Raw genomic sequence first — 119317 nt, forward strand, 5'->3', positions numbered from 1 at the left:
CGCTTGACCCCTCTGTTCCTTATTAAAACTTCACAACAAACAAAGAAACACCGGCTGTGTTTGTGTTGCTACAGCCGGCCGACATACACCGCTTTCCACCTGCATCTTTCTTCTTTGACGTCTCCATTATTAATTGAACAAATTGCAAAATATTCAGCAACACAGAAGTCCACAATACTGTGTAATTATGGGATAAAAACAGACTATTTTTAGCCGCGATCGGTGCTGGGAGAACATGTCTGCTACCACCGGTGCCGAAAAGCGCACGCGTCATCATACACGTATTCATTCCGCGACGTTTTCATCAGGATACCTCGCGGGAAATTTAAAATTGTAATTTAGTAAACTAAAAAGGCCGTATTGGCATGTGTTGCAATGTTAATATTTCATCATTGATGTATAAACTTCAATGATGGCTTCACGGTGGAAGAGGGGTTAGTGCGTCTGCCTCACAATAAGAAGTTCCTGCAGTCCTGGGTTCAAATCCAGGCTCGGGATCTTTCTGTGTGGAGTTTGCATGTTCTCCCCGTGACTGCGTGGGTTCCCTCCGGGTACTCCGGCTTCCTCCCACCTCCAAAGACATGCACCTGGGGATAGGTTGATTGACAACACTAAATTGGCCCTAGTGTGTGAATGTGAGTGTGAATATTGTCTGTCTATCTCTGTTGGCCCTGCGATGAGGTGGCGACTTGTCCAGGGTGTACCCCGCCTTCCGCCCGATTGTAGCTGAGATAGGCGCCAGCAACCCCCGTGACCCCGAAAGGGAATAAGCGGTAGAAAATGGATGTATAAACTATCAGACTGCGTGGTCGGCAGTAGTGGCTTTAAAGATCTGGGGCGGTATAGCTCGGTTGGTAGAGCGGCCGTGCCATCAACTTGGGGGTTGCAGGTTCGATTCCCACTTCCGCCATCCTAGTCACTGCCGTTGTGTCTTTGGGCGAGACACTTTACCCACCTGCTCCTAGTGCCACCCACACTGGTTTAAATGTAACTTAGATATTGGGTTTCACTACGTAAAGCGCTTTGAGTCACTAGAGAAAAGCGCTATATAAATATAATTCACTTCATTTGAAAAAATTATTCGGGAATGTCCGGCGGGCCAGATTGAAAAGCTCCTCGGGCCGCATGTGGCCCCCGGGCCTTACTTTGTCCAGGTCTGGCATAGATTATAGTAGAAGAATATACAATTCAAGAAAAAGAAACTCCAAAGTACCTCATAAAACATGGACTGCACTGGGAATAACTGGTTTTACTGTCAGCTTCATTCCTAGATTAAAATGTTTCCTCCTGGTGGTTGCTAAGCAACATCCCCTTTAGGACAGATGTGACTGCACCAATAACTCCCCGATGACAACAACCACTACCATTAAAAATGCTGATCATCACCCCCAGTTCATCATAGAAAATATGTTTTAATAGTTTTAAGATATTATAATATAACATAATATGTTGGTTCTACTTATGTGTCTCATTAATTGTTAACCTTTTCTTTTGCATTCCCATTTTGTCGTGCAACTGTCAAATTGCCCATCGACTATAAGTTTACATCAAACTTTGCTGTTTTCCAAAGACCTCTTCCCAGTTATGAGACCAGCTTGAGTAACATGTATCTCAGAAGTTTGCCTTTTGGTGGTTTAAATGTCATGACAAATCTTCCAGGCCACAAAGAAAGCTATATTTATTTTCCCGAGAAACACATTTTATTTCTTCAAATACTTACCGTTCTTTTCTGGTCGACTTTGGCATCCTTAAAAGTGATTCCTCCAGCTTGTGTTTGATGGTTTGTGTTTGTTATGTTCATGAGAAATATGTTTTTAAGTGCCAAGTCTACAGGGGCTGCATCCAAAGGCCTGAAAAAACCACAAGTCTCCAAAACTGGCAGTTGATGGCAAATTCTCCAGTTGCCCTTTGGCACCACCCTCAGGTTAAATGTGTTATCACACTCTCATCACTTCTGAATTCACCCAAATGACAGCCCGATTGTAGCTGAGATAGGCGCCAGCGCCCCCCGCGACCCCAAAAGGGAATAAGCGGTAGAAAATGGATGGATGGATGGACAGACAAGAAAGCAAATATAGACTTAGACTTAGACAAACTTTATTGATCCACAAGGGAAACTGTTCCACCCAGTAGCTCAGTTACAAAGGATGGAAAGGGTAAGGATGGAAAGGAAAATGCACACGTGGACCCCGACTTAAACAAGCTGAAAAACTTATTGGAGTGTTACCATTTAGTGGTCAATTGTACGGAATATGTACTGTACTGTGCAATCTACTAATAAAAGTATTAATCAATCAATCAATCAGGGCAAAAAAAGAGAGCAAAAACAAAAGTTATAAAGTCGACTAAAAATGTCCCATAGTAGCAATCTAAAATCTAACATATATGTAATATTTAACCCTTGTGTGGTGTTCGGGTCTGTGGGACCCGTTTTCGATTTTTATTCAACGAAAAATTATACAATTTATTACTTTTTTCAAACTGAGACTCACTGGCTTTGGCTCATTTTCTGTGAGGAACATATATCAGAATACATATTTAATGGAAACACGCCATACACACCCCTACACATTTCTATTACAGACAAAAAGTCCGGGTCCAATGGACCCAGGGCTAATAGAAGTGTGGAAATTGATGTTCTGTGTACCACACACACACACACACACACACACACACACCAGGCCTAGACAGGAGGAGGACAGAGTGCAGGTACACAGAACATCAGAGGGTCAAATGTGCGAGAAAATGAGAGCAGACAGTGTGGACAAACAATGTTGCAACCTTGTGTCGGAACCGCAGGTGCAGAACCACAAAAGAAGAATCCCAGTGGGATGCGAAACTGGCAGAGAAATTTCCATGTAACGTTCATATTGTTGTTACTCAGCCAGTATTTGTGGGGCTTAGACTTAGACTTACTTTTTAATGTCATTCAAATTTGAACTTTACAGTAAAGTTAATGACAACATTTTGTTGCATTAGCTCATGGTAGTGCAGGATAAAAAAGCAATAAGGTGCAGATATAAATAAATAGATGACTGTACAGATAAACATATAACACTTTTGCATATGCATCCAGGTTCATGGATGTATGTTATATTGTCTTTTTTATTCCAGCGAGTAAATCAATTTTGGTGGGGAATTGAGGGGATTATTATGATGCTTTCAAAAGTCCTGGAGGTTCTGCTGCGGAGGCAGCGGAACCTCTTTCTAGAGTCCAACAGAACTGGTCCACCTCCAGTCCTTGGTGGGGGTGGGAGGAGTCTTTGCAGATTTTCTGAGCCCTGGTCAGGCAGTGGCTTTTCGGTATCTCCTGGATAGGAGGAAGAGGAGTCCTGATGATCTTTTCCGCCATCCTCACCACTCTCTGCAGAGACTTTCAGTCTGAGGCACTGCAGGCTCCAGTCCAGAGTCAGACAAAGATGCAATTGGTCAGCAGGCTCTCTATAGTGCCTTTGTAGAATGTGGTGAGAATGGGGGTAGGAAGCTGTGCTCTTTTCATCCGACGCAAAAAGTGCATGCGCTGCTGAGCTCTTTTTACAAGAGCTCCGGTGTGTAGGGACCAGGTTATATTGTCAGTTATCTGCACCCCCAGGAACTGAGCATTCATCCTTCCACACCATATTTTTAGTATGTTGAAACTTAGTTTTATTTGTTTACATTTTGTCATTAAGAAGCTAGTTCACATAGCGTCACCATACAGTTGTTCCCATAAGTTTACATATCCAAAAAGTTCAATTTTGGTCTCATCACTCCAAATTACTTTGTTCCAGAGGTTTTGATGCTTGTCTCTGTGCTGTCTGGCGTAATGTAAGCGGGATACTTTGTGACATTCGCGTAGAAATGGCTTTCTTCTGGCGACTCGACCATGCAGCCCATTTTTCTTCAAGTACCTCCTTATTGTGCATCTTGAAACAGCCGCACCACAATTTTTCAGCTGATGTTATTTGTAGATTTTTTTTTTGCATCTCGAACAATTTTCTTGGCTGTTGCGGCTGAAATCTTTGCTGGTCTACCTAAATCCCTCATTTTGCACTTCTTAATCAGGGTTTGAACACTGCTGATTGGTGATCTCGATTCCTTGGATATCTTTTTATACCCCATTCCTGTTTTATGCAGTTTAATTAATTTTTCTCGCAGATCCTTTGACAATTCTTTTGCCTTCCCCATGACTCAGAATCCAGAAACATCTCTGCAGCACTGGATGAAAGATGCAATATTCTGTCAGAAGCCCAGAAACTCACTAACCTTATATACACACACATTAATTACAAACAAACAGGTCACAGATGAGGATCGGAACCTCGATTAGCCATTCAAACCTGTTTGTGTCAACTTTTGTGCATGTTATCAGATCAAAGTCACTGGGCTATGTAAACTTTTGATCAGGGTCATTTGGGTACTTTTTTTTTTCTCTCTCTCACTTTCTTTTGTCATTTTGATTTAAAAAGAGTAAACACAGTTTTTTGCAAATAAATAGCTTCACACAACCGGCTTCCTCCCACTTCCAAAGACATGCACCTGGGGAGAGGTTGATTGGCAACACTAAATTGGCCCTAGTGTGTGAATGTTGTCTGTCTATCTGTGTTGGCCCTGCGATGAGGTGGCGACTTGTCCAGGGTGTACCCCGCCTTCCGCCCGATTGTAGCTGAGATAGGCGCCAGTGCCCCCGCGACCCCAAAAGGGAATAAGTGGTCGAAAATGGATGGATGGATATATATATATATATATATATATATATATATATATATATATATATATATATATATATATATATATATATATATATATATATATATATATATAAAAGTCTGCGGGCTATAGAGCGTTTTCCGTTCGGGCTCCAGTACTCTGGAATGCCCTCCCGGTAACAGTTTGAGATGCTACCTCAGTAGAAGCATTTAAGTCTCACCTAAAACTCATCTGTATACTCTAGCCTTTAAATAGACCTCCTTTTTAGACCAGTTGATCTGCCGCTTCTTTTATTTCTCCTATGTCCCCCCCTCCCTTGTGGAGGGGGTCCGGTCCGATGACCATGGATGAAGTACTGGCTGTCCAGAGTCGAGACCCAGGATGGACCGCTTGCCTGTATCGGTTGGGGACATCTCTACGCTGCTGATCCGCCTCCGCTTGAGATGGTCTCCTGTGGACGGGACTCTCGCTGCTGTCTTGGATCCGCTTGAACTGAACTCTCGCGGCTGTGTTGGAGCCACTATGGATTGAACTTTCACAGTATCATGTTAGACCCGCTCGACATCCATTGCTTTAGGTCCCCTAAAGGGGGGAGGTTGCCCACATCTGAGGTCCTCTCCAAGGTTTCTCATAGTCAGCATTGTCACTGGCGTCCCACTGGATGTGAATTCTCCCTGCCCACTGGGTGTGAGTTTTCCTTGCCCTTTTGTGGGTTCTTCCGAGGATGTTGTAGTCGTAATGATTTGTGCAGTCCTTTGAGACATTTGTGATTTGGGGCTATATAAATAAACATTGATTGATTGATTGATGACCGAAAGGGTAAGATCACGGGTACATATACATATATATATATATATATATATATATATATTTTTTTTTTTTAATTAGTATTATTTTAATTTTTTACAAGGTTCACTACCTGCTTGCAACCGATAGAGGGCGCCCCTGTGTCGCACAATAGGCAAAGCCTTTAAGGGGATTGTTTACTAAATTTAGGTGACCGTGTGCCTGACAACTTGTTGTGCTTTGGGGATTATCCTTCATCAGCGTTGTTGTTGTTGTCGTAAAAAAAATCCCAAATTGTAACAGCAATACACTTTGATTAGAAGTAAGACATTGCCAATTACTGAAAAAAGTAATAACTTCTTAAACAAACCGACACATCGTCACTTAAATCGTTATTCATCGTTTCACAATTCAAAACATTCCCTTTAAACGGAGACGGTACTATTCAAGGAAACGGGTAATCGGTTTTGTATAGTCTCCCAGCAATTGGAAATACTTGCATTAAATCACCAAAACTGAATGAAACTTGAAGTAAAATCGGTATTTGCTGGCATATTTGAAAAATCAAGCAACAAATATGCTTATTTGTAGTCGAACCGAAAGCGCCAACGACGTGCCACCCCCTCTCTATGACGAACAATGGTACGGTCCGTCCGTCTGTTCAAGTCTGCTGGGAGCAAATCAAACAGATTGACTGGCAATGGCAGCGACAGGACGTGGACGACACCAGCGACTCCTGTCGGATTTCTAACAAGTGTTTTATTCCACTTTTTTTTTCACCGCCACGCCGCCTTTTTCTTCACTTTCTAATGTGAGCAACGAAACAGTCGGAAAATGTCCCAAGGATGTAGAGTTTCTGTGGAAGAAGTGCAGTGTTGGTGGGAAGTCCCCGCCATAGCTCACTTCTGTTCGCTGTTCAGGGCAGCCTTCAACCTCCCCGACTTCGAAATAGAGGTACATGCAATATATATCTTCGATGTATTCACACAAGCGGTCTTTATTGTGGAAATGAAGTGTTGTTTGTGTCAACTTTTGTCTGTTTATTTGCTCCGCCGCGCACCTTTACAACATTGACGGACTCTGTTCTTTGATCTCACCGCGGGGCGACAAGCTAACTAACCGATTAGCGGGGCTCAAACTTCATTAAAGCCGGCAATGAATCGTCTTCACGCTGCGCACAAGTCGCCAGCGAGGTCAAGATAAGATCGCGCAAGTTATATAGTTGTGTTCGATAGTGAGTTGTAAAGTTGAAAAACCACTCGGTCACTTATCAGGCGCTGCGGATCCACAGTTCAACTTAGCGGAGGTTACAGAGCGGAGTCCCGTTTGAAGTGTGATTTGCATGCCTTTGTGTCAACGTTTGTTGTTTTGTTGCTGTTTTGCTTTATTGTGTCTTGCCGTGTCACATTGAAGTTAAGTTCATGGCGTGGGGTTGCAGTTTATTGTCTTGCAGGAGTGAGCCATCTGGCTTCGGGGAGCTACAGACGCAGATGCTTCTCAGGCATTGTTTGCTTCCCCCTCCCTCCTCCCTGTTTGTCCCGTTTGGTAGCAACAGTCCATGCTCAAAAGTCGCCATTCTGACGCTGCTTAGTAGGGCTGCGAATCTTTGGGTGTCCCACGATTCGATTCAATATCGATTCTTGGGGTTACGATTCCATTATATATTAGGGCTGGGCGATATTGCCTTTTTAAAGGCCTACTGAAATGAGATTGTCTTATTTAAACGGGGATAGCAGGTCCATTCTATGTGTCATACTTAATCATTTCGCGATATTGCCATTTTTTTGCTGAAAGGATTTAGTAGAGAACATCCACGATAAAGTTCGCAACTTTTGGTTGCTAACAGAAAAGCCCTGCCTTTACCAGAAGTCGCAGACAATGACGTCACCCGTTGATAGCTCCTCACATCCTCACATTGTTTTTAATGGGAGCCTCCAACAAAAGAGCTATTCGGACCGAGAAAATGACAATTTCCCCATTAATTTGAGCGAGGATCAATCAATCAATCAATCAATCAATGTTTACTTATATAGCCCTAAATCACTAGTGTCTCAAAGGGCTGCACAAACCACCACGACATCCTCGGTAGGCCCACATAAGGGCAAGGAAAACTCACACCCAGTGGGACATCGGTGACAATAATGATCCAGTGGGACGTCTGTGACAATAATGACTATGAGAACCTTAGAGAGGAGGAAAGCAATGGATGTCGAGCGGGTCTAACATGATACTGTGAAAGTTCAATCCACAATGGATCCAACACAGCAGCGAGAGTCCCGTTCACAGCGGAGCCAGCAGGAAACCATCCCAAGCGGAGGCGGATCAGCAGCGCAGAGATGTCGAGGCGGATCAGCAGCGCAGAGATGTCCCCAGCCGATACACAGGCAAGCAGTACATGGCCACCGGATCGGACCGGACCCCCTCCACAGGGGAGAGTGGGACATAGAAGAAAAAGAAAAGAAACAGCAGATCAACTGGTCTAAAAAGGGAGTGAAAGATTCATTTTTGAGGTTATTGATAACGACGTACTAGAAAAAATAAATAAATAAATCAAGTTAAAAAAAACAAAACGCGATTGCATTGGGACGGATTCAGATGGTTTTAGACACATTTACTAGGATAATTCTTGGAAATCCCTTTATATTTCTATTGGGTTGCTAGTGTTTTAGTGAGTTTAATAGTACCTGATAGTCGGAAGGGTGTGTTGACGCCAGTGTCTGATGGTAGTCGACGGCAGCTGTACGGACGGCACAAGCTCAGCTGATCTCCGGTAAGTGGCGACTTTTTACGACAATTTTCTCACCGAAAACTGCTGGTTGACATTTGGTCGGGATCCATGTTCGCTTGACCGCTCTGATCCATAGTAAAGTTTCACCTCCGGGAATTTTAAACAAGGAATCACCGTGTGTTTGTGTGGCTAAAGGCTAAAGCTTCCCAACTCCATCTTTCTACTTTGACTTCTCCATTATTAATTGAACAAATTGCAAAAGATTCATCAACACAGATGTCCAAAATACTGTGTAATTTTGAGGTTAAAGCAGACGAGTTTTAGCTATCTGTGTGGGCAGTGCTAGTATTTCCTAACAGTACGTGACGCCACGTGTACTTGTCATCATTCCGCAGCGTTTTCAACAGGACACTTTGCGGGAAATTTAAAATTGCAATTTAGTAAACTAAGAAGGCCGTATTGGCATGTGTTGCAATGTTAATATTTCATCATTGATATATAAACTATCAGACTGCGTGGTTGGTAGTAGTGGCTTTCAGTAGGCCTTTAATATCGCAATATTTTTAGGCCATATCGCGTTATATGATGTACATTACAATATTTTGCCTTAGCCTTGAATGAACACTTGATGCATATAATCACAACAGTATGATGATTCTATGTGTCTACATTAAAACATTCTTCTTCATACTGCATTCATATATGCTACTTTTAAACTTTCATGCAGAGAGGGAAATCACAACTAAGTCAATTGACCAAAAGTGTATTTATTAAAGTTATTAAGCAATGGTACAAACTATTTTTTTTTTTTTCCTTTTATTTTAATCTTCTATTTTTTTTTTGTACCATCCCCCCTTGTTTACCTGTATGTCATCTTTTTTGTAAGGGGCGCTGGAAGCCGGCAGACCCGTCAGCGATCCTGTTCTGTCTCCCTGCAATGTTTGTTTGATCTTAAATGGGATTGTGCTGAAAATTGTAATTTTCCTGAAGGAACTCTCCTGACGGAATAAGTAAATTACTATCTAATCTAATCTAATCTAAACATTCAAGTCATTTCCAAAACATAAAGTGCAAGATTGTCAGAGACATTTTAAGTGTCAAATAAAAATGAGCTGCATAATAGGAAATCAAATAGTATTCGTCCTTGACTATGTGGTATGTTACTAAGGTTCTGAAATTCTCTTCATTCTCTAGTGAGTGACTTTTCAAATGATGCTACATATTTGCAGTAATGCTACTTTTTATAGCTTCCCCCCCCACACTTGACAAATTATGGTTGTGTACGCCCGCAGCTAAAAGTCCTGTGTGAGAATGTATACTCAAATATTACGGTATAGTCATTTTCTATATCACACGGAGACAAACCAGCGATATATCGTATATATTGATATATCGCCCAGCCCTATTATATATCGATTTTTTTTTCCGATTCAACGCGATTCTCGATTCAAAAACTATATTTTTCCGATTCAAAACAATTCTGTATTCATTAGGGGTGTAACGGTACACCCCTAATGAATGAACCGTTTCGGTACGGGCGTTTCGGTTCGGAGGTGTACCGCACCGCACGTTGTGTAAACCAGTGGTTCTCAACCTTTTTTCAGTGATGTACCCCCTGTGAACTTTTTTTTTAATTCAAGTACCCCCTAATCAGAGCAAAACATTTTTGGTTGAACAAAAAGAGATAAAGAAGTAAAATACAGCACTATGTCATCAGTTTCTGATTAATTTAATTGTATAACAGTGCAAAATATTGCTCATTTGTAGTGGTCTTTCTTGAACTATTTGGAAAAAATAACTTAAAAACTTGTTGAAAAATAAACAAGCGATTTAATTATAAATAAAGATTTCTACACATAGAAGTAATCATCAACTTAGGATAGGATAGGTCTTTATTGTCATTGCACAAGTACAACGAAAAGTGCCCTCTTTGGGGATTGTAATAGAGATCCATCTGGATTCATGAACTTAATTCTAAACATTTCTTCACAAAAAAAGAAATCTTTGACATAAATATTTATGGAACATGTCCACAAAAAAATCTAGCTGTCCACACTGAATATTGCATTGTTGCATTTATTTTCACAGTTTATGAACTTACAATCATATTTTGTTGAAGTATTATTCAATAAATATATTTATAAAGGATTTTTGAATTGTTGCTATTTTTAGAATATTTTTTTAAAATCTCACGTACCTCTTGGCATACCTTCAAGCACCCCCAGGGGTACGCGTACCCCCATTTGAGAACCACTGGTGTAAACAATGCACACGAGGCACCATGAATTGATTTACGTGGACCCCGACTTGAACAAGTTGAAAAACTTATTCGGGTGTTACCAATTAGTGGTCAATTGTACAAAATATGTACTGTACTGTGCAATCTACTAATAAAAGTCTGACCACACCTCCTCTTTTCACGGGATATGTCCTCTTTGCGGGGCTGTCCAGGTGGAGTTTCTTAAATGCCTCGAATGTCCGGCATTTTAAGTTAGAGTTGCGTGTATTTCCAATGTACGTTCAGGGTTAAGAAGGGGTAAAAAAAAAAAAAAAAAAAGTGCCCGCAGCAACATTCGTGAGTGAGGGGCAGAGACAGAGAGAGCGAGAGAGTTATGATAAACGCGCATGTGTCGCCAGGCTCTGCTTTTTACCCATAGATTTATCAGATGTTAGTTTTTATTATCTATAGCAGGGGTGTCAAAAGTGTGCCCCGGATGCCATTTGCGGCCCACAGCTAATGTTTTAAAGGCCCACGGCACATTCTAAAAATACTATTGAAATAAACAAAAACATAATCAAAAGTGAAATAAAAAAGCTTAAAGGCTAAATGTAATTTAGAAAAAGTTGCAACATTGACTAATAAAGCTGTTTTTTTTTTCTTTCAAACTGTCATTGCTCAAAACATAATATTGAATCAAAATGTTACTATGAATTATTGACCTATACAAGTTTACGATTACTTCACATCAAATATTCCATTAAGAAAAATATTTTTGGTGGAAGATTTAGGAAATTTGTTAAATAAATAATCGAAAAATTTACATTTTGTTGTTGTATTACTTTACCGAAAATGAACCGAACCGTGACATCTGAACCGAGGTACGTACCGAACCGAAATTTTTGTGTACGGTTACACCCCTAGTATTCATTCAACGCATAGGATTTCAGCAGGATCTACCCCAGTCTGCCGACATGCTAGCAGAGTAGTAGATTATTTTAAAAAAGCTTCTATAATTTTAAAAGGCAATGTTTTATCAACTGATTGCAATAATGTAAATTTGTTTTAACTATTAAACGAACCAAAAATATGACTTATTTTATCTTTGTGAAAACATTGGACACAGTGTGTTGTCAAGCTTATGAGATGCCATGCAAGTGTAAGCCACTGTGACACTATTGTTCTTTTTTTTAAATTTTCATACATGTCTAATGATAATGTCAATGAGGGATTTTTAATCACTGCTAAGATGAAATCATAACTAATATTGATACTGTTTCTGATAATAATCCTTTTTTTTGTCCACTACTTTTGGTTTGTTCTGTGTCGTGTTTGTGTCTCCTCTCAATTGCTCTGTTTATTGCAGTTCTGAGTGTTGCTGGGTCAGGTTTGGTTTTGGAATAGGATTGCATTGTTATGGTATTGGTTTGTTGGACAACATTCACACTCATGTTGGCCCTGCGATGTGGTGGGGACTTGTCCAGGGTGTACTTCGCCTTCTGCCCGATTGTAGCCGAGATAGGCACCAGCGCCCTCCGCGACCCCAAAGGGAATCAGCGGTAGGAAATGGAGGATTATTTGTTGGCTTGATAAAAAAAAAAGTACTTTTTTTTTTTTTTGGAATCGATTTATAAAAAAAAAAAAAAGAGAATCGATTCTGAATCGCACAACGTGAGAATCGTGATTCGAATCGATTTTTCCCCACACCCCTACTGCTTAGTACAGTGTTTTTCAACCTTTTTGAGCAAAGGCAATATTTTTTTTATTTGAAAAAATCCGGATGCACACCACCAGCAGAAAACGTAAAAAAATGAAACTCAGCAGTCGATTGACAGTAAAAAGTCATTCTCGCAGTTGTTTGATATTAATACAAACCATAACCAACCATGCAATGGTTGGTTATGGTTGTGGTTATGGACACAATGTGGCCATCATGTCCTCATGTGTCATGTCTTTTTATTTTTAAATTTATTACTCAGTGGCCAAGTGATTAGAGTGTCCGCCCAGAGATCGGTAGGTTGTGAGTTCAAACCCCGGCCGAGTCATACCAAAGACTATAGAAATGGGACCTATTACCTCCCTGCTTGGCACTCAGCATCAAGGGCTGGAATTGGGGGCAAATCACCATAAAATGATTCCCGGGCGCGGCAACGCTGCTGCCCACTGCTCCCCTCACTTCCCAGGGGGTGATCAAGGGGATGGGTCAAAGGCAGAGGACAAATTTCACCACACCTAGTGTGTGTGTGAAAATCATTGTTACTTTAACTTTTAATGTGCACTAGTGTTATGTGTATATGTATATATATGCATGTGTGTGGATATATATACATATACATAGATACATATCTTCTTTTCTGTCTTTTTTTTTACTATTTATATTACCAAATTGTGTATGCACCTTAGGGGATCTGCTCAAATGTTGTTGTCTTTGAACCTGTTCCATGCAATAATGACAATAAAACTCTATTCTATTCTTTTCATCACAATAGCTCTTGTCTCAACATTACGCCATGACTTATTTTGAGTTTTTAGCTGTTTGCCTCTGTGTATTGTTTTAGTTCTTGTCTTGCGCTCCTATTTTGGTGGCTTTTTTCTGTTTTGTTGGTGTTTTCCTGTAGCAGTTTCATGTCTTCCTTTGAACGCTATTTCCCGCACCTGCTTTGTTTAAGCAATCAAGAATATGCAAGTTGTGCTGACGCTATCTTTCTTTGTGGGGACATTGTTGATTGTCATGTCGGGACCCAGGATGGACCGCTCGCCTGTATCGGTTGGGGACGTCTCTACGCTGCTGATCCGCTTGAGATGGTTTCCTGTGGACGGGACTCTCGCTGCTGTCTTGGATCCGCTTGAACTGAACTTTCGCGGCTGTGTTGGAGCCACTATGGATTGAACTTTCACAGTATCATGTTAGACCCGCTCGACATCCATTGCTTTCGGTCCCCTAGAGAGGGGGGTTTGCCCACATCTGAGGTCCTCTCCAAGGTTTCTCATAGTCAGCATTGTCACTGGCGTCCCACTGGATGTGAATTCTCTCTGCCCACTGGGTGTGGGTTTTCCTTGCCCTTTTGTGGGTTCTTCCGAGGATGTTGTAGTCGTAATGATTTGTGCAGTCCTTTGAGACATTTGTGATTTGGGGCTATATAAATAAACATTGATTGATTGATTGATTGATGTCATGTTCGGATGTACTTTGTGGACGCCGTCTCTGCTCCACACGCTGTAAGTTTTTGCCGTCGTCCAGCATTGTTTTTTTTTACTTTGCAGACAGTTCAGGTTTTAGTTTTTTTGCATAGCGTTCCCTCAGCGTCAAGGCTTTTTCTTAGCGGCACTCGACTTTTGTTTATTTTTGCTTTACCTGTACGCTGCCTCCTGCTGTCGTCTACATATCGGGGTCACAACAAACTAGGGCTGGGCGATATGGGCTTTTTTTAATATCTCGATATTTTTACGCCATATCGCGATACACGATATATCTCTCGATATTTTGCCTTAGCCTTGAATGAACACTTGATACATATAATCACAGCAGTATAATGATTCTATGCGTCTACATTAAAACATTCTTCTTCATACTGCATTAATACATACTCATTTTAAACTTTCATGCAGAGAAGGAAATCACAACTAAGTCAATTGACCAAAACTGTATTTATTAAACAGTTATTAGCAGGTGACTTTTCAAATGATGCTACATATTAGCAGTAATGCTACTTTTGGTTTTTCTTGGGAATATTTCTTCCTTCATTTGTTACCAGATTCGCACCTTCTTTTTCTCGTATTACCACTCACATGGCTCCGCTAGCATCACAGCTAACGTTACCCAAGCTACTACCTCTCTCTTCCTCGAGGGCATATACGTATGTGACGTATGTAAGAAAGTGCGCTTGTTTTATGTCTCCGTGAGAATGAGAGACAAGAAAGAGTAAATAAGAGCCTGTAGTGTAATGCCGGCAGCTAAAAGCAGCTGCGTGACAACGTATACTCGAATATCACGATATAGTCATTTTCTATTGCACAGAGACAAACCCGCGATATATCGCGTATATCGATATATAGCCCAGCCCTAGTTTCATGTCTTCCTTTGAGCGCTATTTCCCACACCTGCTTTGTTTTAGCAATCAAGAATATCGATATATAGCCCAGCCCTAGTTTCATGTCTTCCTTTGAGTGCTATTTCCCACACCTGCTTTGTTTTAGCAATCAAGAATATCGATATATAGCCCAGCCCTAGTTTCATGTCTTCCTTTGAGCGCTATTTCCCACACCTGCTTTGTTTTAACAATCAAGAATATGTAGGTTGTGTGGACGCTATCTTTCTTTGTGTTGACAATGCTGATTGTCATGTCATGTTCGGATGTACTTTGTGGACGACTTACCTGCTCCGCACGCTGCAAGTTTTTGCTGTCGTCCAGCATTCTTTTTTCTGACTCTGATTCAGTTTTTATTTTTTTTGCTTAGCCTTCCCTAAGCGTCAATGCTTTTTCTTAACGGCACTCGCCTTTTGTTTATTTTTACTTTACCTTCACACTGCTTCCTGCTGTCGTCTGCATATTGGGGTCACAACAAACCATCATTGTCGTTCCTGACGTTTACAAAGCAATTAGATACCTGCTGCCACCTACTGATATGGAAGAGTATTACACGGTTACTCTGCCGAGCTCTAGACACCACAGACACTCAACAACGGCACATTGTTTGCGGTTTATAGCTACTGGTTTGCAAAAAATGCTTTTAACCCAGCCAGGTGAAATGACATAATCTCCCACGGCACACCAGACTGTTATTTCACGGCACACCGGTGTGCCGTCCGCCGCACAGTGGTTGAAAAACACTGGCTTAGTATGTCATCATCATTTCTTTTTATTCCTTTCAAAAAAGTGCATATGTACAAGCCATGTACAGTTCACACTTTCATTGTTTTGTTTCTTATACATTTCCATGATCAGAAAGGAGAAAATGGAAGAATAATATTCTTATATTTATCTGCCCCCTTTTTAGCACAAATTATTTTTAGATTACTTTATCACTGTTCCCCCCACCAACACTCTAACTCCAACATACTTTTAAAATTTTCGTTTAAGCCTTTTCACAATGACACGTCCAATCAAAAATAAAAATTAGTTTGATAGAATGCCAGTTGTCTCTTTTTGTAACCGTTTGAATGCAAAAATATTCTTGCAACTTTTTAAGTCTTTCTTTAGAGAATTCCATGCTTTCACACTCTTGGATGTTTGAAGTTATATGGCCTTCTGTGATTTTCATCATCAGACGTGAACACAAATAACTTTTGTTAGTCCTTCGGCAGAACTTTTATTTCTAGCTTTGAACATCACTAATAGATTATGCAATTCTACAATTCCTTTTGGTTTTAATAATGCTGACCTAATGAGGAGTGGATTTGTGTGGTCTCTATATCCTACTTGAAAAATAATACAAATTGCTTTTTTCTGTAAAATAAATAAAGGCATTATGTTGCTGTGATATGTATTTGTATGTATTTAGTATGTCGAAATGCTACACATTCAATTCAGGAACTGGGAACAATTATCACTTGATTTGACACCCTTGTCCCGTTTAAGGCAACATGCATCTGTTCCTGTGCGCATGGCCTAAGAGACATTGTTTTGATGGTCAACATAAACCAGGCTTGTTTGTGTTTTTTGTAAGGGCCCGCTTGCTGCACATTGTAGGAATGAGAGAAAACAGCAACTAACTAAAAATATTGTCTTTATAGAATACGTAAAACAATTTACATAATAATTTCCATTATACAAAAGTTTCAAAGTGGCCCATTGCATCCTTTCATTTTTTCAGTAAATGGTTAAAAAAAAGTTAAGAGCTGTCTTTATTGCCCGGTCATTCCACCCCCTGCAGAGAAGAAACAAACTCAGGCATTGCTTTATTACACCAGGCAGACAGAGGAGCCCCAATGTTGTGTCATTTAAGCTAAAGTTGGGACTCATGTCCTGTGAAATTGATTAAATTGTGTGTCATTCCTTTAACATTTTCGGGAACAGGTAAAGCTTTCCACCCAAGAGAACTCTTGAAGTTGACTATTTGTTTATCACGCCCAGTGATTCTACTGCGTCACTGAGCGTATGATAGCTTTCCCCCCTCGTGAAACTAGTTTAAATGCAGGACTGAAACCCTTTGACGTCTGTAATTGTTAGGAGACAATTGACATATGAAAAGAGACGTTAATACAATTCATTGAACTACAATAGTTCGGCAAGAAACGACTAGTTTGATAGTCGATTAGTCATTGACTATCTTAACGATTTGTCGACTTATCTGATTATGGCGCACACACAAAAAGCAAGGACAGGTAAAGTGCTAATAAAAACTAATCGATTATGGCGCATACACAAATAGCAATGACAGGTAAAGGGCTAATAAAAACTAATCGATTATGGCGCATACACAAATAGCAAGGACAGGTAAAGTGCTAATAAAAACTAATCGATTATGGCGCATACACAAATAGCAAGGACAGGCAAAGTGCCAATAAAAACGAAGTATAAATTTGTATGTAAATAAAAATAGTCAGATCAGCAGCAATAAAACAAAACAAAAACAACATATAGTAAAATGTAGTATTGCATGCAAATTATAATGTGCAAACTTAAAACTTCTGCCCTGAAAAAAAATAATTCCGTAAATAAATATGTAGTAATGTACATTGTATGCAAATAAATAATCAAGTAAAGCATTGAGAAGACTATAGTACTTTCAGTAAGTGGATACACGCTTCTCTCTCATACTTACCTGATGTAAATGATTTCACCACATGAAGCTGCTTTTTAACAGGAGTTTGTTTGTTGTTGTGGTCTTGTTCGCCTCATAAAGCGTTGAATTTTACACACTCGGTTGGAGGCTTCAGTTTCAGACGCTGAAATAGATTTGTTTTGCTTCTACCTGTTTTTTTTAAAATAAACTTTGCAGTGTGTAGTCATTTTTTCCACAACTGTTGCTGAAAAACAGACTTGTGACAAAACTTTTCTTTTCTTTGGAACAAACCTCTTGCTTTCCTTTGTGTTGGCATTAGTTATGTTTTGCTAGTTGTGTGAATCTCTGCGGAGGAAATAAGGAGGACACGACGGAAGCTCCTGGAGGCAAAAAGTACGCTGGAGCAAAAAGAGAAAAAATATATAATTTTACATTTTTTAAAATCATCTGCATAAAAAAAAAAAATGTAATTAATCGATGGAACCTATCTGTCGCCCAGGCCTACTAGAAGCTAACTATCATACTGAAGAGACTAACACATCCTCCACATGTCTGACAAGCCTCCGCTTCAAATGCTCCTGCGTCAAAGACGTACTACAATAAAAAGTGAGGCCTACTTTGACATGTTTCGGGTGAAATGTATGCTATGTTTTTAACCCCAGTGTTTTTGCCAATGTGTTTCCGCCAGAAAATCAGTCGCACAGACTGGTTTGTTTTCGTTTTGAAAAATATCAACGACGATATCACCGACTATTATTAACAAAGGAATTTGTTGGCAAAAATGTTATTGTCAATGAATTGTTACACTTCTACGATGCAATTGGAGTTGTGGTTAATTGCAGGTCTATAGCAGGCTGCCAGTAACCTGACTCACCAGATCCTTGTCGTTCGCTGAGCTCCACACATTGATCTGGGAGTTCTCAAAATAGGAGATATATTTCAGAAGGCGGGGCCTTGTAAAAAAAAAAAAAAAAAAATCTTTGTATCTAATTGGATAAACCGCTTGTCCGTTATCTTGATTGACGTGCTACTTCAACCACTCACATCGAAATCAACCCGTGACGCTGATGAGAGCGGTGCTGGGAAATCCAAACCCGGTCAGAAGAAGAGTCAAAACTTCCTTGCCACCAATAAATGCCTTCAAAACCGTTCTTTGTTCATCTTTTAAATAATTAATATTCGATCGATGTCGCAAAACTATTGCAATAGCAGAATCAATGTCAGCACGTGACTCCTCGCTCCGTGACGCCAATGTTGTTTGAAACAGTCTCTTCGGCGCTGCGTCACACTCATGAAATCCTGCCCAGCGATCCTAATTGGTTCATTATTTTTTGCTCTCTGGAAGGAGTTTTTCAATGCCTTTGAGCACAGATCCTTGTGTTGAGGTCCGCGAACTACAAGGATCTGGCGAGAGTCAGGTTAGGCTGCCGGAGCAGTTTGTTATTGTATATCTTTGCTGTCTGTGGTGTCTTTGAATACTTTAGAAATGGCATGAACTAGGCATTTTCAAAGTATGGCACACTGTATTACTGTTTTGACCTCCCCAACTCACAGAATGAATAATTTTCTTGAATTTTCTGGTCAGCACGTACTCTTGCCTCCATAGGGAGTAAAAATCATTCTGGTCAACGCTATCTCAGTAAGAGTTTTTTTCTTTTTGTTTTCCTGGCTACTGTGGTAAGCCTGCTGCACACTTTGAAAACCATGGGCTGTAACGAATACAGTTATACAAATGTAATTGGTTAAGCTCATACCTTGAAAAACTCATATTGCAAAGTCTACCATTAAAATTAAATTGGTGCTTAGGCCCCCACAACACCATTTTGTACATATAACATGCCGTTTAAGAAAAAAAACAAACCATCAGATGAGAAATATTTTTTATGAAAAACAATACAGTAGAATATACTACAAAACTACTTTTTATGGACAAATGTCCGCCATTTAGATATAATTCCAATGTGCATGGCTAGGATTACAGACACATTATGTTTTGGTATGGTGCAGACTAAGTTATTATCCTCTCAAACTGCTTCACCAAATCTGTTACACACTGTGACTACCATCCACTACATCTTCTCAGCACTGTCCTTCACACTAAACATGGTTGGAAAAATAAAGTTTTGTACATCTCTAGCATTTAAACCTCTAAAGGCCTTGGTGGCCACATGTGTGGACAACACCTTTTAGCTGTTATTTCCAAAATCGTGTACACTACTAAATTGGGGTCTTATGGCCGCTTATATGGACACTTATACTGCCATCTGGTGTTGTCAGAAGAGTATAACACACAATGGAATTTGGAAAAAAAAGTGTAAAAATAAGAATTAGCATGTCACAAAACATGAAGTACATGTTTGTTACTTATAAACTATAAGTACAGCATATAAAAAGATGATTCTTATTTGTTATTCTAATTAGGGTCCAATAAGCCCAAATGGCAAAGAGAAATAAAAAAGCATGTAAACAAACAGCTTGGGCCTTAAGATGTTAAGCTACTGCCAGCAAGTAAGACATGTTGTCTTGCTTGCATCTAAACAGGGTCCACTGTGGCATTTCCCCAAGTGTGTGTGTGTGGGGGGGGTTTCTCATAGTCATCATTGTCACCGACGTCCCACTGGGTGTGAGTTTCCTTGCCCTTATGTGGGTTCTTCCGAGGATGTCGTAGTGGTTTGTGCAGCCCTTTGAGACACTTGTGGTTTAGGGCTATATAATTAAACGATTGATTGATTGATTTGGTATGCCAACTGTTGGTGAGGAGACTCGTAAACCGGATCTTTGTTCGTAACTGAAAGCATAACAGTTAGCCAAGAGAAAGCTCATATGCCAAAAAGCTCGGGCACTTGTGTCCTAAAGTACCTGCTAAATTCTATCAAAAAATAAAAATCAATAACAAATGTACTTTAAAGTGTAATGACCGCACTGCTGTCCAGGAAAATGTTTGTATTCCCCATTTCTTTACAATGCACCTTATTTTATAGCTATCTGTCTATTTGCACATGCTTGTTCAGTGTTGTCAGTTTTATGTGAAGGGGCTTATAGAAGGGTCATCCAGAAAAATCAGGTTCATCTCGCATGCAAGGACAGTGACTATGATTATAAAAAAATCTACAATATCAAAGAGTGTGACGTAGACACAGTACAGCCTCACAGGCAACATGGATGGACAGACTAATATTTATCCCACAATGGGGAAATTAGGTGGTTGCAGTGTAGATAGAAAAAGTCTGCAAAAATAAGATAAAACACATGAAAACAAAAGGGAATTATCAAATAAAATAGAGAACATAAGACACAATAAAAGACAAAGAGCTGATGCAACCAGATGCCACTTTAGCAGAGCCAATTCCACACACAGCTATAAAAGTTGAACAAAACAAAAAACCTAAAAATTTGCAACAAATAATTTTGCGCACATAGAATTGCACCAGGCATGGACAAACAACAAAACAAAAACACAATTTCAACACCCACATACATCTGCGGAGCTGGCACTGAGCGCCGGGACAGACAAGCTTCACAGTGTCTTGGCTAAATAAGCAGGTATTGGACACCTCAGTCTTCTTGGACATATCCTCGCTCATCCATGCGGACTGGACACTGGCCGAGAGTTGGGTGTCGGCCGAAAGTGGAGTCGGCTCTCTTGGTTGCTTTGTTGGGACTGCTCTTGTCTCTGGCCATACTCTCTCCACCCCAGCAGACGATGGGTTGGAACACCGCAGAGGCCACCACAGTGTATATGTTTCTTTTACTTTGTATTCATAGCTGTATGTAGAAGTGGCTGGTTGTATCAGCTCTGCTGCTTTAATGTCTTTCAGGTCCTTTGTATTCTTTAATGTTCTTTAATGATTTTTCCCTCTTACACACATGTAAGAGGGATGTGTACTATTGCTATGAGTTTTTTTTTTCCCCCTTGGACTCAGTCTGGACCCTCTCTCCAGAGGCCCAGGCTTAGACCGATTTTTTTTAAATTTTATTTTATTTTATTTTTTCTCCTATTTACCCCCCACCCCCTGTTTACCTGTATCTCACCTTTTTTGTAAGGGAAGTCGGAAGTCGGCAGACCCGTCAGCGATCCTGTTCTGTCTCCCTGTAATGTTTGTCTGATCTTGAATGGGATAGTGCTGAAAATGTTAATTTTCCTGAAGGAACTCTCCTGAAGGAATAAATATTCCAAGAGATCCAGTTGTGTTAGTCCGACTTTTCAAAAACCGAACACGATCTGATTAGAGGACAGATTTCACCACACTTAGTGTGTGTGTGTGAGTGTGTGACAATCATTGGTACTTTAACTTTAAGGATGTTTCCATGGGTTGTAGGATGCTAATTTAGAGCCGAACTATTTGAGAAATTGGACTCATTTAGCGGATGGACACAAGCTGAGAGACACCAAAACCCTAAACTCGGAAAAGAAAACTGCCCAGTGAGAGCTATTGTTTTATTTATATTTCGGTTTCTAATTATTTGAATGATCTAAAGTACTTGAGACATGAGATGTTGTGTTTTTTACTTTTAAATAGCACTTGGACTAAAACTAATTTACTCTGGTAAATTATGCTGCAAAATATGGTGACTGACTTTATATATTTCACCCAATCATAGCATTGCCATATTTAGAGGTTATCGTTATTTTTAGCCATGAATGGTGTATCTTATTGGGATGTGCCTTGCGATTCCCAGCATGATGAGCCAACATCTGATTTGCTTATTTTAAAAGTATGCAGATAGAACTCATCTGTCCCCAAACGGATGCCTTCATAAAGTCTTTATGAACTGTACTAGTGATGAATGAGCAACATTTTAACATTCATAACACTCAATAAAAAAAAACAAGTTAACATGCTTACTAAAAAATGTGTGAATGCCTCATAGCATTCACACAAAATTACTTGCTTTTGCCTGATTTTAACAATGTAGTCTATTATGTAGGGAGAAAGAGGCTAGTTAAAAGTAGTAAGCATCATATACCCCACCTCCCAGTGTAATAGGTTGACCGTTTTGTAGTTCTATGGTTATCAACACACATTTTTTCTTTGCTGTAACTGGTACTCTTCTCTGGTTGGTCCGAATGATACAGAAGGGTTTTCCACACATTCATTTATTGGTTGCGGCCCGCCAAGAAAAAATTACGGCCGCAACAAAATAAAACAACAAAAAAACAAAAACAAACAAAAAAAAAAATATATATATATTTATATATCTTGATTTGATAAACCAGAGAATATTGCTCGATACCGTGGTAGAGTGCAATATGTAGGTGTGGGAAAAATCACAAGACTACTTCGTCTCTACAGAACTGTTTCATGAGGGGTTCCCTCAATCATCAGGAGATTTTAATGGAAGCATTCACATACAATGGTTTATATAGGGCACAGAGTGGGTGGGTACAAGCAGGCGTAGGGGCATGATGATTGGCTCATGTGTTACCTAGGAGGTTTTTCCGTCTGTGGCGGCATGTTGAAATGATTTCACTGCGTTTGTTAAGGGATGATAGATCTGGATGATATATAATAAACAGCTTCTCTTTTAAGCATAGGTTGCATCTTTTATTACCACTGTTGTAAGGTGTGCTGGATGCAAGAATTTGCCATGTTATTGAATATTCAACATTATTGTCTTTGAGGTTCCAAATGTGTTTGCTGAGTTCTGTAGAATTCCGCAAAGTCTGGTTTCTAAAGGAGGCGTTGTGATTATTCCATCTTGTTTTGAACGCTCCTTCGGTTAATCCTACGTACGTGTCGGATGTGTTAATGTCCTTGCGTGTCACCTTTGCTTGGTAAACGACTGATGTCTGTAAGCACCCTCCGTTGAGAGGGCAATCAGGTTTCTTGCGACAGTTACATTCCTCATTGGTTTCAGAGTCGTTTAGTCTGGGGGTAGGCAGTCCTTTTGCAATTGCTTTGTTGTATGTTATTCATACAGCTGTAGCTCAATTTAAATTGAGCTACAGCTGTATGAATAACATACAACAAATCATTTCAAACCACAACAAAGCAATTGCATCTTGCATCCAGCACACCTTACAACAGTGGTAATAAAAGATGCAACCTATGCTTAAAAGAGAAACTGTTTATTATATATCATCCAGATCTATCATCCCTCAACAAGCGCAGTGAAATCATTTCAACATGCCGCCACAGACGGAAACACCTCCTAGGTAACACATGAGCCAATCATCATGCCCCTACGCCTGCCTGTACCCACCCACTCTGTGCCCTATATAAACCATTGTATGTGAATGCTTCCATTAAAAATCTCCTGATGATTGAGGGAACCCCTCATGAAACAGTTCTGTAGAGACGAAGTAGTCTTGTGATTTTTCCCACACCTATATATATTTATATATATATATTTTTTGGGCTTTTGACTCGCTCGGCCGCTCATAAAAGCAATGGGACTGTCTGTGAATGGAGCTTGTAGTTACATATTATATAAATATGTAAATATTATATAAATATGTATATAATTATGTACATAAAGTGTTTGCCGCTGCCACCACAAATAGATGCCTGACCTGTGGGAAACAAGAGGCCTTGTTCACACTGCTGGTCATTTCCGATTTTTATTTTTGCACGTATTTGTCCTGTATTGTTTTTTTTCCGTTTCAGTGTGAACAGTGCTGTTATGAATTTTTCAAATCTGACCTAGGCCTCTTTTGTATGTTGGTATAGATCAGATATGTATGGAATTCAGCTGCAATGCGAACGCTCCAGTCACATTCATCCGACCAGAAAGGCGCCTTAATTCTTTGCTAAAATAGACGTCTGCAAATAAATTGTTGAAAAATGAGCAGAAAACAGGCAAAAGTAATGTTTTTGAAACTTGCGTCAATCATGTTCCACCACTCCTGCCTGTGTTTTAGACAGCAGGCTTCCCGACACCTGCGACGAGGTGGCGATTTGTCCAGGGTGTACCCCGCCTTCCGCCCGATTGTAGCAGAGATAGGCACCAGCGACCCCAAAGGGAATAAGCGGTAGAAACGGATGGATGGGCTTCCCAACACGCTTTTGTGAGCAGATGTCGTTGTAAATGTCCCACAAACTGCAAAATGCCAAAATGCATGCTCTCTTCCTTCTTAATTAGTCTGCGTGCATTATTCGGTTGAAACAAAGTTGACTTTGATTGCACAAATTGAAATTGCCAAAAATGTGCTAGTACTGGAGACCTGACTACAATTTGAACCATGGTTCACTTTGCACACACTGCAGCAGGTATGACGCCAAGTCTGCAAGTGGGTTAGTTAGACATCGGATGTTTCTTGTAACGTGAACGACTACATAAAAATATCGTATTTGACTGAAAAAAGCCTAAGTCAAAGAACACTTTTTCACAGTTCATTCATATCAGGTCTCACTCAACTAAAGTTTAATGCTATATGCTGTTTCTGTGACTTTAGAGTTTTACTGTGTTTATTAGATGTATGTATTTGTGGGCACAGCCATGAATAAAGAGAGTATGGCCAATCATTTAGGAGATCATCTGGCCATACTAGAGATGCGCGGTTTGCGGTCTCATCCGCGGAGTCGGCAGGTAAACCGCGGGTCGGGCGGTTGACATGACGAAAAAATAGATTTTAATTAGATTCGGGCGGGTGGCGGTTGAACCATCCGGAGACATTTGATATAAATGGTTCTGGGATCGGTATCCTTTGCCATTCAAAGAGCTATTTAAGACCCGTGTCATAAAGCGAAGAAGACAATAGGAGACGCTTTTATTCTCATGAATGACTGGCGGCAGTCACCCAGATATTAAATATTAGTGCGTGCTATGAAGCCATTGGCTTTGTCGCCTTCTACATCACACACAATCTGCTTGTCAGCCCAGCATCATGTTGTGTGTGGCTTCCGCGGCAACACGCACACGACTGCAAGGCATACTGGGTGACACAGAGTACACTAACGGTTGTGATATAAACAATTTTAACACTCTTAGTAATATGCGCCACGCTTTGAAGCCACACCAATTAAGAACGACAAACACATTTCGGGAGAACATCCTCACAGTAACACAACATAAACGCAACACAACAAATACCCATAATCCTTTGTATTCATGATACATCCTGACTATTTTTTACACCCATGTTCGATACCATCTTTGAAACCGAGTTGACCATACTGTCTCTATACACGGCTGTTTTTGGTAGCCCGCCACCGACTGGTTTGGACCGCCATTAGGGGTCTGATGATACACGATTGGTTTCACAAAAACAAGACAAGATTTTAACATCCATTTTGAGCATGGGTATTGTGTAGATTTAGGACTGTTTCAAGAGCCCCTGACTGTCTCGTGTTGACTGGGGGAGGGTCTAATGGGGACCAGAGTTTTGGACAGCACCCCTACTTTTGAAGGGGAACTGCACTTTTTTTGGAATTTTGCATGTTATTCACAATCATTAGGAGAGACGGACATTTATTTATTTTACGGTAAAATAACTCATGGAAGATGCAGCTAATTGGAGTCCCTTATGTTGTCTTAAAATCCCTCTAAAACAACTTCAAATCCTTCATTTAAAACCTTTGAACGTTTTGTATACATGCTGTAAGTTTCCATCCGTTTCTACCGCTTCATCATGATACATGCAGCACATCGTGATTGGTCAGGGTATCCTCGGAGTTTTAAAAAATGTCTAAAATTATTCCAAAGTCTCAGAAAAGGTCTTAAATACCATTTTGAAATGTCTTTAAAATCTATTAATGTTACTTTTATTTTCAACATCTATCAACTTCAGTCTTGTTTTTAAATGTTTATATTTTTGAGGACGCTATAACGGACATTTTTTTTTTACCTAAAGTATGCTACCTGTGATGCCCGGTTAGAATTTAGCTTATTTGCTGTACACGCACAGCAGTGCGTTGTTAAAGCTGAGCATCGAGACAAGTTAACGAAAGCTCACAGCAAAGCCAAATTACTTTCATAGAGTGGATAAGTGCAAGTTCAACGATTTGTGGATCCAGAACATTCAATTGAATACGTGGTTGAAGCCGGTGGATGGAAACGTATAAAGTGTTTAGAACCCGGATGTGGAGACATCGAGGAGGGAAGCGCTTGTAATCATGTCGGTGAAAGTGTTCGGGAGGATAATGTGAAAATAAAAACATGATATGTCCGTGTCAAAAGATGCTGAAACGCAACAAACTCTACGGCAACTATACAAGGATCATTTAGCATGTCATCCGTGTTAGTACAACCACAATGCCTACTCTGTCTGGCTAGCTGTGTAATAACAAAACATGAAATGTGGGCTAATACTTTACAGCTACTGTAATATAATCATGTTTTTTAGACAGTGCAAATTGGGGGTTTAGCGCCTTGCATTACAAACTCAAACGCGTTTTGTGTTGTCGTTGAAGCTAGCTTATCTCTTGCCGTAGTTGGCTTTTACGGCTAATATCATAGCACGCCGATGTGTTGGTACGCTAGAAAAAGAGTTCCTCAGTGTTCACTCTTCCAATAACATTGTTGCTACAGTTTGGTAATTACACAGGTTACGGAACGTAATGAAGTATTGGTGACGGTTTTTGAACGCATTTTTAACGTGATTTCGAGGTAGAATTGATTGCTCCCATTAGCTGCAATGCTAGCTAACTGAACGATCCAATTTGTAACTTTTTCCCTGCGGTCTCATAATGATTGTGAACGAACGTGCAGTTCCCCTTTTAAGATGAGTCTGGCGTCTTATGGAGAGAAGGCTTCCAGTAGCACGAAGCAAGTGTGATGTCAGGCTCTCTGCAGCTAGGTTTTTGTCGAGGGCATGGAGCGACAGAAGTAAACAGTCTCTAAATACAAGTACAGTCTGCAATATCACCAGAAATGGATACTAGATTTGTTTTTAATTTAGCAGAAATCTCTTGAAAAATAATTCTCAACAAACTACATTGTACAATAAGCAGCAACAATTGAAAAATAAAGCAGAACGATATGTCATAAAAAAATATTAATACCAAATTTAATAATAGATTTTTTTTAAATTTATAAATTTTTTGCCCTATTTTAAAAGAAAATACAAGCATCATAGAAAATAATGTGATGTCATATTGACCACGCCCCTAAAAACTCCCCTCTGCCACAGGTAACTTGGCAATACAGGGACCTGGTTATTTATTATACAGGTTATGGAACATAAAGTATTGGTGGCGATTTTTGGATGCATTTTCAGAATGATTTAGAGGTCGAATTAATTGCTCCCATTAGCACCATTGCTACCCACCTAAAATGAGTCGATTTGTTACAAATTAGAATACAAAAAACCCCAACCCAAAACATGTTTTCTTGTCACTCATGAGGATAGTGAAGGATAAACAAAATTTCCTCAAAAAAGTGAAGTTTCCCTTTAAGAAATCTACTATAACAAGAAAACATTATTAAGACATCTGTTGTATTCATTGATGTCAATTGTTAGTTGATATTCATTGACGTAAATTGTGTTACAAAATCAGGACAGTAAGTGAATATGTGCTACTAAATTGCTATGAATTGGAAAAGGTGTAGGATTAAATAAGCTTGGCTTCTTCCTACTCTTTTTCGAACATGTAAAGAGAAATGTAAATGTGTAAAACTGTGATATATTACTTGTAATTGCATACAAGTTTGAAACGAATTTAAACTAACCAACCAACGTTTGTAATTTGGATGCACAATGCATGTGCACTTGTAAGTCTCTGCGTGCCTGACCAGCACATTCATTTTTAGCTGTAGAAGTTGTTTCTGCATGTAAAAAATAAAATCAAAACTTATTGAAAAACTAAATGTAAATATAGTTGCCTTATTGTGGAGTTTTGCAGGGTTTTCTGTATCTCTGATCTTTGATTTTGTAGCTGTTTGGTTGTATTTTATCTTCAGGCTGCTGCAGTGGTTGGCGTTTTGCCATAGCAATCCAGTGTGTCCGGACTGATTTTCTGTCGGAACTTGACTTCCATGCCCATCTGAGCGGGCGAGTCGAGCCTCTGGCGTGGTAAACGTTGAGGCTTGCTCTCGGTTCGATGTGTGCGCAAAACACTTCCAATCACTCGTACACAGCCAGATGGATAGGCTTCTGACTATTAAACTAAAGTTTTTCTCTGAACGAGAAAGTCAGGTTTTGGTTGTTGCGATCGCCGCCTGCTATTTGGTGCAGAAGTCATTGCCAATTTTATTGTCCTAACTTAAAAATATATATTTTAAGCATTAATGGCTTTTTCTAAATGTGTATGATGTTTCATTGTTGTCCTAATACTTATATTGTTGGAATGCTGGCTGTGTTTATTTATTAAGTAGCGCATGACTGCTAAAGCAATTTGCTATTATGGCAAAAATTAGAGTGTCGATTGAGACCTCAAGTTTAATAGCACATACCTGCAACAAGTGAAGCCGCTTTAGCCACTGTCGCAAACTTCCGGTACGCACTCTTATTCTCCTCTACCTGGACCTGCATGTGCGTGTAAGGTTAATAACAATAATTAGTCACACGGTGTTAAGTGTAGTGTGTAACTCACACTTTTTAATTAAGTTTTTAGGCATTTTATTATATTCTTCTTTTTCTATTGGTCATTTAGTCAGTTGTAATTTCAGATACTATCAGTTAGGGGTGTAACTGTACACAAAAATTTTGGTTCGGTACGTACCTCGGTTTAGAGGTCACGGTTCGGTTCATTTTCGGTACAGTAAGAAAACAACAAAACATAAATGTTTTGGTTATTTATTTACCAAATTTGTAAACAATGGCTTTATCCTTTTAACATTGGGAACACTATAATAATTCTGCCAACGTTAATCCACATTAAACTGCCTCAAGTTGTTGCTTTGATTAAATAAAATGCTTTGATTAAATAAAATGACGAAACCTAAAAAGTGCAACATTAAACAGTTTCAAGTCCACTCATCATGCTTAATTTATTACAGCATTGGGGAAGCCTGTAGTTGACTTTTATTATACACGCACGCACACACACACAGCAAAATGAGCTAACGTAACGCTAAAAGCTAATTAACGTTCACCTCAAGCCAGAACTATGAGAGAGCTGAGCTTCAGTTTAAGTTACTAGAAGGTCAACGGGCTCATAGTGATGCTTGTAATAGTTGTGACTGGGAAGTGTTTTTTATAATTTGGGGAGTGTACGATGTCCGCTGCTCACCTGCTAAACACATCTGCTCATCTCGACGCCGGAGTACTGACAACATGCGTTCTGAATACGCACTGCTGATTGGCTGTTACATTGCTCTGAATACACACTGCTGATTGGCTTTGTACGTAACCAATCAGATGGTTGTGTGGGCGGGACAATGCTGGGTGCTCACTGCTCAGACAAAGGCAGAAAGCAGAGCAGCTTGTTAAGACTTTAGGTTACAAACTCGTTCGATACACCCTCGTACCGAACCGAAACCCCCGTACCGAAACGGTTCAATACAAATACACGTACCTTTACACCCCTACTATCAGTGGATGTTAAGCTCCAGCTGACCAAAAATCGGAGGGGAAAATGTTCAGGCCTGGTGGAAAGAAATGTTTGTTGGTTGGGACAAATTAGGAAGTGTTTAGTGATTTCATTCAGGTCCTGCCGCAAAGAATCAACATTGTCATTTTGGGTTTAGAGTGCTCTAGGACTAATAAAAGTCAGTTGTTCGGGCTCCTTTTCTGTTTTGTCAGCATGTATTGTCTCTGGCAGATACAGAGGGCAAACGTCTACACCAGGGCTTCTCCTTTATTTTCAGTATTTGTTTTTTAAATCAAATGACCAAGTCTGGATAAATGGCCACACTGAGTATTTTTTGTAGTGGACATTTATTCTCCGTGGTCACCTGCTACCCCACCACAATTGTGTCGCCCCACAATTTCAGAAGTACTGGTCTACACTGTGACATAGAGAGCCTTGCAAAAATGCGCTTGACAGCTTCTAAGAGTGAGGTTTGGCAATGTGTACCTTTTCAGTTTTGTCCCAAAGCCTTACTGTTTGTGGTCTCATTCGAACACTGCTCACTAACCAAATGTTGAGCTTGATGTTTTCTGCTAAATTGATTGTCAGACAGACTTGTGGAAAAATAGGGGCCTGATCTTTTTGTTCAGTATTTATGTTTACTATATATGTATGTGAATGTGTGTGGGGTTATTGTACATACAGTGCATCCAGAAAGTATTAACAGCGCTTCACTTTTTCCACATTTTAATTTAGTCTTATTCCAAAATTTTATAAAATAATTTCCCTCCTCAAAATTCTACACACAATACCACATAATTACAATTGGAAAGGTTTTCTTTTTCGAATTGAAAACAAATGTTTAAAATAAAAGTTAACTTTTAGAAATAAAAGTTAGAAATCACATATACATTTACAGCCTTTGCCATTAAGCTCAAAAGTGAGCTCAGGGGCATGCTGTTTCAACTGATCATTCTAGATGTTTCTACAGTTTAATTGGAATCCACCTGTGTAAATGTAGTTGTTTGGACATGATTTGAAAAGGCTGTCTAAATATAAGGTTCCACACTTGGCAGTGCATGGCAGAGCACAAGCCAACAATTGTCTGTAGACCTCCCAGACAGGATTGTCTCCAGACAAAAATCTGGGGAAGGGTACAGTAAAAAAAATTGCTGCCTTAAAGGTCCCAATGAGCACAGTGGTCTCTCTAATCGTAAATGGAAGTCGTTTGTAACCAAGACTCTTCCCAGAGCTGACCGGCCGTCTCACCTGAGCGATCGGGGAGAATGACCCTAGTCAGTGAGGTGACCAAAAACCCGATGGTCACTCTGTCAGAGCTACAGCATTCCTCTGAGGATAGAGAACAACCCTCCAGAAGGATAACCATCCCTTCAACAATCCACCAATCAAGCCTGTAAGATATAGTGGCCAATTGTAGGCCATTCCTTTTTAAAAGTTTGGCAAAATATACCTGAAAGACTCTCAGGCCATGGGAAACAAAATTCTCTGCTCTGATGAGACAGATTGAACTCTTGGGCATGAATGGCAGGCGTCATGTTTGGAGGAAACCAGGCTATCCACCAATCAGGCCGGTATGGTCTAGTGGCCAGACATTGGCTATTCTTTAGTAGAAAACACAAGACAGCTTGCATGGAATTTGCCAAAATGCACCTGAATGACATTCAGACCACGAGAAACAAAATTCTCTAGTCTGATAAGACAAAGATTGAACTCTTTGGCGTAAATCAGGGGTGCCCGTTACGTCGATCGCGAGCTACCGGTCGATCGCGGAGGATGTGGTAGTCGATCGCCAGCCAGGCATTTAAAAAAAATAGACCTAAAAATTAGCGATCATCAATCTTCAGCAAGACGTGACTTTGGTCACTTGATTGACATTCACGACACCTGAGGGTCTTGTGAGATGACACTGGCTGCAGCGGGCTCATTATTAAGAAAAAGTGATAGACAGGAAGGCGAGGAACACTTTTTATTTCAACACATTCACGCCGTACCTGCTGTCAAAACTCTAAAGACCAACTGCACAGTTCCTGTTTTCACAATAAAAGCGCTGCTTCCTCTTGCCTGCGCTAATAAAAGAGTCTCAGAAAGCTGGCGTGCACAAGCTAGCAAGCTACGGAGCTAATGGATTTCTTGTAAAGTGTATGAAAAGGAGTATGGAAGCTGGACAAATAAGATGCCAAAAACCAACCACTTTCATGTGGTATTGGACAGAAAGGAGGACTTTTGTTCTCCTCCATTTGAAAATGCGACGTTATCTGCACTTCTGTCGGATTCCAATCAATGCAAGTCATCCAAATCAGGTAATACTCCAACTTGTATTCTTGTCTTCATGAAAGAAAGGACTCTTTATGTTTTAAACATTATTGCATTATCATCAGAAACCTTTAATATGTTAACAAAAACGTATGTTTCATAAATAAAAACATATAAATTATATATATGAATGAGGTAGATCCCCTCGACTTGGTCAATTGAAAAGTAGCTCGCCTGCAGAAGAAGTGTGGGCACCTCTGGCGTAAATGCTTGTTATCATCTTTGAAGGTAAACAGGCACTGCCGATCACCAGGACTATCCCATGGTGGTGGCAGCATCATGCTGTGGGGATGTTTTTCAGCGGCATGAATTAGGAGACTTCGTAGTCAGGTTAGAAGGAAAAAGATGAATGCAGCAACGCACAGTGACTTCCTGGAGAAAAAAACGTTTCGGAGTGCTGTTGAACTCTGACTGGGACGGCACTTGATCTTTCAGTAGGATAACAATCCTGGTTTCACTTACAGTTTGTGTGATGTCATTCGAGTTAATTTCCTGTTGAGCAATACAGCATTTATCTTCAATCTGAATATAAATGTCTAAGAATCTCATGTGTACACATACACAGGCATACATTTCCCACTGAGAGCCTCCCTTCCTCGTTTACATTGACTAAAAACAGTTGAAAACTGTGTTTACTATTATATACAAAAAACACTTTTTGTGCGCTACACATACACGGATAATTGTTACAATTTATGGAGCTGAGATAACTATTTTTGATTATCATACAGAGGGAAAATCAAACTGTAGTCCAACTTGTATTATAGCTACTGAGCCACCAACCTGACACTTTTCTTTCTAGATCAGGGGTCGGGAACCTTTTTGGCTGAGAGAGCCATACAAGGCAAATATTTTTAAAAGTATTTCCGTGAGAGCCATATATATATATTTTTTTTTAACAGTGAATACAACAATATGTGTGCATTTTTAAGAAAGACCAACATTTTTAGAGTATAATAAGTCTCTTATTCTTTTTTGTAACATTGTTATTCATATGTTAACCAAAAATAAATAAGATACTTCTTACCATTAATCCGACTTCCTGAACAGGTGCGGTAGAAACCGGATGGATGGATGAAAATGCATGAGAATGTTTTGTATTTTGAACGTTATTTTTGACATTGTGATTACCATTGGAATTATTCATTACTTATCGTGTTAAGCAATGTCTGCTAAGATTTATCTGAGAGCCAGATGCAGTCATCAAAAGAGCCACATCTGGCTCTAGAGCCATAGGTTCCCTACCCCTGTTCTAAATCATGGTACACCCAAAGCTTATAAGAAAAACATTTCACATACTGTGAGTTAAGGCTGGGCGATATATCGATATATCGCGGGTTTGTCTCTGTGCGTTATAGAAAATGACTATATCATAATATTCAAGTATACGTTCTCACGCAGTTGCTTTTAGCTGCGGGCATTCAGGCTCTTCTCACTCTTTCCTGTCTCTCCTCTCAGACAAGCAGGTGCACCTTCTAACCTACGTCACATGCTGTCAAGTCATACGTCACATACGTGTCCGCCCTCGCAGAGCAGAGAGGTAGCAGACTGGGCTACGTTAGCTGCTAACGTAGCCGTACGAGAGAAAGAAGATGCGGATCTGGTAACAAATGAAGGAAGACTTCATTCCCAATAAAAACAGCAGGGGTTCGGCTTCAAGTGGGAATATGTCGAACAGACAACCGTGATTTGTCAAGTGTGGTCCAAAAGCGTTGCTATGAAAAGTAGCATCACTGCTAATATGTAGCATCATTTGAAAAGTCACCTGCTAGAAAATGAAGAGAATTTCATAATCTTAGTAACATACCACATAGTGAAGGACGAATACTATTTGATTTCCTATTATGCAGCTCATTTTTATTTGACATTTAAAATGTCTCTGACAATCTTGCACTTTGTTTTGGAAATGACTTGAATGTTTGTGCCACTGCTTAATAACTTTAATAAATACACTTTTGGTCAATTGACTTAGTTGTGATTTCCTTCTCTGCATGAAAGTTTAAAAGTAGCATATATGAATGCAGTATGAAGAAGAATGTTTTAATGTAGACACATAGAATCATCATACTGCTGTGATTATATGCATCAAGTGTTCATTCAAGGCCAAGGCAATATATCGTAAAATATATCGTATATCGCGATATGGCCTAAAAATATTGCAAATATTAAAAAAAGGCAATTTCACCCAACCCTACTGTGAGTACACCTCAAAGATCAAGAACCTTTTTACATGTATTTTTAATACCCTCCAGTATGCAAGGTGGGCTTCACGGTGGAGGAGGGGTTAGTGCGTCTGCCTCACAATACGAAGGTACTGCAGTCTTGGGTTCAAATCCAGGCTCGGGATCTTTCTGTGTGGAGTTTGCATGTTCTCCCCGTGAATGCGTGGGTTCCCTCTGGGTACTCTGGCTTCCTCCCACTTCCAAATACAAGCACCTGGGGATAGGTTGATTGGCAACACTAAATTGGCCCTAGTGTGTGAATGTGAGTGTGAATGTTGTCTGTCTATCTGTGTTGGCCCTGCGATGAGGTGGCGACTTGTCCAGAGTGTACCCCGCCTTCCGCCCAATTGTAGCTGAGATAGGCGCCAGTGCCCCCCGCGACCCCGAAAGGGAATAAGCGGTAGAAATGGATGGATGTATAGTATGCAAGGAAGTATGAAGGCTGTAGCCCCTCCCCCAGTTGGGACTGCCAAGTGAGGGCAGAAGTACATGTATCAGATGGTTTCACGTGGGGAGTGTGTGCACAGAGGGGGTGATAGAGGGTCTCGTACACTAGGGTTTGTCTCAGCCAGCCCCATTGTTGCAGCTCCACATGGTTCCTTCTTTCTGTCTCCAGACTCAGGGCGACGTCCTTTCAACGTTGCAATCAATCCTTTTATTTGGGGCCTGTTTAAAGCAGAGATAATAGGGACGTGATGTCAATGTAACTAAACCAGGAGTTATTTACAAAATGTAGGAAAAACAAATTAAATTATATAAATATATTATCGATCTGCAAACTAAATTGGTTCTCGAACGTGGTTCGCCAACCTTAACATTTGTCAAGTGAAACATATTTCTTCATAAGAAACAAAGTACACATGAATAATTAGGTCTAGCCTCGACAAAAGTCCCTATTTTGTATTCGCAAATGGAAACGTTGAAGACACTATATTGTGTATATATTCTGTATATAGGGCTGGGTGAGATGGCCTTTTTTTAATATTTCGATAATTTTAGACCATATCGCGATACACAATATATATCTCGATATTTTTTCCTTGGACTTGAATGAACACTTGATACATATAATCACAGCAGTAGGACGATTCTATGTGTCTACATTAAAACATTCTTGTTCATACTGCATGAATATATGCTCATTTTAAACTTTCATGCAGAGAAGGAAATCACAATTAAGTCAATTGACCAAAACGGTATTTATTAAAGTTATTAAGCAATGGCACAAACGTTCATGTCATTTCCAAAATATGAAGTGCAAGATTGTCCGAGACATTTTAAGTGTCAAATAAAAAAGAGCTGCATAATCCATCCATCCATCCATTTCTACCGCTTATTCCCTTTCGGGGTCGCGGGGGGCGCTGGCGCCTATCTCAGCTACAATCGGGCGGAAGGCAGGGTACACCCTGGACAAGTCGCCACCTCATCGCAGGGCCAACACAGATAGACAGACAACATTCACACACTAAGGCCAATTTTAGTGTTGCCAATCAACCTATCCCCAGGTGCATGTCTTTGGAAGTGGGAGGAAGCCGGAGTACCCGGAGGGAACCCACGCATTCACATAATAAGAAATCAAATAGTGTTCGTCCTTTGCTATATGGTACGTAACTACGGATGTTATTAAATTCTGTTGTTGACTATTTTTTTCACGCGTTGATCTGGAAATGGTTGCCTTGGCATTTTGATGGTGTAGGCGTGTGGCACCGAACAAAGATGTTGAAATGCGGAGTAAGTGACTTTTCAAATGATGCTACATATTAGCAGTGATGATACTTTACTTATTAATAGGGCTGCGAATCTTTGGGTGTCCCACGATTCGATTCAATATTGATTCTTGGGGTCGCGATTGGATAACATATCGATTTTTTTTTATTTATTTTTTTTTCCCGATTAAACGCGATTCTCGATTCAAAAAAGATATTTTTCCGATTCAAAAGGATTCTGTATTCATTCAATACATAGGATTTCAACAGGATCTACCCCAGTCTGCCGACATGCTAGCAGAGTAGTAGATTTAAAAAAAAAAAAGCTTTTGTAATTGTAAAGGACAATGTTTTATCAACAGATTGCAATAATGTAAATTTGTTTTAACTATTAAACGAACCAAAAATATGACTTATTTCATCTTTGTGAAAACATTGGACACAGTGTGTTGTCCAGCTTATGAGATGCCATGCAAGTGTAAGCCACTGTGACACTATTGTTCTTTTTTATTATTTTTATAAATGTCTAATGATAATGTCAATGAGGGATTTTTAATCACTGCTATGCTGAAATTATAACTAATATTGATACTGTTGTTGATAATCATTTTTGTTTCACTACTTTTGGTTTGTTCTGTGTGGTGTTTGTGTCTCCTCTCAATTGCTCTGTTTATTGCAGTTCTGAGTGTTGCTGGCTCAGGTTTGCTTTTGGAATTGGATTGCATTGTTATGGTATTGCTGTGTATTGTTTTGTTGGATTGATTAAAAAAAAATTGATTTAAAAAAAAAAAAAAAAAAGAGAATCGATTCTGAATCACACAACGTGAGAATCGCGATCCGTATTCGAATCGATTTTTTTCCCACTCCCCTACTTATTACGGTTGTCTGTTTGACATATTCCCATTTGAAGCCAAATCACTGCCAGACGATGGACCACCTGCTGTTTTTCTTGGAAATTACTTCTTCCTCCATTCGCACCTTCTTTTTCTCGTATTACCACTCGCACGGCTCTGCTAGCATCACAGCTAACGTTACCCATGATGCTACCTCTCTGCGCCGCGAGGGCGTATACGTATGTGACGTATGACATGACAGTATGTGACGTGTGTAAGAAGGTGCGCTTACTGTCTGTGAGAAGGAGAGACAAGAAAGAACGAGAAGAGCTTATAATGTAATGCCCGCAGCTAAAAGCAACTGGGTGAGAACGTATACTCGAATATCACAATTGTCATTTTCTATATCGCACAGAGACAAACCCGCGATATATCGCGGGTTTGCTCAGCCTTATCTACATATGTATCAAAATAACATACACACGTGAGTAATGGCTCAACGATCTCTTTTTTTCATTCAAACATCACAACAGCCAGCTTAAAGGCCTACTAAAAGCCACTACTACCCACCTGATAGTTTATATATCAATGATGAAATATTAACATTGCAACACATGCCAATACGGCCTTTTTAGTTTACTAAATTGCAATTTTAAATTTCCCGGGAGTTTTTTCCTTGAAAACGTCGCGTAATGATGACGTGTACGCTTGACGTCATGGGCTGTTTCGAAATATGAGCGCTGCGCACACACACAGCTAAATGTCGTCTACTATAACGGCATAATTACACAGTATTTTGGAGATCTGTGTTGCTGAATCCTTTGCAATTTGTTCAATTAATATTGGAGAAGTCAAAGTAGAAAGATGGAGTTGGGAAGCTTTAGCCTTTAGCCACACAAACACATGGTGATTCCTTGTTTAAAATTCCCGGAGGTGAAAATTTACTATGGATCAGAGCGTGGTCAAGCGTACATGAATCAAGACGGAATGTCAACCAGCAGGTTTCGGTGAGAAAATTGTGGTTAAAAAGTCAGTTCTTACCGGAGAAAAGCTGAGCTTGTGCCGTCGACTCCCCTGAGACACTGCGCGTCACGACACCCGTGGAAACACCCTTCCGACTATCAGGTACTATTTAACTCACTAAAACACTAGCAACACAATGGAAGGATAAGGGATTTCCCAGAATTAACCTAGTAAATGTGTCTAAAAACATCGGAATCCGTCCCAATGCAATCGCGTTTTTTTTTTTTTTTTTTTTTTCTAGTGCATCGCTATCAATATCCTCAAACAGGAATCTTTCATCCTCGCTCAAATTAATGGGGAAATTGTCGTTTTCTCTGTCCGAATAGCACTTTTTGTTGGAGGCTCCCATTAAAAACAATGTGAATATGTGAGGAGCCATCACACGGGTGACGTCATCGTCTGCGACTTCCGGTACAGGCAGGGCATTTCTCTTAACACCGAAAGTTGCAAACTTTATCGTGGATGTTCTCTACTAAATCCTTTCAGCAAAAATATGGCAATATCGCGAAATGATCAAGTATGACACATAGAATGGACCTGCTATCCCCGTTTAAATAAGAAAGTCTCATTTCAGTAGGCCTTTAACTGTCAATGTGTATACACACACACACACACACACACACACTCACACACACGCACTTGTCCCTTTGGTGCACTTCAGCTGTAATCTGTGATAGTTCAACCTGAATATATGCTTCTGATATTATGTACATTACATGTTGTTCAAGTTAATGGTCTTCATATTGCTGCGTGACAATATATTAACCTTCTCTATTAATAACATTTAATATTGAGCCTCCTAATCATTCTGTAATCGAGGACTTGACCTGTGTGTGTACTTATACATGGATTTGTATATATACATGTGTATACATATGTGTGTGTATATATGTGTTGGTAACTATATTACACAGAAGTCTTAGTGGTAGAGGTGAGCTGCAAGTATAGACAAAAGTAAAAGTAGAGATATGAGTAAGGTGAGTTTGAGTATCCTGTTGAGTTGAAAATAAGTTCTTATGTTGCTGAAACCTGAAACAAGCAACAAATATAACATTCTGCACCCGTATGTGGAAGTGAATACTTCACTGGAAATGAATACGTCACATTTAGAGACCACTTGTATTTGATCACTTTGAATGCATATGTCTACTCGCAAAATATAACATTAAAGTCACAAAATTGGCACCACACCTCTGCTGCGTCTTCACCACCAAAGCAGGTGCGTACAAAGGTGTGTTGTGAAGAAAATCCATCCGTTATACTTGTATTATGATTTGTTTACAAGCAAAGGCAAACCCCGGCAGAGTGAAATTCACATTTGTGAGTTCGTGTGTTCACAAGTAAATGAAACATTTTTTAACTATGAAACTAGGTTACTGAGAAGGTGAGATAACTCCTGAAAATTACTGGCTTTTAATGGCCAAAGCTATAGATATGTGTGTCCAAGTTAAAGGAAACAGGCTGTCTTCTTTTCAGAGATTTATTACAGTCTTTGGCAAGCTAGGTAATATTTGCTGTGGTTTGGAACAACATGGTAATGTTTGCTGTGGTCTGGAACAACATGGCAAACAAACATCTGAAATGCAACCGATATTACATACAGACAATGTGTCATGAGACATGCAAATATAAATTATATACAAAGAGGATAAACGTAAAGGAAATTAAATGGGCTCAAATATACATACAAATGAGGCATACTGATGCAATATGTGCATACAACTAGCCTAAATAACCATCAATCAATCAATCAATCAATGTTTATTTATATAGCCCCAAATCACAAATGTCTCAAAGGACTGCACAAATCATTACGACTACAACATCCTCGGAAGAACCCACAAAAGGGCAAGGAAAACTCACACCCAGTGGGCAGGGAGAATTCACATCCAGTGGGACGCCAGTGACAATGCTGACTATGAGAAACCTTGGAGAGGAACTCAGATGTGGGCAACCCCCCCCCTCTAGGGGACCGAAAGCAATGGATGTCGAGCGGGTCTAACATGATACTGTGAAAGTTCAATCCATAGTGGCTCCAAGACAGCAGCGAGAGTCCCGTCCACAGGAAACCATCTCAAGCGGATCAGCAGCATGTTAGAATTGATTAGCTTACAGTAATGCTCTGACCAAAAACATCTAGAAATCTCACCTTTGTGCATTCACGCACAGTATAAAATGTTTGCCGGAAAAAAATGAGACAGAGGTTTTGAAAAATTTTACTTGTGAACAAACTGTTGTGTTTGTTTGTATTTTCCCCCATCTTTTGCCATTTTCAATCCTTTTTTAAAAAATGCCACTAGGGCGGCATTTTTCATGATGATGACAGTCACTAATTCGACCCTTTCTTATGCGACAAGCCACACTTGACATTTCTGCCGCTAATGTATCCAATTTACAACACTTGCTGCAATTCAATGAACTCTGGTCAAAATAACCAATCCCAGACCAAGCCATCAATCCACTGTGCCTACATCCAACCACTACGCAATTTAAACCAATCAGAAACAACGTAAGGCGGGTCTTAGCGTCTCTTTCACACACACCAGCTGTACGTTGTTTTTGATTGGTTTAAATTGTGTGGTGTCTTCCATTTTTGGTTAAAAGTAGGCGCGCCTCAGATACTCACACGTAGATTGTATTAGATGCACACACTTCTGAATGCGCACGCACACGTATTACAGTGTAGCTCAGGAATCTGGATGCACTCGCTCGAATCATACATGACAGAAGTGATGAGGATTCATGCTTCTCGCAGATCAAAGTTGCTCACGCGCAGATTGTATTACATGCATGCACTTCTGAATGAGTGCACGCACTTTCTATTACACTCTCACAAATCTGGATGGGCTCGTTTATATCGTACACGGCAGAAGTGTTGCAAAAGTCACGTAAGTTTGTATGGTAAACCGTTATTAGTATAGTACCGCGGTACTAATGAATCATTTTTGGCACTGTACCGCCACTGAAAAGTACCGGTCCCTGTATACGAGGACTTTGAATATGACCAATTTATGGTCCTGTATTTACTTGGTATCGAATTGATTCTTGGTATCATCCAAAACTAATGTAAAGTATCGAACATCAGAAGAATAAGTGGTTATTACATTTTAACAGAAGTTTAGATAGAACGTTTTAAGAAAGAAAGAAAGTAAGCAGATATTAACAGTAAATAGACGATTAGATTAATAATTCATTTTCTACCACTTGTCTTTAATAATTTTGACAAAATAATACAATGGAGAATGACACAATATGTTACTGCATATGTCAGCAGCTAAATTAGGAGTCTTTGTTTGCTTACTTACTACTAAAAGACAAGTTGTCTTGTATGTTCACCAAAAATAATTGTTGACCCTCGCGTTTGTTCGGGTCTCGCTTCAAACAGGGCGAAAGATGTCTCACTGTGCATCACTCGCAGCACCTGAGCTTGTTTATTTATAACAGTTGTATTAACTGAACACGGGGAGCCCTCTTTTCAGTCATTTACAATCTTTGTCTTGGTGGGAGGACATTGAGGCTAGGGATGTCCCGATACAACTTTTTCACTTCCGATACGATACCGATATTGTAGCCTTGAGTATTTGTCGATACCGATATCAATACGATACGATATAGGCACGAATCATACATATATTTATTCCTTATTTTGTTTTGTAGAATGTTAGAAAAGGCTTGATAAAGTGATGTTACTGTTACTGATGTTGTAGTGTTAAAACAGAAAACAATAGTCAGCAAGAGTAGGTATAGGAAAAACTGACCCATTTATTTTTAACCAATTGGTTACATAAATTTTAACCTTCAACGTAAGAGTATTACCTCAACAAATCCAATAAAAACAAAATGTTATATTTAAAGTGCAAAATAACCACTAATACCAACATAATTATACAATTGAAAAGAATAAATTAAAAATAAATTAGAAGACCCTGAAAAATAACCTAAATAAATCCAATAAAAAAAACAAAAAACGTTTTAAAGTGCAAACAATTCAAGTTCACTTCAGTTATTTTTTTACTGTCAGCATATGTTGGAAACAACTGTGGGCAGGGACAAAAACAACACAATATTGTCCACTGTCCAACTGCTCTAAATTAAGAGTTCACAGCTCCAGTTCCACTGACTGACTATGCCCAAAACAATGTAGTAATTACTCTTAGTCTTCACTGAAGAATAGTGTAAAGACAATAAACATATCACTCTAATAACAAGAGCATAAAACAAATAATAATCAGTCAGTGCTGACTACCCTTACTACTCCTCCTCCTCCTTCTCCACTTTCTGCAGTCCGAGCATAATGTGGAGATTTTTTTTTAAGAAGATAAGCATTTCGGCATGCTGTGAGTTAAAATACTTCCACACAGCCGACATCACTACACTTTGCTGAGCACACGCGTTGTCGTTGTTGTGATCACGTGGGCTGTGCATGCTGGATCAGAGACGCTCTTCTTCCGCGGCCGCCACCAACGTTAATTAAGGGGCATTGCCGCCACCTACTGTGTTGGAGTGTGATCAAACCAGTCACCTATTATAGAAGTGCTGCAGCGACAAATGGACAGCTTATATCGGAGCGCTTACATCGGAGTTTTTAGATTCAGTCCGATAAAATCCGATATTCACTTTTTTGGCTAATATCGGACCGATTTCCGATACCAATATCGGATCGGGACATCCCTAATTGAGGGGCCAGCTTTATACACACACATAGTAAACGTGTACAGGCAGATACTCTATTCACGACTCGCCGTAAAGTAACAATAATTAGGAGAAAAAAAATATGATTACCAAGCCAAATGTCCCGTTGTGGGGAATATTTCAGCTTCAAATCGGATGTGCATTATTGGCCCATCAACACGGAAGAACGAGTGAGAATACCGTGATTACATTATGGCAATACACAAAAAGACAATGTCCGACCTTGTTTTTTAAAACTGGGAAAAAAATGTTTCAACATTTATTTAAGTTACATTTTTGCTTACAAAAATTAGTAAATTTTTTTGTTTTTTATTTAGACTAAAAAATGTGATTACCTTCAAAGTACAATACAATGGTAAACAATTCGACAGTAGTTAGAAATAAAAGTTGATATCATTTTAAATGGTTGCCGTATTATTCGGAGTATAAGTCGCTCCGAAGTATAAGTCGCATTTTCCCGAAAATGCATAATAAAGAAGGAAAAAAAAACATATATAAGTCGCACTGGAGTGAAAAGTCGCATTTTTTGGGGAAATTTATTTGATAAAACCTAACACCAAGAATAGACATTTGAAAGGCAATTTTAAATAAATAAAGAATAGTGAACAACAGGCTGAATAAGTGTACGTTATATGAGGCATAAATAAGCAACTGCTATGTTAACCTAACATATTATGGTAAGAGTCATTCAAATAACTATAACATATAGATCATGCTATACCTTTACCAAACAATCTGTCACTCTTAATCACTAAATCCCATGAAATCTTATACGTCTAGTCTCTTACGTGAATGAGCTAAATAATAATATTTGATATTTTACGGTAATGTGTTAATAATTTCACACATAAGTCGCTCCCGTGTATACGTCGCACCCCTGGCCAAACTATGAAAAAAAATGCGACTTAGTCCGAAAAATACGGTACTTGCATTTTTCTTTGTCATGATTAGATTACATTATAATCACTCTATAGTTTTTATCGTTTTTTTCTTCAGTTTATGAGCATGATGTACACACATGTTCCTTATCTGTTTTCATAAACCCAAAACCATCCATCCATTTTTACCGCTTATTTCCTTTGGTGTCACGGGGGGATCCATCCATCCATCCATCCATCATCTTCCGCTTATCCGAGGTCGGGTCGCGGGGGCAACAGCCTAAGCAGGGAAACCCAGACTTCCCTCTCCCCAGCCACTTCGTCGCGGGGGGATACTTTTTTAAATAAATAATTGCATATTTCTTCCTTCACTTGCTTTTTTTTGCAGTTTCATGTATTTTTATGTATAAAATAGGAAAGTTGCAAATCCAATTGCATTTCCAATTTGGGAGGGAAAAATCCCAGTTAGGCTTTTCCTCAATCAGGCAGCGGAAAAAAAGCAGTGCAATCATACAGGATAAAAGCTGTACATATAAGAACATGCATGATTGTTTGGTTGTTTACTCTAATGAGTCACGATTGGTTAGGGCCAGGCCAATCAGAGGAAAGATAGGGCGGGAAGAGAAATCACAAAGTGCCTGCAAAAAAAATTTTTTTATCTGAATTTGATACACTTTGTATCATTTGCACAGTTATGTTATTTATTTCACATAAATACGATATTTTTCCATTTTATTTATGTTATTTAATTCAGTACTACTTCAATAGTTTCTATTCTGTGCTGTTAATACCCATCTTGACTAACTAGGTTAATAAAAGTGCCACTGACTGTTTACAGAACAGTTGTCATTCAATTCCTCTCTTACGTTCCTGGCTTAATGCTAACATACATTGAACGACGTCATTGAAGAGCTGATGAAAATTAGCATCTTGATTGTTGTACTCGTAAAGACTTTGAACAAATGAGATTTTAACAAACAACATTTGACATTAAAGAGCACATTTCTACCAATAGACGTATAGTCACCAAACTGTAGAAACGAATATTAACCACTAAGTTTGTACACAGAGGCCAATCTATGCGTGTGTGTGAGCATGTGTGGACTAGCTGGTGCTCAAGTCTAGATAAAATGTCAATGTTTTGTGGAACATGATTGGCAGGAGATGGCAGCACATACATAGTGTCAAATACTTCCAGTCTTCAAACACCTGGCAGGTTAAGTTTGATCTTCCTGTTAAAGGCCTACTGAAAGCCACTACTAGCGACCACACAGACTAATAGTTTATATATCAATGATGAAATGTTAAAATTGCAACACATGCCAATACGGCCTTTTTAGTTTACTAAATTGCAATTTCGTGAGAAGTATCCTGTTGAAAACGTCGGTATGACGCGTGCGCGTGACGTCTCGGATTGTAGCGGACATTTTTTTCCAGCCCGATCCAAGCAATAAGTAGTCTGCTTTAATCGCATAATTACACAGTATTCTGGACATCTGTGTTGCTGAATCTTTTGCAATTTGTTCAATTAATAATTGAGAAGTCAAAGAAGAAAGATGTAGGTGGGAAGCGGTGTATTGCAGCTGCCTTTAGCAACACAAACACAGGCGATGTTTCCTTGTTTACATTCCCAAAAGTGAAGCTGTACTATGGAACAGAGCGGTCAAGCGAACATGGTTCCCGACCACATGTCAACCGGCAGGTTTCGGTGAGAAAATTTTGGTAATAAGTCAGCTCCTACCATAGACATGAGCGGAGCTTGCATCCTCCTGCAGCTGCGGACTCTCTTACCTCCTCCCACTGGAGACACTGTCGGTCACCACACTCGTGGCCACACCCCTCCGACTTTCTGGTCCCATATAATTTCACTAAAACACTAGTAACACAATAAGCAGATAAGGGATTTTCCAGAATTATCCTAGTAAATGTGTCTAATAACATCTGAATCGCTCCCACTGCCCTCGCCTTTTTTTTTTCTTCTAGTTTTTCACTCTCACTATCCTCATCCATGAATCTTTCATCCTCGCTCAAATTAATGGGGAAATCGTCGCTTTCTCGGTCCGGATCGCCCTAGCTGCTGGTGGCTATGATTGTAAACAATGTTCAGACGTGAGGAGCTCCACAACCCGTGACGTCACGCGCACATCGTCTGCTACTTCCGGTACCGGCAAGGCTTTTTTATTAGCGACCAAAAGTTGCGAACTTTATCGTCGATGTTCTCTACTAAATCCTTTCAGCAAAAATATGGCAATATGGCGAAATGATCAAGTATGACACATAGAGTGGACCTGCTATCCCCGTTTAAATAAGAAAATCTCATTTCAGTAGGCCTTTAATGTCCAATGATGAGTGAGAACATGTGATTTGATCGTGCAGAAGGACTTGCAGCGATATCTTTGATGCTGTGTGGCCCACCAACAAAGCCAGTAATATCAGCAGGTCGACCTCTGGTTACCCTCACGGCAGACAGTTTCCATGTCACCGCTGTTAACGGCTCCACTGAGGTTCATATCACTAATAGTTGGAATAGCATGATGGGATAACAGGAGGGGGGGGAGGGAAGCTTAATGTGTAAAGAATCCTTTTACCGTGCTTTGGTTTCTTCCACCCCCAAACACATCCAATTCTGTTCACACATGGTTCCTACAGGAACAATCATGTGACAACACCTTCCACCCCCCATGAAAGGGCTCGTACCACATGAATGCATGGTGCCATAAAACCATAGGAAAATGTGTCTCACATTCTCAGGATGTACCAATACTTGACCAGAACAAAGCATCCCTAGTAGTTGCTGAGAGACAATATTGATCTGGACCTACACAGCTTCAAGCTTGACACATTAAATGTATTGGACCTGGCACCCTTTTATCCATGAAAAAACGTGAGCATCTGCATTACCATGAATTGATTAACGTGGACAAGTTGAAAAACTAATTTAGGTGTTTCCATTTAGTGGTCATTTGTACGGAATATGTACTGTTCTGTGCAATCTATTAATAAAAGTTTCAATCAAACAATCAAAGCATAAGGAATGACTGAAGTTTTTTTGATGATTTGCTTTTCCTTGGACAAAAATAACAGACAGTATATTTACATTCACTAAATTTGTCTGAATTGTCACTTAAATATTGTTTTTTCATATAATGCAACTAACATCTCTTCAGGTTGAATTAAAGTTAACACACACACACACACACACACACACACTAGGTGTGGCGAAATTATTCTCTGCATTTGACCCATCACCCTTGATCACCACCTGGGAGGTGAGGGGAGCAGTGAGCAGCAGCGGGGGCTGCGACCGGGAATCATTTTTTCTTATTTAACCCCCAATTCCAACCCTTGATGCTGAGTGGTAAGCAAGGAGGTAATGGTTCCCATTTGTATAGTCTTTGGTATGACTTGCCCGGGGTTTGAACTCACAACCTACTGATCTCAGGACGGGGACACTCTTACCACTAGGCCAAGAGTAGGTTTATCAGAAAAATTAAGCTCAATCAATTATTTTTAGGTTAGTTTGGGCAGTGATTTGGCTTTCTACAAATAGTTTTGTTCTTGGTGGCTAGCAATGCAGCTAATGGGAGCAATCAATTCCACCTCTAAATCTCTTTAAAATACATTCAAAAACTGTCAACAATACTTGATTTACGTTCCGTTCATTTACGACCTGTATAATAACAAAGCTGTAGCAACATTAATATTGTAAGAGCGAACACCGACAAACTCTTTTTCTAGCGTACTAACTAGAGATGTTCGATAATATCAGACTGCTGATATTATCGGCCGATAAATGTTTTAAAATGTAATATCGGAAATTATCCTTATCGGTTTCAAAAAGTAAAATTTATGGCTTTCTAAAGCGCCACTGTACGGCCGATAAATACTTTAAAATGTAATATCTGAAATTATCGGTATCGGTTTCAAAAAGTAAAATTTATGACATTCTAAAACGCCGCTGTACGGAGTGGTACACGGACGTAGGGAGAAGTACAGAGCAGTTGTGTCTCCCAGTCATACTTGCCAACCATCCCGATATACCCAGGAGATTCCCAAAATTCAGTGCTCCTCCCGAAAATCTCCCGGGGAAACCATTCTCCCGAATTTCTCCCAGACAAACATTATTGGAAGAGTGCCTTTGTGTGCCGGCCCAATAACAATATCCACGGCTGTTCACACACACAGGTGAATGCAACGCATACTTGCTCAACATCCATACAGGTCACACTGAGGGTGGCCGTACAAACAACTTTAAGATTGTTACAAATATGCGCCACACTGTTAACCCAAACCAAACAAGAATGACGAACACATTTCTGGAGAACATCCGCACAATAACACAACATAAACACAACAGAACAGAAAACCAGAACCCTTGCAGCACTAACTCTTCCGGGACGCTACAATATACACCCCCCGGTACCCCCTAACCCCTCGCCACCCCCAACCCCGTGCAGTGCCATATTGGCATTTTTTTCCATAACTTGAGTTGATTAATATTGGAAAATCTTGTTACATTGTTAATGCATCCAGCGGAGCATCACAACTAAATTAGGCATAATAATGTGTTAATTCCACAACTGTATATATCGGTATCGGTTGATATCGGAATCGGTCATTAAGAGTTGGACATTATCGGAATATCAGATATCAGCAAAAAAGACATTATCGGACATCTCTAGTACAAACCCTGTTTCCGTATGAGTTGGGAAATTGTGTTAGATGTAAATATAAACGGAATACAATGATTTGCAAATCCTTTTCAATCCATATTCAATTGAATTCACTACAAAGACAACATATTTGATGTTTAAACTCGTGTTTGGAGGAAGAAGAATACTGAGTAGCATCCCAAGAACACCACACCTACTGTGAAGCATGGGGGTGGAAACATCATGCTTTGGGGCTGTTTTTCTGCTAAGGGGACAGGACGATTGATCCGTGTTAAGGAAAGAATGAATGGGGCCATGTATCCTGAGATTTTGAGCCAAAACAGTGAGAGCTTTGAATGGTTGACCAAATACTTATTTTTGACCATAATTTACAAATAAATTCTTTAAAATTCCTACAATGTGAATTCCTGGATTTTTTTTCAGATTCTGTCTTTCACAGTTGAAGTGTACCTATGATGAAAATTACAGACCTCTGTCATCATTTGAAGTGGGAGAACTTGCACAACTTGTTGTGTAATGATGACGTGTATGCGTGACGTCACGGGGCACCCCGGGCACATCCACCTGGAACTGCTACCCTCAGGCAGACGCTACAGGGTGCTAAAAGCCAGCACCAATAGACTAAAAAATAGCTTTTACCCAAGAGCCATAGTAGCACTAAACAGGCACTGAGTGAGCACAATATGTCCATCATGTCCTCATGTGTAATGTTTAATGTTTTTCTATTTTTTCGGACTACAATGTGCAATAATGTTTTATGTATGTATACATAGATACATCTGTCATCTCTATCTTTTTTTTTTAATTTATTTTTTTATTTTTTTTATTTTTTTAATTATACTACCATATTGTATATGCACCTTAGGAGGAGCTGCTCCAATTTCGTTGTTCTTTGAACCTGTTCATTGCAATAAGGACAATAAAACTCTATTCTATTCTATTCTATTCTATTCAAAAGTGCAGCAAATAAAGTCCATTCCATTCTATTCTATTGTAAGTTAAAGTCCTACTGAAAGCCACTACTAGCGACCACACAGTCTGATAGTTTATATATCAATGATGAAATATTAACATTGCAACACGTGCCAATACGGCCGCTTTAGTTTACTAAATTGCAATTTTTAATTTCCCGGGAGTTTCGTCTTGAAAACGTTGTGTAATGATGACGTGTATGCGTGACGTCACGGGGCATAGGAAGTGTGAGCGCTACGCACACACACAGGTAAAAGTCATCTGCTTTAACGGCATAATTATACAGTATTTTGGACATCTGTGTTGCTGAATCTTTTGCAATTTGTTCAATTAATATTGGAGAAAGTACAGTAGAAAGATGGAGTTGGGAAGCTTTAGCCTTTAGCCACACAAACACACAGTGATTCCTTGTTTAAAATTCCCGGAAGTGAAATTTTACTATGGATCAGAGCGCGGTCAAGCGAGCATGAATCAAGACCAAATGTCAACCAGCAGGTTTCGGTGAGAAAATTGTGGTTAAAAAGTCAGTTCTTTTGAGCTTGTGCCGTCCATAGCTGCCGTCGACTCCCCTAAGACACTGCGCGTCGACACCCGGCCGTGGACACACCCCTCCGACAATCAGGTAATATTAAACTCACTAAAACACCAGCAACACAATAGAAAGATAAGGGATTTCCCAGAATTATCCTAGTAAATGTGTCTAAAAACATCGGAATACGTCCCAATGCTATCGCGTTTTTTTTTTTTTTAAATCGATTTTTTTTTTTTTTCTAGTCCGTCGCTATCAATATCCTCAAACACGAATCTTTCATCCTCGCTCAAATTAATGGGGAAATTGTCGTTTTCTCGGTCCGAATAACTGTTTTTGTTGGAGACTCCCATTAAAATCAATGTGAATATATGAGGAGCCATCAACATGTGACATCATTGTCTGCGACTTCCGGTACAGGCAAGGCTTTTCTAATAGCAACCAAAAGTGGCAAACTTTATCGTCGATTTTTTCTACTAAATCCTTTCAGCAAAAATATGGCAATATCGCGAAATGATCAAGTATGACATAGAATGGACCTGCTATTACCGTTTAAATAAGAACATCTCATTTCAGTAGGTCTTTAAGCACTTCTGTGTGCTCATTGAGAATCAAACCTGATCAGAAGTCCCAACAGAGGCTGGGCAGCTGAACCAGTGGTGAACAAATTAAGTGTAAGTGAGGAATAAGTGGTTGAACTCAATGGAGGCTGGGAGGACTCACTAGGGGAATTTGTTAAGAGGAGCGGCAAATACCTTAAGGGTGACTTTCTCAGTGAACACCAAGCTCACAAAAGAGCCGTACTGGTGACACACCTTTCGGTGTTGAATCCTTGTCACAACTTCTTATGTTTGTCATACTGTGTGTTACAATGTGGTGTAGTAATGTATATATCAGCTCACAGCATATATACGTACACAGATTGCATCTCTTCTAAATCCTGTTGATCATTAATTTGAAGTTGTGTGTTTTGCAAAGTTTACTTTTTTGTCTTGCTTCAGCTTGCAGTGTATTTGTCTACACAAGTGGTGAGAGACTCTCTACAGGATGAAAGTCATCTGCAGTCACTCAGCAAGAGACTTGCTTCCTGCCTGGTTATCTTGAAGAAATTATCATGATTATTTTTTGTCTGCCTTTGAAGATACTGAGTGTATCAAAGGTAGTTAGGGGTTGTCTCTGAAGATTTAGGCCTAAATGTAAATGCTGCGTCATTGTTTACTCTTTCTGTGGTCTGTCCCATCTCTGACCAAGTGTCAATTCTTGCTGATGGATGGGATTCCTCTGGCTCAAGAGGCTGGTTCTTAGAACCAGGAAGTACAAGGGTGCATGAGACAGGATATCTCAGGGCCATGTGCAAATGTGCTTGTATGCAAGTAGACACACCCGCACACACCCTTCTAATCTCTTCAACTGGAAGAACATAATGTGCACTCTTGAGCAATTGTGATATGCAGCTTAATCATTATGACCAAGTGTAATATACAGTCTGAGGATCAACAATCTTTTATGCAACACTACTGAAATATTAATTCTTATTCTTTATATTTTTTGGAAGCTTCTATTTTTGTTAATCAGTTTTTTTGTTTTTTTTTAACAGATTGTTTTGCTTCTGGTGTCCATGACCATGCGCGTTCAAATTTACCATGAAGACCTCTGACGGCTTCAATGAGCAAAGCAAAGATGTGTGAACAAATACACATTGATGTTGTAGAACAGGGTTGTCAAACTCATTTTAGATGGGGGGCCACATGGAGAAAAATCTACTCCCAAGTGGGCCGGACTGGTAAAGTTACGGCACGATAACTTAAATAATAAAGACAACTTCAGATTGTTTTCTTTGTTTAAAAACAGAAAAATCACAGTCTGGAAATGCACAAATCATAATGTTGTTGGGTTTGTTTTACACTTACATGTTGAGGTTAATAGTATTCTATCTTTATTTGTCGTTGTTTATACTTTCTGAATAAATTATGTGATAATGTTCATCAGTCAACTCATTGGTGTTAATTTTCAATCTGTCGCAATACAAAAATAATATCAAAATCATATTACGGGTTGTTTTTTATGTGGTTTGTTCATTTTAAAATGGTTTATTTTTTTTGCATATGTAGCATAATCTACTAAGATACAACAAATTGCTCCTGCGGCATATAGTGGACACATTTAGAGCAGCAGTTTCTTTCATTCAAAAATTTTGGCTCATTTTTTATACTTAGCAAAGTCATCCCACGGGCCGGGTAAAACCTGTTAACGGGTAAATAAAGTGCCACTTTAAAACTTGACAAAAAATGTTTTTTCTTCTGGTATCCATGACCATGAGTGTTCATGTTTACCATGAAGACCTAAGACAGCTTCAAGGAGTGATGCAAACATATGTGAACAAATACACATTGATGTTGTGGACCTTCCTGTGTAAATATAGTGCCACTTTAAAAGTAGACAAATAAAGGACCAAAAACTTATCTTGTCTATTTGCCTGTGATGATGCATTTATTTTATCTAATCCTTTCATTTTCTAAAAAATCGATATAACCCACCTAATGTACGAAATGATTCCGGTTGTGCTTACCAACCTCAAAGCAATTTTATTTGGTGTAATGATAAGTGTGACCTGTAAATTGCAGTTACACATAAGAGATATCCGTAGACTGCGATATGATGCTAGTAAACAACACCAAAACTTTAAATGTTCCATTGAAAATAATGTTCATTACGCCACTCAAAAATTTGTCAAAATGTTTTAGTGTGACTTTGAAGCAGCACTGCGCCCATTACGGCCAGTCAGAGATACAAGTATTTATATGGTGTGTGTATAAATATGGCACCCATTAGTAGACCCATTATCTGACGTTTTGGTTCACAATATTATGCAAAACCAACTTCACTTACCTCCTGGTACCTGCTAATATGTATTTGAGATCTGCATAAGTCCTGAAAATTTGCGCTTTGCGCATGTCTGCCAGTCGATAAGCTTCTTCTTTTTCACTATTTTCTTGTTATGGAGCATTCACCCTCTGCTGTTGCCATTTATGATATAAAGTAAATAAAATAAATAAATGGGTTGTACTTGTATAGCGCTTTTCTACCTTCAAGGTACTCAAAGCGCTTTGACACTACTTCCACATTTACCCATTCACACACTGATGGAGGGAGCTGCCATGCAAGGCGCCAACCAGCACCCATCAGGAGCAAGGGTGAAGTGTCTTGCTCAGGACACAACGGACGTGACGAGGTTGGTTCTAGGTGGGATTTGAACCAGTGACCCTCGGGTTGCGCACGGCCACTCTCCCACTGCGCCACGCCGTCCCGTAGTGTAAAGTTCTAACTTATATTTTGCTATAGAGGCGCTAATAACTACCAGTACAGTGAGTTTACATAATTCACCCACAGAACTTTAGTTATTAGAGTTCCGGTCGGACATTTTTTCACTGGACACATATCCGCCGTTCTTGCATTTGTGAACCACTAAAGAGAAGATGCTGCTCCGTTGTTGATTTAAGTAAAGTCTGAATGTCATTAAAACAGTTAGCTTCATCTTTTGACACTTCTTCCACTCCTGTCTTTGCACGCTACACCGCTACAACAAAGATAACGGAGAGAAGACGCTGTCGAAGGTAAGCCACGTAAATACGACCGCCCTCAAAACGGCGCATCCTGAAGCGACTGTCAGAAAGCGACTTGAAAATGGTCTGTAAAACATAATCTATGCAACATTTTTGACCAAGGAACCACAATTACATGTTATATAGACCAGGAGGAAATGTTTTAAATTTAGAGAAAATATGTATAATATGACCCCTTTTGATTCGTCTTTTGTGAATAAAAAGGACCTGAATAGACCCGCTCATCGGCAGTGTGCCTTATATTCTGGTCCAGACAATCCGATACTTTATTATATGCTTTTTTTAAGAGTCTTTCAGATAGACAACATTCAGGTATAGTATAGACCAGGGGCGCTCACTCTTTTTCTGCAGGCGAGCTACTTTTCAATTGACCAAGTCGAGGAGATCTACCTCATTCCCATTTATAATTTATATTTATTTATTTATGAAAGAGACATTTTTGTTAACAAGTTAATGGTGTTTAATGATAATACAAGCATGTTTAACACACATAGATTCCTTTCTTTCATGAAGACAAGAATATAAGTTGGTGTATTACCTGATTCTGATGACTTGCATTGATTGGAATTAGACAGTGGTGATGATAACGTCCGCATTTTCAAATGGAGGAGAAAAAAAAGTCCTCCTTTCTGTCCAATACCACATGAAAGTGGTTGGATTTGGCATCTCATTTGTCCAACTTGCATACTCCTTTTTAAACACTTTGTTATGAGAGTAGCATATGTGTGTGGCCCTTTAATGTCTGGCAGCAGGTGAGTGTGCGGGTGGGCAAGCAAGTGAGAAAGCGGTCGCTGAGGGCGGGGGAGAAATACATTGGCATCAAACTCCGTAGCTTGCTAGCTTTCTGAGACTCTTATTTTGTTAGCACAGGCAGGATGAAACAGGTCTTTTATGGCGAAGACAGGAACTGTGCAGTCGCTCTTTATAGTTTTGACAGTAGGTACGGAGTCTCTAGAAATAAAATGTGTTTCTCTGCGTCCGCCCTGTTAGTGATTTTTTTCTTAAATATGAGCTCGCAGCAGCCAGCGTCATCTCACAAGATCCTCGGGTGCCGAGAATGTCAAACAACTGACGAAAGTGAAGTCTTGGTATGATTGATGATTGCTCATTTTTATGTACATTTTTTAATGCCTGGCTTGAGATCGACTGACACACCCTCCGAGATCGACCAGTCGATCGCGATCGACGTAATGCCCACCCCTGGTATAGACAATATTTTACCTGGACATTTTTATCTGTCTTCTACAGTTTTCTTTAGAAAGTATTTCAGGCTACTTCAAATTAGGGAGGAATCATCAGTGTCAAGACTACAGCTTCATGATTCTGGGTAGAATCATCATTTTCTTGCAATACTTTTTTGGCTGACCAACAATCCCTGAGTTTTAAAGGACTAGGAATCATGTGGTAAGATTCTGCATGGGTTGTTCTTTTAGAAGGTCGGGCATGGCGTGTTACTGCTTGGGCCACCTGCTGCTTGCCATCTCACTGGTGCTTTTTTTAATGTTTCACTCCCTGCGTTTTGACACATACATTTTTGACAGTGACTCAGATAATGGCTGTCAGGAAAAGGTTACAATCACTCACAAAGAAGACATATTCAGTCCAGGGTTTTGCGATGTTTAGATTGCGCCAGTTCAATCAATCACCGCGAATAATGCACAATCTTGCAACTTTTTCCAATATCCATGAATTCCCCCGCATGTTTTGGCCAATCGTTGTTTAATACTCATGCATTATGAACTTGTACACTTGTTTTTGTTTCACTAAACTGTTAAGAGGTTATTGTTTTTCAGTTATGCATTACTTTGAAAAGTCCTCATATTTTTTGTGCCATTGAGGTCATTCAACCTTTTATATGTCATCCTTTACCTAACATTGAGTCTTCAGGAATACACTGTGCCTGTCTTTGTTATATTTGTAGCCTTTCTTGGGGGGAGATTAACATATTTCTGAAAGTTTACAATTGATTGCTGATTATGGGTCTTTCTTGTGTTTTAGGAATTGGAGAAAGCTCTTTCAGAGCAGGACTTTAACTTCCTTGGGGACCTTATTGCTTGTCTTTTGCAGGGATGCTACCAGCGCACCGACATAACGTAAGTTAAGAGTAATAAAAGTGTTATTTATTGATTTATTGTGATCTTCAAAATGAACTGACACAGAGAAAATATCGCTTTCAAAAGTATTGCATTTGTACATTATGTAATGACTTTTTTGAGGTTTCAAGTTTTGGTTAAGGGAAACACAGCAATGCAATTTATGCATACACAAGTTTAGAGATGTACAAGTCAACTTAACATTTTAAACCAAACACAAAAAAACTTTGAACATTTTTTGGCTGTTTCCTGTTGTACTTTTTCATGCTATTTTAGCATGGACCACACACACTCTAACCAATGTGATCGTGTGCACGCAGAACGTGTTCCAGCAAGGAAATTGCGATCAAGACAAGCAGACGGAGGTTTTGAAAGCGTTAATCAGACATAATACCACAGAGTATTACTAACATCTGATTGCATTAAGCCTTACAAGTTAAATAAATATTTAGAAATGACAACATGTACACGCACACATGTGTTAAAGGGGTCATATTATGATTTATTTTCTATATTTAAAACACTTCCTTGTGGTCTACATAACATGTAATGGTGGTTCTTTGGTCAAAAATATTCATTGATTGTTTTCAGTTGTTTTGACACATACATTTTTGACAGTGACTCAGATAATGGCTGTCAGGAAAAGGGTACAAGGTAGGAGGCCACGGGGAAGACCCAGGACACGTTGGGAAGACTATGTCTCCCGGCTGGCCTGGGAACGCCTCGGGATCCCCCGGGAAGAGCTAGACGAAGTGGCTGGGGAGAGGGAAGTCTGGGTTTCCCTGCTTAGGCTGTTGCCCCCGCGACCCGACCTCGGATAAGCGGAAGATGATGGATGGATGGATGTTTTCAGTTGTCAAGGTGCTTTTTGACAGTCTCTTCGGGAAGTGCTGTTTTTGTGCACGGTCTTATTATTGTGCCTCCACTTTGACAGCGTCTTGTCCCCATCATCCATCCATGTTGTAGTTTTTAGCGTTTCTATATCGAGTCTACTGACATAAATTAGAATTATTTGTATTACAAATGGCAACACCAAACGATGCATGTGCATGTATGAGCCAGTCTGCCTACAACAAGAGGATAGCGGAAAAAAAGAAGATTATTGATACTGACTAAAGCGCAGACTTGGGCCAAGCACTTTGGGGAAATTCATACCACTTATTGATAATCTGCTGTCGTTACCGGCGTGAAAAACGTGTATAAATATCTCCGTAATGTCTTCACGAATTGAGTTCAAATTTTAGGAACTTATGCAGATCCCAAATAAACAAAAGCATGTACCAATAGGGGGAAGCACGGTGGCATAGGAGTTAGTGCGTCTGCCTCACAATACTAAGGTCCTGAGTAGTTCTGGGTTCAATCCCAGGCTCAGGATCTTTCTGTGTAGAGTTTGCATGTCCTCCCCGTGACTGCGTGGGTTCCCTCCGGGTACTCCGGCTTCCTCCCACTTCCAAAGACATGCACCTGGGGATAGGTTGATTGGCAACACTAAATTGGCCCTAGTGTGTGAATGTTGTCTGTCTATCTGTGTTGGCTCTGCGACGAGGTGGCGACTTGTCCAGGGTGTACGCCGCCTTCCGCCTGGTTGTAGCTGAGATAGGCACCAGCGCCCCCCGTGACCCCAAAGGGAATAAGCGGTAGAAAATTAATGGATGGATGGATGTATGAATAGGTAAAAGAAGGTGTTTTTGCGTTTTAGGGCCCCTTTAATTTGTTCAAAAATAAACTTCTTAGCTGTTGTGCGCAGCAGAGCAAATTTAACAACTTAGCTGTATTGCCGTCCAATGATTCATTTGCATTTTACCTGTTTCAGTTTGGATTTGAGTTGGTAAAACCTGGATAATACTCTGTATAATAATACTGTGTAACATATTACTTTAGCATTGAGATGTCAGCGTATGTTGTAGAGACACGCTGTGCACGTCACGTTAGGGCCAGGCGATTACATGATCGGAATTGTTGATTTGCAATTAGAGTTCAAGCACAGTGATCCGCTCCTGGCATATTTCCTCGATCAAACATGGAAATGTCTGTTAAAAGTTACTGCAGCAGTAAACCGTAGGGAATAGTGTTGTCCCAATAGCAATATTTTGGTACCAGTACCAAAATGTATTTGGATACTTTTCGGGTTTTTGTGATACTTTTCTAAATAAAGGGGACCACAAAAAATTGCATTATTGACTTTATTTTAACAAAAAATCTTACGGTACATTAAACATATGTTTCTAATTGAAAGTGCGTCCTTAAATAAAATAGTGAACATACGAGACAACTTGTCTATTAGTAGTAAGTAAACAAACAAAGGCTCCTAATTTAGCTGCGGATATATGCAGTAACATTTTGTGTCATTTTCTACTCTATTATATTGTCATAATTATTAGGGACAAGTGGTAGAAAATGAATTATTAATCTACTTGTTCATTTACTGTTATATCTGCTTACTTTGATGTTTTGTCTACACCTCTGTTAAAATGTAATAATCACATATTCTTCTGTTGTCTGGATACTTTGCATTATACAGAGTCTCGGAAAACTGGCGTGCACAAGCGATCCCTCAGATGTGCACGCCAGCTTTCCGAGACTCTTATTTTGTTAGCGCAGGCAGCATGAAGCAGGGCTTTTATTGTGAAGATAGGAAATGTGCAGTCGGCCTTTAGAGTTTTGACGGAAGGGACGGCACGAAAGTCTGTTGAAATAAAAAGTGTTTCTCGCTTTCCTCTCTGTCATTTTTTCATAATAATGAACTGGCAGCAGCCAGCGTCATCTCACAAGACCCTCGGGTGCCGTGAATGTCAATCAAGCAAGCTACGGAATTTGCCGCCAATGTTTTTCTTGTAAAGTGTATGGAAGCTGGATGAATTAGATGCCAAAAACCAACCACTTTCATGTGGTATTGTACAGAAAGGACAACTTTTTTTCTCCTCCATTTGAAAATGTGGGCGTTATCATCATTACTGTCTGATTCCAATCAATGCAAGTCATCAGAATCAGGTAATACACCAACTTATATTCTTGTCTTCGTGAAAGAAAGACATCTATATGTGTTACACATGCTTGTATTATCATTAAACACATTTAACTTGTTTACAAAAATGTCTCTTTCATAAATAAATAAATATAAATGATATATATAAATGAGGTAGATTCCCTCGAGTTGGTCAATTGAAAAGTAGCTCGCCTGCAGAAAAAGTGTGGGCACCCCTGATTTAAAGAGTACAAATATTAATTTAACCATTTGAAAGTGTTGTTTAGTAAATGTTAACTTGAAAATAAAAATCATATAGTTTTCACTTCACCACTGATACTTTGTTTACTGCAGAATGTTTGTGATGACAAGCAAAAAAACTAAATACCTTTGAGAGGAAAATAAATTGTTCCCTTTACTCCCAAAAAATGTACTGAAAGAAAAGCAAAACAGTGGCCCCTAAAACCAAGTGCGGACCATAGCTTGGGTTACCTGTACTGTTCCACCTGTTGTAAGCACAATTGTGTGTGTGTTAATAAAATGACAGTCTTCAGCTGTTAGCATACCTCAATCAAACATGGAGGAAACGTCTGTTAAAAGATACTGCAGTAGTAATCCTGCACGGGACAATCCGATTTTAATAAAACATCCATCCATCCATCCATCCATCCATTTTCTACAGCTTATTCCCTTCACTGGGCGCGCTGGAGCCAATCTCAGCTACAATCGGGTGGACGGCGGGTTACACCCTGGACAAGTCGCCACCTCATCGCAGCTTAATAAAATAAAACATTTTAAAAAGTATTAATCGAGAACAAATTATATGAAAAAAATTAATCTTGATAATTTGTTTTGCCATATCGCCCAGCCGTACGTGACGTACACCTCCAAATTAATCCTCCAGTGGCCGATGACACGGATTGTTCAGGCTCAATGTTGTAATGCGTGGATTTATTTTATCTACCATAATTTTGCTTCTCAAATTATAATTATTCGCTCGCGATGGGACGCTTACAAAACTTTGTGGTTCATGCCTGAATGGGGTTTGCCCTTTCTGATACAGTTTACTCAACTTGGGCAAGAAGCATAATGGTACCAGTGAGCTGATATTCAGAGAGGCAGGAGTGATCCAGTTTTTCCACCCAGGCAACCAGTAACAGTAGGACAACCTGCTTTATTGGACTGGACAGGCGCCTGCAACCTGGGGGTGGCTGCTCACCACTGGCCTTTCACAGAGCTGCCCTTTTCATCCGCACGCGTTAAACGCTCTGGCGGAGCGGGGGAAGGTGGGCGGGAGGGTTTTGAAGAGGAAAAGGGGATAGAAAGGAAGAGAGAGATGGGGTTAGTGAGGAGGGGTGCCTACAGCTGTGTGAAAAGTGCACACTGCTCTTTCAAGATAAGCCATTTTTTTGCTGGCCCTCTTTCTCTATGTGGCATAGATGCTCAGCCCCGCCCCAAGGTCTTGTTCTTTTCTTCTGACTCGGAACTAAAAGGTACAGATTAATCGGCTTGGCCCAAACCGTAACCAACATTTATTTGCCAGTCCAGTTTCGTGAAAGGCTCACAGCGAACATGGCTTTCAATCCCACATCCACCAACTATTTACGAAAGCGCTCCAAATCTTCCGCAAGTTATGCGCAGTAGTGGTGATACTTTCAGTTCATATTAGAGTCTGATTTTGTGTATTTAAAAAGAGCACATTCATTCGAACCATCATTCTAATGACAAACTGAATAGTAATTCCATTGTCAGTTATTTTTGTATGCACAACAACCAATGAGTCTGCCCCATGAAGGGATTCAAAACACGCATTCAGGATTGATGTATATCCATACTTGCCAACCTTGAGACCTCCGAATTCGGGGGATTTGGGGGGGTAGCGGGTTGTCTATATATTTTCAATTATTTATTTTATATATATAATATACATATATATATCTGTTTATAAATGAGTATATCCATTCGGCCCCCGTGTACAATAGAAAAGTCTGATCTACAAAATTTGCAGGCAGCATACACCTTCCCCTTCCAGCTGTCCTGGACGAACTGAAATTATTTTTTCCAATCATTTTGGAATTTTCAAGCGTACTTCTTCTTACTCCCCGTCGCCATGTCTCATGTTCGTTCTTCTGCTTCGTCCCTGTTATGTTTTTGGACATTACTACTTGCCGTAGTTTTGAAGCAATGCATGATGGGAATCTGGATGTTGTGTGTCAGTGCGCCTGGAATAAACACACGCTGAGAAATAGTTCCGTGCCTGCCTACTTTATAGGTTATAGATAAACCTATGGATAACAGAGACGTATATAATAGTCTCCTTTTAAGGTGAGAGAGGACGATAAAGGCAGTGCCTTTAAGACACGCCCCCAATATTGTTGTCGGGATTGAAATCGGGAAAATTTAGGGAGAATGGATGCTCCTGGAGATTTTCAGGAAGGGCGCTGAAATTCATGAGTCTCACGGGAAAATCGAGAGGGTTGGCAACTATGTGTATATCCCCTTTCGAAAAAACAGTCCCATTACTTTTTTTATCTTTGTAAACTTACAATATCAGTATCAGGATCATTACTTCCCTCCACTGTATATAATAGTTAGGTCTAAGTCAAAAACATACTGTTGTTGTGTCTTCAAAAACACAGTCCTCAGTGCTTTAGCCGCTACCTGGATGACATCATCAGCTACAGATGGGAGCTGGAAGAAGGAAAGCCCAACCCACTTCGAGATCAACCTTTTGAAAATCTGCCTCCTCGCACACAAGTGGAATTGCTGCACAGACTCTGCGACTACCGTCTGGATGCTGCTGATGTGTTTGACTTGCTAAAGGTACATGACTGATCCTGGTTTACCTTTTGGAAGTGTAAAAATTCAGAATTTGGAATGTCATTTCATGTCAGGGATTGAAATATGAATTGAATTGGTGCCATGTCACATGATTAGAATTACATGGAATTAAATGCTTTCCAATTCAGATCAGTTATTTATAGTCAAGTATATATTTTTTTCCACATTTAACATTTTGGTTTAAACACAAAAATGCTTTCGAAGCACTAAAATTAAACACACATTCCCCTTATTTTGACTACTTGGATAAGGTGAGACATTCTGGAAAATGTTTTTTTTATTTTTATTTTCCACAATTAGAACATTACATGGCTCAGGTGGTAGTGTGACCATGTTGAAGAATCCTTGAGCAAAATACTACTCTTGATGCTGCGTCATCAGTAGGTAAAAGTGGTATTGGTGTCAAAGCGCTATTTAGTACCTTTTAAGGTAAACAAGTAAAATGCATTTACCATTCAGAGAACATCACATTTAAACGTATGTTTTATTGAAGATGATTTCATTGTGAATTGTCAATGAAAATCACTTTGTAAATAAAATATAATTTGTATAAAGTTTATAGTATTTCTACTATATAAAGCATAGTTCTGGAATACACTAACATAAACATTCAATTTTACTTCCTTCAAATTTGACTCCTCTTTCCTCTGTAATTCCAATTCAAAATCAATTTAAAATCATTGAATAGGGGGACAATCTCAATTCAATTTGTAATTTTGCACCAGTGATGTAAATACAGTACAGATAAAACGTTTGGACACACTTTCTCATTCACAACACAACTGATGGTCCCAACCATATTGAGAAAGAAAGAAATTCCACTAATCAACCCTGATAAGACACATCTGTGAAGTGAAAACCATTTCAGGTGACTACCTCTCGAAGCTCATAAATGCCAAGTGTGTGCAAAGCAGTAATCATAGCAAAGGGTGGCTATTTTGAAGAAACTATGATATAAAACTTGTTTTTAGTTATTTCACCGTTTTTTTGTCAAGTACATAACTCCACGTGTGTTCATTCATAGTTTTGACACCTTCAGTGACAATCTACTTTGTAAATAATCATGAAAATAAAGAAAATGCATTGAATGAGAACGTGTGTCCAAACTTTGGGCCTGTACTGTATATCCTTTAATATTTCAAAATAGAATTCCTTTGCCTTGAAAACCTAAGAATATGGATAGTCAGATAGATGGCGTAGGCCATAGAAAGTTTTTTAATGTGGGATAGGTAAGATTCAAATTTGGCACAGAGTTGCAAATGGTCCTATCTAGAAACGTCAGCCTTCCAGAAGTTGCAATAATATACAAATCTTATTTAAACATTAATAGTGTATGTGTAAATAATGACGTATGCAAGATTGATAGGGTCAGAGTCAAATCAGTAATTTCACTCTCACTTTTACTCCTCTCACCCACCAGGGACTGGATGCAGACAGTCTGAGGGTGGAACCGCTAGGGCAAGATGGGAATGGAGCCCTCTACTGGTATTTTTACGGCACTCGGATGTACAAAGAAGAACCACTCAAAAGAAAAGCAGACAAAATCAGGTGCAAAAAAAATCTTCACTAACCTCAGTCCTTCACCATTGAAATGGCAATGTAATTAAAGTAAATGAGAGTTGTTGCTCATTTTTCTTACTAAGTTCGACATTTTTTCCTGCTGTCTTCTTTGTAGTGAAACCCCTGAGTTAACTTTACCAGAGAAAAAGAAAAGGGGAAGACCACCAAAGAAGAGAAGACTAGAAGATACTGATCTAAGGTGAACAATGTTATTCTTGTCAGTTCAAACATGTTAACGTCTACAAAACCTTTGCATCTGGTTGCTTGGAGGCCTTAGTTATAGCTAAAAAGGAAACATGTGGTTCATTCTTGTTTCACATTCCATGACTGTCAGCTGTTGCATAAATTATTTGTCAAGAGTTTGCACAGTCATGATGAGGTAAATAATGAGTTTCTTGTAGGGGAAAAAAATAGTTGAAAATTAATTTAGCATGGTTACATAAACCAACTATAGCAAGGTCATATTTTGTAAAAATATTTTGAGTAATGTGAATTGTGAATTATATTTATATAACGCTTTTCTCTAGTGACTCAAAGCGCTTTACATAGTGAAACCCAATATCTAAGTTACATTTAAACCAGTGTGGGTGGCACTGGGAGCAGGTGGGTAAAGTGTCTTGCCCAAGGACACAACGGCAGTGACTAGGATGGCACAAGCGGGAATCGAACCTGCAACCCACTCTACCAACCGAGCTATGCCGCCCCATAATACGGACATAAAGTTACTGTTGCTGTACGCTTAGCTTTTTCACTTGTAGCACCAGTGCTAATAAAGCTAATTTTATGTAGCAATATCCATCCATCCATACATTTTCTACCGCTTATTTCCTTCGGGATCGCGGGGGGCGCTGGAGCCTATCTCAGCTACATATTAACTGTCTTAAATATCACTATTATATTAACACTGCACGTACACATGCACGCTCGTCCATATAAACACAACACCATCATAAGTTCTGTTGTAATGCACCATTCAACACAGGACATCCCCATGAATAGATTAACGTTGAAAAACTTATTCAGGTGTTACTATTTAGTGGTCAATTGTACGGAATATGTACTGAACTGTGCAATATACCAATAAAAGTTTCAATCAATCAATCAAACTGTTGCTAACACGAGTGTAGGGCTGGGTGATACAGACCTAAACTCAAATTCTGAATAGTTTGGCCCATAAACTAACCTCAATAGCTATTGACATGACTAAATATCTCCACAATGCCTTGATTTGAAATTTTCGAGACTGATGAAATTGATAAGCGGCAGAAAATGGATGGATGGATGGATGAATGGAGGAGGTCCCAAATACACACAAACAGGTACCAACAAATAAAAGTATGTTTTGTATATTAGGATTGTAACTTAAGAGGTGTTTTGAGATAATAAAAAAAGAAAAAGCCTTAACAAAAATTTAAGAAAAGTATACAATATCCAATCTACTTAAAAAAACATTTAGTTATGCTCAATTGAACCTAAAGGAACAAAATACAAGATAAAGTGCCCTGGTTGAAGAGGGCATGTTTAAACGTCAGCAGCAACATGAAAATTATTTTACCTTTAACGTTGCTGTTTTTATAGTTAAACATTATTATTGGACATACACACAAAGATGTTAGCCATGAACACCAACCTGCCAACTGCTTCATGATGCTGTGTGACAGGCTGTGTTCTGAAAATTACTCTTAGACTTAGACTTCCTTTTTATTGTCATTCAAATTTGAACTTTACAGCACAGATAAGAACGAAATGTTGTTACATAAGCTCATGGTAGTGCAGGATAAAAAAGCAATTAGGTGCATATATAATTAATAAATGTATATAAATAATATATGAATATATATATCTGCGATGAGGTGGCGACTTGTCCAGGGTGTACCCGGCCTTCCGTCCTATTGTAGCTGAGATAGGCACCAGCGCCTCCGGCGACCCCAAAGGTCGCGCACAGTGATCAATACTCACGCGTCAATCACTTGTCCATTTGGTTATGGTTTTTGAGTTTATTTCAAAACATGCTATACAGGTGGGCAAATATTTTACTCGAGTTTGATCAAATTTGGATGGATTTCTTTTAGGAGCAAAATGCGATGAAAGGGTTGAAATCCCCTTTCACACATGTGCGACAGCTTGTTTTTTTTCCTTCGGTCGCCTGGTCCATTTGTAGTCGCATTTGCTAGTAAATTTATCACTGTACAGCCCTGCCTGTACGACACATTTTTCTGGGGTGTTACTAAGTCATTTTATTTCTCTAAATTGATACAAAAAAAATAAGCATAGAATAACTGTGGAATGTGTATACATGAGAAAATAAACAATTGCAGTGTACAGTACAGTAGTGCTAATAACTATATTGCCTCACTTAAGAGGTCTTCTCATTTTGGGGCGCACCCCTTAGGGGGCTTGCAGACTATTGCAGGAGTGGGCTCCGCAACCCAAATCCATCGATGGACTTTTTGAATTTGTGTAACCTGCTACCACAAATGTGGGGCTGCATATGTAATCAACTTATTAACAACAACTTACATAAATGTCTAAAATACATGTTTTCCAGCACCGTCAAACAATTAAATCACGTATTGTAATCAGACAAATCAAAGGGTGGCTGTGGAATAATTTTGATTACCCACAATCATATAGCCTACTTTTTTTCATTAATTTGTATCAAAAGGGTTTTCATTGTGTACATTTTTATGTGGGACACTTTGCACATTAATGTACAATTGTTTGGTACAGACTCAAAATTACCTATATTATAGCATAGTTGCTTATTTTCATCTGTAGTCCCGAGGCAGGAAAACAAATACAGAGTGATTATATGACAGTTTACAATATCATACAAAAAACACTGACGCGTAATCAAATAAATTACATTACAACAATTAAGTCAAACTGACGGCATGACTGGGGACTGATTTTCTTCAGTTTGCATTAGTAAAGAAAAAATAAGGTAATATATAATGATTTGCAAATCCTTTTTAACCCATATTCAATTGAATGCACTACAAAGACAACATATTTGATGTTCAAACTCATAAACTTTATATATTTTTTTGCAAATAATAATTAACTTAAAATTTCATGGCTGCAACACGTGCCAAAGTAGTTAAAAAAGGACATGTTCACCACTGTTATATTACCTTATCTTTTAACAACACTCAATAAACGTTTGGGAACTGAGGAAACTAATTGTTAGAGCATTGAAAGTGGAATTCTTTCCCATTCTTGTTTTATGTAGAGCTTCAGTCGTTCAACAGTCCGGGGTCTCCGCTGTCGGATTTTACGCCTCATAATGCGCCACACATTTTCCATGGGAGACAGGTCTGGACTGCAGGCGGGCCAGGAAAGTACCCGCGTTCTTTAACTACGAAATCACGCTGTTGTAACATGTAGCTTGGCATTGTGTTGCTGAAATAAGCAGGGGCGTCCATGATAACGTTGCTTGGATGACAACATATGTTGCTCCAAAACCTGTATGGACCTTTCAGCATTAATGGTGCCTTCACAGATGTGTAAGTTACCCATGTCTTGGGCACTAATACACCCCCATACCATCACAGATGCTGGCTTTTGAACTTTGCGCCTAAAACAATCCGAATGGTTATTTTCCTCTTTGTTCTGGAGGACACCACGTCCTCTGTTTCAAATATAATTTGAAATGTGGACTCGTCAGACCACAGAACACCTTTCCACTTTGCATCAGTCCATCTTCGGCGAGCTCGGGCCCAGCCAAGCCGGCGGCGTTTCAGGATATTGTTGATAATGGGTTTGGCTTTGCATAGTAGAGTTTTAACTTGCACTTACAGATGTAGCGACCAACTGTAGTTACTGACAGTGGTTTTATGAAGTGTTCCTGAGCCAATGTGGTGATATCCTTTACACACTGATGTCGGTTTTTGATGCAGTACTGCCTGAGGGATCAAAAGTCTGTAATATTATCGCTTACGTGCAGTGATTTCTCCAGATTCTCTGAATTTTATGATGATTTCACGGACCATTGATGGTAAAATCCCTAAATTCCTCGCAATAGCTCGTTGAGAAATGTTTTTCTAAAACTTTTCGACAATTTGCTTACAAAGTGGTGACCCTCACCCCATCGTTTGTGAATTACTTAGCATTTCATGGAAGCTGCTTTTATACCCAATCATGTCACCCACCTGCCCTACGATGAAGGGGCGACTTGTCCAGGGTGTACCCCACCTTCCGCCCAATTGTAGCTGAGATAGGCACCAGCGCCCCCCGACAGCCCAAAGGGAATAAGTGGTAGAAAATGGATGGATGTCACCCACCTGTTCTCAATTAGCCTGCACACCTGTGGGATGTTCCATATAAGTGTTTGATGAGCATTCCTCAACTTTATCAGTATTTATTCCCACCTTTCCCAACCTCTTTTGTCACGTGTTGCTGGCATCAAATTCTAAAGTTATGATTATTTGCAAAAGAAAAAAAAAATGTTTATCAGTTTGAACATCAAATAGTTTGTCTTTGTAGCATATTCAACTGAATATGGGTTGAAAATGATTTGCAAATCATTGTATTCCGTTTATATTTACATCTAACACAATTTCCCAACTCATATGGAAACGGGGTTTGTACATAAGGTCAGTGCACTGCAGCAGCCACACTAAGCGATGTGCCTATGTAGCGGCCATCTTAGGAGGGGCCACTTGCCCATCTAAGGCAGTGCAATACAATGCGTTTTTATGCATATCGGAAATGTATCATAACTTATTTATCAATTGAGATGTTTGTTGTTTCGTTGCCAACAGAATTTTTTTTTGCTAATAATACACATTTTACACTTCCCTATGAAAGGTTATTCCCAGTGTTGTTGTTTTAACATGACTGCTTATGCATTTTTGTTGTCTTCCTTTCTGTGCCATCTACAACAATTCAATGCCATAGCACTTGGCCCCTACTAACTTAGGCTTGTTGTATGCACGCAGCTTAAAGGGACGTGACGTGACATGTAATCTACTTTATAGTTATTTTTTTTTCATTATATTTAGCTTTAATAAGCAATGTCTTAAACTGCCCCATTTTTTTTTGTGTGTAGTCCTTTTATTACGTGTTTAATAAGTTGATTTTTTTTTTTCATATGTCCGTCTTTTAGTGAGTCAGAAAGCGAAGATGATTCCGAAAATGGACTGGAAGATCTACCTCCTACTAAAGGTGAGATACATACTGTAGCAAATGTACAATATTGACAGCAACATGTCAGGGCTTTACAAATAATGCATGTGAACCATCTGCCTCTGTCTGTTGGCCCTTTGGCTTCTACCAGGTTACAAGCGAGGCATTTGGTCTCTCGTGTGTGATACAGAAGAAGAGTGGGTCAGGTTGGCGGAAAGCGCAAAGGATAAAGAGTCTCCTCAAGATCGCCACCTCTACCGTGTCATCAGCCAGAATTTTTTGCCTGAGATACGCAACATGATTGAACACAAGGTCAGATAACGAATGTGCTATTGCTTCACATGAAAGTTCACTTTACAAGTTTAGAAATGCGTGTGTTGTTCGGATCATAGCGTTTGAGAACGGGTGGATGTGTCCCCCTCAGATTCATAGTGATGCTGATCTATCCGATACCCTCACTTATCTTACATAATATAAATATCGCTTGTAAAACGGAGGATATATTTTCTGTTATTTAGACTAATTCGCATTGGAGCACATGTAAAGTCTGGCATTTATTTGCTACCAATGGTGAGCTTAAGGTGGACACAATTGTTGGAGAAAAAAAAAAATGTGGTTACACCTTTGCCTGTGGAGGTCTACTATGATAGTCACACGGGGGAATAATAACCAATTCAGTTTAGTGATAACCATGTAATTCTACAACGGTGTGGCGCAGTGGAAGAGTGGCCGTGCGCAACCTGAGGGTCCCTGGTTCAATCCCCACCTAGTACCAACCTCGTCACGTCCGTTGTGTCCTGAGCAAGACACTTCACCCTTGCTCCTGATGGGTGCTGGTTAGCGCCTTGCATGGCAGCACCCCCATCAGTGTTTGAATGTGTGTGTGAATGGGTAAATGTGGAAGTAGTGTCAAAGCGCTTTGAGTACCTTGAAGGTAGAAAAGCGCTATACAAGTACAACCAGTGTTAATTTTGTTGACGAAAAATTTTCGTCATAGTTATCGTCAAAAACCTTTTTTTTCTGACTAAAACGAGACTAAAAAATAATTTACGTGGACTAAGACGATGACGAGGTGTATTGACATATTCGTCAACGGATAAAAACGAGACGAAAATGTCTGCCAGAGACGAGATCCAATCGGAACTCATTTCGTTAGGAAGAGGTGGGAGGAGTTGGGAAGAGAACCAATCAGAGTGATGTGGTAAGGAAGTTACGTAAACGTAGTTTGCGTTTGAGACTGACCCGGGAATGCGCTGCAGAAGACATGTCAACGCCGGGGAGGAAGAGGAGAGAGGACATATGGGGAAATTTTACATGTGACGTCAATGATAACAAGACGCAGTGTAAGAAATGCAGCGCTAGAATTACGGGGAAAAACACAACTAACTTGAAGCGACATTTACAGTCCGATCACCCCGAAATCCACACACAGGTAAGCATTTTCCACAACATACAACTCACTCGACGTTATCCCGTTTATTACACGGCTTACTCGTGAAATACTAAATTTGAGACATGATTTTCATCAAAATACGACTTGTATCGGTGATTTTTCCGCTGTTTTGCTTTGACTTTCAGAAATTGAAGGGAAAGTTTACATATTACCCTTTAGTCGACTAAATCTACTGTAGTTTTTGTCGACTATGATCTTATGATATTTCGTCAACTAAAACTAAACTAAAACTAAAACAATTTAAATAACTAAATTATGACTAAAATTAAATTACATTTTAGTCAAAAGACTATGACTAAAACTAAATCAAATTTTGCTGTCAAAATTAACACAGAGTACAACCCATTTATCATTTATTATTTAACGTCCTTGTTTGTGGACAAGGAGAACGATACAGCCACCAAAGCACGTTCCGTTGCTTTATTAACTTGAATAAACAATATGCATTTAAAAGAGCCGTCTTTGGCAACGTTGTGTAGTTCCTGTTACTCCAGCAAACTGCAGCTAATGCTTCTCTCCCATGCTGACGCCACACATCACTTGCCTTTTAAAGGCATGCACTGTTATCTCACGAAACATCTCTCAATAGTCTGCGGGTCCAACATATTACTTCTGTATTATTACCATGACTTCTGCTATTTAAAGTTTAATAACTCGGAACAGGCAAAAACTCATAAAATTCACACGTTTGCATTGTTTTTGTTTTAATTCCAACAAAAAAAACTAGTGCTGTTAAATTGTGTACTTAATTTTATGTTGATTATATATAATATCATTGCAAAGATAATGCAATTAGCGTATTTTTAGGACAATCGGGGGGGGGAAAGGCGCACTGCCAATGAGCAGGTCTATTCAGGTCTATTTTCATACAAAAGGCGCACCGGATTATAAAGCGCATTAAAGGGGTCATATTATGATTTTTTTCAAAATTTAAAACACTATCTTGTGGTCCACATAACATAAGATGGTGGTTATTTGTTGAAAGTGTTGCATAGATTATGTTTTACAGACCGTTTTCAAGTAGCTTTCTGAGTGTCTCCTCAGAATGTGCCGTTTTGTGGGCGGTCTTACCTACTTGGCGCAACTTCCACATCGTCTTCTACACGTCATATTGGTTGTCCGACCGGAACCCTCTAATAACTAAGGTTCCATGGGTGAATTATGTAAACCCACTACAGTTTTTAGCACTTTGATAGCTAGTCTACTGACAGATGTAAGTAAGAACTTTACGCTATATTAGAAATGGCAACAGCAGAAGATGAATGCCACATAAGAAGGTAGCGAAAAAGAAGCTTATGACTACGGCGTCGGACTACAATTGTGGACATGCGCACATTCTCAGGACTAACGCAGATCCTAAATACGCATCAGCAGGTATCAGAAGGTAAGAAAAGTTGGTTTTGTATAATATTGCGAGACAAAACCCTAGCTAGTATGTCTGCTAATAGGTGCCATTTGGCGATCCTTATACACGCACCACTCGTATTTTTAATGCGTCGACAATCTATCAAGCGATGCGGCTTCATAGCTTACCGAAGTCATACTAAAACATTTTGACTGGTTTTTGAGCGCCGTGTGTATATTTTCTATATTCTCAATGGAACATTTAAAGTTTTGGTGTTGTTTACTGCCATCATATTGCAGTTTACACATATTTCTTATGTATCACTGCCATCTACTGGCCACACTTATCGTTACACCATGTACCAAATAAAATTGCTTTGAGGTCAGTAAGCACAACCAGAATTATGCCGTATATTAGGCACCGGTCTATAAGATTTTTGAGAAAATGAAAGGATTTTAAATGCGGCGTATAGTCCGAAAAAACAATACATTTCTCTTCACAGTAATTCAAGGTTCAGAGCTTTAGGAGACATTTTTAAGTTTGATAAGATTTTAAACAGTGTACTTTGAACTGAACTGAAAACTCACAAAACTGTGAAGTCATATTTCTTGTATGTTAAGCATACTTGGCCATTCTCATAAGATCCGAACCGTCGCACCCCTTTTACCACATTTGGCCCATTTTTTTTTTCCATTTTAGACCAACAAAATGAGTACTGTAACATAAAGGACAACAACCCTTTGATTTTTCCTAGTGTAACACAGCCTGACCATGTCAGTGGGTTATTTATGACGGTGTTTTTTAAATGTAAAACTGTTCTATGCTTTGTCTTCACTGTCATGGCACAGTATTTAGCTTATAGATCCTACACACATTATAAAGTGAAGCTGATTATATTATATTATATTAGCTACCTCTGTATATTTAGATCTGCTGAGGCAAATTTAGCCCCAACAGAGTAATTTAAACATTATACTGCAACTGACTATGACATGCTGTAGTTTTAAAGCTAAACACATGCAATAAATCCCACTCCACACTGTCCACTAAGAATCAAGTAGTGATCGTTGCTATGGAAACGCTCAGCTTCTGTACACTACCAACTTTAAAAGAATTACTGGCAGCTTCATATAAGAAAAGAGGTCCTTGACTTTCAGGGGTCAGGGGATGAAAGTTGCCTTGTCCTTCATTTCTGTACACACACCAGTGACCTTTAACACCAGATAAGGCATAGATAGATGCCTTTGGAGTATTTTTTTGATGAAGATGGGGAAAAGTACAAACTGCATGCATACTTGTAATGATGTGTGCAACAACAACAAGGCTACAATGGCTATAGACTGGAAATGTAATCATGAAATGAAACCTTACATGAGCAAAAAAATGCATGATTTAGCCGGGATATTATTGATACCGATTTCCTTGACCCAGCCACACACAAATAAGTTGTAGACCCCCACGCTTTTCCAAGCTTTTATTTGTTTTGTCATGTAGAATGATAGTTCCACATGTCTGGTAACTCTACTGGCCGATAATCCTTGATATCACTCTACAAATCTTATTTCATATAAAATATGGGTATAGATTCCATTACATAGTATCATTTTTTGGACGTATTTGGTAAGATCTAAGCCCCTTGTGTACTCAGTTTGCGGCACAATAACCATATTGGTTTGGTGGCCCACCACTTCTTTTACTTCTGTTCACAAGTCATGTGACGGAATACAACCTGTTGACAGACACCATTCATTTATTTCCATTCAAAGCATTAAAACAATGTTTTTGCATCTAACAAAAGACACTATTTTTCAAACAACTTTATTTGTTTGAAAAAAAAACAGCTGAATTCCTTGCTGGTTAAACAACGTAGAGACATGCGTCTTCTTGCTCGATCACACCCACTTTTCTCTATTTTATAGTCCGATCATAAAACATATTGATGTCAGATTTACAGTACATTAAAAACAGTAAACAGACTGTAGATTCTACAATGTACAAACTACAAATTTACAGTGCAAACATTATTTTAGCGACATTGTGCAAGCATGAATTGATTAACGTGGACCCCGACTTAAGTTGAAAAACTTATTGGGGTGTTACCATTTAGTGGTTTGATTGTACGGAATATGTACTGTACTGTGCAATCTACTAATAAACATTTTAATCAATCAATCAGACAAGCAGTAAACCCTGTTCTTTTTCTCTTACACAAACATGAACACGCACGCACAGAAGGAGGTAAAGCGGCAGCACTGGCAAAAGCTTTATGATCAGTTTGTGTGCGTATTTAGTCATTTTTACCCAAGTAAATGGTAAACAGTTATTTTAATCATACAACAAATACAGCTTTCTGGACAACTATTAATATTAATTTCATGGTTTTGTTTTTTTCCATCAATGCAATTCAGGCTGCACCTCACTTGTCTCCATTGACCAAACGTCCGCCACCTATTGCGCAACAAAGTGTCATAATCGTAAACATTCTGATTTTCTTCAGTGAATCAATATGAGTGTAAAAAAAACTCATGTTTAATTGAACAGGTTCTTAGTGAAATCTAATATTAACCAAAGGGAATGGATTTCTTCAAATCTTATATGGGTCATATAAAATTCGGTTTCAAGCAGCAGGCAATCACCACCTTGATTATTTTCAGGACTAAAAGGTAGTGCCTAGTTTATGTTAGGCTTTTACAAACACATATGATTACATCACCATGTATTTAGTTTATTCAGTTTGCATCTACACGCTTGAGGTTGTTTTTTGTGCCTGTTTGTGTACATAAAGTGAGCGGGTGGTGTCAAACGGTGTCTGTAGCCCATTGAATCTGTCCCTCCTTGTGTCTCCAGCTGCTGTCACCAGTCATTTCATGGACAGTGACAGCAGGCAGGAGCTCACCTTGAGGCAGGACGAAGCCTCTTAAGTGACAGCTCTGTTTTGCCGCGGGATCCACTGGACCTCTCTTAAGTGGTGACACCACAGGCAGTCTAGCTGGCGCTTCTTTAATAGATGAAACTGTCAGTTTTATTTGTAATATATGGATGAATTTCAGCATCTCCAACTCTTCAGTTAAGCAACAAGGCAGAGTGCAAAAACATACATGTTGTGGCGTGCACAATAGATCAGTTCAGGAACATCTGCTTCTATTTTTGCACTTGCTTCCGTTACCTTGTCCCCATAACATCTTTCTTCCTCTGTCCCCCTCCTCCACCTGCTCAGTGTACACAATTTCAGTGTTATAGATGTACTTTATAGGAAACGACAATCTTGGCTGAGGTCTGTGAGTTGACATGTTTGTCCTACTTCCCTGATGAAATTTGACATGAGCTGCAGAGGGCAACTCGATATAGACTGACTTCCAAGGGACTGGCTAAGAGCTGGCCTATGGCTGAGCTTTTCCTTAGTTACCGTGTGCTATATCTGAATCACTGACCATGTCATTCATGTTGGCTGGCTTTACAAGAAAAAAAAATATAGCATTCATGCGATAAGCGGTCGGATAAATTTTTGAAAATGCTTACATTTGGATTCATTATTAAATACAGTAAAAACCTGTCCACCGTGACCAATCAAGGATGCCGGCCAGCTATAGAATGAGCAGGCATCTTGAGCTGGTTGTGCATTTTTATGATCTCGATCTTCTTGTGGGCAGCAGCCAGTCTTTGCAGTGGTTTGAGCCATAACAATTTCACATGTTGAAGCTGAATACGACGGGATGGGTTGGATTAGTAAACACAATCATTCATTTCTAAATAATACGTACGGTATTGTCCTTTCAATATTTAGCTCTCTGTAGTCGGATGACTGTAGAAAACCCCAAGCAAGCTACCCAGTTAATTGCCATTATTCATCAAATGATAAAACTCAAAACATTTTGGAAGAAAACACACACTATCAAAGCAAGTCTATATCCTAAAAAGTGTAAACAAATAACAACTGAGTCTCAATCTATTAACCTCAAGCACCAAATTTTATATTGGTGGCCGATTTATGGAGTAAAAAAAAAAACATTTAGACGGGCCACTGGTCGTGTTAAACAGGTGGCTGCTATGGACAAGGTTTAGAACACAACTTTTCTCTGCGAGGGCAATTTTAGTGGCTGCTATCGGCAAGTGGCTGCCATAGACAGGTGGTGGCTAACCAGGGGTGGAGCCAGACTATTTTGAGGTGGGGGGCACAGAGGTGTACAACCAATAAATTAGGGGGACCACATAAAAACAACGAAGGCAAGCGCCTTCTATATGTAGACCAATAGTTGGTAGAAATTACTGCTCATGAACTATACAGAAAACAATCAGGTATCTAAAATGCCATATTAGTTTTTGTAGCCAACAGCTAGCTGTTCCATCCATCCATCCATTTCTACCGCTTATTCCCTTTTGGGGTCGCGGGGGGCGCTGGCGCCTATCTCAGCTACAATCGGGCGGAAGGCGGGGTACACCCTGGACATTTATGCATTTTCAAAATGCATACATCTCATGCAAACTTCCATTATAAACATAAATAAAGGTATTAAACTTAGTGAGAGTTTCAAAATTAGTCTCTGAACATGAATTTTCCGGATTCAGTATTTTAGATAAACAGTGTCGAATGTCAGTCAATACAGAGTTTGAACCGAGAAGACAATATTTTCTGCAGAAAAAAACTTTGTTCATAAAAAAAGCATTGCAAATATTATTTTTGAAGTATGAATATTTCAGTGTAATTTAAAGCATTACAGAAAAGGAACTGCAAAACATTTATCTCAACTATCTTGATTTAAATTGTACTGATCCAAAACTGCATTACAGCAGGTAAGACTCCTAACATCACAATCAAGTGTTAACAATATGGCTCCTAACAATATACTGAAGCACATATTCAGGTAGACATTTTACTGGATTAAGCTACATGTACTGTAGTAAAACAACTCAGTCAGCTTTAATAGATTAGCTACGTAAAAATGCATTAGAAAATGATCACTTGACAATGCCTAATGAAAACACCGCTGGGTATAATGTTAGCAGTACATGAATTGAAAAAACCTGAAATGCATATCGAAACTGGCCAGGAAAAAAAAAAAATACTTATAACAAATAAAAAAATTCAGTTTTGTCCTAATTACCAAAATTGATGCGGCTTCAGCACCAAAGAGACCACCTGGCTGTGTTTATTTGTAAGTTTTCTCAATGAAAATTGAGTGTTTTACAGTGTCGTGGCTAGTTAGTTCAGCTAACGTTAATTTATCTGCGTTTGAATCGTTTTTGTGTTTTGTAAGCAACATATGCATCGACTGGGAAGCTTCCTTTTGATTAACAGGTTGTGTCGATTCACGGCATATTCACCTCTGTGTGAAATGGAAAAATGACTCCAGAAAATTTCACACAAAACTTTACCAGACTCACCTTGCACTACTTTTTGGTCCGGAAATAGGTTTGCCAGTTTGTTGTAGCTGCATTTGTTTTTCCAGCTGTACATATTGTCATTTCCTCTCGTGCTGCAAGCGCCAATGCCGTACTGACCTGATTTTATATATGAGTGGTGTCGTCCGCAATGCAGTTTGATTGACATGACTACACACCCGCGCCGCCCCTCACTGCTTGATACCACTTGATAAGTGACAGATTACCCACAAAACACGCATTTCAAAACGAGAGGCCGACTGTTAGCAATGTGGGACAACGTCTCAATTTGCTCAATATGTGAAAAGTAATGAAAATGCGCTTTTTGAGGGATAATGAGGGCTTTGGATTTTTGGCTAAAGTATCCCATAATGCAATGCCGGCAGCCATATTGAAAGGCTAAAGTCATTGTTGATGATAGCGCTAAACGGAATGTTTTCAAACTATTTTGGGGGAAAAATACATTGTACTGGCTGCGATACAATGGAGACAGTCATTGGATAAGAAGTCCCTTCGTTTTTGTAAGGAGAAAAACAACTGTAATTGGATGTAAGGATTCATACCAGATTGACAACTTTGAGTGGAGTAGACTACGACATCTTCCCTGATTAGATTAGATTAGATTGTACTTTATTTATTCCGTCACGAGAGTTCCTTCAGGAAAATTAAAATTTTCAGCACAATCCCATTTAAGTTTAGACAAACATTACAGGGAGACAGAACAGGATCGCTGACGGGTCTGCCAGCTTCCAGCGCTCCTTACAAAAAAGATGAGATACAGGTAACAAGGAGGGGGAGAGAGAGAGAGAAAAAAATAGAAGATTAAAACAAAAGAAAAAAAAAATCGGTCTTAGCCTGGGCCCTGGAGAGGAGGTGCAGACTGAGGCCAAGGGAAAAAACAACAACTCATAGCCATGGTACACATCCCTCTTCCATGTGTGTAAGAGGGAAACATCAAACATCAAAGAACACAGAGGATATTAAAGACATTAAAGCGGCAGATACAACCAGACACTTCTACATACTAGCTATGAATAAAAAAGTAAAAGAAACATATCCACTGTGGTGGTCTCTGTGGTGTTCCACGCCATCGTCCGCTGGGGAGGAGGGAGCATGGCCAGAGACAGGAGCAGACCCAACAAAGCAACCAAGACAGCCGACTCCATTTTCGGCCTGTGTCCAGTCCGCATGGATGAGCGAGGATACGTCCAAGGTGACTGAGGTGTCCGACACCTGCTCACCCAGCCAAGACACCACGAAGCCTCTCCGTCCTAGCGCTCAGTGCTAGCTCCGCAGCCCTGTCCCCTCATCCGCACCTCCTCCAGTCCCTCCAAACTCCGCAGCCATGTCCCCTCATCCACATCTCCTCCAGTCCCTCCATGTCTCATACCTAGACTTTGTGAACTACTTAATTTTTCAACCGAGCCTATTTTTTCACTTAAAAGGACTTTCAAAATTATGTAAGTTTAAAAAGTTATGACCGCGTTGTTTGTGGATGGTTCATGATGTTTGTGTATCTGCATAAATCCAGTGGACATCGTGTTATCAAGGCAAGAGTTATGCCCTCTCAAAAATGATCCGACCCAAGTTTGACACCCTGGATAATCAAGGATAACTAATCTAAGACCATCCCAGCAGTGACTGTAAAACAGGATTGGGAGAATGCTGTTCTCATGTCGCCTTACTTTTGTTTTATCTGGAGGCTAAGAGAAGTGAGTACAATATCCATGATCAATACATCTACTCGCAAAGTTCTTTGACCGAGACCAGCAAGGCGTTGAAAGTGGGGCTGTTGGTTTTTTTTTTCAGATTAATTTCAATTTACGGAATGTTCTTAATTACCTCAAATGAATTGATCTGGACAAACACAAAGTCGTCATAGCACGTCACATTTTGGTTGATTGCAGCATCCATGCTCGCCTTCGCCGTTTACGGAAATACTCTTAGGAATTCGATAAAAGCTAGTTTTGTTTCTCCCAGTTTCTTTGCGGCAGTTGAAATAGCACACGTCGCCAACATTAGGAGAATCACTGGGTGAATGTTCAGCAGCCATGTGTTTACAAATGAATACTGCAAATATGGCCAACGCAATCTATCCTTAAAACTGAGGCTGCCACACTTCAATCACAATGTATCCGAACTCCGTAGGAGTGTTTTACCTGCAGTCATCACCAGTCACATCCTGTTTGTAAAACTTCAAATTAAAAGCAATTTTTCTCATAATTAAACAAATGCTGTGTTTTATTTTTGAATCTGGTTGGTGAAGGAACAGAGGGTAACAACTGCTTGACTGACACTATCAGGAGCCAATAACATTTTGCTGTGGTACACAAGTGGGAAGACTAGATCACTAGGTTTAGCTGTAATAAGTAGGTGGCGACTTGTCCAAGGTGTACGCCGCCTTCCGCCCGATTGTAGCTGAGATGGATGTCCGCTAACTTTTTGCAACTTAATGCCAAAAAAACGGAAATGCTGATTATCGGTCCTGCTAGACACCGACCTCTATTTAATAATACAACTTTAACATTTGACAACCAAATAATAAAACAAGGTGACTCTGTAAAAAATCTGGGTATTATCTTCGACCCAACTCTCTCCTTTGAGTCACACATTAAAAGCGTTACTAAAACGGCCTTCTTTCATCTCCGTAATATCGCTAAAATTCGCTCCATTTTGTCCACTAAAGACGCCGAGATCATTATCCATGCGTTTGTTACGTCTCGTCTCGATTACTGTAACGTATTATTTTCGGGTCTCCCCATGTCTAGCATTAAAAGATTACAGTTGGTACAAAATGCGGCTGCTAGACTTTTGACGAGAACAAGAAAGTTTGATCATATTACGCCTGTACTGGCTCACCTGCACTGGCTTCCTGTGCACTTAAGATGTGACTTTAAGGTTTTACTACTTACGTATAAAATACTACACGGTCTAGCTCCAGCCTATCTTGCCGATTGTATTGTACCGTATGTCCCGGCAAGAAATCTGCGTTCAAAAGACTCCGGCTTATTCGTGATTCCTAGAGCTCAAAAAAAGTCTGCGGGCTATAGAGCGTTTTCCGTTCGGGCTCCAGTACTCTGGAATGCCCTCCCGGTAACAGTTCGAGATGCTACCTCAGTAGAAGCATTTAAGTCTCATCTTAAAACTCATCTGTATACTCTAGCCTTTAAATAGACCTCCTTTTTAGACCAGTTGATCTGCCGCTTCTTTTCTTTCTCCTATGTCCCCCCCTCCCTTGTGGAGGGGGTCCGGTCCGATGACCATGGATGAAGTACTGACTGTCCAGAGTCGAGACCCAGGATGGACCGCTCGTCGGGACCCAGGATGGACCGCTCGCCTGAATCGGTTGGGGACATCTCTACGCTGCTGATCCGCTTGAGATGGTTTCCTGTGGACGGGACTCTCACTGCTGTCTTGGAGCCACTATGGATTGAACTTTCACAGTATCATGTTAGACCCGCTCGACATCCATTGCTTCCGGTCCCCTAGAGGGGGGGGGGTTGCCCACATCTGAGGTCCTCTCCAAGGTTTCTCATAGTCAGCATTGTCACTGGCGTCCCACTGGATGTGAATTCTCCCTGCCCACTGGGTGTGAGTTTTCCTTGCCCTTTTGTGGGTTCTTCCGAGGATGTTGTAGTCGTAATGATTTGTGCAGTCCTTTGAGACATTTGTGATTTGGGGCTATATAAATAAACATTGATTGATTGATTGATTGAGATAGGCTCCATGCGACCCCAAAGGGAATAAGCGGTAGAAAATGGCTGGCTGGAATGAAGTAGCAATGTCTAAATGGCCTTAAACAGAAATTTTGTGCGTCTGTCTGTTCACGTTTATATGGATGAATTTTATTCTGAAGTATTACTTAATGAGGTCAATGGGTAATTATTAAATGTGTAGAAATGTGGAAGACATTACTTTGTATACAATTGGAAAGGGACAATGTATGTATCAATGTGTCAGGATTTTGACAAGTCTGTCTAAAAATGACACTTGCCAAAGATTTAGACATGATGTGTAGTGGTTCAACTCCCCCTCCTCCTTGTCTAGAAAACAGAGCTTGACTTTTTGACTGGTAAAGCTTGGCTGTCACCCCCAGGGAGATGTGAGGGAATGTTGGCAGCAGAAGAGAGAAGGGGGACCTGGGGGAGGGGAGGCAAAGCCATTGACCTCTCAATACTCACGGCTCCTTCACCCAATATCTCCAGGGCCTCACAGTTAGTCTGTGTGGGTGTGTGTGCGGCTGCTTGTCCATCCTGAAGGCTCAATCACTTGCTGACAAGATCGGTTACTGGTTTATCCTCATACTATGTGACTCATCATAGAAGTCCTAAATTCAAATACTTTTTTTATTGATTTAAAAAAGCCCTGCCAAAAGATTCAAACATTTTATCACGATTTATCACATTTTTTCAGAATAAACGTGTAGTTAATCACGACTAATCACAGATGGAGGTTTTTATCTTTAGTTAGTTAAATCGATTCTAATTTGAATCGCGATTCTCATGTTGTGCGATTCAGAATCGATTCTCCTTTCTGGAAAAATTGATTTTTTATTTTTTTTAACAATACACAGCAATACCATAACAATGCAATCCAATTCCAAAACCGAACCTGACCCAGCAACACTCAGAACAGCAATAAACAGAGCAATTGAGAGAAGACACAAACACGACACCGAACAAACCAAAAGTAATGAAACAAAAATGAATATTATCAACAACAGTATCAATATCAGTTATAATTTCAGCATAGCAGTGATTAAAAATCCCTCATTGACATTATCATTAAACATTTATAAAAAATAAAAAAAAAAGAACAGTAATGTCACAGTGGCTTACACTTACATCGCATCTCATAAGCTTGACAACACACTGTGTCCAATGTTTTCACAAAGATAAAATAAGTCATTTTTGGTTTCATTTAATAGTTAAAACAAATTTACATTATTGCAATCAGTTGATAAAACATTGTCCTTTACAATTATAAAAGCTTTTTACAAAAATCTACTACTCTACTTGCATGTCAGCAGACTGGTGTAGATCCTGCTGAAATCCTATTTATTGAACGAATAGAGAATCCTTTCAAATCGGGAAAAAAATCGTTTTTGAATCAAGAATCGTGTTGAATTGGAAAAAAAAAAGATTTTTAATCGAATCGTGACCCCAAGAATCAATATTGAATGGAATCGTGGGACACCCAAAGATTCGCAGCCCTAGGGACGGCGTGGCGCAGTGGAAGAGTGGCCGTGCGCAACCCGAGGGTCCCTGGTTCAAATCCCACCTAGTACCAACCTCGTCACGTCCGTTGTGTCCTGAGCAAGACACTTCACCCTTGCTCCTGATGGGTGCTGGTTGGCGCCTTGCATGGCAGCTCCCTCCATCAGTGTGTGAATGTGTGTGTGAATGTGTAAATGTGGAAGTAGTGTCAAAGCGTTTTGAGTACCTTGAAGGTAGAAAAGCGCTATACAAATACAACCCATTTATTTATTTATTTATTTATTAGTTAGTGTACTTTCTTAAAACGTACACCCAAAATGAGAGTGGACAATGTGTTTGAGTTATGCAAATGTTTGTCTTTTTTTATTTTTTTAATGTAAACAGCTCAATACAAAAATGACACACCCTTTCACAGACACACGCATTTTCCACCTGGGGTCATGTTTTGCTTTGTTGTGTAGACAGAAAAGCAAGCCCAAATAAGCAACCACACATGGGAAAACAAGCCCAAATAACATAACCAGCAACTCACAAACTCTGCAGGCGACTTTATAAAAAAACAAGCCCAAAGTTACTTATAATACACGGAAATGGCAACGCTGCTGCTGCTAGTATCTGGGAACTCCGGCGATAACTCGGCCCACAGCAACTGTGGCTGGAAATAACTTTGGTCTTGTAGCGAGACACCTGCCAGAGCTTTGAAGCTAAACCTGCAATTTAATATAGCATTTTTTGTAATTTCCTGCTCTCCATTTTGTCTTCGAGTCAACATCAGCTGAAAACTGCCACTTTTCCACCACTATGGTATGTACTAAAGGGTAGTGTCATTAAAGGAGACTTTTGTTAACACGTGATCACGTTAACTCTGACAGTCCTGATTTTTTTTAGCAGCTCATGGTCATGTTTTGCTTTAATGTGTGGACAAAAAAGCAAACCCAAATAAGCAACCACATATTCAAAAACAAGCCCAAAAAACGCAACTCACAAACATTGCAGGCTACTTTAGAAAACATCAAACCCAAAGTCGCTTACAATACACGGAAATGGCAACACTGCTGCTGCTAGCATCTGGAAACTTTTGACAGTCCTAGTTTTTTAGTAGATACTTTTTTGAAGCAAATGAGAAAACGATAGCCATCAACTGTGTGCAATATTTAAAATGCATAGGTATTTTTTAAGAACGTAAAACAGGTGTTCAAATATTCAAGAGGTCAGACATGAAAGGTAAAAGATGACGGTGTGCGCAAGGATTTACAGGTGCAACATGGAACAAGTGCTGGATGGTATTTATAGTGTCTTTCAACGCCATGGTTTACTGAAGAAACTAGAGCTCAGAAATTATTATGTAGAAAGCTGGAACGCAAATGGCGCACGACTAAACTTGAGGTGCACCATCAAGCATGGAGTGATAGTTTAATAACTTATAAACGCATGCTTACCTTAGCTAAAACTAATTATTACTCAAATCTCATCCGCATTAATAAAAACGATCCAAAATTTTTGTTTAGTACAGTAGCATCGCTAACCCAACAAGGGACTCCTTCCAGTAGCTCCACCCATTCGGCAGATGACTTTATGAAGTTCTTTAATAAGAAAATTGAACTTATTAGAAAGGAGATTAAAGACAATGCGTCCCAGCTACAACGGGGTTATAGTAACACAGATACGATTGTATATACGGCGGATACTGCAAATATCCAAAATAGTTTCTCTCGTTTTGATGAAATAACATTAGAAGGATTGTTACAACGTGTAAATGGAATAAAACAAACAACATGTTTACTTGACCCACTTCCTGGGAAACTTATCAAGGAACTTTTTGTATTATTAGGTCCATCAGTGCTAAATATTATAAACTTATCACTTTCCTCGGGCACTGTTCCCGTTGCATTCAAAAAAGCGGTTATTCATCCTCTCCTTAAAAGACCTAACCTCGATCCAGACCTCATGGTAAACTACCGACCGGTGTCTCACCTTCCCTTTATTTCGAAAATCCTCGAAAAAATTGTTGCAGAGCAGCTAAATGAGCACTTAGCGTTTAACAATCTATGTGAAACCTTTCAATCCGGTTTCAGGGCAAATCACTCGACTGAGACAGCCCTCGCAAAACTGACTAATGATCTATTGCTAACGATGGACTCTGATGCGTCATCTATGTTGCTGCTCCTCGATCTTAGCGCTGCTTTCGATACCGTCGATCATAATATTTTATTAGAGCGTATCAAAATACGAATTGGTATTTCAGACTCAGCCCTGTCATGGTTTAACTCTTATCTTACTGATAGGATGCAGTGCGTCTCCTATAACAGTGTGACCTCGGACTATGTTAAGGTAACGTGTGGAGTTCCCCAGGGTTCGGTCCTTGGCCCTGTACTCTTCAGCATCTACATGCTGCCGCTAGGTGACGTCATACGCAAATACGGTATTAGCTTTCACTGTTATGCTGATGACACCCAACTTTACATGCCCCTAAAGCTGACCAACACGCCGGACTGTAGTCAGTTGGAAGCGTGTCTTAATGAAATTAAACAATGGATGTCCGCTAACTTTTTGCAACTTAATGCCAAAAAAACGGAAATGCTGATTATCGGTCCTGCTAGACACCGACCTCTATTTAATAATACAACTTTAACATTTGACAACCAAATAATAAAACAAGGTGACTCTGTAAAAAATCTGGGTATTATCTTCGACCCAACTCTCTCCTTTGAGTCACACATTAAAAGCGTTACTAAAACGGCCTTCTTTCATCTCCGTAATATCGCTAAAATTCGCTCCATTTTGTCCACTAAAGACGCCGAGATCATTATCCATGCGTTTGTTACGTCTCGTCTCGATTACTGTAACGTATTATTTTCGGGTCTCCCAATGTCTAGCATTAAAAGATTACAGTTGGTACAAAATGCGGCTGCTAGACTTTTGACAAGAACAAGAAAGTTTGATCATATTACGCCTGTACTGGCTCACCTGCACTGGCTTCCTGTGCACTTAAGATGTGACTTTAAGGTTTTACTACTTACGTATAAAATACTACACGGTCTAGCTCCAGCCTATCTTGCCGATTGTATTGTACCGTATGTCCCGGCAAGAAATCTGCGTTCAAAAGACTCCGGCTTATTAGTGATTCCTAGAGCTCAAAAAAAGTCTGCGGGCTATAGAGCGTTTTCCGTTCGGGCTCCAGTACTCTGGAATGCCCTCCCGGTAACAGTTCGAGATGCTACCTCAGTAGAAGCATTTAAGTCTCATCTTAAAACTCATCTGTATACTCTAGCCTTTAAATAGACCTCCTTTTTAGACCAGTTGATCTGCCGCTTCTTTTCTTTCTCCTATGTCCCCCCCTCCCTTGTGGAGGGGGTCCGGTCCGATGACCATGGATGAAGTACTGACTGTCCAGAGTCGAGACCCAGGATGGACCGCTCGTCGGGACCCAGGATGGACCGCTCGCCTGTATCGGTTGGGGACATCTCTACGCTGCTGATCCGCTTGAGATGGTTTCCTGTGGACGGGACTCTCACTGCTGTCTTGGAGCCACTATGGATTGAACTTTCACAGTATCATGTTAGACCCGCTCGACATCCATTGCTTTCGGTCCCCTAGAGGGGGGGGGTTGCCCACATCTGAGGTCCTCTCCAAGGTTTCTCATAGTCAGCATTGTCGCTGGCGTCCCACTGAATGTGAATTCTCCCTGCCCACTGGGTGTGAGTTTTCCTTGCCCTTTTGTGGGTTCTTCCGAGGATGTTGTAGTCGTAATGATTTGTGCAGTCCTTTGAGACATTTGTGATTTGGGGCTATATAAATAAACATTGATTGATTGATTGATTGATTGATTGATTTCAATGAAGTCCTAATGTGGCTGTGACGTACTTCAACCTTCAAGTGATGCTTTGTAGAGCTGTATTGTTGCAGGGACAAAGGAGTTTGAGTCTGGCGGAGCGTGTCAGAGACGGCAGCCTAACTGATTTATGCTCTTCAAATGCAGTCATAAGATTACATCTTGACCGTTTGACTCTTGTTTCAGGAGCGTGAGCAGAAACAGAAGCTTGAAGATCCAACTCCATTCCGTACATCAGAAAGGTTCACTGAAAAACACTTAAACCAGGCCGATGAGGTACTTGCACAGGAGTGCAACATACTTTTAGTACGCAGTTATGTTTCTTGCTGCCCACATGTGAGTGGAGAGCTGATGTGACGGTCTTTTGTATTTAGGACAATGTGGCGGCCTCTGTGGAGTTAGAGAAGAGAAAAGATGAAGAGCTGGACCGGCAGGTCCTGCTGGCCGAGCAGCGGCAAGAGGAGGAAAGGCTTCAGCAGGAAGAAAGACAGCGAGAGAAGATGGAAAAGATCAAAGCTGTGGAGGGTACAATAGACGGAACACAGCAGAAGCCTTAGCGATTTGTTTTAAAAAGTTCCCAGCACCAAGTTAACATGAATGTGTACCAAGCAGAAAGATTCCAAATGATGTATATTTGACAATTTGTAGCAATAATTTCACATTCTTTCATCAGCAATCTAGATAGTTGTGCTTTCTTCCAACATACTGATCGAGGCATCTGCGTCTCTACTTCCTCCATTACATTTGTAGGCCTATAATTTACACTGAAACTGAAAACCTTGACCACTTCTATTTCACCCTCTGATGTCATCTGTCAAGGGTTAATGAAACGCTGACCTTGTTTCAGTAGAGCAGCTTAATTAATGTTACAGAGATGAACGGCAAGACTTGGATTGCAAATGTAGGCCCCACCCTTTAACATCTTTAAAACACATGGCAGGGGGCTTTTTCATGTTAAATGTTAAAAGAAGTGATACATGTTCACTCGTTTTGCTGTTCAGCTCTTTTGATCAACTAGGCCAAAGAAAACTGATGAATTTTTCCTCGGGCTAACTGCAAAGACCAGTTTTACTGTCTTTCCTGACAGCCTGAGTGTGGAGCATTTGCATCTATAAAAAAATTAATCTAAAACCTTAATCAGAGGCAGAGAAATATGACCATACATTGCATCTCTGATGTGTCTTTCAGAGCGGGCAAGAAGGCGAAAATTGCGAGAAGAAAAGGCCTGGCTACTGTCACAGGGAAAAGACCTTCCACCAGAACTTTTGAATTTAGAGCCTTCTTCACCAGTCCTCAGAACCCGGAGAACTAAAGAATTGTAGGAGCCTCTTCAAAGCTCCATCAAATGTTTAATCTGTATCCATCTTAAATAGTTTTTGGTTGAGTCGTTGTAAAATGTATTTTGTTCTACATTTCAGCTATGACATGGAAGATGACTACACAGGGTTATACAAAGGTAGAAACCTTCTGAGTTATGTAATGTCAGTGAATGTTTGTTGTCATATCTGACCTGATCTTCCTTTTCTAGTGCTGGAGGCCCTGAAAGCTCATAAAGATGCCTGGCCTTTCTTAGAACCTGTGGATGACTCCTATGCCCCCAATTACCATGACATCATCCAGGTACAAACACAAGGTCCTAGTTGATGACTCAGTGAAACTTATCAGTGTTGCGGTCTAAACATTTAAAGATGCTATTCACAATTTCCTCCCAGTTTTTTCTTGAAAATGTTTTTCAATCTCTTCAGGCTCCCATGGACCTTTCTACTATTGAAAGAAAATTCAATGAAGGAGAGTATGTTTCCAAGGAGGAGTTTATTTCTGACGTAAAGCTCATGTTTGAAAACTGCATTGAGTACAATGGAGAAGACAGTGGTAAGCGAAAACATTTCTTCACACACCCACACAAACAGACACTGGCTCTAGTCCAAGTGACCAGGGAGTCAACATCAATTTAGTACATGGATTTGACAGAATAGAAGGTGTGAGCGGGAGGGTGGGCACGACAAAAGAAAAAGAAAAGAGGGACAAGCTAACTGCTTCGTTGGGGCTGGGGCAGTTCTGACAGTGATTAATGAGGAGTGATTGAGTAGTGCTCTGGAGGATCTGAGCCCTGCAGTGCCGTAGAAACATTCCAGCCCTTAAGACCTCTGTCTAAAGCTCTCCATTCAACTGAATACTTTCCCCAGGGACGGGGGGAGGAGAGTTGTGATGGGAGACCAGGGTGGAGAAATAGTGTAGAACGAACAGGGGTCAACATATGCCCTCCGACCTATTCAGGCGGTCAATGCTGGGCTCAGAGCTATGTCTCTGTATAAAAACAGTGTATGGTGGTGTATATATCTGAAATAAATGTGCATCTTGTAGGTAATGATTAAAATAGATGTACTACATGTGTTTGGGGGGGGTGAACAGGTTCTGTCATAAAAAAATAATAGAATCATCCCAGCTGATTACAATGTCTGCTTGTCCCCAGAGTACACTGTGATGGCAGAGTCTCTCGAGCGCTGTTTTAACAGGGCCCTATTAAAACACTTGCCATCAGAGGATGGTGACACAGATGAAGAATTCCACATCAGCAGAGAAGACAAGGAGCGCAAGGAGAAAAAGCGCAACCGTAGCAGTAAACATTTGGGACCGGAAAGTTTGATCAAAGCCACTGAGGAGGTCCAGCGTAAACGGAATGGCGTAGAAAGCAAAGGCAAAATGCCATCAGAAAACCAGGTTAGTAAGTTGGTACGACTACTTCCACCATCTAATTGGGGTAACCGTCCACCTCACTCCTACAACCTGAGCCAACACCACAATCAAGAAGGACACATCAGGGGAATGTACCAACATGTATGTTTTAATCCAGTGTTTTTAATATTTTCACTTCATTGAAAGCTGCAATTTCAAATACATTTTTATCTGACCAGTTACATCCTCCTCCTGGGCCTCCTGGTCCTCATGGTCCACACATGTATGCTCATAGACTGGGCATGGATCCTCGCTTTGCCTACACAGGTCACATTTCAAGGCATGGAGACTCCAACTTTAACCATCTGCCACCCAACTTCAACATGCAGGTACACCAAGTACACATATATTGCCATTAACTTTTTTTTAAGTATGATTTTTCCCTACAGGGATAAATGTGGTTAGGGTTTTAAATAATTTAGGGGTTGTCCCAGCTGTTCAATGTTCTCTGATCTTTAAAAGGGGCTCAGTCTTTCAAAAGTATTTTATAAGAAATTTGTTTTTTGTAGAATCCATTCACAATGAGGTATTATGTATTTTATTACCAGTAATACAAAATAACATTATGAACAGATTACATTTTTCTAAAACTTTACCCTCTCTGTTTTCCCTTCAGCATCGCATGGTTGAAGGACCGCACATGGGCCAAAGGTATACACTGGTACCCGATGCTAACCAGTCTCCTCACCAGCAACAGCATCCTTACATGGGTCCAACCCATGGCCCATCTCCGGGCCCCCGTCCAATGGCCCGTCAACTTAGACCTCCTCCTGAAGCCAGCATATACCCATCACATCACCGTCCAGAGGGCCTCACAATGAACCCAATGGGTAACCGATTATCAGGACTCGAAGGACCTTTGCAGCAAAACTACACTGGATTGAGACCTTCGAGTATGGGGTTGTCCAACATGTGGACTAGTATGAATAACCAGCACCCAGAGACACCCAGTGGAATGCACATGCCTGACCCAAACGTGGTCAAACAGCACAACTTAAACTGTGGCGGAGACCCATCCCCAATGGGACATAAACAATGGCCAGAAGCTGCTGGATATCCCCATCCTCCTCCCAATGCCCAATGCCAAATGTCTTCACTGGTGAGCTCCTCGGGGCCCATGCCACAACGACCCCCCTTAAGCCACTCAGACTCCTCTTGCAAAACACGGCTGGCTTCTATGCTGGAAAGTCCAGAGATGCTGGCTTTGCAGCAGCTGTCAGCCTCTTCTGGACCCCCTGCTGGTTCCCCCCATCAGCACATGAGCCACTTTCAGCAGCCAAGGCCCCCGTCAGGATTTGGCAGCATCCCAACTCACCCCTCTCAGCAGCCTCCCTCTGCTCCTGAGGTTCAGCTGCTGTGTCCTACCAGAGACAATGGGCCAGACAGCCAGGCTTCCCCACAGACGGACACCCAACCACAAGGTAGATCAGATTTATATATTTTTTAATGCTTGTGGAACCCGAAAGCAAATGTTAATTTTGCAGTCCCTCATCTCTTTGAGACAATTGAGGCAGTAACATTTTTTTTATATTTGAAGTTATTTCCCACAGTAAGTGGTAAATTAAATATTCATCAGCACAGACACATGTCCAACTGTTTGTTTCGTGGTACCAAATGAATTGCATTTAATTTATGTTCCTTCAAGTAGGGCTGGGTATTATGGCAAACAGATTATCACGATTATTTTTTCATATCATTCGATCATGAATAATATCACACTTTAAAAAAAAAAAAAAAAAAAGGGTTTTATTAAAGAATTATTGTCCTGTGCAGGATAATACAGAGTACCGTTGCATCCCTACTATTTTCTGCTGAAATGTCTTGTAACAAACATTTCTGTCACATTTGATCAAGGTAATAATATATGCTAACAGCTGACAGTCCGTTCCTGGGTTTTAGGGCCACAGTTTTGCTTGTTTTCCGATACGTTTGTAGGGGGGAAAGAGAGCTTGTTTTCCTCTCAAAGTTCTTTTGTTAATTTGCTTTTCATCACAAACATCATTCTTCAGTAAAAGTATCAGTAGTGTACTGACTAGTATAAGACTTTTTTTGAAGTTAACATATACTATATTTATATTCTTTAATTACTTGTATAGATCTGCTTCTCCCCTGTAGTTTGGAAAATGGCAAGCATTGACATCGATTGTGGAGTTTTTTTTTAACTCAAATACTGTAGCTTATATTTAATGAAAGTATATTATAGTGTAGTTTGAATTTGATGTACTATAAAATAAGGTGTACCAACACATAAAATGCGTCTATCTCAGCAACAACATTTTTCATTCAAAAACTCAATTATTTGAACCAAAAGTGTCTAAAGAGTTTTTTAATGCATGTTATAGCTGAGGAGTTGAGTCAAAGAAATCTAATAAACAAAAGGTCTGATTCAAAAATGTTGAGATATAAAAAAATTCAAGACATTTCTCTGATTAAATTAGTAGGTGTGTTTATTCTCACAGTCGGGACAGAGTCCGGAATTCATGACAGGATTACCGCACCCACCAGCACAAGGTGAACTGCATCAACCAGTGAAGTTGCAGCTCCATCTCAATAACTATGTGCACATGGACACAATTAATTGGATTAAAAGCCTATCCGGCTTTTAAAATGCTTCATGTAAACATACCATTAAGAGTATTTTCACCTTATCACACATGTTTGGATCAACATTTTATTCTGATCCAGACGGGTGGTTTATGTCGATAGTCATTCAGATTGATGGTCATGAAAACACGTCTTCCGAGATTTGGGTCCAAATTATTCTTACTGCGCATGTCTGTGACGTTAGCCATACTTTGTGGTAGAGGGGGGTCTGAATTGAATCATCTCGGAATGAAACTTTGTGGTAGAGGGGGGTCTGAATTGAATCATCTCGGAATGAAGCAATTGTTTTGCTGTTGTCTCCCCTCATTCAACCTGTACAGAAGTAGCATTATATACTGTTGAGTTTGTTGCTCTAAAACAGAGACTAGCAAATACAAATGTAAGGATCCAGTTGTCGTCTCAACGCGTCGTTTTATTCACAGCCTTACAACTACTCCCAGTGCTAACTGCTAGCCTTTGATACGTACACAGAATGTCGTAACATGAAGAAGCGCGGCAACCCGTACAGATCGCATCATTGAGGGCACAGAACAGCTCCATTTCAAAAAGAGAGGTAAAACAAATGTAGCGAACAGAAGAAAGAATTGATAAATGAATAACGTGACAACGTTGGACAAGCAAAAATACACAGAGCCATGTACAGTGTAAGTCACTGCTGCTTCTTCTCTGATTTTTGTTGTCGGTGTGTGTTCCTCAAGTCAAAATACATACGTACATGTGATGCGTGGAAATGCACATCATGATTGGATCAGTTTTTTCAGGGTGCATGTACATACACATTAACGTTCCAATCTGACATATGATCAGATTAAATACATTTTGCTCAGGAATGGTGCGTTCTGGACTCCACCTCCAGCTGTGTAAGGAGGAGGGGGCACAACGCTGATTGAACACTTATTACGTCATGAGGAGCCTGACTTTTACAACAGTGGACAGGGAGGATTGCACACACACACACACACACACACACACACACACACACACACACACACACACACACACGGGTCACGTTCAATAAAAGGGGAATGTTCCGTGCAAGATTATTCCAAGCACAGTTGCATCCCTAACTATTGCAGTATCTTCTAACAGCTGGGATGTAACGGTATCAAAATCTAACGGAACGATATTATCACAGTATTAATGCCACGGTACAATATTATTGTGGTATATGTCGGGGAAAAAAAAAAAAAGACTACAAAATGTTATAGTGTGTAAAATGAAGTGGCAGGGATGTTTAGGATAAACACGTTGTCTGTAATTAAACACAAACATAAAGCTCAAATGTTCTAATCATTCTTATTACTAAAAAAAAGCTTTTAAGTACAACAAATTATGCAAGAACATCAACTGTTTGAAGCAAATCTTTAAAGTGACAATGTAAACATCCAGTGTAAAACAATAATATTCAGCTTTGTGTCTTAACTTTTACTTTATGAGAAGCAGGATTCTCCACAGCGGACATGTTTTTATTTCAGTTTGAAAATGTTGTTTCTCAGAACTAACAATTTCACTTGTAATAATATAAATACCTCACAAATTGATGTTTAGCTTTGCTGGCTTTAAATAATGTTTTCTGGGAGATGGTTTATGCGGTACCGACTTGTCCAGGGTGTACACTGCCTTCTGCCTGAGTGCCTCAAAATTGTGTTAGATGTAAATATAAACGGAATACAATGATTTGCAAATCATTTTCAACCCATATTCAATTGAATGCACTACAAAGGTAAGATATTTGATGTTCAAACTCAAACTTTATTTTTTTTTTGCAAATAATAATTAACTTAGAATTTCATGGCTGCAACACATGCCAAAGTAGTTGGGAAAGGGCATGTTCACCACTGTGTTACATCACCTTTTCTTTTAACACCACTCAAACGTTTGGGAACTGAAGAAACTAATTGTTGAAGCTTTGAAAGTGCAATTCTTTCACATTCTTGTGTTATGTAGAGCTTCAGTCCTTCAACAGTCCGGGGTCTCCGCTGTTGTATTTTACGCTTCATAATGCACCACACATTTTCAATGGGAGACAGGTCTGGACTGCAGGCGGGCCAGGAAAGTACCCGCACTCTTTTACTACGAAGCCACGCTGTTGTAACACGTGGCTTGGCATTGTCTTGCTGACATAAACAGGGGCGCGTCCATGATAACGTTGCTTGGATGACAACATATGTTGCTCCAAAACCTGTATGGACCATTCAGCATTAATGGTGCCTTCACAGATGTGTAAGTTACCCATGCCTTGGGCACTAATACACCCCCATACCATCACACATGCTGGCTTTCGAACTTTGCGCCTATAATAAATCAAAATGGTTATTATCCTCTTTGTTCCGGAGGACACCACGTCCACAGTTTCCAAATATAATTTGAAATGTGGACTTGTCAGACCACAGGACACTTTTCCATTTTGCATCAGTCCATCATAGATGATCTCGGGCCCAGCGAAGCTGGCGGTGTTTCAGGATATTTTTGATAAATGGGTTTTGCTTTGCATAGTAGAGTTTTAACTTGCACTTACAGATGTAGCGACCAACTGTAGTTACTGACAGTGGTTTTATGAAGTGTTCCTGAGCCCATGTGGCGATATCTTTTACACACTGATGTCGGTTTTTGACGCAGTACCACCTGAGGGATCAAAGGTCCGTAATTTCATCGCTTATATGCTGACTTCTCCAGATTCTCTGAAACTTTTGAGGATTTTACGGACCGTAGATGGTAAAATCCCTAAATTCCTTGCAATAGCTCGTTGAGAAATGTTGTTCTAAAACTGTTTGACAATTTGCTTACAAATTGGTGACCCTCGCCCCATCCTTGTTTGTGAATTACTTAGCATTTCATGGAAGCTGCTTTTATACCCAATCATGGCACCCACCTGTTCCCAATTAGCCTGCAAACCTGTGGGATGTTCCATATAAGTGTTTGATGAGCATTCCTAAACTTTATCAGTATTTATTGCCACTTTTCCCAACTTCTTTGTCACGTGTTGCTGGCATCATATTGTAAAGTTAATAATTATTTGCAAACAAGAACATTTTTATCAGTTTGAACATCAAATATCTTGTCTTTGTAGCATATTCAACTGAATATGGGTTGAAAATGATTTGGAAATCATTGTATTCCGTTTATATTTACATCTAACACAATTTCCCAACTCAAATGGAAACGGGGTTTGTACTTCAGACTTCTGTTGATACTTCTTGAAAGATTTGTGTTGGGTCTCATAATGGCGCTTCATGTTCCCGCCTTTGATTAGCACTACAACACGATGCAACATAGTTCATGATTTGTTAAATTGTTAGCTCATGTAAACGGGACATGTATTGCTTGAAATTTGTCTTTTACATTGTTAGATCATTTGATTATTATTGTAAAAAGTCAATAATTGAGTTGCTTCCTGCATATACCGTATTTTTTGGAATGTAAGTCGCACCTGCCGAAAATGCAGGTGCGACTTAAAACATATAAGTCGCACTGGTGTCTAAGTCGCATTAGACATTAGAAAGGCAATTTAAAATAAATAAAGAATAGTGAACAACAGGCTGAATAAGTGTACGTTATATGAGGCATAAATAACCAACTAAGAAGGTGCCTGCTATGTTAACCTAACATATTATAGTAAGAGTCATTCAAATAACTATAACATATAGAACATGCTATACCTTTACCAAACAATCTGTCACTCTTAATCACTAAATCCTATGAAATCTTATACGTCTAGTCTCTTACGTGAATGAGCTAAATAATATTATTTGATGTTTTACGGTAATGTTTTAATAATTTCACATATAAGTCGCTCCTGAGTATAAGTTGCAGCACCCCCGGCCAAACTATGAAAAAAACTGCGACTTATAGTCCGAATAATACGGTAAATAAATATAATGTATCAATAATAACAGCAATACAAATAACCTGAGCAAATGTGTAATCTTAGAAGTGTCCATCAAACTGATGGACTTCTAGTTTGGTATTACTCTGTCTGTACCCATACAGTAGCTCAGTTTCTAAAACTAAATAAAATAACTTGCAGTTGAAAATGTACCAGGTCTTGAGGCACTCACAAACTTGAATGTGTTGTAGATTGTGATTGTCTACTATCCTGCATTTCTATCTTTTTAGACTAATGTCCTTCTCATTATTCTGTTTTAACAGGCACAGCTGTTCAACCCCTTTCAAATGAAACTTCACCAGACAACACAATTTTAGTTAACCAGGAAAACCCGTCCATTCCAAAACTCACAGAGCTCCACAGTGGGCCAGCACAGGAATTGCACAGCCCCTGTGACCCCGACTTTAGTCGTCCTCAGGAAAATATGCAAGGAGATAAACTTGCACACAGTAGAGCAGAGTACCCTGAACGTAAAGTAGATAGCCAACGCCAAAATAATGCTTCCGCCTCTCTGCCCTCGCACTTCAACGCAAGCAATACCAATTCCGCAGATCCCATCACACACAACGCAGCTCAGATCGCACAGAGTACTCAACAAAAGACCCAAAGTCCTGCACTCCACCCAAGCGTGTCACCATCCTTAATGACCATTTCTGAAAGCAACTCACCACGCCACCCAAATTTACATCAGCAACATTCAACCCCAGAAACATATTCAAATAGGGCACCCCGAAGTCATTGTTCTAACTCTCCCTCAAGGGTCCAGAGTCAAAACACTCCACAACTGCCATCTCCTCATCTTGTCACCCAAAGCAACACCTCACAATGTCCGACACAGACCAGCTCGATGCCACATGGTGCCTTGCAAGGAGCCCAGCCTGGACTTCCTCAACCAGCTCCACTAACCTCTCTGCCACCCAGCCACCCTACACTACACCTACCGGCCCTGCCCAGTCCCGCAGAACATGGAGATCAAAGACCCTGTGAGCCCACAAGTAGGCAGGACCCCAAAGGTCCACATTTGATACAATTTGGACCTTCAAATACTGCTTACAAACAGCAGTTCTTTAGTCCCAACATGCTTAAAACCCAGATGGTGATTGGTAACCCAGGTATACAAGCAGACAGGAGTCTTGCACTTTCTCACAATACACCCGTGCCTCCTCACTGCCAAGGTCAGGTAAATGGAGCCATGTACACCATAGACAATCTTCCACATCTACAGTACAGCCAGACCAACATGAGCAGGCCTGTATCTCATTCTGCTCACCATCCATATCACAACCCAACCCTCAACACCCTCCACAATACCCAAGACCACCCCAGCTATCACCAGCATCAAAGAAATGCTTATTCCTATCCCATGCCCGGCCATCAGCACGGCCAGGCTCAGGCCAGCATGTACATGAATCATCCATTCCAGCAGGAACACTATTACTCCCGCCCAGAGGACTGGCAGCGGTCTCCTTATCAGCCTCAGCAGTCTATTCCACCAGCTGCCTACCTTCCTGTGTGCAGTGCCAAAGGCAACGGCCAGGCCAGTGAGAGTCGCGTGTCATCGGCGGGCTCTGAGGGCTCAACTGGTGTTAGTTTGGTGTCCCCCGGAGCTGTGACTGAAGCCGGGCTCCTCCCTGGAGGCTTGGAAGACCGACAGCATGAAAGCAGTGGTGGTGATAGCCCAGAAAAGTGCAGTCATTCCAGGGGAAGCATGGAGCGACCTGAAAGTCCCAAAGAAATCCTGGACCTGGATTGCCACAACGCTGCCGCCCGCCATTTTAGCACACAGCCACAAATGCCCCCTGGCTTCATGTACGACCCTCGCACCGTTCACCCTGGATTGCAGCCAGGTGGTGCTCCTCCATCTCACTTGGTGTCTCAAGGCAACAGAGTTGGAAACGGAATCCTTTACACTCGAGCCCCATACCCAGATCCAGGACGCTATGCTGCACAGCGACCTCATCCACACCTAATGGAGGCTCTCCAGCGGCCCCAGCAGCTGCCTATCTCCCCCGGTCAGATGCGCTTGTCCATATACCCGCGCTCTGGTGGACACTTTCAGGGCATGATGATACAGCAGAGAGGCTTGGCATCCGAACACTTCCTGCACCCGGGGTAAACACAGTTTTGGATATGCTGAATTGTTTTCCCATTTCAGTGAACATGCTGTACAGCAGGGGTCGGGAACCTTTTTGGCTGAGAGAGCCACACAAGCCAAATATTTTTAAAAGTATTTCTGTGAGAGCTAAATATTTTTTTATTTTTTTTAACACTGAATACAACTATATGCGTGCATTTTTAAGAAAGACCAACATTTTTAGAGTATAATAAGTCTTTTATTCTTTTTAATAACAATGTTATTCTGAGGCTAACCAAAAATAAATAAAGTACTTCTTACCATTAATGCGACGTCTTCCAACCGGATGGATGGATGAAAATGCATGAGAATGTTTTATATTTTGAAAGTTAATTTTGACACTGATTACCAGCAGAATTATTCATTACTTATCGTGTTAAGCAATGTCAGCTAAGATTTATCTGAGAGCCAGATGCAGTCATCAAAAGAGCCACATCTGGCTCTAGAGCCATAGGTTCCCTACCCCTGCTGTACAGTATAACTGTCTTAACCCAGAATTTTTATAGTTGACCTGGAATCTGATCCGTTGGATTTTACTGTCAACATTGAGCAAAACCTATGGCATCGTATTTTTAGTTCTTGTTAGTTTTTTGGCTCACAGCTAGTGGATATCCCTAAAAGTAAGCAAATGTGTCAACTGCTAAGGTATATAGTCAAATCAAACTTCTGCAAATTGAATAGTCGACAATTTTAAGACACCCCTACTATTGCTTTGTGGCACTGCATTCCAGCACGGCTGTAGATGACGCTATTGTCTAATTTTACACAATTAGCCACGTATGCATAAAGGACGCAATATACTTAAGTTTAGTATTTTAAATCCTCAAATTATTTTATTCAGTCATCTAATGAAATATATTTGGTGTCTTTATCTAATATGCACTTCAAGTGAAACTTAATACAAACAATCATTGCAAATATGCTTTGGAACATTCACACAATTCACTTCTTCTTCTCCAGATTTTGCTGCACTCTTAATTCCACATTTTTCATCCAATTCAAACAGTTCCAACTTCCGGGAATCGCAGGATTTCTCTTGACAAATTCCAAAAATTCCCAGATTTCCCAGAATTTCATGTTTTCCGGGACATTTTTCCCATTCAAAAGGAATTTGGCCATTTTTCAAACTTCATTTTTCAACCGATTCAAACCATTCCACCTTCAACATTCTCCATTCATCCGGGACATTCAAACTAGAATTTTTTGCAAGTTTGAAAAAATTCCAGGAATTCCCAGAATTCCCTTCTTTTCAAACCCTTTTTTTGACTCTTTTTCTCTGGCGACTACTCCTTCAACATTTTTCAACACACTTTAACCGTTTCACAATCCAAACATTCATCCTCTTCATCACGACAAAAAACGACATTGTTTTTTAAACTTGATAAATTCCCGGTTTTCCCGAAATTCCTGGCATTCCTTAATACCATTTTTCAAATAAAAATGTTACTAGGTCAACATTTCTCGACTGATTTGAAAAATTTTAACATCAACCATTTCAACTCATTCAGAACATTCAAGTCTTTTAACATTTTTTCCCAAAATTCCCCCTTGTCCCAAAATTCCTAATTTCCATTAATTTCCATTGAAGTTAATGGGACATTTTTCAAAGTTCCACAATTCCCACGTTTTTTCATCCGATTCAAATCATTCCAACGCCAAAATATTCCGCCTGTTCAAAATTGTGTGCTCTCCTTCAACAATTATTAAAAAATTCCAGAAATTCTGTAAATTCCTGCAATTCCTTAATACCATTTTTCAATTAAAAAGTGTTACTAATTCAACATTTCTTGACCAATTTAAACAATTCCAACACCAACCAATTCAGGACATTCATGCTCCTAATCATTTTCAAAAAAATTCCGCTTTTCGCCAAATCCTCAAATTTCCAGGAAGTTCCCATTGAACTGAATGGGACATTTTTCCAAGTTGCACAATTCCCACATTTTTCAACCTATTCAAAACCATTCCAACATGAACACATTCCACTCATCCAACTAACACTTTCCCAAGTTTCAGATCAAATTCCGTTTTTCCTGGAAATTCTATCTCTTTAACATTCAAACTATTCTCACATTCAGAGTACATTCTGTTAGCATTTCAGTTCAACGTCAGCAATGGAGCATTCACACGCAATTCCCTTTATTGTATATAAGTGTTGATTAAACGATAGTCTTCAATTAACATGCACAAATTCGTCATAATAACAAATTAGCTTGGCAGTCTGATGCTTTGTTACACACACGCCGGACATTCAGACTATAATGAAAACAGAAAATCAATAAAAAGTCACACACAATTGGGAGATGTATTCGATGTTTTAAATATTTTTCTTAAAAGTGTCAAACTCACATTAGCAATGACTTTTGCCTCAAAAGCAAGTGCCAATTGTAACATTAGCAAATCAGGAAGAGAAAGCGACACTTTAAAAGTAAAATGTACAAATAGGAATCTCTGCATTAACCGATAATTCTTTACCGCTGTGCCAAATCTAGTAGCGGGTGTCCAGATTTATCTGTGGCGAGCCACAAAATAAATGGTCATCTTGGAAACATTGGCATGTAACTGTAGCACATCTACAGAATTTACTCCAGAAATGTTTAGCATTTTTCTCTGACAATTATTTGTTTTTGTAGGCACTGAGGTAAAGTATGATTGTAATCCATCCATCCATCTTCTTCCGCTTATCCGAGGTCGGGTCGCGGGGGCAACAGCCTAAGCAGGGAAACCCAGACTTCCCTCTCCCCAGCCACTTCGTCTAGCTCTTCCCGGGGGATCCCGAGGCGTTCCCAGGCCAGCCGGGAGACATAGTCTTCCCAACGTGTCCTGGGTCTTCCCCGTGGCCTCCTACCGGTTGGACGTGCCCTAAACACCTCCCTAGGGAGGCGTTCGGGTGGCATCCTGACCAGATGCCCGAACCACCATGATTGTACAACCATGATTGTAATCATAGAACTCAAAATGTACTTCGGGAAATGTGTAGCTGCTCAGTACAAGAGCATGAAAAGGCAACTGGTGTCACACAACAGATTGAAGTTCTCTGTATTTGCAATCGTAAATGTGTGAAGGAAGGTTAATGTGTAGCGTAGTATGACAATTTGACTTGTTAATAGTGTAAGTGAAGATACGAGTAACATTGTGATAAAATGTATTGTTTACTGTCCGACAGGCAACAGATGATGACTGCGCCCGGCGGCTCAAGCAACAAACAAGGAGTGTAAAACGCGTTGTGTTGTTACAGTGAGTAATTTGATCATACTACACTGCACATTACTGTTATAATAGGGGTGTCCCAATACAACTTTTTTACTTCTGATACAATACCAATATGGATCCTAAAAAACAAAAACTGATCCGATACAATAACAGCACAAATCCTACTGACCGTATTGTCCGAACTATAGAGAGCACCCACCAAAGTTTGGAATAATTTTGTTCTCCTTTATTATCAATCAATCAATCAATGTTTACTTATATAGCCCTAAATCACTAGTGTCTCAAAGGGCTGCACAAACCACTACGACATCCTCGGTCGGCCCACATAAGGACAAGGAAAACTCACACCCAGTGGGACATCGGTGACAATGATGACTATGAGAACGTGATACTGTGAAAGTATTATTAGTAGTACCAAACTCTAAGCCGCATATATATATTGTGAAATTATTTATTCACACAGATTTTGTAAATGTTTATTACATACCTTAATTGTTTCCAAACAGTGCCTGTAACACAGCATTATCAACAAAACTGAAGTCATCGTCATGGACCCACTAGTTGCGGAAGCAAGCTCACCAATCAGCTAAACAGACAATAATTCCACGTTGAAGTAATTTACTGAGGAGTTTGTGAAACAAACAATACAAAAAGAATGCTATTGTAAGTTATAATACTACCATCATACACGTGTAAATGTGTTGGCACATTAGTTAATGCTATCAACGATAGCTTGAATACATTGCAAAAGCACGTACAAATCTGCACGAAATACACACATCACACTTAGGACAGTTTATTTAGTATCATCAATCAATCAATCAATGTTTACTTATATAGCCCTAAATCACTAGTGTCTCAAAGGGCTGCACAGACCACCACGACATCCTCGGTAGGCCCACATAAGGGCAAGGAAAACTCACACCCAGTGGGACGTCAGTGACAATGATGACTATGAGAACCTTGGAGAGGAGGAAAGCAATGGATGTCGAGCGGGTCTAACATGATACTGTGAAAGTTCAATCCATAATGGATACAACACAGTCGCGAGAGTCCAGTCCAAAGCGGATCCAACACAGCAGCGAGAGTCCCGTTCACAGCGGAGCCAGCAGGAAACCATCCCAAGCGGAGGCGGACCAGCATCAGTATCAATTTTTTATATTGTAAAACATACAAAGGTTCCTTTAAAGAGATGAATGAAGAAACCATATGAGTAGAAACGCTATAGACGACAGAACGACACTTAGACTTCAGGTTGAAAGCCCTTGCCAGAAGGAAATACTGTCACCTGACGTTCACTCACAGTCCCTGCAGTGAACAAACTCGTCCAAAAGATGGCTCCTTTTCAGTGTCCGTGCTTGGGTTTTGTGAAACTGTTAGTTGAATACAACACATTGCCGTTAGCGAAGAAAAATCCCTAAATTAGCCATATTGGTTTAAAGCATAAGGAAAAAAGTAGCCAGTTGTCTGGAAAATATGGTGCTTTCATTTTTTGTATGTGGAATGTAAGAAAAGGCTTAATCATGTGAAATTATTCAGAACAATGTTAGATATTAAAAACAGTAACCTATTATTATTAACAATCTTGAAAGGGCTTATGCTGTCTTCAAGTTAAAGTAAAAAGTTCAGCTCATGCCACAGTTAGTTGAAAGATGCAGACATGTTTGTTACTGGACTACTATTTGATACAAAATTGTTTTATTGACAAATGGGTATTTTAGACTAACATTGTTCAATTAATTTTATTACGTATGTCGAGCTTGTGTGCTATTGTCTGCTTAGCTCTTAGTAACCTCCAGCCTACCATGTTTATTTTTCTTTAATAAACCTTTCTTGCTTATTTGACAACATTTAGATGTTAAATGACTGTTCTGTATTGAAAGCTTAGATCGTAGATGCAGGCCGATATACAGTGTTTGTTTATTTTCACAAATATCGATGAGACAGATATATAAATGTCAGACGGGACACCCCTACTATATACAAACCCCGTTTCCATTTGAGTTGGGAAATTGTGTTAGATGTAAATATAAACAGAATACAATGATTTGCAAGTCATTTTCAACCCATATTCAGTTGAATATGCTACAAAGACAACATATTTGATGTTCAAACTGAGAAACATTTTTTTGTGCAAATAATCATTAACTTTAGAATTTGATGCCAGCAACACGTGACAAAGACGTTGGGAAAGGTGGCAGTAAATACTGATAAAGTTGAGGAATGCTCATCAAACACCTATATGGAACATCCCACAGGTGTGCAGGCTAATTGGGAACAGGTGGGTGCCATGATTGGGTATAAAAGCAGCTTCCATGTAATGCTAAGTAATTCACAAACAAGGATGGGGTGAGGGTCACCACTTTGTAACCAAATTGTCGAACAGTTTTAGAACAACATTTCTCGACGAGCTATTGCAAGGAATTTAAGGATTTTACCATCTACGGTCCATTAAATCATCAAAATGTTCAGAGAATCTGGAGAAATCACTGCATGTAAGTGATGATATTACTGCATCAAAAAACGACATCAGTGTGTAAAGGATATCACCACTTGGGCTCAGGAACACTTCACAAAACCACTGTCAGTAACTACAGTTGGTCGCTACATCTGTAAGTGCAAGTTAAAACTCTACTATGCAAAGCCAAACCCATTTATCAACAATCTCCTGAAACACCGCTGGCTTGGCTGGACCCGAGATCATCTAAGATGGACTGATGCAAAGTGTAAAAGTGTTCTGTTGTCTGACGAGTCCACATTTCAAATTATATTTGGAAAATGTGGACGTGGTGTCCTCCGGAACAAAGAGGAAAATAAACATCTGGATTGTTATAGGCGCAAAGTTCGAAAGCCAGCATCTGTGATGGTATGGGGGTGTATTAGTGCCCAAGGCATGGGTAACTTACACATCTGTGAAGGCACCATTAATGCTGAAAGGTCCACACAGGTTTTGGAGCAACATGTGTTGTCATCCGAGCAATGTTATCATGGACGCCCCTGCTTATTTCAGCAAGACAATGCCAAGCCACGTGTTACAACAGCGTGGCTTTATAGTAAAAGAGTGCGGGTACTTTTCCTGCAGTCCAGACCTGTCTCCCATCGAAAATGTGTGGCGCATTATGAAGCGTAAGAGCGGAGATCCTGGACTGTTGAAGGACTGAAGCTCTACATAAAACAAGAATGGGAAAGAATTCCACTTTCAAAGCTTCAACAATTAGTTTCCTCAGTTCCCAAAGGTTTATTGAGTGTTGTTAAAAGAAAAGGTGATGTAACACAGTGGTGAAAATGCCCTTTCCCAACTACTTTGGCACGTGTTGCAACCATGAAATTCTAAGTTAATTATTATTTGCAAAAAAAAATTAGTGTAAACATCAAATATGTTGTCTTTGTAGTGCATTCAATTGAATATGAGTTGATTTGCAAATCATTGTATTCCGTTTATATTTACATCTAACACAATTTCCCAACTCATATGGAAATGGGGTTTGTAATAATTTGTCATGTGTGTATTTTGTAGTAACAAAACAAAGCACTACTGTGCTAAGTACAGCAAGCCAAATGTTTACATGTTGTCCCTTTTGCTTCCCAGGCATGACAAAGTGAGCTAAACGAAAGGTTTGGGCCTCCTGACAGGCGTTTACTGGCTTCCATTTTGGTCAGACTTGAACGTCCTTCATGAAAAGTCATACTATTGATGTAACTACTGAGCCCTAGTGAACAAGAACCTTTCGATTGTGTTACTTGTAGAGCTGCAATGTTAGTTTCTCTTTGCTTAAGAAGACACAACACTGACTTTTATCACTTGGCCATAATGGAGAACACTGGTCACCCCCTCTCCACTGTGAACAATAAAAGTATGGATGAGTTCATTCGATACATCCATCTGCCCTTTATGACGTGGCAGACAGAAGGGAAGAGACTTGCACTGCCATCTAAAATGTTCAGTTCCGACTGGTTTGTTGATCTCAGGTATAGATTAGGATGGTACACCGACCAAGTCCGGTTGTCTTGGTTGGTTTTGTGAATGTATGAGTGAATGTTTAGATACGTCAAACCAAGCACACTTGCTGCCATTTAAAGTGTTAAAGAACAACCTTCCTGTCCTATTTCGACATAGACATGTTTGTAAGTATAAACTCACAGTAGTAGTTTCAATGTGCTCTTGTGAACTGCCTTCTTTACTGAGGAGTGTAGGATAAAATGACACCGGTTGTACCTGACTTTATTATATGCACTATGGCTTTGTTAGACTAAACATCCTCAACGTGAGTGGCCTTGCATAGTCTCTCATTGTCCAATGCTTGTTTATTGTAAATAAGTCTAAATCCATTATTAGTGATGAAACCCCCTTCACCTCCGAGTAAGGGAATGTTTTCAGGTGATGTCTGATCCTGCTTGTCGTTGCATATGCACACAAAATCTTATCAACTCTGATCATTCGGCATTCCACATTGGTTAACGAGGTGCTCTAGATTTGTTAGCAGCTTCGTTGTCTCCATGCTGTCTTCTGTGATTTGCTTCTTTCTTCTCAGGGATTACACTTTCTATACGGGTATTTTCCTCCACTGTTTATTGGAACAGGTGCAACATAGACACGCTGAGGTTGACCTCAGTTTCATGTGAGTGAGGAGCTTCTCTTTTTTCGAATGGTGTGACTACAATTGAAATGGATGGCTGTTTTTTTTATTTCTGTGTATTTGACATTATTGGTTCTTCCTTTATTTGAAGGTTCTTTGAACACTATTTGTCAGAGCAGCTATAATTTTATAATTTTTTTCCTCATCTATTTGGCAGCAAATTAATCTACCTCATTGAGTCAATCTGTAGGATCCCGTGAGTCTAATAATAGGGTTAGCGACACCTTTGCATTTTGATTAGAAGTTGTCACCATGATCTGCTACTGATCTACTCATTAAGATCTGGACAGAAAATGTGTGTAATCTACATATGTAATGACAGCTATGTAAATATGAAAGTGTCATAGTTTGCCTTTATACCTGCACAATTTGGACTAATGGCTTCAATGTAAATCCAGCATTTTGGCAGGAATGTCATTCATAGCAATAGCTGCATAGCATTGTAAGTCTCATTGAAGGAGAATTCTCAACAGACGAAATATTTCAAATTGTGAATGGTTTCGATTTTAGTAACTCTAATGGGGGTCTGCTCTTGAGGTAGTGTCTATACTTGTGTTGTCTAATCTGCAGAGTTGCAAAATTCCCAAGTGTTTGTGTGGGGTACTGTGTACAGGTTTGTGTGTAAAATTAGAAGCAGGTCTCTGCCAAGTGTGTGCGCGCCAGTCTGCTGTGATGCACTAGGAAAAAACATTTACATGTGAATTCTATTTATTTGCCCCTTTAAGAATTTTTGTACATCTGTTGGACGTCTTTTAATATAAATGTGCTGTCTTTCTTTTCTTTGTGTGTGCGTGCGAGTGTGTGTGTGTGTGTGTGCGTGTGTGTGTGTGCGGTTGTTTACCTCGCTCTGAATTGCAAATGAATTACCTGTATATTTTTTTTCTTGACTGACAGATTGTTTGGGAAATGGACTGGAGTATTTTCTATACTGTACATTTCTTAAAAATAAATATCTTTTTCCTCTTAATTGTTGTGTATGTATTATTGACATTTGGACATTTATTTCAGGTTAATAACGGGACAAAAGTCATACTATAAAGACAAACAAGGTTGGTTGTGAGACTTTTTTACGAGCGTGAGTTTCTCATCAAAGCAGCTTTCAATAATCCGTGCATTAAATTGAAGCTTAAGGCTTGAAATGTGTGCCTTTTCATATTGTAATAACATTTTTCTTTAAGCCACTCGGACACATTGTAATTTACCCTTTAACCTTCCTCTTGTGTTAGCTTTCTGTCACCATATCTGATGTTAACGGGTCAGTTTTGACTCATGTCTTAAATCAGCTGTAAAATACACTAAAAACAATTATCTATCATCCAATTTGTTTCCCATCTCTTGGTTAACTTGTTAGGCTTCCTTATCCATGAAAATATTGGTTTTAATATTTTTGGAGTGGGCCATTTCGCCTTTTTTTTGCCAGTATACCCCTAGATTTCAATTTTACAAATGGTAAAATTAACTTTAAAATAATCTTATCAATAAATAAAAGGTTGTTGTGCTACCTGACTATTTCTGAGGGGTATTAGAACATAAATCTTATCTCTTATTTGTTTTATTTATTTTTTCATTTTAATAATTTTGAGACTGAATTGACCTCACATGTCAGGACATGAACGTCTTTGTTTGTTTTTGTACAGGACAACAAGGTAAAATGAGAATCCCCTAAAGCTCACACGATTGGGAGAGGAGCTGGCTGTAAGTGTGTTCAGTTTGGGCTCGAATTATTGCTTGATAATCTTATTTTTATAACTGTGTCGAAACCGACCCTAACAACACCAAGGTCATAATTTCATCCAGAGCATTTTATAATTTAGTGAAAAACCAAACAAATGTTTTGTTTTGTTGAAATAGAGGTTCCTGGCAAAGTCAAAAAGCCTTGATGCAAAAAAATGTAATTTACATGCTTATTTTATGCCTTTAAAAACTAAAACGGGTCGGTGCCGACCCTAACACAAGACGAAGGTTAAAATTTGTTTTTATATTGTTTTTTTTTTATATTGGTTTTATATTTATTTTTTGTTTTTATTCAGTCATTGGTGGAGCATAATATTGTTTTTAACATGGCTGTGCAGCACTTTGGAAACGTTATTGTTGTTTAAATATGCTATATAAATAAAGTGGATTGGATTAATCGTCACAATGGGCCATCACAAAGAGGACAGTGCTAAATTATAAAGTTCTGTTGTAGTGAAAAGTTGATTATCAATCTCAACACAAAATGAGCAAAGAAAATGAAGGATATTTTTAGGCCAACTTACTGTACAGCATGTATGTGTGACGATCGCAAATTGAATTTTATGATAGTGCCAAAGCTAATAGAAGTCCAAATTAAATGTTTCCCCTCAAATTTTTTAAAGGTAATAGTTTGGTTGTAAGCACATTATGTGACTTTAACATGAAAAACAAAACAAAAATCCTCCCACTCCATGTTCAGGCATCCTACTCTAGAGAAGACTATGTAGGTGAGCACAGATATATATATACTCTATATATCCATCCACCCATGTTCTACCGCTTGTCCCTTTTGGGGTTGCGGGGGGTGCTGGAGCCTCTCTCAACTGCATTTGAGTGGAAGGCGGTGTACACCCTGGACAAGTAGCTACCCCATCGCAGGGCCAACACAGACAACATTCACACTCACGTTCACACACCAGGGCCAATTTTAGTGTTGCCAATCAACCTATCCCCAGGTGCATGTCTTTGGAAGTGGGAGGAAGCTTGAGTACCTGGAAGGAACCCACGCAGTCTCTGCATTTCCATATAAAAAATTGAGAGGAGGCATGACATGATTGTGACGAATAATCCCTTTAATCGGTGTTCATCCTCTTCTGTCAGGTTCGTCCCTGACAGTTTAGTTATGTTTTAGTTTTTTCCTCTGTGTGTGTAGTATTTCCTGTCAGCGCTCCTATTTTGTCTGTGTCCTGTGTTTCTCCCTGAGCGCTGTTTCCCCTCAGCTGTGGCTGATTGGCACCTGGCCACACCTGGTGTCAATCGGCCCGCTCCTATTTCAACCTGCCTTCCCATCCAGTCTGTGCTGGATCGTTGTCGTTGCTACCTGTCGTGTCAATGCAGCGTTGCGGTAAGCTGTGTTCGGTAGCTGTTTGTAGCTTCCTGTCTTTTGTTCCCTGCTTCCAGTTTTGTTTGTTCATAGCCAAGTTGGTTATCCGCCTCGTGCGCGCTTTTTGCATGTACCCTTTTGTTCGCTTTTTGTCTCAGTGTTTTATTATATCATGTTTACCTGCAAACGGCCTGCCTCCTTCTCTGCATCTTGGGGTTTGTCAACAACTAACTATGGCATCTTAATGCCATTACTACCTCATGGGACCTTTCCAGTGGCGGGCCTTGTATTTTCCACCAAGGCCTTCATTGACTTAGTCTGACTTTAAGAAATACCTCTCGTAATACCATAATTTATGTCGTCACATGACCACGGCTGCAGAAAGACTATACGGAAACACACTTGCGCACAACTGGGCATTGATTGAATCAACTCTTCAATCAATCAATCAATCAATGTTTACTTATATAGCCCTAAATCACTAGTGTCTCAAAGAGCTGCACAAACCACCACGACATCCTCGGTAGGCCCACATAAGGGCAAGGAAAACTCACACCCAGTGGGACGTCGGTGACAATGATGACTATGAGAACCTTGGAGAGGAGGAAAGCAATGGATGTCGAGCGGGTCTAACATGATACTGTGAAAGTTCAATCCACAATGGATCCAACACAGTCGCGAGAGTCCAGTCCAAAGCGGATCCAACACAGCAGCGAGAGTCCCGTTCACAGCGGAGCCAGCAGGAAACCATCCCAAGCGGAGGCGGATCAGCAGCGCAGAGATGTCCCCAGCCGATACACAGGCGAGCAGTACATGGCCACCGGATCGGACCGGACCCCCTCCACAAGGGAGAGTGGGACATAGAAGAAAAAGAAAAGAAACGGCAGATCAACTGGTCTAAAAAGGAGGTCTATTTAAAGGCTAGAGTATACAAAGGAGTTTTAAGGTGAGACTTAACTCTTATTATTTTTCAACGTATTTAAAAATCAAAAACCCGCATCAGCAATTAAAACATATCTTTACTTACTGTCAAATTGAAAATGATTGTAAAAAAATTTTAAATGTGAGAAAATATTGAACTAAAATTTTTGAACTTACAATTTTCAGCACCCATTGGAAACCGGAAGCCAGGGGTTGAGTTGATTTCAAGGGGCGGACAAACTATTTCACTGCTTCAATTATAGGTATGATATCACAGGCTAGCTAGGTCAAGGGTCGGCTGACCTTGTCTCACGAGATCGAGCGTCTCTTGAAATGTCCTTCCTGAATATGGCCTTGCAAGAGTAAATTTGCAACCTTAATCAACGTTTTGCTCTTTTTCAGTCATCGCGGGTTTTAAAAAGCGAGTAGAATATCAGGTTTCTCTGCGAGCAACTCATAAAAATGATTACATACTAGGAGTGTAACGATACACAAAAATTTTGGTTCGGTACGTACCTCGGTTTAGAGGTCACGGTTCGGTTCATTTTCGGTACAGTCAGAAAACAACCAAATATAAATTTTTTGGTTATTTATTTACCAAATTTGTAAACAATGGCTTTATCCTTTTAACATTGGGAACACTATAATAATTCTGCCCACATTAATCCACATTAAACTGCCTCAAGTTGTTGCTCAGATTAAATAAAATGACAAAACTTTCTTCTACATATAAAAAGTGCAACATTAAACAGTTTCAAGTCAACCCATCATGCTTAATTTATTACAGCATTTGGGAAGCCTGTATTTGACTTTTATTATGTAAATGTTATATTTTTGTCAACATGTGATAGCAGGGACCCTGCCATTCAAAACTAGGCTGCTACATTAGTAAAGATTCATGTAACTATAGCTGAAAAATAGTACAATTGCAATAGGAGAGACTATTCATCCCTGAAATCTATGGAGTTCATGTTAGTTCATGTGAAATAACAGACAGACAGGGCTTTGCTGGCCCTAACACACGCACACACACAGCAAAATGAGCTAACGTAGCGCTAAAAGCTAATTAGCCTTCACATCACCTCAAGCCAGAACTCTGAGCAAGCTGAGCTTCAGTTTAAGTTTCTAGAATGTCAACGGGCTCATAGTGATGTTTGTAATAGTTGTGACTGGAAAGTGGTTTTTAGAATTTGGGGAATGTACGATGTGAAGTGAAGTGAAGTGAATTATATTTATATAGCACTTTATCTCTAGTGACTCAAAGCGCTTTACATAGTGAAACCCAATATCTAATTTTTACATTCAAACGGATGGTGTTCTGCTGACCTCGACTGCGGATGTTGTGGATAGGTGGAAGGAATACTTCGAAGACCTCCTCAATCCCACCAACACGTCTTCCTATGAGGAAGCAGTGCCTGGGGAATCTGTGGTGGTCTCTCCTATTTCTGGGGCTGAGGTCGCTGAGGTAGTTAAAAAGCTCCTCGGTGGCAAGGCCCCAGGGGTGGACGAGATCCGCCCGGAGTTCCTTAAGGCTCTGGATGCTGTGGGGCTGTCTTGGTTGACAAGACTTTGCAGCATCGCGTGGACATCGGGGGCGGTACCTCTGGATTGGCAGACCGGGGTGGTGGTTCCTCTCTTTAAGAAGGGGGACCGGAGGGTGTGTTCCAACTATCGTGGGATCACACTCCTCAGCCTTCCCGGTAAGGTTTATTCAGGTGTACTGGAGAGGAGGCTACGTCGGATAGTCGAACCTCGGATTCAGGAGGAACAGTGTGGTTTTCGTCCTGGTCGTGGAACTGTGGACCAGCTCTATACTCTCGGCAGGGTTCTTGAGGGTGCATGGGAGTTTGCCCAACCAGTCTACATGTGCTTTGTGGACTTGGAGAAGGCATTCGACCGTGTCCCTCGGGAAGTCCTGTGGGGAGTGCTCAGAGAGTATGGGGTATCGGACTGTCTTATTGTGGCGGTCCGGTCCCTGTATGATCAGTGTCAGAGCTTGGTCCGCATTGCCGGCAGTAAGTCGAACACATTTCCAGTGAGGGTTGGACTCCGCCAAGGCTGTCCTTTGTCACCGATTCTGTTCATAACTTTTATGGACAGAATTTCTAGGCGCAGTCAAGGCGTTGAGGGGTTCCGGTTTGGTGACCGCAGGATCAGGTCTCTGCTTTTTGCAGATGATGTGGTCCTGATGGCTTCATCTGACCGGGGTCTTCAGCTCTCACTGGATCGGTTCGCAGCCGAGTGTGAAGCGACCGGAATGAGAATCAGCACCTCCAAGTCCGAGTCCATGGTTCTCGCCCGGAAAAGGGTGGAGTGCCATCTCCGGGTTGGGGAGGAGACCCTGCCCCAAGTGGAGGAGTTCAAGTACCTAGGAGTCTTGTTCACGAGTGAGGGAAGAGTGGATCGTGAGATCGACAGGCGGATCGGTGCGGCGTCTTCAGTAATGCAGACGTTGTACCGATCCGTTGTGGTGAAGAAGGAGCTGAGCCGGAAGGCAAAGCTCTCAATTTACCGGTCGATCTACGTTCCCATCCTCACCTATGGTCATGAGCTTTGGGTCATGACCGAAAGGATAAGATCACGGGTACAAGCGGCCGAAATGAGTTTCCTCCGCCGTGTGGCGGGTCTCTCCCTTAGAGATAGGGTGAGAAGCTCTGCCATCCGGGAGGAACTCAAAGTAAAGCCGCTGCTCCTTCACATCGAGAGGAGCCAGATGAGGTGGTTCGGGCATCTGGTCAATATGCCACCCGAACGCCTCCCTAGGGAGGTGTTTAGGGCACGTCCAACCTGTAGGAGGCCACGGGGAAGACCCAGGACACGTTGGGAAGACTATGTCTCCCGGCTGGCCTGGGAACGCCTCGGGATCCCCCGGGAAGAGCTAGACGAAGTGGCTGGGGAGAGGGAAGTCTGGGTTTCCCTGCTTAGGCTGTTGCCCCCGCGACCCGACCTCGGATAAGCGGAAGATGATGGATGGATGGATGGATACATTCAAACCAGTGTGGGTGGCACTGGGAGCAGGTGGGTAAAGTGTCATGCCCAAGGACACAACGGCAGTGACTAGGATGGCTGAAGCGGGGATCGAACCTGCAACCCTCAAGTTGCTGGCACGGCCGCTCTACCAACCGAGCTATACCGCCCCTATGTCCGCTGCTAAACACGTCTGATCGACAATGAAGCATTTACAACATGCGTCCTGAATACGCACTGCTGATTGGCTTTGTACGTAACCAATCAGATGGTTGTGTGGGCGGGACAATGCTGGCTGCTCACTGCTCAGACAGGCAGAAAGCAGAGCAGCTTGTTAAGACTTTAGCATACAAAGTCGTTCGATACACCCTCGTACCGCACCGAAACTGTTCAATACAAATACACGTAGCGTTACACCCCTATTACGTACTCACTTGTGATTCTCAAGTGTCCAAACTCATGATGCGTAAATGTCAGGTTCAACGGGAGGCCGACTAGGCCTTACTGACAGTAGATTGGTTTTCGCAATTATCTATCAACTGTATGTCTGTCTGTCTGTGTCTCCCCTGCGATGAGGTGGCGACTTGTCCAGGGTGTACCCCGAATGCAGCAGAGATAACCCCAAAAGCGGTAGAAAATGGATGGACTTAGTGCATGGACGCCTGCATTGTTAATTCTGAAGGCAAGGGGCAGATTTCGTACAGCATAGCAACATAAGCTGGCTGAATTCTGATTGGATAAAAACAACAGCACTAAATGACGTGAAGATAACACGAGCACGTTTAGATATTCAAGGAAAGCAAAATAAAAAGTACTTTTATCTTTAATTATTCTGATGATTTCTGTTTGTTAGACCAGCAGAGAAGTCCTTGCTGGCCCTGTGACGCCACACCACTGGACCTTTCACACATCATTGCAAAAGGGACAATGCTTTTTCTACAGCAGTTTTATCAGGTATTTAATGACATTAAATATATACTTTTTGAACCCGCGTTTAATAGCATTATCAACCTAAATAGCTAACTCTTACTCAGGGAAAGTAGTTATTGGCAGTCCTATATGACGTAATTGCTTCATTGCATAATTGCAATGGACGAAACACAAGGAGTTTAAAAATATAAGTAGAAGAAATGCAAATTAAAAGTAGAAGAAATGCAAATTAACTTTCTTCTTTTGACTCTTAGTTTGTTTATTTAATTAAATTCTGCATTTGTTAAATGTTTAAGTATCACATTTGATCGAAAGAATGGACGGAGGGTGTTGTGATGTTCACTAAAAATGGAAGTATATAGTAGATATGTATATAATAACCAATTATATATTACAGTATATAATCAGTACAAAGGTGTAACTCCAAAACCCCGTTTCCATATGAGTTGGGAAATTGTGTTAGATGTAAATATAAACAGAATACAATGATTTGCAAACCATTTTCAAGCCATATTCAGTTGAATATGCTACAAAGACAACATATTTGATGTTTATTTTTTTTTTTGCAAATAATAATTATAATTTCATGGCTGCAACACGTGACAAAGTAGTTGGGAAAGGGCATGTTCACCACTGTGTTACATCACCTTTTCTTTTAACAACACTCAATAAACCTTTGGGAACTGAGGAGACACATTTTTGAAGCTTTTCAGGCGGAATTCTTTCCCATTCGTGTTTTATGTACAGTTTAAGTTGTTCAACAGTCCGGGGTCTCCGCTGTGGTATTTTAGGCTTCATAATGTGCCACACATTTTCAATGGGAGACAAGTCTGGACCACAGGCAGGCCAGTCTAGTACCCGCACTCTTTTACTATGAAACCACGCTGTTGTAACAAGTGACTTGGTATTGTCTTGCTGAAATAAGCAGGGGCGTCCATGATAACATTGCTTGGATGACAACATATGTTGCTCCAAACCTGTATGTACCTTTCAGCATTAATGGTGCCTTCACAGATGTGTAAGTTACCCATGCCTTGGGCACTAATACACCCCCATACCATCACAGATGCTGGCTTTTGAACTTTGCGCCTAGAACAGTCCTGATGGTTCTTTTCCTCTTTGGTCCGGATGACACGACGTGCGTTTCCAAAAAACTATTGGAAATGTGGACTTGTCAGACCACAGAACACTTTTCCACTTTGCATCAGTCCATCTTAGCTTAGCTCGGGCCCAGAGAAGCCGTTTCTCGGTTTCGTTGATAAATGGGTTTGGCTTTGCATAGTAGAGTTTTAACTTGCACTTACAGATGTAGCGACCAACTGTAGTTACTGACAGTGGTTTTCTGAAGTGTTCCTGAGCCCATGTGGTGATATCCTTTACACACTGATGTCGCTTTTTGATGCAGTACCGCCTGAGGGAACGAAAGTCCGTTATATCATCGCTTACGTGCAGTGATTTCTCCAGATTCTCTGAACCTTTTGATGGTATTACGGACCGTAGATGGTAAAATCCCTAAATTCCTTGCAATAGCTCGTTGAGAAATGTTGTTCTAAAACTGTTCGACAATTTGCTTACAAAGTGGTGACCTTCGCCCCGTCCTTTTTTGTGAAAGACTGAGCATTTCACGAGGGCTGTTTTTATACCCAATCATGGCACCCACCTGTTCCCAATTAGCCTGCACACCTGTGGGATGTTCCAAATAAGTGTTTGATGAGCATTCCTCAACCTTATCAGTATTTATTGCCACCTTTCCCAACTTCTTTGTCACGTGTTGCCGGCATCAAATTCTAAAGTTAATGATTATTTGCAAAAAAAAAAAATGTTTATCAGTTTGAACATCAAATATGTTGTCTTTGTAGCATATTCAACTGAATATGGGTTGAAAAGGATTTGCAAATCATTGTATTCTGTTTATATTTACATCTAACACAATTTCCCAACTCAAATGGAAACAGGGTTTGTACTTGAACAGCATTTATGTTGTGTACAAAGTGTAGAATATGTTGTGCGAAGGAAATGTTATACTTTATGGAAGGACAGCTTGTATTTGTCATTGTTTATAGGGTTAGGCGCAATAAATGTTCAATTTAAGCTTCATCCCTTTCGGTCTGCAACATTTTCAATTTAGGAATGTACAATTGTTAAACTGTTTCTTTATTTTATTGACCACGGACCTAATAAATAATAAACGAAACTAACGAACCAAATGTAACATGAACGATGGAATTTGGGCATTGCAGTGTTTTTGGGGCGGTTTAGCTCGGTCGGTAGAGCTGCCGTGCCAGCAACTTGAAGGTTGCAGGTTCGATTCCCGCTTGTGCCATCCTAGTCACTGCCGTTGTGTCCTTGGGCAAGACACTTTACCCACCTGCTCCCAGTGCCACCCACACTGGTTTAAATGTAACTTAGATATTGGGTTTCACTATGTAAAGCACTTTGAGTCACTAGAGAAAAAGGGCTATATAAATATAATTCACTTCCCAATTCACTTCATTTTATATGAGACATGTTGAGCTAACTATGTTGAAGTTTAGTCACAGAGACACACTGACCAGGTGAGAAAATGACTGATGTTGTGTACAGTAGGATTTTCTAAAAGACACATTTACATTTAAAATTCCAGTCCAAACTTTCGACTTTCCACTACAAAAGGAAGGCGCCCGGTAAAAAACGGATGGATGGATTGGCGTTGAAGTCCAGACGGCAAATGATTAGCGCAAGAGTTGAACCTCTGCAATTCAGCGGCAGCAGCACCAGCTGACCCGAAGCACCTGTCACTGCTCCTTGAAGAAAGTATCAATCAATCAATCAATGTTTATTTATATAGCCCCAAATCACAAATGTCTCAAAGGACTGCACAAATCATTACGACTACAACATCCTCGGAAGAACCCACAAAAGGGCAAGGAAAACTCACATCCAGTGGGACGCCAGTGACAATGCTGACTATGAGAAACCTTGGAGAGGACCTCAGATGTGGGCAACCCCCCCCCCCTCTAGGGGACCGAAAGCAATGGATGTCGAGCGGGTCTAACATGATACTGTGAAAGTTCAATCCATAGTGGCTCCAACACAGCCGCAAGAGTTCAGTTCAAAGCGGATCCAAGACAGCAGTGAGAGTCCCGTCCACAGGAAACCATCTCAAGCAGAGGTGGATCAGCAGCGTAGAGATGTTCCCAACCGGTCCATCCTGGGTCTCGACTCTGGACAGCCAGTACTTCATCCATGGTCATCGGACCGGACCCCCTCCACAAGGGAGGGGGGGACATAGGAGAAAAAAGAAAAGAAGCGGCAGATCAACTGGTCTAAAAAGGGAGTCTATTTAAAGGCTAGAGTATACAGATGAGTTTTAAGATGAGACTTAAATGCTTCTACTGAGGTAGCATCTCGAACTGTTACCGGGAGGGCATTCCAGAGTACTGGAGCCCGAACGGAAAACGCTCTATTGCCCGCTGACTTTTTTTGGGCTCTAGGAATCACTAATAAGCCGGAGTCCTTTGAAGGCAGATTTCTTGCCGGGACATATGGTACAATACAATCGGCAAGATAGGATGGAGCTAGACCGTGTAGTATTTTATACGTAAGTAGTAAAACCTTAAAGTCACATCTTAAGTGCACAGGAAGCCAGTGCAGGTGAGCCAGTACAGGTATATATGTATGTATATATGTATATAAAGGTATATACAGTATAGGTATATATGTATGTATATATGTATATAAAGGTATATACAGTATAGGTATATATGTATGTATATATGTATATAAAGGTATGTACAGTATAGGTATATATGTATGTATATATGTATATAAAGGTATATACAGTATAGGTATATATGTATGTATATATGTATATAAAGGTATATACAGCACAGGCGTAATGTGATCAAACTTTCTTGTTCTTGTCAAAAGTCTAGCAGCCGCATTTTGTACCAACTGTAATCTTTTAATGCTAGACATGGGGAGACCCACGTCTGTGTGCTTTCACCTCAGACTTTCCAACACACTTGGCCCTGTGATGAGGTGGCGACTTGTCCAGGGTGTACCCTGCCTTCCGCCCGATTGTAGCTGAGATAGGCACCAGCGCCCCCCGCAACCCCAAAGGGAAAAAGCGGTAGAAATGGATGGATGGGTCTCCAACACACACAAAACAAATCGTTAGATGTACCTCTAGTAGCTGTTTACAAAAAGAGGATTGAATAGTCGCCAGATTTCGCTCCAGAGTTGGCAGCACAATTACCAATTATGCAATAATCCAGACAAACTTGTTTTGGGTTGGGACAGTTGTTATGTTCCAACATGGTTAATGCATGATATCAACAAAACTGTCCTTAAAGACCTACTGAAAGCCACTACTAGCGACCACGCAGTCTGATAGTTTATATATCAATGATGAAATATTAACATTGCAACACATGCCAATACGGCCGCTTTAGTTTACTAAATTGCAATTTTAAATTTCGTGCGGAAGTATCCTGCTAAAACGTCGCGGTATGATGATGTCTAGCATTTTAGAGGACATTTTGGTCCAGCACCGTTCACAGCTATAAGTCTCTTTTCATCGCATAATTCCACAGTATTATGGAAATCTGTGTTGCTGAATCTTTTGCAATTTGTTGTATTAATAATGGAGACGTCAAAGAAGAAAGATGTAGGTGGGAAGCGGTGTATTGCGGCAAAACAAACACAGCCGGTGTATCCTTGTTTACATTCCCGAAAGATGACGGTGAAGCTTTACTATGGAACAGAGCGGTCAAGCAAACATGGATCCCGACCACATGTCAACCGGCAGGTTTTGGTGAGATAATGGTGGTAATAAGTCTGCTCTTACCGTAGACATGAGCAGAGAGCTTGCGTCGTTCCTCCTGCACCTGTCAAAGAGGCAGCTTCGGACTCTCTTTCCTCCTCCCACCGGCCGCCCCCGACCGTCGGATGCTTCCAACGTGAAGGAAGCATCGGCTGCCTTCGCCTTGTCGAGAAACGTGGCTTCCTTCGGAGACACTGGCGGTCACCACATCCGTGCCCACACCCATCCGACCTTCAGGTTGTACAGGTACGACCATATAATCTCACTAAAACACTAGTAACACAATAAGCAGATAAGGATTTTCCAGAGTTATCCTAGTAAATTTGTCTAATTACATCTGAATCGCTCTGCCGTCTAGTTTTTTTTCTCCTTTCTAATCCTTCACTCTCACTTTCCTCATCCACGAATCTTTCATCTTCGCTCAAATTAATAGGGAAATCGTCGCTTTCTCGGTCTGAATCGCTCTTGCTGCTAGTGGCCATGATTGTAAACAATGTGAGGATGTGAGGAGCTCCACAACCCGTGACGTCACACGCACATCGTCTGCTACTTCCGGTACAAGCAAGGCTTTTTTATTTGCGACCAAAAGTTGCGAACTTTAACGTCGATGTTCTCTACTAAATCCTTTCAGCAAAAATATGGCAATATCGCGAAATGATGAAGTATGACACATAGAATGGACCTGCTGTCCCCGTTTAAATAAGAATCTCATTTCAGTAGGCCTTTAAAGTTTGGTCTTTTTAAAACAAAAAAAAAATACAACAGCAATCTTTTTTACATTACCGGTAATTTATTTTTTAGGTTTTCCATTGAAGTCTTGTTAATTGTAAATGTATGAAAACCCATTCATCCATCCATTTTCTACTGCTTGTGTCTTTTAGGATCTCAGAGGGTAGCTGGATCCTATCTCAGCTGCATTCAGGCGGAAGGCAGGGTGCGCCCTGGACAAGTCGCCACCTCATCACAGTGTATGAAAACCATTGAGAAAAATATCAAAGCAACCTCATTCAAGAAACCCGGAATAAACCAAACCAAACTAAACTGTGGGACTGGCAAAAATATTATTACGTCAACTCTGGGGAGAAAAAGAAATTAACACTGAAAATAACACAATTAAAGGCCTACTGAAATGAGATGTTCTTATTTAAACGGGGATAGCAGGTCCATTCTATGTGTCATACTTCATCATTTCGCCATATTGCCATATTTTTGCTGAAAGGATTTAGTAGAGAACATCCACGATAAAGTTGGCAACTTTTGGTCGCTAATAAAAAAGCCTTGCCTGTACCGGAAGTAGCAGACGATGTGCGCGTGACGTCACGGGTTGTGGAGCTCCTCACATCCTCACATTGTTTACAATCATGGCCACCAGCAGCGAGAGCGATTCGGACCGAGAAAGCGACGATTTCCCCATTAATTTGAGCGAGGATGAAAGATTCGTGGATGAGGAAAGTGAGAGTGAAGGACTAGAGAAAAAGAAAAAAGACAGGGCAGTGGGAGCGATTCAGATGTTATTGGACACATTTACTAGGATAATTTTGGAAAATCCCTTACCTGCTTATTGTGTTGCTAGTGTTTTAGTGAGATTATATAGTCGTACCTGAAAGTCGGAGGGGTGTGGTGACTGCCAGTGTCTCTGAGGGAAGCCATGGAGGAGCCAAGAAAGTCGCAGCTGCCTCTTTGACAGGTGCACGAGGAACGACGCAAGCTCCGCTCATGTCTACGGTAAGAGCCGACTTATTACCACCATTTTCTCACCGAAACCTGCCGGTTGACATGTGGTAGAGAACCATGTTCGCTTCACTGCTCTGTTCCATAGTAAAGCTTTACCTTGGGGAATGTAAACAAGGAAACACCGGCGGTGTTGGTGTTGCTAAAGGCAGCTGCAATACACCGCTTCCCACCTACATCTTTCTTCTTTGACGTCTCCATTATTAATTGAACAAATTGCAAAAGATTCAGCCACACTGATGTCCAGAATACTGTGTAATTATGCGATTAAAGCAGATGACTTAGCTGGGATCGGGCTGGAACAAAATGTCCCTTACAATCCATGACGTCACGCGACGTTTAAAACAGGATACTTCGCGGGAAATTTAAAATTGCAATTTATTAAACTAAAGCGGCCGTATTGGCATGTGTTGCAATATTAATATTTCATCATTGATATATAAACTATCAGACTGCGTGGTCGCTAGTAGTGGCTTTCAGTAGGACTTTAAAATAATAAAAGGCTTGCAATATTTCAGTTGATGAGTTATAAATCCAGAATGTATAAAATGTTCATGTTATTAGTTGCAATACAGAAAATAAAGGACTTTATCACAATATTCTCATTTTCTGAGACAGTCCTGTATATTGGCCTTCACGGTGGCAGAGGGGTTAGTGCGTCTGCCTCACAATACGAAGGTCCTGAGTAGTCAGGGTTCAATATCGAGCTCTGGATCTTTTTGTGTGGAGTTTGCATGTTCTCCCCGTGAATGCGTGGGTTCCCTCCGGGTACTCCGGCTTCCTCCCACTTCCAAAGACATGCACCTGGGGATAGGTTGATTGGCAACACTAAATTGGCCCTAGTGTGTGAATGTTGTCTGT

At 40.2% G+C, this 119317-nt stretch overlaps 1 protein-coding gene across 1 annotated transcript; it reads left to right on the forward strand.

Moving 5' to 3' along the window:
• The first annotated feature begins 6175 nt into the window (after positions 1 to 6175).
• On the forward strand, positions 6176 to 105012 carry LOC133563687 (chromatin remodeling regulator CECR2). The gene is made up of 19 exons (XM_061917973.1): positions 6176 to 6429; positions 55023 to 55117; positions 60722 to 60905; positions 62344 to 62471; positions 62599 to 62682; positions 67591 to 67649; positions 67762 to 67922; positions 85022 to 85111; positions 85210 to 85360; positions 86024 to 86153; positions 86254 to 86291; positions 86364 to 86455; positions 86581 to 86707; positions 87309 to 87673; positions 87751 to 87900; positions 88188 to 88992; positions 94325 to 96173; positions 99362 to 99432; positions 102998 to 105012. The coding sequence occupies exons 1-18, from the start codon at positions 6310 to 6312 to the stop codon at positions 99411 to 99413; spliced, it is 4680 nt and encodes a 1559-aa protein (XP_061773957.1). The 5' UTR covers positions 6176 to 6309; the 3' UTR covers positions 99414 to 99432; positions 102998 to 105012.
• Positions 105013 to 119317: the final 14305 nt, after the last annotated feature.

The sequence above is a fragment of the Nerophis ophidion genome, linkage group LG12 (genome assembly GCF_033978795.1).
Source record: "Nerophis ophidion isolate RoL-2023_Sa linkage group LG12, RoL_Noph_v1.0, whole genome shotgun sequence".
NCBI classification, from domain to species: domain Eukaryota; kingdom Metazoa; phylum Chordata; class Actinopteri; order Syngnathiformes; family Syngnathidae; genus Nerophis; species Nerophis ophidion.

Coding starts and splice junctions, on each gene's coding strand:
- LOC133563687 (XM_061917973.1), top strand. CDS start 6,310: ATGTCCCAAGGATGTAGAGTTTCTGTGGAAGAAGTGCAGTGTTGGTGG. Junction 62,472..62,598: donor AGAAAAGCAGACAAAATCAG/GTGCAAAAAAAA, acceptor TCTTCTTTGTAG/TGAAACCCCTGAGTTAACTT. Junction 86,708..87,308: donor GTACAATGGAGAAGACAGTG/GTAAGCGAAAAC, acceptor GCTTGTCCCCAG/AGTACACTGTGATGGCAGAG.